Source organism: Sardina pilchardus, chromosome 4, assembly GCF_963854185.1.
Source record: "Sardina pilchardus chromosome 4, fSarPil1.1, whole genome shotgun sequence".
Classification (NCBI taxonomy): Eukaryota; Metazoa; Chordata; class Actinopteri; order Clupeiformes; family Clupeidae; genus Sardina; species Sardina pilchardus.
This window is the reverse complement of record NC_084997.1, coordinates 34,433,916-34,578,094: the sequence shown is the minus strand read 5'-3', so window position 1 is coordinate 34,578,094 and position 144,179 is coordinate 34,433,916. Positions and strand designations below refer to the sequence as shown.

At 40.2% G+C, this 144,179-nt stretch overlaps 8 protein-coding genes and 3 long non-coding RNA genes across 12 annotated transcripts; 7 read left to right on the top strand and 4 right to left on the bottom strand.

The window, feature by feature from the left end:
• Nucleotides 1–3,230: 3,230 nt before the first annotated feature.
• On the top strand, nucleotides 3,231–7,130 carry LOC134079033 (nuclear factor 7, ovary-like). The gene is made up of 5 exons (XM_062535197.1): nucleotides 3,231–3,608; nucleotides 4,591–4,708; nucleotides 4,766–4,821; nucleotides 5,892–6,003; nucleotides 6,553–7,130. The coding sequence occupies exons 1-5, from the start codon at nucleotides 3,231–3,233 to the stop codon at nucleotides 7,128–7,130; spliced, it is 1,242 nt and encodes a 413-aa protein (XP_062391181.1).
• Nucleotides 7,131–10,314: 3,184 nt separating this feature from the next.
• LOC134079108 (E3 ubiquitin-protein ligase TRIM35-like) lies at nucleotides 10,315–16,119 on the top strand. The gene is made up of 6 exons (XM_062535281.1): nucleotides 10,315–10,957; nucleotides 11,596–11,682; nucleotides 12,091–12,321; nucleotides 12,931–12,953; nucleotides 13,039–13,157; nucleotides 14,647–16,119. Exons 1-6 carry the CDS (start codon nucleotides 10,583–10,585, stop codon nucleotides 15,186–15,188), a joined length of 1,377 nt encoding a protein of 458 aa, XP_062391265.1. The 5' UTR covers nucleotides 10,315–10,582; the 3' UTR covers nucleotides 15,189–16,119.
• Nucleotides 16,120–21,365: 5,246 nt separating this feature from the next.
• Nucleotides 21,366–26,006, bottom strand: LOC134079032 (DELTA-sagatoxin-Srs1a-like). Its single transcript, XM_062535196.1, has 2 exons — nucleotides 25,936–26,006; nucleotides 21,366–21,789 (listed from the first exon to the last, which is right to left on the bottom strand). The coding sequence occupies exons 1-2, from the start codon at nucleotides 26,004–26,006 to the stop codon at nucleotides 21,366–21,368; spliced, it is 495 nt and encodes a 164-aa protein (XP_062391180.1).
• Nucleotides 26,007–39,657: 13,651 nt separating this feature from the next.
• On the bottom strand, nucleotides 39,658–44,239 carry LOC134077909 (uncharacterized). The gene is made up of 5 exons (XM_062533548.1): nucleotides 44,166–44,239; nucleotides 42,750–42,879; nucleotides 41,985–42,562; nucleotides 41,186–41,351; nucleotides 39,658–40,288 (listed from the first exon to the last, which is right to left on the bottom strand). The coding sequence occupies exons 3-5, from the start codon at nucleotides 42,415–42,417 to the stop codon at nucleotides 40,171–40,173; spliced, it is 717 nt and encodes a 238-aa protein (XP_062389532.1). The 5' UTR covers nucleotides 42,418–42,562; nucleotides 42,750–42,879; nucleotides 44,166–44,239; the 3' UTR covers nucleotides 39,658–40,170.
• Nucleotides 44,240–45,424: 1,185 nt separating this feature from the next.
• Nucleotides 45,425–47,407, bottom strand: LOC134079107 (uncharacterized). The gene is made up of 3 exons (XR_009938879.1): nucleotides 47,024–47,407; nucleotides 46,127–46,369; nucleotides 45,425–45,614 (listed from the first exon to the last, which is right to left on the bottom strand). It is a non-coding gene; the product is annotated as an uncharacterized LOC134079107 (long non-coding RNA).
• A 1,144-nt stretch (nucleotides 47,408–48,551) lies between these two features.
• Nucleotides 48,552–52,287, top strand: LOC134079031 (E3 ubiquitin-protein ligase TRIM35-like). Its single transcript, XM_062535195.1, has 6 exons — nucleotides 48,552–48,573; nucleotides 49,105–49,130; nucleotides 49,881–49,988; nucleotides 50,678–50,773; nucleotides 50,928–51,158; nucleotides 52,246–52,287. Exons 1-6 carry the CDS (start codon nucleotides 48,552–48,554, stop codon nucleotides 52,285–52,287), a joined length of 525 nt encoding a protein of 174 aa, XP_062391179.1.
• A 2,603-nt stretch (nucleotides 52,288–54,890) lies between these two features.
• LOC134077908 (uncharacterized) lies at nucleotides 54,891–56,686 on the top strand. Its single transcript, XR_009938793.1, has 3 exons — nucleotides 54,891–55,345; nucleotides 55,999–56,071; nucleotides 56,570–56,686. It is a non-coding gene; the product is annotated as an uncharacterized LOC134077908 (long non-coding RNA).
• Nucleotides 56,687–59,627: 2,941 nt separating this feature from the next.
• On the top strand, nucleotides 59,628–123,082 carry LOC134079029 (E3 ubiquitin-protein ligase TRIM35-like). The gene is made up of 5 exons (XM_062535194.1): nucleotides 59,628–60,032; nucleotides 118,119–118,214; nucleotides 118,297–118,535; nucleotides 121,914–122,032; nucleotides 122,510–123,082. The coding sequence occupies exons 1-5, from the start codon at nucleotides 59,628–59,630 to the stop codon at nucleotides 123,061–123,063; spliced, it is 1,413 nt and encodes a 470-aa protein (XP_062391178.1). The 3' UTR covers nucleotides 123,064–123,082.
• On the top strand, nucleotides 64,241–66,620 carry LOC134077928 (E3 ubiquitin-protein ligase TRIM35-like). The gene is made up of 4 exons (XM_062533564.1): nucleotides 64,241–64,335; nucleotides 65,400–65,422; nucleotides 65,553–65,671; nucleotides 66,283–66,620. Exons 1-4 carry the CDS (start codon nucleotides 64,255–64,257, stop codon nucleotides 66,618–66,620), a joined length of 561 nt encoding a protein of 186 aa, XP_062389548.1. The 5' UTR covers nucleotides 64,241–64,254.
• Nucleotides 67,433–70,742, top strand: LOC134077906 (uncharacterized). Of its 2 annotated transcripts, XR_009938792.1 has the most exons (6): nucleotides 67,433–67,539; nucleotides 68,429–68,543; nucleotides 68,662–68,757; nucleotides 69,641–69,714; nucleotides 69,838–69,973; nucleotides 70,243–70,742. It is a non-coding gene; the product is annotated as an uncharacterized LOC134077906 (long non-coding RNA). The 2 variants fall into 2 exon arrangements; XR_009938791.1 differs by having other exon boundaries at nucleotides 67,433–68,543.
• A 4,818-nt stretch (nucleotides 123,083–127,900) lies between the features above and the next one.
• LOC134079028 (up-regulator of cell proliferation-like) lies at nucleotides 127,901–139,818 on the bottom strand. Its single transcript, XM_062535193.1, has 6 exons — nucleotides 139,659–139,818; nucleotides 138,308–138,565; nucleotides 132,677–132,937; nucleotides 129,599–132,405; nucleotides 129,046–129,304; nucleotides 127,901–127,932 (listed from the first exon to the last, which is right to left on the bottom strand). The coding sequence occupies exons 1-6, from the start codon at nucleotides 139,816–139,818 to the stop codon at nucleotides 127,901–127,903; spliced, it is 3,777 nt and encodes a 1,258-aa protein (XP_062391177.1).
• Between the last annotated feature and the right edge of the window lie 4,361 nt (nucleotides 139,819–144,179).

Genomic DNA, 144,179 nt, shown 5'->3' with positions numbered 1-144,179 from the left:
GCATTAGTAATCATATGCATGTGACAAACAAACATCCTTGTATCCTTGTACCTCTGAATATTCAGCTCATGTATGCATGTTTTTCTCTGCAGCTCCTGTGATTTTGGATCCCAACACTGCACAGAAGCAACTGGTTTTGAGTGAGGATCTGACCTGTGTGAGAGTCAGCGTCAACAGTCAGCAGCTTCCTGACAACCCAGAGAGATTTGATGAGTATGTTGGTGTCCTGGGCTCTGAGGGCTTTGACTCAGGGACTCAGTGTTGGGATGTGGACGTGGAGGGTCATCCTTGGTGGGCTGTAGGTGTGTCCACAGAGTCTCTCCAGCGCAAGGGAGACGAGTTGGGCTCAGGACGATTGTATATTTGGCATAAAAGTGTTTCCAATGGATCAGAGTCTCCAGCACAGCCTGAGGAGAACAGAGTGATGCAGAAGCTCAAGAGGATCAGAGTGCAGATGGACTGGGCCAGAAGAAAGCTGTCATTCTCTGACCCTGATAGCAATTCATATCGATTCAGTCTACCTCTTGTTTTCTCAGAGAGAATGTTTCCATTCTTGGGTCTTGGCTGGCCACTCTCTCCTCTGAGGATCTTACCAGCACAGACCTCAGTGAACATAGAGCCGCACAGGTCTATGAACTGATATACAAAGTTAAGCTAGAAAAGAGCTGACCACAGAGACAGCATTTTATTTTTTACAGTTCAGGCTGTTCTACGATGAGAACAAACAGCAGAGCCTCAAAAACTCATCACCATCACAACGTCCGTCCAATCAAAGAAGCATCAGATGAGTGTATTGTAAGACTGAGTTAATTTCTATATACTGTGTCTCACAAATGGGACAAGTTTAAGACATGTGTACACTTACTTTCAAAATGTATCTTTGGTGACTGTGTGGCTCTGTATTTTTGTCATATTGTCACACACAGCTTCTTAATCTTCTTCTATATACATGTATAGTTTGTATATTCTAGATATTTGTATTGCATATTTTAAATGCTCCCATATATCTTATGCAACTCCTTATCCTAGCTGGTGATATGATAGAGGACACCCTGTACTCTGGGTTAATGTACAACAGAGCAGAATATACAGGGCAATAGGTACAGTGATGTAGACTCGGAGACTCACTGAGACCAGCAGAGATAAACTTTCAGCGGAAAACACCACAATATTAAGCTAATATAATATAGGCTGAGATATCTTAAATGTTTACATATACTGTATCTATGTAAATCTGTATCCTTGCTGGAGAGGACATTCTGTGTTCCAGATGTATAGTTCTAATCTACACATGTCTGTATGTGAGAGGTTAATACAGTGCCTATAGAAAGTCATCATACCCTTTTGAAATAGTTACTTTTTTTTGTCTTACAGCCTGAAATCAAAACCCATTTAAAAAAAAATCTTTTCCAGTTTGATTAACAAATTTAGCTGTACAACATCAAAATAATGAAAAAAAAGTAAACAGTTCTGACAATTAATAAAAAATGAAAAACTAGAATAACAGGGTTGGAAAAGTCATCATACCCCTGACTTAATACTTTGTAAAGCTTCCTTTTGCTTTCATTACAGCCATCAATCTGTTTGGATATGTCTCTATTATAGCTTTGCACACCTAGATAGGGGAATATTTGCTGAATTTTCCGTACAGAAATGTTAAAATTTAGTCAAATTCTATAGGGAATGGCGATGGACTGCTCTCTTCAAGTCAATCCACATATTTTCTATAGGATTTAAGTCAGGGCTCTGACTTTGCCACTCAAGGATATTCACCATCCTATCCTTAAGCCACTGCTTTGTTCTTTTGGCAGTATGTTTAGGATTATTGTCGTGTTGGAAGGCGAATGACCTCCCCATCCTCAGCTGTCTAGGAGAGGGACACAGGTTTTCCTTAAGAATGTGGGTGTACTTGGCAGCATCCATTTTCCCTTCTATCCTGACCAATTGCCCAGTTCCCGCTGAAAAGAAACATCCCCACAACATAATGTTGCCCCCACCATGCTTCACACTAGGTATGGTGTGTTTTGGGTGGTGTACTGTGTCGGTTTTCGCCAAACATTGCGCTTGGAGTTCAGTGCAAAAACTCATCTGGAATATTGTGCTACCATGTGGAAAAAGCTTATATGGTCAGATGAGACTAAGATCGAACTTTTTGGAGACTAAGATTGAAGTTTTTGGACTGAGCTCCAGGCACTAACCAAACACAGTATACACACCCAAACACACCCAAAACACACCATACCTACTTTGAAGCATGGTGGGGGCAACATTATGTTTTGGGGATGTTTCTCTTCAGCGGGGACTGGGCAATTGGTCAGGATAGAAGGGAAAACGGATGCTGCCAAGTACACCAAAATTCTTGAGGAAAACCTGCGTCCCTCTCCTAAACAGCTGAGGATGGGGAGGTCATTCGCCTTCCAACACGACAAAAATCCTAAACATACTGCCAAAAGAACAAAGCAGTGGCTTAAGGATAGGATGGTGAATATCCTTGAGTGGCAAAGTCAGAGCCCTGACTTAAATCCTATCGAAAATATGTGGATTGACTTGAAGAGAGCAGTCCATCGCCATTCCCTACAGAATTTGACTAAATTTTAACAATTCTGCACGGAAAATTGGGCAAATATTCCCCTGTCTAGGTGTGCAAAGCTATAATAGAGACATATCCAAACAGATTGATGGCTGTAATGAAAGCAAAAGGAAGCTTGACAAAGTATTAAGTCAGGGGTATGATGACTTTTCCAACCCTGTTATTCCAGTTTTTAATTTTTTATTAATTTTCAGAACTGTTGACTTTTTTTTCATTATTTTGATGTTGTACAGCTACATTTGTAAATAAAACTGGAAAAGATTTTTTTTTAAATGGGTTTTGATTTCAGGCTGTAAGACAAAAAAAGTAACTATTTCAAAAGGGTATGATAACTTTCTATAGGCACTGTATGTAACAGTAGACTGTAGATGATAAGTTAGCTATAGATAAGGACAGTGATGAAGACTCGTGAGGGATCTTATTTTCTCCACTCGCACAATAGCAGCTACTGCTGTGGCACCTGTTACACCTGTACAGTATATGACTACTCCAGCAGGTGAGAATACAACAAACTGGACCGAGTTGCTTTCTAAACACAGAGGATTCGGAAACTGACTTGATTTTTCTCACTTCTGAAAGTGGAGGGAAAATCTGTGGTGAAGTTACAACAAGACAAACAGTTTGCTTTCATTCTTGAAAAATGAGTTCCAAGCTAGAGGAGGAGATATCTTGCCCTATCTGTACGGATATCTATAAGGATCCGGTCATCCTGGCCTGCACTCATAGTATCTGTAAAGGCTGTCTGCAGCAGTTCTGGAAAACCAAAAGATCCAGAGAATGTCCGATCTGCAGAAGACCATCAAAGGAAGAGCCTCCCCTCAACCTTGTGCTGAGAAACCTGTGTGAGACGTATGTGCAGGAGAGAAGTCAGAGAGGAGCACTCTGCAGTCTCCACAATGACACACTCAAGCTTTTCTGCCATAACGATGAGCAGCTTGTGTGTTTGGTGTGCCGAGACTCAAAGCAACATAGTAATCACAAGTTCAGTCCCATTACTGAAGTAGCAGTTGACCGTAAGGTAAGTTTGATGTCCATGAATTAAAGTATTGCAACACCTGATGATTTATGATTCACAAACTGCTTTTTCACTTTAAGTTTTTTTTTTGTTGTTGCTTTAACTGACCACTAGATGTCAGCACCTTCTCTTCAGTCAGCTGATTCTGCAGAACCATGCATGTAAATAGCAATGAATGTTGTATTATGTTAAATGTGACTCTACAGTTCTAGATTTTCATTGAAAACATGTCTGTCATTTGTTAGAACCTAAATCATTTTATACTGATACATAAACACACACCAACACACACACACACACACACACACACACACACACACACACACACACACTCAAAGGACACAAAGACTTGAACTGAGTCAGTTATATCAGTTATATTCACTGATGTAATCATTTGATGTCCTGCTAGATTAGTGATGTGTTACATTTAGTCCATCTTATGTGTTCATTCATACATAACACACACACACACACACACACACACACACACACACACACACACACACACACACACACACACACACACACACACACACACACACACACACACACACACACACACACACACACACACACACACACACACACACACAGGGATAGAGGGAGATCTACAGTAACTTCTTTCAAACCAGGAACCAGAATAGTCAGTCATATCAAATCATAATGTATTTACTGAAATGAAATGGTGTTCTGCTAATGTATTTATTATTGTGCTGTTCTGGGTTACAGAAGGGGATCAAGGCCAATCTGAAGCCATTAAAGGCGAAGTTGAAGGAGTTTCAAGAAACTAAAACCACCTATGATGAAATGGCCAAACATATTAAGGTTAACTACAGCATGTTATTGTAGACACAGTATATTTGTATGTTGTATTTGAAGATAAATCTAGAATAATGAAATTAAATAGATGTTTTAATATATAAAATGGTGGCACTTTAGTGGAGTTCCTGTAATCACATACACCTGCTCTGGCACCTTATTCCAGACTCAAGCCCAGCACACAAAGAAGCAGATCACCACAGAATTTGAGAAGCTTCACCAGTTGCTACGAGATGACGAGGCAACCAGGATAGCTGCACTGAAGGCTGAAATGATGAAGAAGTGTCAGATGATGAAGAAGAAGATTGAGAAGATGAACAGAGAGATCTCATCTCTTTCAGACACAATCAGAGCCATCGAGGAGAATATGGGAGCTGATGATGTCACATTTCTGCAGGTAAGAACCAGAGCGGTAGATAAAACACAGTGGCGACACTCCCATTGACCTCCATAGGAAAAAATGGCAGCGCTTTTTCCAGGCTATTTCCACGTTATGGGACTTTCGGAACTATTTATAGCCAATCTCTTGGTCAGTAGTCAATGAGTTAATTGATTACACCTTCCAGCATTCAGAAGTACTGTACATCCCACCCTCCTGTGATTCAGCCATTCAGCACAGATTTTTTGGAACTTTTGATCGTGTGGCGGCAACATCAAAGAGTGTCGCAACTCTCTCTTTCTATGGCTCTGGTAAGAGCCATCCAGTGATTAGGATCAATTAAGTTGATAATAGCACTGCACAGATCTGGCTTCATGTGCGGAATGCTGGGTTGAACACAGTGCATACCATGCTGGTTAGAAATGCTTCTTGGTTCGGCCGGACAGGAAGCCACCGGGATGTTACCATGTCACATGACCTGAAGAGCTCGCGGAGCAAGGCGCCAGTGGAAGTGAAGTTTGCCTACAAAAAGGATCCAAAGCTGCCATCTGAGCCCATATAAGGAGATCCGGGTGTTAATTGAAGCTAACTGCCTATGGCAAGTTGCATTGTAAGCTAGCTCTGGGGTAGCAAAGAGCAAAGTGTGCAGTCATCACCTACCGAAGATCGCAGTATCCACTCGAAGGCAGGCACTTTTTTAGTGGAAAACATCTGCATTTCCAATTTCTTCGTCCCGTGAGAGTTTAACAGATGCAATAATTCAAAATCAATCAATTCAATGTTATTTTCCCATAGAAAAAATCTCAAGATACCGGATCTCCTTATTTGGGCAAAGATAATAGCTTTTTTGTGGGCGTATTTCAGAGGTCAAAATCACTGGCAGCTCACCCACATGACCCCACCACTAAATAAGCACTGAAGAGAATAGATCAAAGCAGCCATAATAATCTATTATTCTCCTTTTTACTTCACAGAACTACAAGAGCACTGAAAGGTGAGTGATCTGCCTCCTGTCTCTCTCTCTTCTCTGTGGTTCTGAACCCTAACCCACAGCAGCACTGACTCCTGAATGTTATTCCAGAGCCCAGTGCACACTGCAGGATCCAGAGAGGGTTTCAGGAGCTCTGATCAATGTGGCAAAGCACCTGGGCAACCTGAAGTTCAGAGTCTGGGAGAAGATGCAGGAGACTGTTCAGTACAGTGAGTGGACAAACATACCTCTCTCTCTCTCTCTCTCTCTCTCTCTCTCTCTCTCATTCTCTCTCTCTCTCTCTCTCTCTCTCCCAAATTCCAATTCAAAGGTGCTTTACTTGCGTTCCGTAAGTACACTGTAATGCGGTGCCTGTCTGCACTGTGCTTACCGTATACACGGTGTGTAAATTTGAACAAAATAGTATTGTATTACGTTGAATGTCAACTCTGAGCGCTTAACAGAGATCGATGATAACAGATGATCGCAGCATTTAAACATAACTTGATAATATTGATGTCCTCTATTCGACGGTGACATTGTCTTTTTTGACCGCCATGACTACACCATCCAGGGACTAAAGGCTGCGTGGCGCCCACCAGACACGTACGCGGCGCGCTGCGACAAGAAACAAATTACAACTCCATTGTTATTAGCGGAGCATATTACGGACATATTACATCTGTACTAGCAAAATCTGAAAAGTAACACACAATTTCAGCCAAGTCCTGTTTTTGACCACCGTGCACTCAAACAGGCTGTTTTCTTTCTCTCTGCAGCTCCTGTGACTCTGGATCCCAACACTGCACATCCAGATCTCATCCTGTCTGAGGATCTGACCAGTATGAGACGTGGTGAGGGGAGACCGCGGCTTCCTGGTAACCCAGAGAGATTTGATCAGTATGCCAGTGTGCTGGGCTCTGAGGGCTTTAACTCAGGGACTCACTGCTGGGATGTGGAGGTTGGGGAGAACACGTGGTGGGGTGTGGGTGTGATGACGGCGTCGGCTCAGAAGACAGGGGACTACACGTCCATGAGTGGACTGTTTTATGTGTATTCTAAAGACGGTGTGCACTGGGCACGCTCCACCCCACAGCCTTACACTCACCTCACCGTGCAGCAGAAACTCCACAGGGTCAGAGTGCAGCTGGACTGTGGCCGAGGAAAGATTTCATTCTCTGACCCTGATAATAACACACACATACACACCTTCACACACACGTTCACTGAGAGAGTGTTTCCATACTTCAGCACTGTTTGCCCTCTAAAGGTCTTAGCAGTGACCACAAAAGTGACAGTAGAGAATTTAGAGCCAATTGTGCCTCAGCAAATGCTTTTAAAGAAACAAAAATCATAGATTAGAATTGTACATGAAAAAACAGAAATCATAAATTATGATTGCTGGATGTATTAAAAAAACATAGATGATGATTGCTGAATTTATTAAAGAAGCACAAATCAGATGATGATTGCTGGATATATATAAAAAAACACATCATAAATGATTATTGCTGGACTCTATTGTTCCATGGTTTGTGCCCTTAATACCTGAAGTCTCTAAAACATTGAAGCAGCATGATGGGAGATTTAGGCTGCTGTGAGAGACTTCATTAAAAGCTGTTGAAAAGGGTTTGGTAGGCATATTCTTAGTAGGGTTGCACAATTATTATTATTATTTTTTAATCAATGTTGCTCTGTTTGAATACGGATTGCAGTGGCTGCAATTAACCATTCCTACTACACAAATGGGGTGACATTTCATTAACTGTGTGATAAATAATTGTTGACTCATTTTCCAAACATATTCCTTCCAGTGTGTTGACTGTGATATTTACATAATAAGAATAATAAATATTCGTAATAAGAACTAAATAGTTGCCATCAAAATGTCCAATCAATCTTCTTTGATAATTGTCCCCATTCACACTTACTTTATTTTCCCTACTAGTGAGGTTTTGCAATCTTAAAAAAACTCATTAAGTAGACTACCTTTGTTTCAATTAGTTATTCTTAGTATTTCATATATTGAATGGTACAGAAAGTGTATCTGTGTGAAATAAATTAGATGAGAGATGATCTCAACTGTTTAATGTTGCATTGTGTGCAATAGACACTGATGTTCCAATCAATGACGACAAAATGTTGTTTACTTCATTTATATTATATTTATCAGATTATTCCCTCATGTAAAACCATGTTATTCCAGAGCCAAGTGCAAGGATTTGCTTTTCTCATGGCACTATGTGCTCCTCTTTGCTGCTTTGGTGTTAGTAACCCCTTCGTGGTTGAGATGAATACTTATTTATTGAAATGCCATACTCCATTTTCACTAAACTCAATACTCCATTTAATGTTGCGGCTTCTGAGCTGGCTGTAACTGGCGTATATTATATGGACAAATCCAATCCAGCAGACAGAAGGAGGGTGTTGGCTGGATCTACTGGCCAACATAGTAAAGCATCTTGTCCAGGAGTCTTATAAGTGAACAAGCCTACAGTACAGACTTTTTTATTAGCAACATTGTGTATAAACCACAGGTGTTGTAGGCTATATCAATACCCCGCCCCCCCCCCCCCCCCCCCCAACACAGAAGCCAACACATTACATACTAACTAAAGATGTTTCTTTTTATGCTCAAATTATGTTCATATAGTTAATAAAAGAACACTAACAAACATATTACCATGATGAGAGAGTTTGTGTATAATCCAGTGCCCTGGGGCACAGTATCTGACTCTGTCTCTGTCATGTACAGTTAACACCCACAACTGGAACTTTGACAACAAGTCCCATGATGTCTGTGGCCTTGGTGATAAGGTTCTGTTTTGCCGACAAGGCAGAATCCTTCATTAGCCCCACCCTCTGCCTGGCAACAGATCAGGAAGTGAAGTTGAGCGTCAGGCTGATGTCCTGTCTATCATTGGATATAATGTTTGGACAATGTACTATAGAACCTCCATGCTATTCATTCAAGACTAATCAAGAACACAGTTTGTTTTTATTGTTGTGATCAATTCCTTATATAATTAATATAAGGCAGAGACTATTTGCACCCGGGTGTAAATAATGAACATTACTATTTACACCCGGGTGCAAATAATCAACATTACTATTTACACCCGGGTGTAAATAGTGTAATAATCAACATTACTATTTACACCCGGGTGTAAATAGTGTAATAATCAACATTACTATTTACACCCGGGTGTAAATAGTGTAACAATCAACATTTACACCCGATGTCTAACATCCATGTTCTCTGTCAAGGCCTGTGTATTTACCAGCTCTGCAGTAGGCTAGGCCTAATTTAGTTTTGAACAGTTTTTAGCTGTTTTGCCATGTCTGGGTTACTTGGAAGTGATATCAGGGTAATGAGTGGTCATATGGTAGCTTCATCAAAGACAAGCTACTTTAAAGAGTTGTTTTCTGAGTTGTCTTCCAGGCAGCGCTACCACTGTTGACTTAAAAACACTTAATCCTACTCCTAACCTTAACCCTAACCTTAACCCTAACCTTAACCTAACCTTAACCCTAACCTTAACCTAACCTTAACCTTAACCCACGCCTAAGCGCCTTCCAGGCAGCGTTGGGGGCTCAAAGTCAAAACACAACCTTTCTAACAACTAAACTTAACTGTACTCATAACTGAAATAAAACCAGTCAATCTTTGACAGGTTCAAAAAGCACAAACTCTTATTTGCCGCGAGGTAACGTCATCTAAGAAAAAAGAAGTCATGGTGCGTACTTTGGCAGGCAAAAAAAAAAGGACTTTCATCTGAGATTCGAACCCAACACCTCGAGCATGGTAATGTGGTTACTTTACCACTGTACTGCGCCCCGTTGAAGAATGAGGGGAGAATACTAATTATTGACTCACTTGTTGGGGTTGCTAGGTAACGGTAAACAAAACTAAAAGATCGTGTTTCTTGATTTTGCTTGCAAACGGACGGCTTTACCCGTTCACTGAATAAAGTTTGTGGAAATTTAGCACCACTTTCCCATCTCAAATATAGTTTTAATAATCCTAACTTGTTAGATTTAGGTAGGCCATCTCCTGCCAAGATGGTCCCGCTATGTTGGATAGCACACATTTCCGGTTTGGGTGCAAATAAGAAAATGCCTCCATTCCACTATTTACACCCGGGTGCAAATAATCACTCCGTTAATATAATATAATAATAATAATAACAATAATAAAATAATTTCAAAATCATTTCATTTAATCTGGCTTTTGCCTCCTATCACTTTAATGTGATATCTGAGAGCACAACTTTGTAAACACTTTTATATGAATATTATATAAAAGCCACTGCCATTCAGCTTGTGCATTCCTGTAAATTAGAGTGTTCTCATGCAGGTGTACTTATCTCTGAACTTCAAACGAGAAATAGAATACTTTCTGCAGGAGTTTAGTGAGACTGACCAATCAGCTTGGAGCTCCTCTAAATCCCTCCTCATAATTGGTTCCCTTCCTAAATGAGGAAGTGAAACTCAGTGACAGTGACGGCTGCTCTGATCAACACTACACGTAACAGTACAGAACAGATTTTGGGAAAGAGATGTCAGACTGTGGTTGTGTTTTTTTTTTTTTTTCAAAAACATATCGTAGTAGAGGATGACATACTTATAAATGTTTTAGACTGGACTGGATTTTCTACACTCCTGAAAGTGAAAGTAAAGTTTTCCAGCCAACTTCAAACGCACAACAAGTGTTAGTAGTAGTACAGTACTTGTAATTTGAGATGGTTTTCAAACAAGAAGAAATCCTCTGTTTGTGGAATCCTTTATAATGTGTATGTGAAGAAGAGAATGGCGGCAAAACTACAAAAGGATCTTTCCTGTCCACGGTGTGGTGAAATCTTCAAGGACCCAGTTCTTCTGTCGTGTAGTCACAGCGTCTGTAAAGCCTGTCTACAGCAGTTCTGGGAGGACAACGGATCCAGACAATGCCCCGTCTGCCGGCACAGATCACCTGAGGACTGGCTTCCCTCAAATCTGGCGCTGATGAACCTGTGCGAGACTTTCCTGCGAGAGTGGCAACAAGTGCCCTGTAGTCTTCACAAGAGGAAACTGGAGCTCTACTGTCAGGATGATCAGCAGCTGGTGTGTCTGATGTGTCGAGACTCACTATTACACAAAGATCACAGCTTCCGTCCAGTTGCTGAAGCAGCAGTTCATGTAAAGGTAGGTTAAGGACTCCGAATTACAGTACTGTAAGTGGAGCACATGCTTTTACTATACACATATGCAGACACTGAGCATACACCATTAGACACATTTAATACTCTGTGCTCTTTGTTTATGAAACACGCCAGTGCCAGTCCTCATTTCCAAACATACACACCCATCACAAACACACACATATGGGATAGGTAGTTCTTCCAGTCATGTTAACTCTGACTTTGAGTGTGTGAATCACATGGCCCTGTTTAGGTGTGGCTGTGTGGTAGTAGAGATCAAGTACAGCCGCACATACAGAAGCACATACAGAAGAACTCAACAGTGTTCAAAACAAAGAATTTACAGCTACCGTAATTTCCCGACTATTATTCCGCTATGAGGTCAATACAGGGGGGCAGTTAATATGGTGTAATAATTAATATGTTGTGTTTCTTTTAACTTGCATAAAACACTGTCCTGCAATATGCAGGGAAATTACTGTGCATGCCTTCAGTTTGTGATAGAGTAAACTAAAGAACATTTGAAAATAGATGATTTTGTTGTTTATTTTACAAAGGATCCCCTAAAAAAGGATGAACAGAGCTCTGCTCAGGCCAGGTGTAATCTTAATATTAGTGTAATATTAAAGCATTTCATTTCAGGAGGAGCTCATGATCAAACTACAGGAGAATCTGAAAGCTTTGGGGAAGGCTAAAGACACCTGTCATGAAACAGCTGAGTATATTAAAGTGAGTGTCAGATATGGTGTTGTTGAGCATCAGTATAATAAGGCATACAGTGTGGAATACAGTCTCATTGCATTGATTACGAGTAGCCTTCATTTGATATACATACATTTAAAGTACTTTGCATTTTCAATCTACAACAAATTAATGTTGATGGTTTGTTTGTGATAAGAAATTAATCATGGATATGCATCATTCTAGTTAACATTATTTCAACATTAAGGAATATTATCTATTGCAGTTTATGGAATATTTCATGGAATTTTATGATAATTATGTGTTCTATCGTGCTTCGCAGAGTTTTTAAAATTCCATTTGTAGTATTTTAGCAATTTTCCATCTGTCAACAAGGCTATTCAAAGCGTGAGAGGAACTCTTCTAATTACATTGACATGGCTTGATTTCGTCCAGACTCAGGCCCAGCACACAGAGAGACAGATCAAGGAGGAGTTTGAGAAGCTTCACCAGTTTCTACGAGATGAAGAGGCAGCCAGGATAGCTGCACTGAGGGAGGAAGAGGAGCAGAAGAGTCAGATGATGAAGGAGAAGATTGAGAAGATGAGCAGAGAGATCTCATCTCTTTCAGATACAATCAGAGCCACGGAAGAGGAGATGGGAGTTGATGACATCACTTACCTACAGGTGTGTGTGTGTGTGTGTGTGTGTGTGTGTGTGTGTGTGTGTGTGTGTGTGTGTGTCTGTCTGTCTATACTGCCTTTATCACTGTTTGATTGCTAATTTGAATGACAAAACCTTCTCACTGATATAGCCTTTAATACTGTTTTGAAGATACCTGTTAGCCTGCATAACTCATTGGAAGTGGGTTAGAATGGTTAGCATATAGCTCAATTTTAGCTACAGGCTAGCTATAGAGTCACTTCCAGAGAGTTAGGCTAAGCTAGGCTGAAGCTAATTTTCCATAAAGTTGGCGTGTTCCTTTGTGACGGGCAATGTGTATCTGTTCCCAGCATAGGTTTAGTATTATTTAAATACAGAGGCGGACATTCCTGGTTCCAAAGAGTAAAAGTCCTGCCATATATTCTTTCTACCAGTGCATTTAACACAGGTGATATCACTAATTATCTGATCTACCTGGCAGATAACTATGATGAGACGGTTCACTAAATGGTTGGATCAAGTACTTGGCAGGACTTTTACTTTCTGAAGCTGGAATGTCTGCCTCTGTTTAAATACAGATTTATTTTGAGACAGTTATCACAACAATAATTTTCTCCTGTCGTCATTTTACAGAATTACAAGAAAACATTTGAAAGGTGAGTGATCTGCCTCCTGTCTCTCTCTTCTCTGTGGTTCTGAACCCAAACCCACAGCAGCACTGACTCCTGAATGTTATTCCAGAGCCCAGTGCACACTGCAGGATCCAGAGAGGGTTTCAGGAGCTCTGATCAATGTGGCAAAGCACCTGGGCAACCTGAAGTTCAGAGTCTGGGAGAAGATGCAGAAGACTGTTCAATACAGTGAGTAGACACATTGCTCTCTCTTTCCCTTACTGTCTGTCATGACCTCAACACATCATTACATGATTCAGAACACCCTCACATACTCATGCACAGTCACAAACACACAAATATGAATTTTACTCATGCACATAACAAACACCTGCACAGACAAACACACACACACACACACACATAAAAACCGGTGAGTGGTCAGTACTTCTCCTGTCATTATACTTGATAACACCACTGTGTTACACACACCACTATTAATAATGACCATGCTTATCACCAGTGTGCGAGTTATACCACGGTCTCCGGGGGAGCCGGGGGCGGGGCGTTTTTTTTTTTTTTTTGGGGGGGGGGGGGGGGGGGGGGCAAAGTTTAAATGCCGATCCTGCAACAGCATAGGCATAGGCCTATTATAAAGAGAAAATTCGTTGCACACGGGTGCGATAGGTCTAACAGCTATATGGCCATATTTAGACGAAACACCCTGATGGATCACGTCAACAGATTTCCCGAATGGGCTACGCAAACTTCAGTGAACTTGATAGTAAATAATCCACGGACCACCAATAATGTGTCTTCTGACTCTTTAATTGAATCAACTTAGAATTAGGCTACTCAACAACTTACATTGTTTCACAACCACATGGGATATCCTGTACACAGAGCCAAACACACGAAATAAGAGAAGCCAGCGGCTGCAACCATGAACACATTATGGCAAAGCCTTTACAATACAGGGCACAACACCACCCTCTCCCTGCCTGGAGAGACGCAACGCCATACACAACACAACGATGCACAGAGCCATTATCTTTTAGACATTCGACTACAGTGCTAGTGTGAACGAGCTTGTGTGAGTGGGTAGTGGGTGGAGCTGCGGGCAGCGTCCCCAAGTTTCAAGCGCGAAAGCAGGCACTTTTTTCATGAATCATGAACTCAAAATACAATTTTATTTATCTGATTTTACACCTTTGAGGGAAAACCATGGTCAAAATATAATTTATTTGGCAATCATTAATATTTTAGAGCTCCCCCAAAATTTCACAAACCATGTTTCCAGGGGAGCTCAGGCGGCCACTAGGGGAGCCATGGCTCCCCCTGCTCCCCCCTAACTCGCACCCTGCTTATCACACATCACTCAGTAGCCATGTCACGTGACACTTTTACTCCAACTAGAAAAGGAATAAAGGCTCAATCAGAATAAAAATCATCATTTAACACATCAATTGGAATAAAAATCCCTGATCTTAGAGGTGGTGCATTTCATTCCTATTGCGTTCAAACAGCCATGTATACATACAGTCATTAGGATTGCCTGCTGTATCTTCTCAACGACAAGTATGGTAGGCAACAACGGCTATTCTGAGATTCTAACGCGCTTGAGAGCGGAAGAGAACATACCCCACGTAAACAGACGGCATGTATTTTTCAATCAAAATAACTGTCCATGTAAATGTTGCTCGAGTTCAGCTCATGTGTGTCTTTTTTTTCTCTGCAGCTCCTGTGACTCTGGACCCCAACACTGCGGCCGACATGCTCGTCCTGTCTGAGGATCTGACCAGTGTGAGTGGTGCTGAGGAGGAGCAGCAGCGTCCTGATAACCCAGAGAGGTTTGATGATTACGCCAACGTCCTGGGCTCTGAGGGCTTCAACTCAGGGACTCGCTGCTGGGATGTGGAGGTTGGGGAGAACACCTGGTGGTTTGTAGGTGTGATGACTGAGTCTCTCCAGAGGAAGGGAGACTTTAATTCTATGAGTGGACGCTGGTATGTTTGTTTTGATAATGGAAAATATGGAGCAGAGTCTCCACCACAGCCCACCACTCTCCTCACAGTGCAGCAGAAACTCCAGAGGATCAGAGTGCAGCTGGATTGGGACAGAGGAAAGCTGTCATTCTCTGACCCGGACAACAACACACACCTACACACTTTCAGACACCCTTTCACGGAGAGAGTGTTTCCATACTTTGCTATTGGTTGTAAACTCTCACCTCTGAGGGTCTTACCAGTGAAGGTTTCAGTTAGAGTCAAGCTGATATAACATCTTGCCATCAGTCTATTGCTGTAATAACTTGTCCATGATGTTGCAATTACATTACACATTGTAAATACTGAAGTCTGCAAATATTGCAAGTTGAAAGGTCATATCCTAGACATAAATATATTCTAAATTATATTGTGAATCACCCCTCTCAGGAACATCTTAAATGGAGGAGCAGATTAATGTATGAGGTATAATTGAATGTTAGCACAATGCAGCTGGTTGAACTTGCTTGGGTTTCATAATGAATTGTGTAAGAACTCTCAGGGCTCTACCTGGATATTATATGTGTTCATCACATCAAGTGCAGCACAGAACAGTACCCCCTACTGACAGATATTGATCAATGCCTAGTAATGACGACAGAATTGACAAGAGACACAAACCATAGGCAGAGGGGCCAACACCTGAAGGGACTAGTACATATGAGTTATAGCCATACTTGTGAATAGTTTTGCTAGGAGTGTGTTGATCATTTGGAAATTGAGTGTAAAGAAGTGAGCTGTGTTTACTGTGTGCAAAAAGAGTGCTGTGTAGTGGATTGTACCAGTTTTGCAAAGTGGGTGTTACAAAATTGCGAACTGAGTGCAAAGCAGTTTTTTTTCTCTTTAATACATGTAAGCTACCCACAATGCATGTGATTTCCTGCGGTGAGCCATAATGTAGGTTTTGACCTCCTTTGCCACCACAGTAGTACTCACTCTCTATGTGAGTCAGTTTTCTCTGCTCTCACGACAGTGAAGACAAACTATCGCCAAAGGTTGTCTTCAATCGCACCAAACATCACAGAAATTTGTGGAAACATGGCCCACCCGTCGCATTGATATTGGTAAAAAATACCAGGTAAGGTAAACACTTACACTTACCTGAAACAAATACCATTTGCTTACTAGGAGGTTCTCTCTCTCTCTCTCTCTCTCTCTCTCTCTCTCTCTCTCTCTCTCTCTCTCTCTCTCTCTCTCTCTCTCTCTCTCTCTCTCTCTCTCTCTCTCTCTCTCTCTCTCTCTCTCTCTCTCTCTCTCTCTCTCTCTCTCTCTCTCTCTCTCTCTCTCTCTCTCTGCTCAAGCAAGAGCTGCACTGAACTTTCTGAAGCCCATTTTTTTTCAATTGGTCTCTGAGCCTGTTTTCTCTTTGTTCATAATGCTTTTTTTTCCCTCAATAAGGGATTAAATTGGGATTTTTTGGTTAACCTGGATGAATTTAGCCTTGATTTGGTTTCACAAACTGTTTTCGCATGAGAGTGTGTGTGGTGGAGGTAATGGGATGTGTGTGTGTGTGTGTGTGTGTGTGTGTGTGTACATGCATGTGTGTGAGTGTGCGGGTACCTGTGTGTATGTATGTATGTGCGTGTGTGCGTGTGTGTGTGTGTGTGTGTGTGTGTGTGTGTTTATCTGTGCTACATGCCCACCAAGTTTCGTGCATCCCAGTCTTTCAGTCTCCCGGGAATCCTTGATGGAGATTTGCTCCCCACACTTCGCTGTTGTTACAAGCTGGAAGCCCAAACCAGTAGGCCATGGCTGCCTGCTGCCTGCTGTGCTTACCTGAATGCAATGAGGCTCTGTTCTTTGCAGGATGAGTTAAATGGCTGGGTCTTCAAAAAAATGTGTAGTTACAAGACCAATTTCTGCTATAGTTCCCTAAAAACTGGGGTTGGCACAACTTCGCCACTGGCACAGATCACCCCACTCTCCCCAACCCACTTCACAAAGAGCGCATCTTTTGGACATCCAATTTCAGGTGCAGATTGTAACGCCAAATGACGTCTTTTTTCCCGAAGTCCAGTATCCCACAGGACCTCTGTGTAACGTCCAAATAAGGTTACCTAGTCCTATTTACGTCCAAAAGGGGTCATGGTTAGACGTCCAAATAGCGGACCCAGTTTGCGCGTCGTGCAGTCTTCCAGAATTGGTCTTGGACAACGTGCAAACTATCTATATCCACATATTTATAATATAAAATATATGATTAAAAAAGTTCAAACAACAAAACCAGTGATGATTCTCTTTTTATTTTTAAGTAACATATTAGTTATAGTCCTATTGGTTCTATAGAATACATTTCAGTTTTGAGCAACCATGCTTCCTTTCATTGTAAAGCATAATCATTTCCCTAATTTTTCCTCAAAAATGTTAGTAAGTATAATTCATTTGGTTGCCTTTTGTTGAGATTACTTGCTGAAAATGAGTATCATTTTGAGCTGGAAAAGTAAACATGCTCATTTAAATCAAATAAACTAGCCTACACTTGAATTGCTAAGGCTTAACCTTAGTTAACCTGTTAGTTAACCTTACTTTTGAAAAGCATGCAAACTGATTGCCTTGAAATTACAGACTAATCAGCAATAATAACTACTTACTTCTAGTGCAATACACTACTAAGACAGCAATAATAACTACTTACTTCTAGTGCAATACACTACTAAGACAGCAATAATAACTACTTACTTCTAGTGCAATACACTACTAAGAATTCCTATTCACCTAACTATGTCAAGTACAGTATACTGTGTGTTTATTTAACACAAAATATGTATTGAAGTTGTGCTACCTGATGCAGTTCAGCTACGCTTACAGAAATGTCAGGATTCTGGAGAACAGTTGCTACAAATCTTTGGCAAGGTCATATCAAAGATCCTTTAGAACAGTCTCTCAACCGGCTTTTGTCATATTTTCATATGCAAATTATCTTGTTGCTGGGCAACCTCATAACCTGTGTACGTGTCCTGATTGGATGACAATGTTGCCCAATCACAATGGGAACATGTCAGAACAGTTTTCAGCAGCATTGCCTACAGCATTTCTCAAAGAGCTGCCTTACTTAGCATCAGATGAGAGGCTCATACAGTATATATTATTGTTTGCAAATTAGTTGATCTAACTGGATAATCAAGTAAACATAAAGGTCGGCCATTCATTTTTCTGGAGACACAGGAACTAACAAGAGAAAGACTGAATTTATTTTTGCTCGGTGGGATCAGACGAGAAAGGGAGCCCTTTAGGTGAGTCTACCTGCCTCTTATTAATCTTATTGATTAGGAAATGAGAGAAAAGAACAATGAAAAGTATGCAATCAACCATTGTCCAACTCAGAGCGCTGTCTAGTTTACTGTAGTGGGTATATGGTGATAATTATCCCCCTACCGCCTCCTCTCACATCGGCACAACACATGCTATTCCCTTACCACCACCATTACCACCAATGCATAGGCTACGGTATGTATCAGAGACTTTATCTGCTATCAGCTTCATCAGCTGATAGCTGATCAGCTACTTTGACTCTATCCATTCTCATGCACCTGCAATTCACGAAGCAAATCCTAGTAGACACAACATGTAGGCATCATCATGGGAAGGTGGCTCAGGAAGGACAAAACAAAGCCGTTCACTTTGCAGGCCTTGTTCTCCAATACATAACATTTCACTTTTTTCTCTTTTCACGTCATTACAAAAGCACAGACTGTAGGGTAGTTAATAATCAAATTGGTATTGAACCCTTTAGGCCTCTTAGATAGCAACACATGTGATACTTACTTTCTGAAGCTGCACTTTTACAACTCTGCTCATGGAAGAGCATCTAAGAGATAAATAATAAGAGCACATGTAAAACCACTCACATCACATTCCCAGTTCAGACGTGTGCACTGAATCCCTCCTAGCAATGAAATATGTTGCACTACTGCACCTTCAACCAGTGCAGACATGAACAGCTGGCGGCCTGCCAATGCACTCAGTGCAGCCCACAGGTACATTTCCAAGCATCGTTGAGATCTTGGTTTCATGAACATATAATAGTCCTAGTTGTGATGTTATAGTCCACCGATAGATAGTGCGTCTTATACAAAAAAAAGTCCTGAGCCTTCTCTAGTTCAGCCATTGATGAAGAGTGACAGCTATAAATGGTTAAAATGCATGAGATATCGAAACCCCCTCTAACCCGCATTCATTTTCTATAGAGTTGTTGAAGGGCTAGGGTTTCTTAGCTATTTCTTAAAAAGAATTTTGTTCATTACAAGACTAAATTTATTTTTTTCTCTTAAACTTTTTGAATAAAAACACTTTTGTCATTACCTCTCAAATGCCTATGGGTCACAAGTGACCCGTATTCATTTTCTACAGGGAGGGGAAGTAATCTCATCCCCCTACTGGTTGCATTCCTATAGGCTAGCGGAAGTGGATGGGATTTTCTTTTAGAAAAAATATATCTCGGCCCACAATGGGAACTTAGTTAATTGCCTTCAATATGCTATGCATTGGGGTCAGCTCTTTTTTAGGATCAGTTTAATTGTTTTGAGTTTTTTTTGTAACATGGTGATAATGAACTACAGTTGCATGTGACAACACCAGTTTGTGCGCTTCATCTCCTATTGATCAAAACGTCAATTTACTAAACTGCCTTTACATATTTTTGTAATAACAGAAAGCGTGTGGTGATAACCTTTATGGTGGGATAACTTGTGTTGTGCTCCTACTCACACAAAAGCTGGCAGTAAGTGTAATTGTCAATGCTAACAGGCTAGTAAACAAACCATGCTAGGTGAGTAACGTCGAAGGGTAAAGTCACGTCACTTGTAGTTGTAGTCCATTTATGAAATGAAAAGAGCAATTAGGTTTTTCTAAAATAACGCGAAATAGGGTATGCTATTTTCACAGCTTGTAGATTACTACAGTTTGCAGACTGAAAAATATTTTTGGTAGATAAGATCGCTGGTATAGCTGCGTATTTGAAAAGTCGGTCTATGGGACTTAACATTAGAGCTGCTCTTCGATAGGAACGCAACCACTTGGGGCGCTGGTTTTCACTTTCCCTCCCTATGGAGTTTTGTTGAAGGGTTAGGGCTTTTTAGCTATTTTCAAGAAAATAATTTAATTTGTCATTTAATATTCCAGGTTTCCATCACTTATTTAGTTTCTTCCAAACATCAATCATTATTATCATTAATTGATGGTCACTCCTTGAATTCTATCACTTTTTATGTGACTATATATTACATTTGAACGCATGGGTCACAAATGACCCGCATTCATTTCCTATGTAAAAGGAACTTATAATCAGAATTTCTTTGTAGAACTCTTTGAAATCAGTGTAATTTGTCATTTAATATTCAAATTTACCATCACATATTAATATTTTAACAAACAGCAATAATTATGTTCATTCCTCTATGACTACTCCATGAATGTGACTTAGTTTTGTGAAACAATACAATGATTGAAGACATGGGTCAGAAATGACCTGTGTCTGCTGTGACGCCACAGTCTACCTGTGGATGGCATCTGTATGCGGGTTTGTTTGTATTACAAAACAACCAGCAGACGTGGTGGAGAAACTTAATACGATTAACTTTGAGCACAAAGTATCTTTGTCGTAGCACCCAAATGCTGTTGTAGGCAACATGACACTGATGAGGTGTGACTGAAAGGCTGTTGCACTGCCACTGCAAGGCCAGCAGGGGGCAGAGTGCCACAGCATAGCAGGCATGATGAGGGGGTGGGATGAGAGGCAAAGACACAATGGGGCAACATGTACAGTGTGTTGATGATGACCCTGCTCAAAACACAACATGCACATCAGTGAGCACTGGTGATGGGGGCATATGTATCATGGGGTAAAGACACAACATGCACATCAGTGAGCACTGGTGATGGGGGCATATGTATCATGGGGTAAAGACACAACATGCACATCAGTGAGCACTGGTGATGGGGGCATATGTATCATGGGGTAAAGACACAACATGCACATCAGTGAGCACTGGTGATGGGGGCATATGTATCATGGGGTAAAGACACAACATGCGCATCAGTGAGCACTGGTGATGGGGGCATATGTATCATGGGGTAAAGACACAACATGCACATCAGTGAGCACTGGTGATGGGGGCATATGTATCACGGGGTAAAGACACAACATGCACATCAGTGAGTACTGGTGATGGGGGCATATGCATCATGGGGTAAAGACACAACATGCATATCAGTGAGCACAGAAATGTATTGGTAAACTTTAATTGCATTGAAACTAAACTAAATCTGAATCTGAACAACATCATTTCACATTGAAAGTATATGTGTTTGGAAACAAGTTCAAACTGAGTATGAAATTTGATTAATTTTATCTGAAAATGCTATAAAACCATAGATCAACATCGCTTTGATGCTACAATTTGAATGCCTGGTCTCAACCCTTAGCATTGTTGACCTGGACCTTGATGACAGTATCATTGCTGTCTGACATACTGGCTTCAATGGTTACTGAAGAGCCTTTGTAAGTCAGACTGGGCTCAGAGGCTTTGCCCCTGGCAAATTCCTCCTCCACCCCGTAATACATCTTCTTAAACAGCTCTGAGTCACAGAGCGTTTCCGTACAGAACACTCCCACTCCGTACCAGTTAGAGTATTCGACAAAGTCATACGGATTAGAGAACATCACAGCTATTTTTCCTGAGTTCAGCTGAGTTTCGGGTTCCTGGATGTCATAGGTGAAGACGCCCACAGCCCCGCAGGCTGCGTAGGGAGTTTTGATGAAGCGCCCCCTGCCACTTTCGGATGGAGAGAGTCTCGGAGGCAAAGGGGTATCACAGGATCCACTGATGCAATGATAGCTGGGAAAAAAAGACACAGTCAAAACACGGACATAGGCCTCTAATAATTATCTAATTAAAGACGGACACAGTAAACTTAGATAATATTTTGATATCTGTAGTAATTACAGTTATTTTCAATCGTTAACAAGCATTGTCCATTCAGTTGACACAAAACTCTAAACACAGTTAGCACAGCATCGGTCTTTTGTGGCCATACCATTTACACATTTCATATCGTTTTCACACAGTAGTATGCAGTCAGTGAATACATTTTCACAATGCTTACATTTTATTAACAGACAAGCTATACCTCTCAACAAAATGATTAATCGTTTTTCTATTATTGACGAATGTTAACACACAACATCTCACAATAATTAAAACAATATTCAAAAGCTACGGTATAAAATCCTCTGCTTCTGCAATGATATAAGTTAAAAACAATATATCTCAGCTGATAATAAACAAACAATTGAATAAATGACACACAACTGGTTTATGTTGGATAAATTGGGTCAATTGGTCCACAGCTAATTCCAGTCTGGCTTAGACTGAGTCGCAGGGGTTATTTTTTTTATATTACATTGACACCATACAGTAAAAGGAGAACTTTGAGGAGTGATGTTTTTGGAAACAGAAACAAAAAAAGACTAACACTGTAATGTCTGGACTAAGAGTAAGAGTAAGGGGCCCAGGGAGAAGAGCAGGAGCAGTGAGAGATGCAGGTGCAGAGATTAGAGACAGTAATATTGTGTTTTTTAGTTCCCCCATTCCCCTTTTTATCCAGGCTTTTTCTTGTTCAGAATGTGTGTTTCATAGATATTTTGTTCACTGTAAGCAAAACCTTTTCTGTTCTGTAAACAGTATTTCTAGTACTCTACCTCCTGTAGTAAACAGTAAAGGAAAAATACTGATTTGCTTTTCACTGAAATGCTTTTGAATGTGAAAATTACATGTGAACATATACAGCTTTAGTATTACAGTAGTAGTACAGGCAGAGGCAGAGCCAGAGGAGTGAGAGTAAGAGGAGGAAGACGGGGAGGCCAAGGACCGTAATCTCTGATGAGATCCGAGCCACTAGAACATTGCAGTGCTGCGTATCAATACAGTACAGTAGCCTACTGTACAGTATAATACAGCTCAATGAGCACAGTACAGTATTGCCTGTGGGCTGTTCTGTAGGACTGTAAAAATAAAGTTTCAAGTATTTGGGGAAAGTATTGTTTCACAATGTTTGTGTTACATTCATTTTACTCTAAGTGGACAAGCAGCCAAAGCTATTTTGTGGAAAAGTAAGCTTCGAATACATTTCAGTTTTGGTTTAATGCTTACAGTACCTTGGGTTTAATGTAGTCACCCAGGATTTCATTGCTGGCTGGCAGCAGCAGTTGGATAATGACGCGTGGTAAATGAGTTTCACGGGCTCACGGCGAGGCTACACCGGCACGGGCACATAATTGAAGTGCTCGGTTGGCGTAGCTGCTAGTGTCTCCTACCACCACTGTAATAATGTAACTGGCTTCACAAAACTAAACTAAACTAAAACCTAATTTATACGTTTTTCTGCGATGTGAGCGGAGCTCTTCTCACCCGGGGTAGCTGTTAATGGATAGACATTTAAAGTTACAGTAGCACTACTGTTGTTTTTATCTACTGTAAACGTGTTTAACAGTAGTGCTACCACAAATTACCTATTTTCCAGTAAGTTACCATAAATGATATGAAACGTTCATGGAGGTATTATAAGAACTGGAGAAAGTGAACAAGTCCCGCCCCCATTCATTTCAATGGGAATGCTAGGCTAGTGAAAATTGCCAAAATTGAACGATTTTTTCAGGCTTCAACATGGCGTTTCAAGGGGCTTGTTTCTGGTGCCGTTTTACTTATCCAATGAAGTGCCAGGTTATTGATTGACGGAAGGTACAGAAGGAGAGCTCGTGCCCACACTAAGCTTGTGCATGAGCTGAGAGTGGAACAGCCACCAATCAGCATGAGGAAAACGCAGGGAAAACGGCACCGGACATGATGTATTTCTGGAAAATGGCGACGAGGAAGTGCCTTGCTAATCGGCGAAGCTAATCAGCCAAATCCTGACCCTGGAAACGTTAGCCTGACTCTCGCCAGACCCTTGTAGTTCCGCCATGCTCCACCAGAGGCGTTTGGCTGAGCTCCACACAAGGGTCTGGACTCGAGGGCAATCCAAACTCCTTCCAGGGAGCAAAAATGTATGAACCAATCAGGAGCGCCGAAGCGAGTGTTTGATTCAAACAACAATGGCGGCACGCAGCGAGGAGTCTTGTGCTGACATTGATTCTGCTATTTCAACCGTTTTGTCGAATCTATCGAGTATTCATTCTTTAAAAGATTAACAGAGAATGACATTTATTGGCGGCAAGGATGTTTTTACTCTTCTTCCGACCGGGTTTGGCAAGAGCTTGAAGAAGCCTAGCACGTCATTGAAGATAACAGACAAGTGGTTTATCAAATCACATCCAAGGATGTTTTACAAGGACCCGCCTTCATAAATACATCTCCTATCGAGAAGTCCCAGATCCTTGTGTGAAGCAGACAGCGAACTACAGGATCTGGCGAGAGTCAGGTTAATGAAACATCATCAAAATGCCCATAATGCAATGCAGAATACAGTAGTGATACTGTGATGGTAAAATTATGGTATTTACTTGCCATTTTGCGGTAAGCATACTGTCTAGCTCTTCCGCCAGCACGCGCAGGCCAATCCAAACTTTTCTCATCTGTCGTCCCTCGTTGGTGGAATGCACTATCTGTTCCTACTAGGGCAGGGACATCCCTAGCCATCTTCAAAAAAGGTCGAAAACCCAGCTCTTCAAAGAACATCTCCTCACATAGCACTACTTCAGAAAATCACACTCATTCATGCACTTATTACACTCATTTATGCACTTATTGTGTTTTTTTTTATTGTTGTTAGAAATGCTCTTAAAAAACCTTATTGTTTTTTCCATGTTGTAAGTCGCTTTGGTTAAAAAGCGTCAGCCAAATGAAATGTAATGTAATATATGTGTGGAACACTCCTTCCCTGGCTCTTCCTTCGTTCAGTGGTCGCACATCCCAGAGTATCACAGTTAATTCGTAGTGCGCAGGCGCTAACCTTGATCGGCTGGCACGCATTCAGGACAACAGACATTGGAGTATGCCTCTTACACGCGTCTAAAATGACGCACGTCAAACGTCCAGTGCCGCGTGCGCGTGATGCAGGGGCATGCAAGAGCCTTAACAGTGTGTCCTGTCCTGCTGTGACGAACCAAATTTGTACCCAGTTATTGTGTGAGTTTTTTGTTTTTTTTTACTTGACAGTTACTTGACACAGTTAGCCTAGAAATCTAGACGCCCCTAGCGGCAGCAAATGTAATTTGGCTGGCGGGGCAGTCTAGGCATGATCCATAGAGCCAGGGAGCTGAGAACCCGAAGCACCAGCGGGCCAATCACAGCATGTATAGAGTCGGTGGGTGGGCTTAACATAATGGTGACTGATATGCGACCAGAAGTTGCGACGGTAACGCATCCTGTTATTTGAAAACAAGAAGATGATTCGTTTAGCGTTATCCTATTGCGGGGAGGGAATTTGAAAGACAACTGTTTATCCCACCCCTCCGATTGAGCCCTGTCTACGGTGAGTGTCCAGACCCTACATCTTGATGTGGGTCTGGCTCGTCAGGCTATGACACAGTGTGACTTTCAGAATAAAAAACAGAATACTCCAAATAAAAAGTAAAATGCACCCATAAACTCATTATTGGTGATAAATTGTGTCACATAATTCATTTAATAATCTTAGGCATAGCAGTGCGGATGAATATATTGACTAGTTGAATGAATAGGCCAAGCCTACTTCTTGAATTGTTGAATCCGTCTCTAAAATAGTAATTGAATTAAGTCACTTTTTGTTGGTCAAGTTAGGTGTTTAACAACCTGTTAAAATACAACAGAATGCAGGAAATAGCATCACCCCCCCCCCCCCCCCCCCCACACACACACACACACACACATTCAAAATGCCCCTGACGCCCATGCACTCTATGACTAAGATTGAAGGAGATACATTAGGTCAAAGTCATAGCCCATTCCAATTAATTTGGTGATACATTCTGAATAGAACTGAGGCTAATGCTGAGCTGTACTTACCATTCCGTGGTCAAGATGAATTCAGAGGTGTTTTCAATCTCAATGCTGCACTGCCGATTCGTGTTACCCATGGCTTGAACCTGTGCACTGTAAAAACTGAAAAGTTAGGTGTGTTGAATCAAGGAAGTGCTAGGGGGGAAAGGAAAAGAGTGGTTGTCATATTTACTAAATCACAAAGCATTAACCCTTAGATGCATAGGCTACCAATACCTACACTCTTCCATGAGTGGGGTCAAAAATGACCCCAATTAGAATGCATGCGTTTTTTGCTGTAAACTCAAATAATGTCTTTCATTTTGGTTAAAGATGATGATTTTTATTATATATTTGTCAAAGAAATTATTATTTCATGTTGGACATATGATGTATCACTTTTTATTAACATTTTATTACAAAACAGCTTTTAGGAAGGCAAAAAAGGTAAACATCCTAAAATGATCTCAACATAGGTGAATAGAGTAACATTTTTAACTTAGAGATATCTTCATGAAACTTTACCAGTTGAATACTCACATAAATAGGAGAAAAAAACGTATTGCAAGTTTTCTGTATTTATGTTTAAATATGCTAATTAGGTCATGTCTAATTAAATATGCGCTAATTTGCATATGTTTTGATGCAAAGAATCTGACCATTGGAAAAAGCCAGGTTGAAAATTGTTTTTTTGTAGTGTTAATATATCAAATAAAAAAACATTTACAGAGGTGATTATGAATATCTTCTTTTGTTATCCAGTAAATCAGAAAATACTGCCAATTGGCTTAAAAAATGAATTTTCGCCTATTTTTAGGCATAAAAAGTCATACAAATCAGGCCACGAACGCTATATCAACAAATCCCTCTGTAAATATCGCTTGGTGAATTCTGTTTCACAATGATAGGAAGAGTGGATATCGAAGGATCAAAAAGCGACGTCGCTATGAACGCTTGGCCGCCACATTATATGATGATACTTAGATTTATGTTGTTGTGTAAAAATAGCCTTCAGGATGGTGAGACTGCTGACATGAGATGTGATAATCAACAGTAAATGTATACCTTACTGCCACACTTGATAAAAATCAAAATATCCTAGGGTTAACTTTTGAAATTCCATAGAAAATGCTTGGGGTCATTTTTGACCACACGTATGCGGATCGGTGGTATTGATACAAAACATGAAATTACTTTGAAAATATAATAATTAGACACAAATCCAAATGGCCTCATGTCAAAGACAGCCTATTTGAGGAATACATGGAAGGTTAAATGAAAAAAATGTAAAATTAAGAAGATACTGCAAGAAAACAACCTCTGGGGTCATTTTTGACCCCACTTATGCATCTAAGGGTTAAATTAAACAAACTGATGTTTTTTTTCTTTCAAACACACTGTTATTGGTTAGTATAACTAATAACATTAGTATAACAGACTTATTTTGCCACAGCAATGAATTCATCCAACAGAATCCTGATAGATCAATGTGAAGCACTGAACCAGTAAGGCAAATGAACACGTGATGCCTTAGTGTCACCATTTCATTATGTTCCCATTGAGCCTTTGCAAGATCACTGAGATAATCATGCAGCTAACAGTGTTGGCAAAAGTTTTCACATGAGTTCCTTAAAGAAGACTATGCTTAGAATTTGGAGCCGAGTTTTAGAGGGGATGCATCCCCTCTATTGAAATCCGGTTGATGCTTCTTATTGTTGTTATTATTCTTTTTACCTTTTTGTGTGCTTAATTCAGCCCAAACTGCTTAATGTACAAACTTAATTCAGCCCAAACTGCTTCAAGTTTATACTTTTCGAGATAATTAAAAGTGTATTTTTCCCCATTGACTTGAATGGAGGTTGTGATGTCATAATGGAAAGCCACCTGCACTCGTCAAGCTCCCAGAGTAATTCCCGCTCTAAGGTCAAAGGTCAAACGTTAAGTTCGCTAGTTAGCATTGCTAACATAGTTAACATAACTGCTAACAAATATGTGACCAAGCTAAATTTTACAAAATGAGGTTATTGTGCTCACATGAACGGCCATAAACTAGGCTTTCCAATGATACTGTGTGTATATCTAACTAAAAACATCTATGCAAAAGTGGCACATATGGTTATATTTTAGAGGTCCTCCATAATAATTATATGAGAGTAAAGTGGATGTAATGAAATTAGTTTTTATTATAATTCAGTGTAAACACAACTATTTAAAAGACGATTCTCAAAGGTTAAAGGTCAAAGGTAAAAAATACACTATAAATATATTGAGCTAAGACTTTTGAAGTTTGAACCTTGAAAACAACGGTGTTGGCTCCATATAAGTAAAAATAACATTTAAAAATGTTAAGTAGTTTTACTACATATTGGAAAAAAGTCAGACCAAATGGGTCACTTAGTGAGTGTCTCTTTCAAATGCAAATTAAGTTGAATGGACCTTTTGAATGGGTGCTGCTGCAGGTGAGAGGACTGAAATCCGAGGATTTTCTTTTATTGTTTTTACAAAGTGCCATTGGTACATTCTCTTTTAAAATATATACATTTGGAAACTAGTTGATTAAAGGTAAACTATGCTACGTTTTTCAGTTAATCAATTCGTTCCATACTGTTACATATGATTAAATGAGTCATTACCGGTCGAACTGTGTTTTTTTCTGCCGCCCTATTGGTCTGTAGCGGTAGAACCACACTTGCAACTTCAGGAGACCTCGGGCACGCACCCATGCTCTACTCCAGGAAGTGTCATGTAAAGTCTCATGAAAAGGCACGGCAGACTGACCGATGGAGGAGTTTTGTAAAATATACACGCTAAAGCTGTAGGGGAAACTCTGAAGAGAAATATGCAAGCATAAAACGAGCGAAAACGAAAAGTGAAAGCTAAACCGGCGCTGAAATCGCCAATCCTGCATAGTATACCTTTAAAGGTTTCTAATGGTGTCACTTACATGTTTCTAGGACAAAAACTAGCAAAGAGATGTGTGTTTGGAACAGTTTTTCAAATCCCCAGGGGGGGGTTACACTCCAGAGGGTTAACAGTCAAAACTTATATATTTTATTTTCCGTGAAATAAGTTCACAATATGAAACTGTAAACTGTATACTGTCGAATTATGCGAAAACGTGAAAAATTCGACATTTTTACCCGGAAGTTTGTTTTTTGTGGATTTTTTTCAAAATCGCATTGTGCGCAAAGCAACTGATTTTGCTTTGCAGGGTCACAAATGAGCTAAGTTAGCTAATCAACCTGAGTAGCAGTGTTAGCATAGTTAGTATCACTGCTAACAATCATAAGCAAAGTCAGCTAAGCAACCTTATAGTGCGTTCATGCAGCTCGGAACCTTGAAGGACCCGCCTTTAAAAAGTCCCGACATCCGAAAAAAGTGTGTTCATGATATCAGTTTGGAAAATAAATACAGGAAACGCATAAATACGTCATTGCAACTGCTTAGTATGGTTGAGCAAGAAGGAAAATGTCTTGGGTGAGTATTTCTATCTGTGGTGTTAATTTAGTGACAAATTACCTTGCCTATTTGTGAGGACAGTGAAATTCACCTCTTGTGTTGTTGCAAGGGAGGCCGTCGTGTTGATAGTTGAATATGATAGTGACGTCAAGTCGGACACCTCGGGGCACAAAACTTCCGCACAAGTCTCTGAGCAAAAATTCCAACCCAACCTAGCGTTCATGCAATTTTTCCGCTATCGGAGGTCAGAAATTTCCGATGGTCCGATGTGCATGAACGCACTATTATTGGCATGGTTAGCATTGTTAGCATAATTAGCATAACTGCTACAAAACATTAGCAAAGCTAGCTGAGCAACCTTATTAGTATGTTAGCATTGTTAGCATAATTAACATAACTGCTAGCAATTATTAACAACCTGATTAGCATGGTTAACATTGTTGATAGGTGCTAGCAAACATTAGCTTAGTTAGTTAAGGAACATGGTTAGGATACTTAGCATAGCTGATAGCAAAACACCTTCGCTGTTTCTCAAAGTCAAGAGCGCATCCTTGATATGCTTTCTTGCGAGTCGGTTGCTAGAGAGACAAGGCTACACACCTTCCCAGTGCCCTCCCCAGCCGTCAAGATCACATGCAATGGAACAGCCTAGCGAGTGTGGAAGTGCACGGTACCGGCTGCGCGCTTCATTTGAACCGTGGAAATTGTGCTGCTTTTACAGGAGTTCCGACAACAGTGCAGCTGCACTTTCCTCTAAATAAACTTTTTTTTGAGTAGCCTACAGTATTTCCACATTCGACTTGGTCTTCACATCACAATCCGTAGTTTATAATTATGTTAGTTTCATTGGAAAGTTATAATTGACAACGGCAACGGTAATGGTGGCCTTGTCTGCTAAAATTGTAGAAAGTTCGCATTGGGCAAAGTTCATAGATAAATTAATAGCAAAAGTCCATCAAAACACGACTTCATATTATATTGGCATATGCATTTATGATGAATATGCACAATAACTTGACACAGACAAATGCCTGAGCAAATATACGATGACATTAACAAAACACTTGAGAAATCGTATTCAGCCTACATTTAACATGCACTGTCTTTGCATTCTTTCCACCCCCCTGTCCCTCTTTATTTTTTTAATCACACCGTCAGATAATTTATAATCGTCCATACGCAAAGGATTGTGGGTTATTTCTTCACGCTGAGGATTCATCGATGCAAAATTCTCAGAAATTCTCAGAACGAAGGACTCAGTTGGTGTGTGTGAGAGAGTGTGTGTGTGTGTGTGTGTGTGTGTGTGTGAGAGAGTGTGTGTGTGTGTGTGTGTGTGTGTGTGTGTGTGTGTGTGTGTGATCGTGTGTCAGTCAATCGTAACAGTCTGCATAATCTTTGCAATGTTACATTGGTAAATATTGCTGTAATGTCATAGCTGCCTCGTTTTAACGGTTAGGCTACGTTACAATGCTGAAGAGAAAGTCATTGTAGGCTAGGTCCGTTTCCAATAAACAAAACTTGTCTAAAAGGAGGAGATGCATGTTCTTCCAGTTCTTAATGTTCTTGAATGTTTGTTGTAACAAACAGCACAGTTCATACTCATACAATTGACACGACCCACACGGTCAGAAAAAACGTGAAAATCTCATGCCGTGCATTATTCAATCACATCCTTAACCTAAAACTAAAACGTCTTAAAGGGACACTTCACCGATTAGCGTTAAGCTTTGTATCTTTAGAAAACCAGTCATGTTTTTGAATGGTCGTGGATCATTCCCTCAGTTTGCCTTGAGATGGGAGAAATACGGATTTCAATGTTGGACTTCCTGCTTTCAATGATGTAAAAATCATCATTTTACATCATTGAAAGCAGGAAGTCCTATTCATGGGTTTCATTGAAATTCGTACTGTATTTCTCCCATCTCGAGGCAAACTGAGGGAATGATGCACGACCATTCAAAAACATGACTGGTTATCCAAAGATACAAAGCTTAATGCTAATCGGTGAAGTGTCCCTTTAAAGTGAATGCACCTAATTAAACAACATGTCACCTAGGGCCTACAGTGTAATCACACTAAGTAAAGTTACACCAAATTATATCCTGACATCAAATAAAATTAGAAAACATCAGAATTCTTTAGCATATTACATTTCAAATAAATTATTCCAAATCTTCAATAACAGAGGCCTATCTGACGGTTACATTCATCATTCTAAATAACCTATGACTGTGAGGTTTAATTGTTTTCATGCATGTCTGGATAACAGGAGACATATATGTGTTTTAGATATAGTGCTGGCCCTAATCTCTGACTGAAAGTGTGCAGCATTTATGCATTTACATAACAGTATTTAATCATTTTTTCTCCTTTTTTCCTTTGCAGGTATCATAATTACCCTACCAACCAGCTAGCAGCCAGGTCAATAGCCCCACCAACACCCAGCAGTTTGCATCCCCTCATGTAATTCCTTGGGATGGCATGTCTAGTTTCTTATGCTTTCAGATGAACCATGCTTGAATATGTTCCCCATGAATATGTTAGGTATTGAGCATGCACAAACTATCAGTGTTCCTTACAGTATGACTTGAACCTCAAGGAATGCTTCTTATTACTGTGGCACAACATAATCAAAGTCGTCCTTTTAAATTAATGTTACAACACTAAGTATATATGAATGCCTACTTTCCATGCTGCCTGTATAACACAATGATTCATACAGTATAAACGTAACTTAATCAATTTCATTGAAATTACTTGATCAAATTGGGTTATCACACCATGAATCAGTTTTGTAAATCTAGACATTTCATTCATGTGCAACCAATGTGCATACAGTACATGTTAAAATCAAGTAAATCCATTCTTTTTCTTTTCTTTTTTTCAATGAAGATACACTGAAACCCCGTAAAAAAGAGTTGTTACCCAAAAGAGTACATACACGCCACAGTTGTAACAGTTTATGCATTTAAAATCAAACCAATATTAGTTTCATACCTCAAGAAAGCAAGCTGTAGGCTACTTGTCAAGTCTCAGTTTCAAGTATTGGCAATGGCAGGGTGTTAGAAAGGCATATATATATACAGTGAGGAGAAAATGTATTTGATACCATGCTAAAGTTGCCTAAAAAGAGGAATATAAAATCGTCATTTGACAATTGATCTTAATGTCTTAATTCAAAAATTGAGTAAAAATAAAACCGCTAAGTACGCCAATTTTCTTTGTGATGGAAGAATGTTTCGTAAATAAATAAATGTTCTTCCTAAATGCTAGGGGGAAGTAAGTATTTGACCCCCAATGTAACCCTATGGGAATTCAACACATAGGGTTAACATAGGGGCGGGCAGATTTTTATTTTTTAAGGCCAGCTATTTTATGGATTCAGGATATTATGCATCCTGATAAAGTTCCCTTGGCCGTTGGAATTAAGATAGCCCCACATCATTACATACCCTTTACCATAGCTAGAGATTGGCATGGTGCTTTTTCCAGTAGGCCTATTAGCCTGTTTGATGCTCATTGAGCTCAATGCAAATCAAACAGGCTAATAGGCCTACTGGAAAAAGCACCATGCCAATCTCTAGCTATGGTGAAGGGTATGTGATGATGTGGGGCTATTTTAATTTCAAAGGCCAAGGGAAATTTATCGGGATGCATAATATCCTAGATCCATGAAATAGCTGGCCTTTAAAAATAAAAATCTGCCTGCCCCTATGTTAACCCTATGTGTTAAATTCCCATAGGGTTACATAGGGGGTCAAATACTTCCTTCCCCTAGCATTTAAGGAAAACATTTATCTATTTACGATACATGCTTCAATCACAAAGAAAATTGGTGTCCTTGGCGGTTTGATTTGTACTAATTTTTTGAGTTAAGGCATTAAGATCAATTGTCAAATGATGATTTTATATTCCTGTTTTAGCAGGGTATCAAATACATGTGCTCCTCACTGTACTTGTCAGTCCACAAGGAACTGCCTCAGAGGGAAAACCCCAAATCTCTATGTCTTTTTAATTGAACCCATATATCTTGAAACTGACATTTCCTGTAGTTAGCATTTCAATGACTGTTGGAGTTGCTGTCGTTTATCTGGTTACACTTTCAAGAAAGATAGAAATTAAAAGTATGATCTCAGTTCTTATCACTTATCATGAAAGCTCTTTTTTTCATTTCATGTCATCCATCAAGAATAGCCTTTGTATTCCTATAAATAATGGTAACTTTGGACTTTGTTTACAACAGACTAGTTGCTCTCATGCTCGCCTGGGATGCTTGTGTGTTTATAACATGTCTCTGGTGTTGTGAATAAAGCTTTGCACGCTGCCGTACATACGGTTGGCTTGTCAGTGACATACTTTTTGCCTCTTTGTGGATTAATACTTCATTTTTACCACAAACCATTGGTCCAAAAAAGACATGACATGTTACACTGTCAAATTTAAAAGCTATTCTTTATTAAAATAAGTACTTAAAGTGTAGGTTTGGCGGAAATTGAAAAAAAACTGTGTTTTTCTGAATGAAAATACATCAACTAAGCCACGGAAGAAGCATTTTTCGTTGATCACGCAGTACTGAGCTAGCACGGGCAAGAGCTCCAGCCCAAAATAGCAAACAGTGGGTTAGCATAGGGCCCACAGCCATACGAATTCACATAGAAGTTAACTTAAAATGTAGAAAAAATCTCTTTTCTACAAAAGCTCTTTTCAGTTTTCAGCAGACATCGCAAACATACAACATTCGCAAAACTGAGAACATCTTTCATTCATCATTTTTAATTACTTCTCACGCCTATGCCTGTTCAGCTTAGCATATTGCTCTCTCTATCTCCCTTTCTCCGAGGTAGCCTACAAGATTTTTCTCCCTCCCAATGTATAAATGAATGAAAATTGTTTTAGAAAGTAGCCGCAGTAGCCTGTAAAATGCAACATAAAATCCTGGCTACTATGTTATTGAAACCAGATAGGTTAGGCTTCATCTTTGATCCAGGTCCGTGATCATTTTCGGCTGCGCGAACATAGGCTACCTATTAAATGAATAGAAGTGAATTTGGAGAGTGAATTATAACTCATTCATTTTAGAGCTTAGATTATCTGCCCAAACCCGAACTGCAGGCCGATGTTACGGATCTCGAGATCCAACAACACCGGTGTTGGGCCAAAATGGTTCATCCCTCCCCTCGGTTCCGACGGGTCAGGCTCCTAATCACAGAACGCATGCCTCCGTTTTAAAATAGCCTATAAATAACATTTCTAAGTAGCATACAAAATGTAAAAGCGAAATATGAAAAATAAAATACTATGAAAAAGTTGAAAGTCAAGTTTGCTTAAGGTTTGTTCAAGAGTTTTTACCTCAAACAACACAAATCAACACAAATAAATGAACAGATAACTCAAACGTGCTGTATGTCATAAGGAAACAACCACAGACTATCAACACGGTCTGACACGAATGACACATGGCTTAGTGTTCATTTCAAAACATTGCGATGTGAAATGCCACTAAAAGCGGTTTGTGAATAGGTCTTAGTGAGTTAGAAGTCCTCTCGAGTTCTTTTAAGCTGTCCTAGACTTAGGAGCTACTTTTAGGCTTAAAATGCTTTGTGAATAACTTTTAGTGAAAAAAAAATAGGAGTCCTAATGTTAGAAGTGACACGCCCATTATCTTTAGGAGTTTCTCCTAAATTCGCCAGTTAGGAGCTACTTTTAGCCTTAAAATTCTTTGTGAATACGGGCCCTGGTAGTCATTTAGAGCTGATACGATGCAATGGAAAAAAAAAAAAAACATTACTCAACTCATTACAAGTGGAGTTTATTGTGTGTTTATTAACCACAACAGATATCACTGCGCCCATGGTACATTTGCAACTTTCCTTGATTATTACGCCAGATGAGAGTGTTGTTCCATGTCAAATCAGTCTAGAAAATCTGCAGGTTTCATTTTCAGTTTGTGTTATTGCACTTTCTAACTTCAGAATAGGTAAGTTTTAAATGGGAAAATTACCGGAAATCTTAGTCACTTTTTAACGTGAGGCTAGCAAGCGAGATGCTAATGGTCTAAACCGATTCAATGATCTATGCTAGGCTGAAGCTAAAAGTTGTATCGCCAGACACGCCTGGATGAACGGGAAAAAGGTAAATATCAATTGTTTTGCTCTTAGGGATGTGGAAAAATAGCTTAATTCCAAAAATGGTGGAATATCCCTTTAAGTATGGAAAGCTATTCATTTTTACAGTGCAGTTCCAACTTGACCCAGGGTTTGTGATCACAGATCTGAATGGACCATAGGAATGCAGAGAGTAAATGATTACTGCGTGTTAAAGATTATTCCAGGAAGCTTGGGCGGTTGACCTTCCCAACTCAGAATGAATTACAGGATTGTTGAACATCAGTAACAAGGATTGGCTATGTCAACACTAAATATTTCCCCAAAATATTTAATGTTTCACTAGCAGTAGCAAATAAATATTTCACAACCTTTTACCAATAGTTAATTTCAACCATGGTCCCTATTCATAATAATCTTTGTAAGGGTTTACCAGACTGATCACAACATGGCAGCCTGGGATGGAGAGCGGGGGAGCGGTGTTGGAAATTTGGCCAGTGGTCAAGTGAAACCTCTAATCTTTTATGTCAACAGTGAGTCAGGACTTTGTTTTACCATTACATTCAAAGGCCCATTTCCTGCAGTTCAGTGTATCCATAACGACGTCAAGGCTTTACATTAAACAGTCACTTTTTTAGGTCATTATGTCAGCTATATTACAAGGGATTACTGTCCCCCAAAGCAACTTGGGGTTACATGTAAGTGCCTTGCTCAGGAGGTAGCAGGAATTGCAACAACAACTTTCAGGCTACTACACACTTGCCCAGCTCCTTAAAGGGATAGTTCGGGTTTTAAGACACAAAGTTATGTGGGTTCCCTGTCAGCAACGTTGTGCATCAGCACTGACTTACCCCCCGACAGCGTCCTGTGAGGCAAGATCCAGCCGGTTTTTGATGCTGAAGAAAGTAGTCCGGCAAGTTGCTGGGGTCACGAAAGTAAAGTGTTTTTCTTCTCAAAACCATATACGTTCAAAAGAGTGATCTATTTGCACCACAAAAACATTGTCCAGGAAAAATTCAAACGTCGTTATCACTTGGCACTATTTTTCTCTCAACGTTTTTGTAATGCAAATGTCACTGTTTTTAACACATTTTGAGGGAAAAAAACGCTTTATTTTCGTGACCCCAGCCAACTGGCCGGACTACTTTCGTTAGCAACAAAATTGGACAGAAACTCGGCCCATGGGACACTGTCGAGGGTAAGTCAGTGTTGATGTACTACACTGGCGGTGGGGATGCCATAGAGCAGGGGTCGGCAATTAAGTTTGGCCTCGGGCCAGATATTTTCCGAGCCATTACATAGCGGGCCACAAGTTCACAACCAAAACAATGGCTAATTTAATTAATTGATATCGGAGGAGGTAAAAATGATAGGCGCTCTTGAAATGACAGAGCAGAGACATTTAAGCAGGCTGATGTAGGTTAAATTTGTCGACTGGTCATTGGGGGCGCTATTATATGCCTGTGTCTTTAAAAAATAATAATAAAAAAAGACCAGAAAAACATTTCCACGCGTTGCTGTTAGCTGTCAAAAAATGGCACTATGAAAAAATCTGAAGAGAAAAGTTAACAGCGAAAACAGGATCTTTAATGATGAATGGACAGAGAATGCCTTCATCCTCCCTAATTGTATTAATGCAAAGCCCACATAACTGATCTGTAACTACTAACGAGGGTTTCTCTGCATGCAAAGAGTAGGGTAGACTGAGTACAGTTGGGTCATGTGTACAGTTGAGACACCTTAAATATCTTGCCTGCAAACCAAGCCTGATCTATGATTTTTGCTACACATATGTGTGTTAGTGTTCTCTTTAATCATGGGAAATTTGGACACTGTGCATATCTCCTGTCCAAAGATATTGGCAAAAGTATTTTTACCATAGTGAGAATTTCACTTAACCATGTTCCTTCCACAGTGAATATCTTGTTACTCCAATGTGACTGTTATACTTTTCTTACATCATTGCAAAGGTCATTCTGTGCTCTACAAACTGACATATTTCATGACATCCTTTCATGCAAGGTTGTTGCATTATTTAGAAAAATGTGCAAGATGGTCAGAAGGGTACAGATGAGACACTTTGTCTCAACTGTACCCGGATAAAATCCCATTGGATTGCATGGTGTTTATTTGTGCATATTATGATGGCATTTAGGCAATATAGAACACAAATGTCAATAAAATGAATGTTTTTGATATTTAAACTATATATTATAAATGAATATATCTTATAACATGAAGATTTTAAGGATTACATCATAATTTGAAAATTAGCCATGATAAAACCAAGAAAAAAAAGATATTTTCATCTTTAAACATTTGTCCCTGCTTTATGTCTATCTGATGCCAATTTAGATTAAAAAAAAAAAATAGATTAAAATAAAAAGAAACACTCAGATTACACATTTTAAAAAGTTTGCTACATTTGCAGTGAATGGCTAGTCAGCCTTCCAGCATCATGAATGGGCGTCTCAACTGTACCATGCTACTGTCTCAACTGTACTCAATATAATTATATTAGGGTACGGTTGAGACAAAATGCCACCTTGTGTTTATGAGTTAATTGTGAAAAATCTAAACAACTTACGGATATATACTTTGGGTTTTATTTTAGTGCACAGATCAAAGATATACCATGTAAGAACACAGTTATTTTCAATGGCTTTTTACAGTCAAACTTTCAAGTGGTAATGGGGAAAGCAAAAACTGTCCCAACTGTACTCAGTCTACCCTACAAGACGGTACCACGAAAGTAAGCATGCTAATTTAAAGGTTGCGTTCCTAAATAACACGCACGCTATTAATGTTTGAAACTCGTGTTACTTTTCACAGTTCTATATATGTGCGTAAATTGCCTGTTTGATGTCAGGCCTGTTTAAAAGAAGTCGTGTTTTAATTATCACCATAAGCCTATGTCCGTTGTTTGAATGACAACATGTGTTTTAGGGACTAGCTTGGAATTTGAGAACCAGCGCTGTCCACTGACTTCATTTGATTTTGCATGTTGTGTGTTCACGCTGCACCTCGCTGCGTGCTTCACTCGTATTCAGATGAAACAAATATCTAAGCATTTAGATTGATTGAAATTCTTCTGTTCTGGAAAGTTACGTTTCAAAATAAAGAGCATGTTTGAGACTGGCAGTCCGATTTTTTTTTTTTTTTTCATTCTCTGGTTCAAAAGATCTCACGGGCCAGATGTTTTTTGCTTGCGGGCCGCATCTGGCCCGCGGGCCGCCTATTGCCGACCACTGCCATAGAGTTTGATGTGTAAAAACCCGAACTATCCCTTTAACCATACACTACCACTGCCCATTGTATTCAAAGGCCAAATTCCTGCAGTTCAGTACATCCATAACGTCACATTGGCTTTGGGGTTTATAACTATCCTGACCACAGAGGAGAGTGTAATTTACTGGACAGTCAGTAAATCGTGTGTGTGTGTGTGTAGGCCAGGGCTGTGGCTTTCTGGAAATGTCATATTAGCTGAACTATGACATTAGTTAGCACATCTTCAATACACTGTAAAAAAAAACCTGTTGTTTTTACAGGAAAATGTTGGCAGCTGGGGGTACCAGGGAATTACTGTAAAAAATACAGCAGTATGGTAGATCACTTCACTGACAAAATGTGTAAACTGATTTACAGCAAATGAAATAACAGCTGAAATCGCATTAAAATACTGTTAAATCTAACCAAAACAAAGGTTGATTTTGCATCCAGCTATTGTTAATACGCTCACAATTTCCTGTGTTACTAACAAGTAATAATTGTTTGTTGTGCATCAATAAATGGTCAAATAAACCACGAAATATCTTACAAAAAATAATAAAGCTTTGCATATTAGACTTCATTCTTCTGTTTAAATAATCCATTTATAATGTAAAATGTACATTGGTGGGCGGTAGTGTATTTGTAAAGAACCTGGCTAGCATGCTAGTAGCCTAGAAATGTTGGGTTCGAATCCCGGCTGCCACCGTTGTGCCCTTGAGCAAGGCACTTAGGCTGCTTAGTTGCTCTAGCTCTGTAATTGATAGATGACAAATGTAAGTCGCTTTGGATAAAAGCGTCTGCTAAATGCATAAACGTTAACTTACTTTAATCTTGAAAAAGAAAGAGAAAAATATTCCTTTTGGAAACTTTATTTGCAAACATTTTGCAATGTATGAAACAGTTGTTTTACCTTTAACTTTACCTTTAAAGTTCAAAGTGCCAGGCAACTCTACTTTTAATCAAAATAATACCTCAGATGTAGGCAGACACTAAGAAGTTGCATAAATCAACACCTTTCAATGACAGTAGTTCAAGTACATAACAGGCACTTCAAAGTTGACTACTCAGGACCATTAGCCGATAAGTGCAATGCCCACAACTGGCTTGATTCAAATCAAAATATTACCTTCGATCTTACAAATAAGACATTTTGTACAAAAAAAAAAAAAAGAAAAAAAAAGTCTCAAAGGACTGTAACAGGCCCTTTAATTTGCCTACATGAGACAATTAGCCTCTTTACATCTACACATTTTAAATCTGCACATCACTAACAAAATACTGCGCCTTGCCCACAGCATATGCAATTTAAATAATAAAAAAAGCAACAGTTTCAAACAAAATATTCTCAACTTGACTCATTTCTGCTTTTCTTTTTACAAAAGACCTTTTCCCAACCTGTCCACAGAAGTCAAGAATCCATTGTTAATTTTCACGCCACTCGTGGTCCGAGATGTCCTGTATCAGGGTGAGGACTCGTGGGTTCATGTTCAGGCGACACTGAGTTTTTCGCCACTTTGGTTCCTTTTTCTGGGTTTGAGTAAAAGCATCTGTAAAATAAAATATTAACACATTCTTAGCTTTTTGATTGCTCAGTTTAAAGCAACAGACCACCATTTGGAGAAATATACTTATTTTTCAACTCCCCTCTTTTTAAACAATTTAGTTTTACCTTTCTCCTGTTCATCTAGCCGTTCAGTGTCTGGTGATACCATTTGTAGCTCCAAGCTAGCATAGATCATTGAATCAGATTAGACCAGTAGCATCTCGCCTGCTAGCATCACGCTTAGAAAGTAACTAAGATTTGCAGGATTTTTCCTGAAATCAGCTAATAAAAAGAGCTAAAAAGTTCTCTTTTGAAGTTGGCAAGTGTAAAACATGAATAGAATATTAAACGTGGTGATTTCCTTGGCTGAATTGTCCTAGAACTATATTCTCATTCCGCCGTAATAATCAAACGTAACGAAACAGCAGCTGAAAATAGTCCCTGAAGTAGCAAGCAAACACGGCAGAGACACAACACTATCTGGTGTGAGTTGATTATTACACCAGAAGGGGAATATAGTTCTAGGTCAAATCAGCCAAGGAAATCGCCACGTTTCATTTTATGTGTTTTACACTTTCCAACTTCAGAAAAGACAACGTTTTAATAGGAAAACCCCCGGAAATCTTAGTTACTTTTTAAACGTGATGTTAGCAGGAGAGATGCTACTGGTCTAATATGATTCAATAATCTATGCTAGTTTGGAGCTACAAATGGTATCACCAGACTCAGAATGGCTTGAAGAACAAGAGAAAGGTAAAACTCAATCGTTTAAGATGAGGGGAGGTGGAAAATGAGTACATTCCCCCAAATGCTGGTCTGTTGCTTTAAAAAGTGCAGATAAATCAGTCAAACTCCAAGTCACAGAACTATAAACTGGGAATTTGGAAGAACATGTTCTCACCTTTGAAGAAACTCCAGCGTTGAAGCCAGCTCAGATGGAAAATGGATATTGAAACAGAAGTAACTCTCGAACATGAGGCACAACGCGGAAATGAAGGAGATATTTGAGTTGATGAGGTTCCGATCCAGACTCAGCATGTACCTTGCTGCAGAAAAGCAGGACTGTCCTATGAACAAATGAATTGTTATTTTAGTATGCACTGCAGTGATATGGCAAATTCTAATTAAAGGGACACTTCACTGATTAGCATTAAGCTTTGTATCTTTAGAAAACCAGTCTTGTTTTTGAATGGTCGTGCATCATTCCCTCAGTTTGCCTTGAGATGGGAGAAATACAGATTTCAATGTTGGACTTTCTGCTTTCAATGATGTAAAAAATCATCATTTTGCATCATTGAAAGCAGGAAGTCCTATTCATGGGTTTCATTGAAATCCGTATTTCTCCCATCTCAAGGCAAACTGAGGGAATGATGCACGACCATTCAAAAACATGACTGGTTTTCTAAAGATACAAAGCTTAATGCTAGTCGGTGAAGTGTCCCTTTAAAGGAACACGTCACCATTTTTTCATATTAAACTACGTTATTCCCTTAACTAAGACGGATCCTAATGAATGAACTGGGCTAGCTAAGTGCTATCCAAGCAGCACCGCGCACCAGAGCCAGTGAGTGCGCGCATTGAAACGTGAGAGGTATGCATCAACTCGTCTTAGTTATAGGGAATAACGTAGTTTAATATGAAAAAAACGGTGAAGTGTTCCTTTAAACAGTGCAATTGAAAGACAATTGAAGCAGACTTACCACAGACAATAAGTGCAGGCGTCAGAGGCACTTGCTCCAATTGGACCTCTTCTGCCAGACATGTATCATCCACATAGCAGAACAAGGACTCTTCCTTCTCATCAAAGTAGGTAAGCAGAAGCAGGAGCATCTCTTTCACATCCTCGGAGCAGCCACTCTCCTGTCCTCGAATCCTCTGGATTCTTGCATAAGTCTCCAGCAATTTCTTGTTCTTGGGGACACACACGGTGGTCAAGAAGTTGAGAAGCCTTTGCCCCTTTAAATCCAAATTCCTTGAGAAATTTCCTTTGAGGTCAACCCCGGTAAGTTCCCTGAAGTGGACTGGACTCCTTTGTGGAGAGGACAGAGGCCAGGCCCAAAGCTGAGGAGGCAGATGGTCCGGATTGTTGTAGGAGAGATGATAGCAAAAAGCCCTCATGTCGGCAAAAAACATGCAACTGCTGTTGGAAAGAAATTGGTGGCAAAGTATCCCCGGTCCTTACAAGATGTCATAGAGGGGGATGTTGTTGGGGCTGGCTACCATTCTCTTGTGAAGCAGGTGTTAAACAGGATCGAGAACGTGAGGCGCACAACACCACCTAAATTAAGAAAAAGACGAGAGTATGTGAACGAGAGTATGTGAACCACTTTTTATTTTTAATCATGTTCTTCAGGTACAGTGCTAGATCATATGTTAGGACGCCTTCAAAGAGGTCATGCGCTACACAAGGTGGGAGTCCAGGCTGGGATACATGAAGACTCAAGGTTATTAAAGACAGAGTTTACCTTTATTCCTCTGATGTCTTGGATGTCTTCAGTGAGATCCGCAACAGCTTGGTCATACGTCTCTGGGGTGCGTGGAAGACCACAGGCATTAGGATCAGCTTCAAACTCACTTCTAGTGATTTCACAGAACCTGCAGAAATATTTAGAACAGCTGAAGTTCTCCGTATAGCCAATTTAAAATCTTTGTGAATGTTTGATTCCTGGAGTATGTTGTTCTTAATTGCCCCTTATGACAGGCCGAGAACAAATCTGACTCTTTAATGCAATCACAGATTTTGGTAATGGCTTCATCTGATAGACTCATATCTTTTAGTGAAGAGCTTACTTTACTTAATGTGTAGGCTTGACCTAACTCATGCACAGTTAGCATTTCCTCAACAATGGTTTGTATAGTAGAGGCAGGAATAAGCAGCTGGCCTTGCAGTTTTAGGTAAAAGAGACACATATTTCTGAGATATGACTGACTATCATTCTCTGGTGCATCAGTGACACTGTCTGTGTCTTCTCTTGGTAAAGCTTCCAGTGTGTTCTCTGAATCATGTGTGCTGGCAATGGCAATTGGGGGCTGAGGGCAACTTTCCCTGTACATGTCATTAATACTGTCTGTGGAACATGTGTGCTTTCTACACATGTGAGAAGTAAAAGACGACTTTATTGTAAACGTATGCTTACAACCTCTAACTGGACATGTCACAGACCTGCCTTCGCCTATATGATCCTTCAAGTGAGACACTAACTCTTTCGCTGTGTGAAAATGGCGGGTACATAATGAAACGGCACATTTTAAATCTGCAACAACGGACGCAGCTCTTAATGCCTGCAATTTCTTTTTGCAAAACACGCAGGTAATCATTTTTATAGGACTTGCTTGCCTGTGCTTTCCATTTGAATTCAATTAGCCTATCAAACAGTGCACTTACTAGCTTATTAACGTACTAGCTTCCACCACGTGTGTTCAGGAGGCACTTTGTTATTTCTCGAAAACACGAGGTAAACGCCGAGCAAACTATTATGAACAGCCACAATTTAGTTTAGGTTTTTTTTTTTTTTTTTTTTAAACGGCCTGTGCTTTGCATCTGAACTCAGTTATCAACCGAGATAATTCTTACCGGTTAGCTACATATCCACTAGCTTAGCTGCTAGCAGCTACATGTTCCGTTGGCTTCCTTGTCTCGATAGAGTAAAACGATTAAATTAACTCACATTACCTCTCCAACGGGTCTGCCACTAGCTTACTAGCTTACACCACGTGTGTTCAGGAGGCACACTTTGTTATTTCTCGAAAACAAGAGGTAAATGCCGAGCAAACCATTATGAACAGCCACAATTTAGTTTAGTTAAAAAAACAACAACAAAAAAAACGGCCTGTGCTTTGCATCTGAACTCAGTTATCAACCATTGAGATAAAATTCTTACCGGTTAGCTACATATCCACTAGCTTACATGTTCCGTGGGCTACACATTTTCCTTGTCTCGATATAGTAAAACGATGAAATCAACTAACTCACATACCTCTCCAACGGGTCTGCCACCTGCAGCGTGATTACAAGTAGTGCCCTATATGTGGAGAGTATCGCCAACTCAAATCATGGGCGCCATCTTTACGACCAGAAGTGACGTCACGTACGTTCGTCTCAATGATGGTCAATAGGGCGAATATGACATGTTGAAACAAATAGCTTAACATCGTCAAAAACAAGCCTATAAATGTTATAATATGCATCACTATTCATTAAGATGTAAATGCTGTTGCAAATACGCTGCATTATACATTTTGAAAAAATTAGCAAAGACCAGATAAATAGTGATAAACGTTGCCTAGTTGGAGCCAGCTAGCTCTGAAAACGCCTACGAGGCGAACTTCGTTTATCCAATTTCTTACAGCAGTTAAATATTAGTCTGAGGAAACAACTTGAAATAAAGCAGTAAGAGAAAGCTGAAAGCTTCATTTTGGTGAAATAAGCCTGTTTAGGGCACAATGAATAACATCTTACCTTACTTAAGCCAGCGATCCCTACATGTTGCAGCAACTCTTTGAATCACTGTTAGATTTGACGTCTGACCTGCAGATTCAGGCATACAATGTATTTCGACCGTGCATGAGGCAAGACTAAAATATGCTATTTATTTTCTTTTTTATCAATAAGTATGTTGTTTCAATAGACTCTGGGACAGTAAAAGAAAATAGTTTTAATTGAACACATGTTATTTAAAAAATATTATTATCATAAAGTTAGGCTATTATTATATAAAGTTATTATTATTACAAAAGCTACATGGAGGTCACCATTAGTTTGACCTCAAACTTTTCCGTTAAATAATAACTTACCCTTATGCACAAAACCTGCCAGACAATAATCACATTTTTCCCACTGCCATCACTCAATCTATTGGTAGGTGCCTTATGTATATTGTGGTGCTCTATAGTATGCATCTTCTGACTGCATACTACTGTATGTCTAATTGTTCCAACAGCTAATGCCAGTCAAATTTCTTGTAGATATACTTGGTCAATACAAGCTCATTCTGATACTAAAACACACAAACTTGCTAGGTTTTCAAAAATATTTTTCAATAAAATATATTTCCATTTATTATAATCAAATTAAATAATCAAAGACAACAATTTCTGACTTGTGTAACAAACATTTACAAGACCATCAGAATCTAGGCCTATATGAAATACAATATAAGCATGAGGGATGAGGATGAGAGATCTCCATGTACTCTTTTCGGGTGTCACATTGTTGTCCTCCACCAAGTCCATCCCTTCATGGTCCTTTACATGGCCTGATTAGATGACATGGAGTTGATCAGCTGTCTGCGGTGTCCTCCCCTCAGACCAATTGTACCTTTGTTCTCGTCCTGCATGTAAAATAATGAAACTCTTGTCATTAAATGGGTAGATGTACATAAAAATACCACTATTTCTACCACTGTAGTAAGGACTGCTCTTCTAAAAAATCTGAAATGTGCACAGGTTGTCATTAAATGTGTATGCTTCTACACCACACTCGTTATCTGTCGCGCACTCTCTCACACACACCCACAAAACATGGGACACAAAGGGAGCAGACCGTGAATCTCCTCTTCTCAGCCTCAGACTTGGATAATACAAGGCAGTACCATTTAACACCACACACGCTACATCCTCCTAATAATTTTACTAATGACATCATAGCAAAGTGTACCTGAGAAACTGCAACTAAGTGCCTTAATTAACCAAAAATATAAACATAATAATGTTAATGGTAGAACACGATGAAGAAAGGAAGCTGTTGTTTATCTTGACTTAAATTGATCCAGCTGAGGAAAGCACTTGTTCTTTGGAAGGAATTTCAATTTGTCTGAATGCAATATTGACACCGATCACATACCCTGTCTGTGTATAGTGTATTGTGCACACTGTGGTGGAGACTTGGGTCCATGTTGGGTCCATGTTGACTGGGCTGATTTGGTGATGAGGGGTGTCAGGCATCAGGGGAAAGGTGCTGAAGCAAGGAGCAGCAGCAGTAGCCTACAGGATCTTGAGGATGTTGAGGCGACGGGGCAGGGACCTTGAATCAGCAGACAGATGTATCCTCTTACTTCACCAGCCACTGACTCTTCTCTACCTACATCTAAAATAACAAAAAAGACAAAGAGGAAGCATAATATTTACTATATTGCTTTGTTTTATAATACAGACATTCATCACCTTAAACCATGATTCAATAAAGCATGGCACACTCACTAGAGGGCTGACAGATTGACAGATTGAAGTATAGCCTACACAACCAGTGTAGAGCTGAAGTCTGTATTGACACCACTTAATAATTCGTGATTAGCACACCACCTACCAAGTTTGACAGATAGCTAGCAAACCATATCTTCAAACTATGCTGTGTATTTCAACAGATTTATTTGGACAATACTGTGCCTAGGCTACTGGTAAAGTTTATAACAACGTTGATAGAAAGACTAGCTAACTTGCAAACTGCAATTATCCGACCAGCTATTTCAGTCAAGCAGGAGGACATTCTTAAAATAGGCAAACAAGACGTTGTCTTATTTTGCTCGACAAGAAAGAAAATGCAAAACTAACAAGTTTATCAATGATTACAGATCGCTATGTTACCTGCTAAGCAGCTGTAGCACTATTAGTAAACACACACGACACAGCACTACGTACTGGCTGCTTATCTTAATAGCCACTTTAGTGCTTCAAAAACGCAAAAATGCAAGGAAATTAAGACCATAAATGATAACAGTAGGAGATGAAAAACCTTATTTACCAGAGTTGTTCCAACCGTTTTCCTTTTAGACAAGGTTAAGACGAACGATGTATGATGTATTCGCTGCTCCTCCAGAAGTGGCATCTCTCCGGGTAGTTAGAAACAAAATCCGTGCTGCAAATGTCTTAACGAGTCTTATCACTAAAAATGCTTATGACGTAAACGTTATAATGTTAACGTTATCAGAAAAGTGTCCAGTGAGAAAATGGGTCGCTGTATGGTGAAGATATTAAGACTTAATGCCAACGATACTCAAACACTGCCATCTGAAAGCATTAGAAAGCATTCTAGTCAAAAGTACTTTTGGTAGTAAAAATGGCGTCCATAAAACACGTGACCACCTCTGAACCAATCCTTGGCAGAACTGCTCTGAACATTCCAAACACAGTTGGCGATACTCTCCACATATAGGGCACTAATTACAAGTAGTCCCCTGCTCGTCCTGTCTTCCAATCAAAAGCGATTGTCAGCACGTGAACAGGCTCGTGTATCTCCTGCTCGTCCAATCAAGGCGATTGTCCGCACATGAACAGGCTCGTGCATCTTCTCCTCCTCCAATCAGGAAATCTTCAGCTGAGAATAGTTAACAAAGTTTGCACTACTACACAGTTGATGGAAGCACATGCAGGCGCGTAGTGTAAGATTTGATGAAACACTATTAAGTGGTTGTTTAGCTTACATATTTTAATAGACTATTGCCAATGAGGTATTCAGTAGAAATATTAACTGGGACTGAATAGTGTTTCTAGCTTGCATTCTCCCATAGCATTCTCCAGGCATCCTAGCCTACAGGCGAGTTCGTGATCACGCAGAATCGAGCAGCTCTGTGCAGATTCGCTGATCTCTGAAAATGCAGAAAGTAGCCTAAATGACGAAAAAAAAAAAGCATCCCTATGAGCGCTGCACTATACCCTAGCGGTGGTCATAATGAGATTTGAATGGAGAAAAACATATTCTGAAATGTTAAGTAGGCCTACTTTCATGTCTGATCGAAGTGACAGGCTTCATGAGGCAGGAATAACAACAATAGGCCTAACCTAATAATGATAATATGACATGATAAACTGTGTAGCCTAGTATCATGACAGACAGAGTCTGTATTTTTTAAAAATCTACAATTAATGTGATAATTAGGTAAAATTAGGCATTTAGGAGTAGGTGACAGGCATTTCCCCCTTTTGCATTAAAACAAACGGACAAAAACTATAACTTCTGCAGTAAGTGCATGTCAAATCAACACAACTGTTGTGTTATGATCATTACAGTATTTCTCTGTTTTTATCACCAATATTTGTAGCTTTAACAAATAATTTTAATTGAAATCCCATGTTGTTGCTGTAAATGTAGCAAAAATATTCTGTTGAGTAATTTACAAAAGATAACAGTGATTTGAACAAAAAATGCATGTTTGGGGCTTTACAATGCTTTTCTGTATGCATTTAACATCATTTTAATGTAAATTTCACAGTCATTTTTTACAGTGTACACATGTTGTGTTTAATGAACATAGAGGGGCAGGGTGCACGATATGGCGCGTATGCACCACTCAGGTGTGTGTTACATAATCGAGGTGCTTAGAGAGATTCCTTCTTCATCGGGCAGCACTTTCATTGTGTCAAAGCACTACACTTATAACATGCTGTTGATGTTTACCCACAGCATTAGCAAAGTATTTATACATTCCACCACTGTCTGTGATGTTCTCACAGCTCAATGCCTTGGGACTGTAGGCAGACTTGCAGATAGAACACAGGAACATCAGCAAGGGAAACACCCAAACATACACAGCCTGAAGTAGTTCCCAATCTGTACAGACAGAACACCGTGAAAAAGGTCAGCGACGCTTTGAACTAAAATGTGAAAGAAAACCCACATCACCTCCTTTTGTGCATTATGCACAAATGAGATTAAAGGTTAAGGGTTCAGGTTTTTGAGTTCAGTACATCAGGCTTCACAGTACACACTAAACCGACGCCTACAGGACCATGCGGAAACATATGGCGTCATGCATTCTAGTGGAGGACTGAGCAGGCCCCTCCCTCTCATACGGAACTGAGTGTGCTGCCCATGTGCCTCCTCAGTGCAGACTCTAATGGAGGACTGCTCTGTCAGAGAGAGGATTTCCTCCCCCAGCTCTCTCTCTCTCTCTCTCTCTCTCAAACACACATGCTCTCTCTCTCTCTGTTTGAGTGGAAGCACATGGGTAGCACTGACTCTCCTTTTCCACAGGAGCTGCCCAGCTGTGAATCATGCAGCTCTGTGTGAGAGTGAGAGCGAGAGAGAGAGAGAAAGAGAGAGCGCGAGAGCAGTTAGTTCCCTTCAAGCCCTTCCCATCTAAATCAGCCCTAATCAGGAACTAGTGACATGGCAGTCTCTTGTTTCTGAAAAAAGTGTCATTTGTTTCTCAGCTGGATATGGAGCAAATACACCATAAATATTCAATATAAACGGTCCTGTTCATGTCTCACATCTGGAAGTCAGTGTGATAGAGGAATACAGAGCCCAAATCCTGAGAGAAGAAGTACGCTGCATTACATCTAAAGACAGGAATTTACCGGCAGAGGAAATGGCCTCCAGACTGTTCTCAGAAGAGGATTTCTCCTGTCCTGTGTGCTGTGACATCTTTAAGGAACCTGTTCTCATGGCTTGTAGTCACAGTGTGTGTAAAATCTGTCTACAAAAGTTCTGGAAAGTTAAAGGATCAAAGCAATGTCCAGTGTGTAGAGGAACCTCAAATGACGACCCTCCTCTTAACCTCCGCTTAAGGAACCTGTGTGAGACCTTCTTACGGGAGAGGAGTCAGAGAGCTTCAGCAGGGTCTGAGGTACTCTGCAGTCTGCACAGTGAGAAACTCAAGCTCTTCTGTCTGGAGGATAAACAACTTGTGTGTGTGGTGTGCCGAGACTCAAGACTACACAGATATCACAACTTCAGTCCCATTGGTGAAGCAGCTCTGGACTGTAAGGTGAGCGAGCGTTTATGGTATGGAAACTTTCAACATACATACCATTATTGTTGTTCTTTTCACAGCTATATGCTCCTCCATAATGCATACCAATCTTGTCTGTACTCACACGCTGAACAACATCTAATAGTATACATCATCTAATATCCAACTGCATGTGAACCTTTAAATGTTTACGGAAGCACTTCCAAAATACCAATCTTCTTGCTCCCTGGTGCTAACGTTACCACCTGATATCTGGAATTTCCCATTGGGGATCAATAAAGTATCTATCTATCTATCTATCTATCTATCTATCTATCTATCTGTCTGATATACTCTCTAGAACGGTGCTGTAGCCTACTGTAGTCTAGATCTACTCTAGTGTTGAGTTGTGCTGGTCAGGTCTCTAGAAGGGCCCTGCATGAGCTGGCCTGGATATGAGATTGTTGTCCCTTCAGATTAAGCCAGTGTAGAGGTCAACCAGGAAGTGGCCAATGCTGCTCCTGTACCCGGATGGGAGTTTTGCTAGATGGCTTTTAAAGTGTTTGTGAATGTCATTTTTCTTTCCTTCTTTTTGTTCTTTTCAGCTACAGTATATGCTCTTCCATGCATTTACTGGTTAAACAACTCAGCAACATGTTTTCTTTTGTTTTTGTTGTTGAAAATCTTGCAGATACAGCAAGTGAACTAAAATGTACTCTTTACAGGAAGAGCTCAAGATCAGACTGCAGCCTTTGCATTACAAACTGAAGGTCTTCAACGAAGCTAAACTGGCCTGTGATGAAACTGTGGAACACATTAAGGTGGTGAATTTAACATTTTGATTTTCATTTGCATTCATCATCCTTTAGTAATGGAGTCCTGTGGAATAATATGTCTGATTATGGGAAATGTCAAATGATTCTGAAATGTTCTGAACCTCAACAATAACCTGCTTTACGGGATGTGGCCTTACAGACTCAGTCCCAACACACAGAGAAGCAGATCAAGGAGGAGTTTAGGATGCTTCACCAGTTTCTACGAGATGAAGAGGCAGCCAGGATAGCTGCACTGAGGGAGGAAGAGGAGCAGAAGAGTCAGATGATGAAGGAGAAGATTGAGAAGATGAGCAGAGAGATCTCATCTCTTTCAGACACAATCAGAGCCATAGAAGAGCAGATGGGAGGTGATGACATCACATTTCTGCAGGTAAGGTACCATTGTTGTAACCTACTGTATGAACGGATTCAACACAGACATATTTTGTACTGCTGGAGAGCACTCAGTTCATGAATAATTATTAGGAACGAGGCTATGCATTATGCCTGATTATAATGAATGACTATATTCATTATACCATTAGCCTATGTTAGTTTAATTTAATTTCAGTATGTTAACCATGCATTCTTATTATACAGTCATGATCTTATGCTGTAGCTTACTATACGGGACTAATGGATGCCGAATTTGTCAATCCTGACAAATGCTCATATTGCTCAATGACATGCTCATATTTATAAATGATGATATTTACGGTTTGATTTAAAGACATGAACCTCACTACCAAGCAACGTGGAAATGTTTAATTCCTTTCGCCTATCTTCTCTTGACAGAACTACAAGAGCACAGTGGAAAGGTGAGTGATCTGCCTCCTGTTTCTCTTTCTCCTCTCTGTGGTTCTGAACCCAAATCCAATGACTCCTGAATGTTATTCCAGAGCCCGGGTCACACAACAGGATCCAGAGAGGGTTTCAGGAGCGCTGATCAATGTGGCAAAGCACCTGGGCAACCTGAAGTTCAGAGTCTGGGAGAAGATGCAGGAGACCGTTCAATATAGTAAGGACTAAAACACACACAGAGAAACTGAGAGAGATTTTGATTTAAAAAAATATATATATACTTTATTCCAGTTTTACACAACCAAAACAGGATAATCAGTCTTTGCCATCAAAAGACACACATCACAGACAGAGTGAGATGAGTCCAGAGAGAGAGACAGAGAGAGGGAGGGAGAGAAAGAGAGAGAGAGAGAGAGAGAGAGAGAGAGAGAGAGGGACAGACAGAGAGAGGGAGGGAGAGAAAGAAAGAGAGAGAGAGAGAGAGAGAGAGAGAGAGACAGACAGACAGAGAGAGGGAGGGAGAGAAAGAAAGAGAGACAGACAGAGGGAGGGAGGGAGAGAAAGAGAGAGAGACAGAGAGAGGGAGGGAGGGAGAGGAAGAAAGAGAGAGAGACAGAGAGAGGGAAAGAAAGAGAGAGATTCTATAATGTATCTGTATTGTGTATTTCTCTCTGCAGCTCCTGTGGTTCTGGACCCCAACACTGCAAGTCCATGTCTAGTCTTGTCTGAGGATCTGCTCAGCGCGAGACTGACTGATGAGAAGCAGCAGCTTCCTGATAACTTAGAGAGATTTGATGACTGGTACAGTGTGCTGGGCTCTGAGGGCTTCACCTCAGGGACTCACTGCTGGGATGTGGAGGTTGGGGAGAACACATGGTGGCACGTGGGTGTGATGGAAGAGTCGCTCGAGAGGAAGGGCTACTATTTCTCTGAGATCGAAAGTTGGTATGTGGAGTATGAAGGTGGAGAGCATAGAGCACAGTCTCCAACACATCCATACGCTCTCCTCACAGTGCAGCAGGAACTCCAGAGGATCAGAGTGCAGCTGGACTGGGACAGAGGAAAGTTGTCATTCTCTGACCCTGATAATAGCACACACTTGCACACTTTCACACACACATTCACTGAGAGAGTGTTTCCATACATGAATATTGGTTGTGGTTTCTCTCCTTTGAGGATCTTACCAGCGCACACAGTAACTGTACAGCACAATTATGTCAGGACACAAATGTAAGTATGTCAAGACACACACACAAATACAAAACCTGTAACCTGTAACCGACACACACACACACACACACACACACACACACAAACAACATGTAAAACAAATACATGTATGATGATACGTTGGGTGCAGTAGTCTTACAACTACAACTTCTTTACCTGTTCATCACTTCTACATCCAAAGATCAACAGACACCCAATAGTCCAACGAGGAGACCAGAGGATCACACATGGGACAGACGAGAGCTGTCATTCTCTGACGCTGATTAAACCATGTGTCCATCTACACCCTCTCAGGGCCATGTTTGCTGAGAGACAGGTCCCATATGTACAGTATATGGGTTGTGATGTCTCTGCTCTGAGGATCTCCCCAGTGAAGGCCTCTAATAGAGTCGTTAGAGCTGATCATGTCTCTGTATCAAGCAGGACTGACCTGCAGAGAGAAAGCTGTACCTGAGAACTGGCTTATCCTGCCTTGAAATGATAATATTTGCTGGATTATGTTAACTGGACATATAATAAAAAGTGTTATACAACTAAGGGCTATCATGTGACGCCATTATAAAACATATGATTTGGGTCATGAATTTGAGTTTACCAAAGTTCTCAAAGTTGGAGGGGATGTCTTTAATCAATCAGGCAGCGTCAGTCTGGTCAGACCAGGATGACTGGACACAACACAATTGCCACTGGGGGCAGTAGTAGTGTAGTGGGTAAGGAGCTGATGCAAGTAGCCTGATTGCCACTGGGGGCAGTAGTAGTGTAGTGGGTAAGGAGCTGATGCATGTAGCCTGATTACCACTGGGGGCAGTAGTAGTGTAGTGGGTAAGGAGCTGATGCATGTAGCCTGATTACCACTGGGGGCAGTAGTAGTGTAGTGGGTAAGGAGCTGATGCATGTAGCCTGATTGCCACTGGGGGCAGTAGTAGTGTAGTGGGTAAGGAGCTGATGCATGTAGCCTGAAAGTTGTGGGTTCAATTCCCAGATTCCACTGTTGTGCCGTTGAGCAAGGCACTTAAGCCCAAGTTGCAGCAGGACAATGTAGTCCCTTGTAATATGGTTGACATACTGCATGTAAGTCACTCTGGACAAAAAAAGTGTCTGCTAAATGTAATGTAATGCCACTGACAAGAAAGAAGTCAAAGCTGTTTCACTAGGCATGATCATTGTGTTATATCACTGTTTTGGACCTCAAATATAATCCCAGCAAGACACACAGGCCTGCATGCTATACTGAACACATGGAGCAAACACAACTGAACCACTAAACCACCCAGGATGGAGCAGACAGTAGTATTTTGACACGCTCATACTGTATTCAATCAGCATTGTCTTCCAACACAGAACAGCTCCAGTGCCCCCTGCTGGCAAGTATATAGTAGTGCCTGTTGGAATGACATCAGCGAGACACAAACCTAGACACATACAGATGCTGATAGCTGAAGTGACATGAAGTTAATTATGACCGCCGCTAGCATAGCTAGCGAAGCGGTCATATAGTTGTTGTCAAAGTTTTTTTTTTTTTTTTTCCGTCATCGGTTCTGAATTTTTGGTCAACGATTCCCGGGACACCGTAACACCGGGGCACATGAAACTTGGTGGGCATGTAGCCCCAGTAGACTTTTACGGAAAAATTTCGTTTCGTCCCCGGGGGTCACTCCCCCCCCGCGCTGGCCCCGCCCGAAGCCCAAAAATTGCAGTTTTTCCTACATAACTACCTGAACCGTGGCACCGAGGATGACAATTTTTTTATGGTATGTTGGTCTCAAGAGCTCGGATCAACTTAGCTTATAACCAGTCATTTGTGAATTGCACCCCCATGGTAAAAATTGAAAATGTAATGTAATATTGCTTTAATTGCCCCTATCTTCAGATGAGATGCTATGAACTGCACCAAATTTCATGTGTATGATTAACCTGACACCCTCTGGGAGTATGCCAAGTTTTGTGGACTTTCATCCATGGGGGGCTATAATAAATGTATTTATGTGTGCATTTAGTGAATGGTCCCTCAACGTGGCTGCTCTACACTGAAGCCTAGAATGGCCCCATGGCCCCATGTAGCTGTGTCACTGGCACCCCCGTAGCTACCCTGTGCTTACCAAATAAAACAATTATGTATTTATTACGATTTTATATGAGAACGTCAAAAGCAGAACTAATGCAACCACGTTCAAACACTGCAGCCTGCTGCCACTGGTGTGTGGCGCTGGCGCTGCTCAGTGAATGATAGATCAGACCAGAGAGAAGAAGACAAACGAAGAAGATGGAGTTGTGATTTCTCAGTTCCGAATGGCGGCCATATTGGAATTTTCTTTACTGTCGCTAGTTTCACACTACTTGATTTCTCATGTTGCAGTAAGCTAAACGATTTCATCTCTTACGTGACTTGTTGTTCTTGCACGTAACTGTGTAACCGTCTGACTGATAAAGAAGTTGTTAAATGTCTTTACGTTTAGAAACATAATCAAGCAAAACAAACTCATCCAAGCAGATGCGAATAGCCTACAATGTCAGTACTCAAACCACCAGTAGCAGGCTTAGGACTAGGTAAGTAAAACATCTCTTCTCTATATCTCTACTATTTTCATTTTAAAAACTGTATGTAAAGCGTAATTCTAGCCAACACCTGTTTCCAAAATGTATTTATAGAGTCTGTACATGTGGTCCCTAGCTTGGTTTGCCCGAAAATTAAGTGGAAATATCCTTTAGAAGTGTTTACTCTAGGCGCTAGTTAGCATGTAACAGCATCTGAATTAATGAACTGGCATGGTGCATTTATACCTGACGATCTCTTTCAAGTAATTTAAATAAAAAACGGACCTCATGGTTAGTATTTATAGAGTCTGTACATGTGGTCCCTAGCTTGGTTTGTCTGAAAATTAAGTGGAAATATCCTTTAGTAGTGTTTGTACTCTAGGCGCCAGTTAGCATGTAACAGCATGTGAATGAATGGACTGGCCACTAGCATGGTGCATTTATACCTGACGATCTCTTTCAAGTTATTTGAATAAAAAACTGACATCATGGCTAGTATTTATAGAGTCTGTACATGTGGTCCCTTGCTTGGTTTGTCTGAAAATTAAGTGGAAATATCCTTTAGAAGTGTTTGTAATTTAGGCGCTAGTTAGCGTGCCAGGTGTCATACCATTGCAGTAATCATCTCACTAAACACGTCTTTTCATATCCAATCTGTTCAACAGAGTTTGCCAGTCAGACCACTACACCTTTGCCAGCACCACCACCCAGCAAGCTTCATCAACTCCAGCCATGCCGGTAAATACAGTGCCTATTGACAGCCTACACACCCCTGTTCAAATGCCAGTAGCTTTGTCCATTGTTAAATCCCCGTTGTTCTTAAATGTGTTATTGTGTTTCGGAAAGGTATTGCATTACATTACTCTTCACTTTTTGCTTTTGTAGTAGAAAACATGTTGATGGTAGTGAAAAGGTAGTAAATTCAGCTCAATTTTTTTTGTATGAACCCTGCCATTGCAGTAATCATCTCACTAAATACGCCTTTTCATTTCTAATCTCACCTCAGACTGGATCACAGTACCAATCCTCAGTACATTCATGCATACCTTATCTATAGTATTCTACTGCTCCTTTAGTCATGTTGATTGTTGATTTGCTTTTTAATTTTCCTGTTTACATTGTTTACATTGTACTGTATGTTGTGTGTGGTGTCTTAAGCTGCTGGGACCTTGCATTTCCCCTTGGGGATCAATAAAGTATCTATCTATCTATCTATCTATCTAATCTGTTCAACAGAGTTTACCAATCAGACCTACACCTCTGTCAAATTCGCTCACAACGCTGCCAGTAACACCCCAGCAAGGTAGAACTGCATTTTCATTAATCTGGCACCAATATCAAGGGAGAAACAAGCCATGAATGTCTGTCACAATTTCTTTGCATCTTTACTTTCCTTACATCTGAAGAGTGTGTTACATATATCATTATTAAAAATAATTTTAATAAATTGTTTAAGCATGTACAATAAATAAAGCATGTAAATGAGCATGTAAAATAAATAAACAAAAGCAAGTAAAATAAATAAATAAACAAAATGTATTGAACCTAATACTATGTGTGGTGAGTCTGTGTGATAGTTGCTGAGGATAAATGTTTTTATATTGGATTATTAAATTACAGAATACATTTATAGGTTTCTCATCAGCAGGCACTGTCTTCACCTTAGTAAATTTGGTAACTTTGGTAAGTCCTGTAAATAATTGTAAATTGTTCTGATTGAGGGCAAATGGAAAGTGTTATAATGTATTATTGCTATTTTAGTGCATCATTTTCATTATTATGGCCATAAATAAGGCCAATTAGAAGCTGGTGGGTAGTAAGCGGCAAAAGGGTGGCCCTTTATCTGGAGCCGCTTCTGAGCCGCCGCTGGACAGCCAGAGAACTGATGAGCAAAACTCCAGCGGGCCACTGGTGGTTACCGCCGTTGGACCGCCAACTCTGCCGCTGGTTTGTAACAGTAACTTTAGCATTGCAAATAAATGATTGCAAAATATTTATTGAGGTGAGTTTAACAAGTGTAATTTCATTGGCATATAATTCAGGCCTATAGTAGATGGCTAAATGGCTACAGTAGAAGGATACACGAAAAGCCCAAACTACCAAAATCTTCATATTTTATTACCACAGTTTCTATCTATAGGCCTCTCTTATTTGGTATACTGACTAGACATTATTGAACAAACATAGGCTATTCATCTGTATTTCAGTATCTCAGTAGGTTAAAGTATTTTTTAGATACCTCCCTGAAATTACTTTTTGCAGGTTGTGATGTCTTCTATACGTTCTGACGTTACTGTTAAAATGGCGTAACTGTTAAATTCCAATATAGTGAGTAGGCTATTGGCAAAACCGATTGGCATTTTTATGGGCTGAGCCGGCAGGGGGCTCAGTTTAAAAAGTAACTAAGTTCGCACACACACATCAACAGATTCACACGCACAGATAAACACACTTCCACGGATTCCACACACACACACACACACATGCGCACACATGCACATTCACACACACAGACAGACACACACACATCTTTATACAAGCAAACTCACACATGCACACACTCATATACACATGAGCTGCAAGAGTAGGAGATATACATACAGTATATTGCACAAATCGGAGATAAGGCAGGTTTAGACTTGCTGCAGACAACGCGTTCGTGTTCGTATCATGACTGCCTCGCGTATTTTGCGGTCGTTTGGTGCGTCGGTCGTGCACGTCGTCGCAAGCGAACATGACGCGTCCGCGAGATGCAATACTGATAAGAAAGTAGGGGGCGATCACTACAAAAAAAGGTGACTGCAAGATGCATTATCGACATCGAAGCTGGGGGCAATCATGAGAGTAAACAATGGCACATGGCCACATCCACATCTGATGCTACTATTCTCCCCCTAGTGAAGACCTCCAGTAGGGTGCGTAATGCTGCAGCGAGTCTGTACACCGGACACAGCAGGTCGCACACGGGCGCATATGCTTACGGTTGGTCTAACAGCAAGTATAATCCCAGCCATACAGGAAAGTTGACGAGCGTAATTCGTTTTGGAGAGAATGTGCAGAACTGAGCGGCGGTCATATTGTGTACCGCTATGCGGTGCATCTAGTTTTACCAACCATACCTCTGTTTTTCAGATTTATCTTTTTGTCAAAATAAACATATTTACATATTCAAAGTGTTTTCCTTAATCTAAACTATTATAATTATCATCTTATTGTGTGTATGTGTGAGTGTGAGAGAGAGTGTGTGTCAGCGTGTGTGTGTGTGTGTGTGTGTGTGTGTGTGAGTGAGTCAACAAGACAACTCTGATTTGAATGTTGGTGAGTGTGAGGGTAAATGACGACAAACACTTTTCAATAAATGGTGGAACTGGTCCTATTCTCACTCATAGCAACTCAATAGGAAATCTCATTAAAGGAAAGGTGAAAGAACCTCACAATGATTTATATCATACTGCATAATATCCTCATGCTAATAAACTAATGCTACTCGTAAGCTACTTCATTGTAGCTTTTTTGGTTCACTTGGCAGTTATTTGTGCCTATTTTAAACCAGACTTACACAGTGTGGAGAGAGCTTTACAGTCTATGGGAGAGAGTCAGTATTCCAGGTACTGGCATGTGTAGTTCACGCCCACAACTGGGACATTCACCTGAGATGTGTCATCTCTGCATACCTGGAGGGGGAAGGAGGGACCTTCCAGTAATTTCTATGTTATGTGATGCTGGCATGAACTCAACCAAATAAACACACACTAATGTGTGAGACTACCCTTCATATTCTATTGTGAATAAAAATAATTCAGGAGGACACTGTGGAGTGAGTTCTCACTTCTAGGCCAATTATAATGACTGTCCATTTGTCTGAATGTAGGCACACTCAGAATTCATTGGTCTGAGTGTATCGTTCTCAGAGTGAACTTTGCTTTACACACCCATGCGTGCGATTACACTAACCAATCCCAATCGTTATCTGCGTGTCTGTAGTCCGGCCTCTTGCTGAAGCAGGAAATGAAAGTTAGCTGATCTCGTTTCACAGAAAATAAGAGCTAAGCTGCTCTAGTTTGGACTTCTTTTCCAGAATTAGATCACAGGTGAACACTTAGACTCAATCACTTGTATTTGAAGACCAGTCCACCCCTGAGACTGAAGAGCTGAAAGACTGAAGGAAGAACCCAAATACTCAGGACTACATTCAGTCAGGACATCAGAGTTAAGTGGCATCTCTTCACTGTGATTTTACTGGTCTGTGATCTCTTCACTGTGATTTTACTAGGCTTTACCGTGAGTTCAGAAAATGGCCTCCAAGCGTTCTCTCACTGAAGTGGATTTCTCCTGTCCTGTGTGCTGTGACGTCTTCAAGGATCCTGTCATCATGACCTGTAGTCATAGTGTGTGTAAAGTCTGTCTGCAGAAGTTCTGGGAAGCCAAAGGGTCAAGAGAATGTCCAATTTGCAGGAAAAGATTCACAGAAACTCAACCACCCCCTAACTTGGCATTAAGGAACCTGTGTGAGACCTACTTACAGGAAAAAAGTCAGAGAGCTTCAGCAGGGTCTGAAGTGCTCTGCAGTCTGCACAGTGAGAAACTCAAGCTCTTCTGTCTGGAGGATAAACAGCCTGTGTGTCTGGTGTGTAGAGACTCATTGGAACATATTAATCACAACTTCAGACCTGTTGTTGAGATATCAAGGCAATTCAAGGTAAAAGTTAAAGCATATCTGTCATTTCATTTCATTATGTTATTTCACCTCATGACATTTAGTCATTCATGAAACCTTAAGGCTTATAGACATCACAAATCAGTGAGATATCTACAATGATAATGTGTCCTCTGAATGGCAAGGTGATGATGATTATGATGATGATGATGATGATGACAATGAAGATGATGGATATCTCCAAATTTCTACACTGTAAAACTTGGGATGTTAACTTAACTCAAATTATTTCAGTTTTACAGTTTGACATGAAACTTGCAATGGGAGCCTATAAAGTAAAAAAAATAACCACACATTGCCTCATAGCTTACTTACTATATTTCTATGATATTGTAATGCCAACGTGAAGTTGGAAGATGGGAGGCTGAGGTATCCTTCAATCCAGTGGATTTATTTCCTACAGTATCAGATACAGGCTAGGGTATGGGCTGAAGCTGTCCACTCAAAAACAACAAACTGATCGATCTACTAAATCACTGTCTCAATCACTCGTCATCACACTCATCAGCCAACAATACAACAACTCTCTCACATAATTCACTTAAACTCTGACTAAACTTAAATGTCGTCTTAGACCTCCTATTCTAATCCCTCCCTGTATCAATAGCTAACCTATCTGAACCCCTAAACATTCTGTTCCGGACACCTCCCCCCAATCAAAATACATCAGAGCTCATCGACACATTCTATTACACAGCAGGGAGAGGGAAACGCAAACACTTTTGTGCATACACACGAGCGCTCACACTGGTAAAACACGAGACACAGGGAACAGACGGAGCAGTCCAACAGGGGCAAATAGAATCGGCGCTACAATATCTTAAAAACACTGAAGCCCATCACAGAGTGAATTGAACAGTTCCTTATAGTCAAGTGATTACTATATGTTGTGTTCCCTGTTTGTTTGATGACTGGGTATGACTGGTGCCAGTGATGAAGTGCAGATGCTAAGAATACATGAGGGGGACAATGTAAAATATAGACTCAATTAAGTCAACTGCACATCATCAGTATTACAGGGACCTATTGTACCATAATGTACATGATTATGCCATTATACAAAGGACTTTCTGTCATACGGATGTATGAAAAAAGACTTCATATTTCAGCTGTGAACTAGAAATGCAATTCCAAGGAATTACCAGTGCATGAAAATGCAGAAATAGATAGATAATGTAGATATGGTTACTAAGGTGTAGCTAGGGTAAACATGGTGGTTGCATAGTTTACAGAGAGTTGATAGTGTGAAGGTAGACTGTTTAAAGATGAAACATTCCAGTTCTAACTTAAGTAATGATTTCTATTCATGTTAAAATGTTGATTAGCTAACTTAGCTAATGATTTCTAGCAGTTACGCTAAAAATGCTAATTATGTTAGCAATGCTAACTTTACTAACAATGCTAACCAGGTTGATTAGCTAACTTAACCAATGATTTCTAGCAGCAATGCTAAAAATGCTAACTATGCTAACAATGCTAAATTTACTAACAATGCTAACCAGGTTGATTAGCTAACTTAGTTGATGATTTTTTGCAGTTATGCTAAAAATGCTAACTATGCTAACAATAATAGCTATGCTAACCATGCTAGCTAGCTAACTTGCTAGTGAGGACTTTTATTTTGAAACATTTGTTGCTAGGGTATCCATGGTGGCCACTATCAGGAAACAAGAAGTTACTGCAGTATAATCATGTTGGTTGCTATGGAAACGGTCATAAACGCTTAATTTTAATGGTTGCTACAGTATGTTGGTTGCTAGGTACATGGAGGTTTCATGTAGTTGACTGGAGGCATAGTGGATGATAACTGACAGTTGGAATGGTTGAACAGTTCAATAGTTGAGTAGTTTCAATGGTTAAATGATTTAATAGTGTATTATTGCAGTGAGGACTTTTATTTTGAAACAGTTGTGGACAGAGGAAACAGTTAACAGGATATGTAGTCTTCTATGAGACTGTATGCTTAAAGCCAGAGAAACTGACAGTTGGTGCCCAGGTGGCCGGCCACCTGGCCTAAGATTCTAATTGCTGCCGTGATGTCATAATGAGCAATGTTAAGTCTATGGGGGAAATTGTAATCGTTTTTAACTAATAGTTTAAAAAGTATAAAAGTTACAAAGTTGAAAAATACAAAGCAGGCATGGCATAAGCAAGACCTACGCAACAACGTTTGAATGAAGTTTCTACGTTAAACGGTTGAAGCTGAATTGGCTGCGTTAGAAGAAGAAGTTTAACTAGAAATGCAATTCCAAGGAATTACCAGTGCATGAAAATGCAAAAATAGATAATGTAGATATGGTTACTAAGGTGTAGCTAGGGTAAACATGGTGGTTGCATAGTTTACAGAGAGTTGATAGTGTGAAGGTAGACAGTTTAAAGATGAAACATTCCAGTTCTAACTTAACTAATGATTTCTAATCATGTTAAAATGTTGATTAGCTAACTTAGCTAATGATTTCTAGCAGTGACGCTAAAAATGCTAATAATGCTAGCAATGCTAACTTTACTAACAATGCTAACCAGGTTGATTAGCTAACTTAACCGATGATTTCTAGCAGTAATGCTAAAAATGCTAGCAATGCTAAATTTGCTAAGAATGCTAACCAGGTTGATTAGCTAACTTAGTTGATGATTTTTTGCAGTTATGCTAAAAATGTTAACTATGCTAACAATGTTAACTATGCTAACCATGCTAACTAGCTAACTTGCTAGTGAGGACTTTTATTTTGAAACATTTGTTGCTAGGGTATCCATGGTGGCCACTATCAGGAAACAAGAAGTTACTGCAGTATAATCATGTTGGTTGCTATGGAAACGGTCATAAACACTTAATTTTAATGGTTGCTATGTTGGTTGCTAGGTACATGGAGGTTTCATGTAGTTGACTGGAGGCATAGTGGATGATAACTGACAGTTGGAATGGTTGAACAGTTCAATAGTTGAGTAGTTTCAATGGTTAAATGATTTAATAGTGTATTATTGCAGTGAGGACTTTTATTTTGAAACAGTTGTGGACAGAGGAAACAGTTAACAGGATATGTAGTCTTCTGAGAGACTGTATGCTTAAAGCCAGAGAAACTGACAGTTGGTGCCCAGGTGGCCGGCCACCTGGCGTAAGATTCTAATTGCTGCCGTGATGTCATAATGAGCAATGTTAAGTCTATGGGGGAAATTGTAATAGTTTTTAACTAATAGTTTAAAAAGTATAAAAGTTACAAAGTTGAAAAGTCATAGCACACATGTCCTAAGTAAGACCTACGTAACGCAGTTTGAATGAAGTTTCTACGTTAAACTTTTCTATGTTAAATTGCGTGCGTTAGAAGAATAATAAGAAGAAGCCTAGGAAGAACAGTATAGTGCATTTTCATGCACTATAATAATAAGAAGACTTGGAATAACAGTATAGTGCATTTTCATGCACTATAATAATGATCTCTGTAAGCATAGGTTACGTTTGTTGTCTCTGAATCAGACATGCGTCATTTCAGAAATTATCTAAGATCAAATGAAAGATGTTTTTTATACATTTTTAAACATGAGGCCCCAGCTATTTTCCTCTTTCTGTGCCCACAGCACAATATGTCACACCTCATATCACACCAACCAGAGTTACCATAGCTCCCATCAACTGGTAACTGCAGGACCTAACCAGCATTCATTTTTTTTTATGTAAAGCACATTGAATGACCATGAAATGTGCTATATAAATAAACTTGACTTGACTTGACCATAGCTCACTTCAACTGATACCTCTAGCTCACTGCAAGACCAAACCAGTAGTCAATTATAATATAGCATACGAGTCTCTGAATTACTCCAAATAGCAAGATGCAAGATGTTGTACTTAGGACATGATGATAATAGTATTGTTTTTAAGTAAACCATTATCATATATTTCAGGAGGAACTTAGAATACAGCTGAGCAAGCTAAAAGAAAACAAGAAAACACATGACAAAATTAAACAAAACTGTAATAAAGCAGCACAACACATTAAGGTAAACATAATACTCTCATTGAGGAAATATTACAATTCCATATTTATTCCACATATAAACATGGTAATGATTTGTGTTGCTGTAGAAACAGGCCGTAAACACAGAGAAGCAGATCAAGGAGGAGTTTGAGAAGCTTCACCAGTTTCTCCGAGATGAAGAGGCAGCCAGGATAGCTGCACTGAGGGAGGAAGTGGAGCAGAAGACTCAGATGGTGGACATCTCATCTCATTCAGACACAATCAAAGCGTTAGAGCAGGAGCTGAGAGCTGATGACATCACATTCCTGCAGGTAGGAACCATCCACTGTCCATCCAGTATTTCAAGGTCTGATCAATAGTTTGATGTTGTTTAAGTACATAAATGAGAACAAAATTGAAATAATTCCACACTAAGACCCTACACGTGCACTGATATTTTTTTTAAACAGATACTTCTTTGCATTAATCTCCATACATACAGTACGAAGACACAAAATGACTGCGCACTGACTAGACTGCGTCTAATTGCTCTAACTATCATGACAAGTCAGTTGGTGGCAATAACGTCTCCATCAAATGTATAGTAAATTCCTGCTAGTCCTGCTATAGCCTACACTCAGTACACCAGTTTGGCCCAAACATGGTCGTTTATAAAAACATCCAAGGAATCCAAGGGGTTTTTTTAGTTGGAAAAAATCTTCACTTTAGAGGGAGTTACTAAAAATCTGTTTGACTAAGCTAAACATTTTTTACAACAAAAGGGCTGAATCAATAAAAATAGATCTGTTTTGAAAAATATCCAGGTACGTGTCTAATTAATGTGTACACATACGGCATCTTAATATGAACACAGTACTACTGTACATCCCTGATGGAAAAATAAATCACAAACAAGTATTATGTAAAGTACTGTATATTAATTATTAGGTAAATATTATGTTAAAGAAAAGACTATATTACATTACATTCTTTTCCTTTTTGTGTGTGTGAAATGTCTGAATCCTGTTCATAAGACGTGTGGAACATACAGTAGAAGAGACTGGATCAGTCTGAGTGCTTTTTGTTTGTATACTGAAGGTATATTGAGGATTGGGTTAATATTCAGGTTTACTTATTGCAGATTATGTTATTGGGATTATAGAGAGTTATTTACCGAGGTTATGTACTGGGGATATAGTGACAGTTATTCATTCATTGAGATTATATCTGAAGGTATGTATTGAAGTCAATTGAGCTGCCTTAAGTTGTCCAGGGAAACATGCTCTAAAGAGGCTACGTTTTTTTTTTTTTTTTTCATTTCAATCATTTATGACAAAAAATGTAAAACAACTTTTTAAAGTGTTTTCAATATATGCCCTCCATTGTAATTTCACAGAACTGCAAGAGTATAGAGAAAAGGTAAGTGATATAGCTTTTCTCTCTCTCTCTCTCTCTCTCTCTCTCTCTGTCTCCTCTCTATCTCTCTCTCTCTTCTCTGTGGTTCTGAACCCAAACCCACAGCAGCACTGACTCCTGAATGTTATTCCAGAGCCCAGTGCACACTGCAGGATCCAGAGAGGGTTTCAGGAGCTCTGATCGATGTGGCAAAGCACCTGGGCAACCTGAAGTTCAGAGTCTGGGAGAAGATGAAGGAGATTGCTCAATACAGTGAGGCGCACACACACACACACACACACACACACACACACACACACACACACACACACACACACACACACACACACACACACACACACAAACATAGCCACTGCCTACAGTACAGCTGTACAGCCTGGTGTTGCTGGGGAGAGAGGCGCCAGAATGAGTAAATGTATCACACAGTACAGAGCTGTGCAGCATCTTTGCTGCAGGTACCAAACCACTGTCAGGTGATGTTACTCAAGAAGAGAACACCTGGTACCAGCCACATTGATAATGACCATCATTCACATCCTCATCACTCAGTCCTATTGATAATGACCATCATTCACATCCTCATCACTCAGTCCTATTGATAATGACCATCATTCACATCCTCATCACTCAGCCCTATTGATAATGACCATCATTCACATCCTCATCACTCAGCCCTATTGATAATGACCATCATTCACATCCTCATCACTCAGCCCTATTGATAATGACCATCATTCACATCCTCATCACTCAGCCCTATTGATAATGACCATCATTCACATCCTCATCACTCAGTCCTATTGATAATGACCATCATTCACATCCTCATCACACATTACTCAGTGTGTTCTTTCTGTCTGCAGCTCCTGTGACTCTGGATCCAAACACGGCACACCGACATCTCATCCTGTCTGAGGATCTGACCAGTGTGAGACCTGGTTACCCTCGGGATTCTCCTCCTGATAACCCAGAGAGATGTAATAGGCATCCCAGTGTCCTGGGCTCTGAAGGCTTTAACTCAGGGATTCACTGCTGGGATGTGGAGGTTGGGGAAACCACGATCTGGGAGGTGGGCTTGATGACAGAGTCTTTGCAGAGGAAGGCAGAACATGATGGTGACAGTGGACTGTGGTATGTGTGCCATAACAGTCTTTTAAGCTCATATATAGCACGTTCTCTTCACTGTAAAAAATGGCTGTGAAATTCACAGTTATTTACAGGAAATTTCACAGTAGCACTACTGTATATGCTTTTTACAGTAGAATGTTGTAAAATATACAGTAACACCCCTACAATTACAGTAGTCTAAGTGTTACCGTAGATATTACAGTAGTCAAAGCACTACTGTAAAACAAACACAGTATAGCCACTATAGTACTGTAAATAGTAAAGTAAACTACTGTATTTTTTCTTTTCAACAATTGGCCAGTAAGTTACTGTAAATACTACTGAAATCACAGTATTTAATTGGTTTTCATTTTACAGTGAATGCATAAAATACTGTAAATGGAAATGCGGTACCTTTACTGTAAAAAGTATTCACAGTAACTTACTGGCAACAATTTGGCAGTAAGTTACTGTAAAACTACTGAAATCACAGTATTTAATTGGTTTTCATTTCACAGTGAATACATAAAATACTGTAAATGGAAATGCGGTACCTCTACTGTAAACTACAATTACAGTAGTTAAGTGTTACCGTAGAAATTACAGTAGTCAAAGCACTACTGTAAACAAATCACAATATAGCCATAGGCTACTGTAAATAGTTAAGTAAACTACTGTGTTTTCCCTTTTTTAATCTTATCTTTCTTTTAACTCATAATGACATACCAGAGACGGTTGAGGAAGTCAATTTGATGTCAAGAATTAAGGCTTTGATCACACTATTGAGCGAGCATAACACATTTCAGCCTAATCATTTTCCACGATTGTTTGGTTTTTAACGGCTGCTTATCGCCTCTTGATAAGCGCATGCGCACAAGCAGTAATTCCCATCCCCCACCCCTGACTTTTCAACTCAAGCCAGAGTGACTTCACTTCACTTCAACCATCAACCGTCACTTTTCAGTCATGAATCTGACTGCAATCTTCAACTCTGTACAAACATCATATTCAAGGTAAGAATTACAGTACGTTTGTATGCCAATTGAAAACGGGAATTTATTAGAAATGTATTGTTTTCACAATGAAATGTTAACCAAAGCCATTATTGTCCTGTTAGAATCATAGCATAGCACATATCGATAGCTAGAACTAGCAAGCTAGCTGCTAACGTCGCTAGCGTTAGCGATGTTAGCTGTTAATGTTAACTTTTCCAGTAACTAACTTAACCATCATGTGGGATTTTTCGAATGATAGTCAATATCATATCTAGCAATAATTCAGTCTGATATGTCGTTATGAATGTAGAGTTTTAGTTTGAATGAAATATCAGATGCAAGTAGCTTAGCTTAAAGTGGCTGTTACCATGCAGGCTGAAGTTAGCTACAGACAGACACAGGTGAAAGTTGTTAGCAGTTAGTTAGTAACATTACTTTGCGAACTTCATGGGGCATGGGTAGTTAAACATTAAACTTCATACATGTGGTGCTGATGCATAATATGTAGTGTTGCTATAACTGGAAAGAGGACCAGTAAAACAAATTAATGAAGTAGGCTGATGTGTAAGTTATCTCACCCCTAATTTAGGAACTGTAGTTTTGCATAGTCATGCTCATAGATCCGTCATATAGTGGATGTGAAAGGGGAGCATTTGGGGAATTTCAATTACCAGAAATATCATGCCGATAAGTAAAGGGATCTTTAGTTTGTGAAGGGTAGTGTTTGGCTAAATGGTATTCATGTTATAGCCTTTATTTGCCCAATGTTTGGTGACTTACATTGAGGCATGTGTTTATTTAAGATGCATGTGAGTGTAGTAGTGCTTCAGTGATGGTCTTTTCATGTTCTGTGTGTTTTGCAATGTATTAATTAATGTAAGCCTCTTTCTGTTCCCTCTGTTTGTAGGTGGTGTGAGGACTGCTGCCCTGAGAACGCTGTGTCAGAGACACTTAGGCTGTGTGCATTTTGGAATGTTCCAAATGTGTGTCACTTCCATAAGGAAGAAGTTCCAAGCCCGCAAGTGAGTTCACTCACCAGATAGAGACACATGCATATAGCATTTAATGTGTGTGCATGTATTTGTGTCTGTAACTGTTTAGTTTATCCCCTCCTTTCATGTGTCTGTTATGACTTCGTAGTGGGCTCAACTGTCAACAACTGTCCAGGGCGAAGTCGGTCTACCCTGATGGCACTACCCTGATGATGTTAGCCATGGCTGCTGCCCTCAACATGGTGTAAGTGTTTGTGTTTTGAATGCTTTTTTTTGGGGGGGGGGGGGGGGGGGGGGGGGCGGCTATGGGGTATGTTACTGAGCATGCTCTAATTTGTTTGTCATATGTGCTGTGTAATACATTAATCCAGAAAGTAAACATGATTATTGTAGTTACTAAAACAGTCTTAAAGGAATAGTTCGGTATTTTACACTTTGAGCCCGTTTTCTGTATTGCCTAGCATGAAAACGAGTGTTAGACACCGACATTTCGACGATTGAGCCTGTTTGTGGAATTTGTCAGCTTTAGAATGGAGCTCTGTATGGCTCGCTTTGTGCATGGTCTATTCTGTCCTTAAAACACCCCTAAACGTTCGTTTTAAAAAATGTGCAGCTCACTGAGTGGTTACTGGTCTTCAACGATCTTCTATAGCAAGTTTCGCAGTGAAGCTCAAATTCTGTTGTGTTATATTAGGCACACACGGTTGAAAAAGTACTTCTGGGATTTCGAAAATCCCTGATAACAGATGACAGAAGCTGTATTTCACTGCTAAACTTGCTATAGAAGATCGTTGAAGACCAGTAACCACTCAGTGAGCTGAACATTTTTTAAAACGAACGTTTAGGGGTGTTTTAAGGACAGAATAGACCATGCACAAAGCGAGCAATGTTAAAGCCATACAGAGCTCCATTCTAAAGCTGACAAATTCCACAAATGGGCTCAATCGTCGAGATTTCGGTGTCGTTGACTCGTTTTCATGCTAGGCAATACAGAAAACGGGCTTAAAGTGTAAAATACCGAAATATTCCTTTAAATTTTGCAATTTAGCAATGTTTACCATTGTTGTAACGAATTCAATTTGTTGTACAGCATGCATCATTTTGTTCAATCTTATTTTTATTGACAGAGCCCTCATAAATAAACTGATATCAAGAAGTAACGTAGATGGTGACAAGGGTGACAAGGGTGCCTCATGGCAAGGTAATTATCATTTCTATTTCTACATCTGATTGCCTTGCTTATTTTTTAAAGCTATGATTTGTTTTGTATGGCAATTGCTGTTTATTAACAAATTATATGGCAATTACTGTTTATTCTTTTTAGGAGCCATCCAGAAGTCCCAGCCTGGAGCCAGAGGCTGCTATTACAAGTCAGATGGGAGATGGCCTACAGTATGTTAGGCATCAGAAAAGTGGTGTACGCATGAAGGCAGAGTTGCCGCAGGCAACGATGAGATTAGGTATGATATCACAGACATACTTCTGTTCAGAAGTGTAGGGTCACTTCGAGATGTCCCTTTAAAAAAAAAAAAAAACACTGGACATATCAAAGTGAACTCCCAAACTTTGCTATGGTGGTGTATTGTACACATCTGCATTACTTCTATCTATTGCACCTGACTAGTGTGGGTTTGCTTTTATTTGTCACACAACCGGAGTAGTTTGCATTAATTACTGTATATTCATGAACGGGGTCAATTGTAATGTATGCTTTCTTTCTCTTTTTCAGACACTTGACATTTACTGCGAAAGGTACCATCAGAGCACCTCTCCCTACCCTGCAGGATACCTATACCAGAAGAGTACAACAACGGCCCAAAAGTATTTCAAAAGACATTTCACGCTCTGACCACGGACTGTTTAAACCACTGAGGTCAAGCAGACATCTCTGTTCCCACGTGGCTGACTGAGGGAACACCCACAAAACAGACTGGGGATGAGTTTCTTTACTCCGCATCCTGTACACACACAACTCCTTATACTACATTACATAGACTTGCCATACTGCACTTACACACACTGCGCTTTTAACCCCCTTATCTGTGTCAAATCATGTGTTCAAACCATGTCTACTGTTGTCTGTCAACATCCACTTCAGTCATACATTTGAAATGTCTTAAATAAATAACAAAAGTTAAAATTGTTTTATTGTCTGCAGTTAACTGAAATATTTTGGAATATGAGTTATTCTATTAATGATGGCTAATGTAAGTTCAATTGAATTCACAGTATTTAACTGAGCTTCTACAGGGAAACAATCAATACTGTAAATACAACTAAAAAAAAAAAAATCTTAATTTAAAATCAGTTGTTTTTCATTTTACAGCGAATATATAAAATACTGTAAATGGAAATGCGGGACCTTTACTGTAAAAAGTATTCACAGTAACTTACTGGCAACAATTGGCCAGTAAGTTACTGTAAATGGAAATACAGTGCCTTTACTGTAAAATGTATTCACAGTAACTTACTGGCAACAATTGGCCAGTAAGTTACTGTAAATGGAAATACAGCACCTTTACTGTAAAATGTATTCACAGTAACTTACTGGCAACAATTGGCCAGTAAGTTACTGTAAATGGAAATACAGTGCCTTTACTGTAAAAGGTTTTCACAGTAACTTACTGGCAACAATTGGCCAGTAAGTTACTGTAAATACAACTGAAATCACAGTATGTAATTGTTTTTCATTTTACAGTGAATATATAAATACTGTAAATGGAAATACAGTACCTTTACTGTAAAAGGTATTCACAGTAACTTACTGGCCAATTGTTGCCAGTAAGTTACTGTAAATTTCACAGTAAATTTTTTACAGTGTTGATAACTTCACTCTCCTCACAGTGCAGCAGAAACTCCAGAGGATCAGAGTGCAGCTGGACTGGGACAGAGGAAAGCTGTCATTCTCTAACCCTGATAGTGACACACACATATACTCGTTTACACACACTTTCACTGAGAGAGTGTTTCCATACTTTAAAAATGTAAGCAAGAACTCTCCTTTGAGGATCCTACCAGTGAAAGCTTCAGTGATGGTAGATGTAACTGTGACAGCTGCGCCATGATCAAGATCACTGGCTATGTTAATGTGAATCTCATTGTCTCTATTTTCTGTGTCATTGTTTGATGGGCACTTTATGTATTTGATTCCATACAGTATGTGTCTTAATAATCATAATAAATAATTACACCTTTTATTTGTTACATAGTGCCTTCCATAGCACCCAAGGTCTCTTTACAGAGGAAACTCAGTGAAACATGATAATAATCAGCACACCAATTAAAAATAAAAAATAAAAACATAGTGGTAGTAAAAGGCCGTTTTGTAACGTGAGATTGAGTCGAGTGTGTGGATGTGTGAGGGAAATGAGTTCCACGGTATTGCTCCGATTGTGGTGGGTCTGATGTCTCGTAATTTTGCAACGACAAAGACGTGCAACAAAAACAGCTGGGAAGTAGAGCTCTCATGTGTGTCCAACATGCTACACTAACAGCAGGCCTACTGTACAGAAGACGGAACAGATGGGCTATTTGGAGATGCAAAATCAAATTATTGTTCCCAAAAAAAATGTTAGCTATACTGCGTACAGCTGTTGTGTGTCACTGAGCTATCCTACATTTCCTATAATGCGCGAAAACTACGGGAGCTCGTCAAATCCAAAAAGGTAGATTTTTGCAGCTGGGTCGGATCGAGGTTGGGCTGCTTTCACACCATAAAGGAACCGCACCAGGGTTCGATAGGAACCGCTCTGAGACCACCTCCTCAGCTGGGTCTCGGTCCGCTTGTTTGGTCCGCAACAGAGTTCGAGTCGAGTTGTATTCACACCAGTCAAAAAGGTCCGAACCAAGCAAGAAACAAACTTGAGTTTGTGTTAATCTACAGTAACTAAACAAGGCAGGTGTGAATACGCCCTCAATGTCACTTACCTAATTCAAGCTGTCAAATAGACCTCCAGATCAGGGCTTGGCAGAATAGTTCTTTATTCTGAATGTCATAACAGAGTTCACAGCACAGGCCCCAGCTGTGGCGCAACTGGCTGGGGCACCTGCACCTGCACCTGCACTGCACGCCGGCGACCCGGGTTTGATTCCCGGCCCGTGGTCCTTTCCGGATCCCATCCCTGCTCTCTCTCCCGTTCACTCTCTACTATCCCTATCAATAAAGGCGTAAAACGCCCAAAAAATATACTATATAAAAAATATATATATAAAAAAAGAGTTCCAACGTCCAAGCACAGCACAGCACAGTGTTACAGTGAAGCAAGGTAACCATGATGGAGCTCAGAACAGTGATATTGGTGGCTATAGTTGTAAATCTCTAATACACACTCACATCTCTGTCATTAGGCGAGTTCGTGATGGTGCAGGATCGAGCAGCACTGCGCAGAACTCCGTTATGTTTACTGACATGGCGCGTCCGGACGAGACTAAATTCCCTGGTTATTATTACTTTACCTCATGTCACCCATAAAACTAATCCCGTCCGAATAGGGTTTAAGATTACAAGCACATCCCCAGCTGTGCCAGTCCCTACAGCTCCTGCCCCTGCTGCCCCAGTCCCAGTAGCTCCAGTTGTTGTGTTGAATTGTGACCATTTTGAATGAAAGACTTCACCTTGGAGAAGCCTGTGTGCTTTAGATTTGTTTTGTGAAATAAAACTCTGAATCCTTATTCCCGTGGTCTCTTGCAATTGTGCTCACCCAGTATTGTAACAGGAGGGGGGAAATCAGGTATGGTATGGCCTTCCTGGACAGATTCAATAGGATGTCTCTTGTGGGAGTGAGCAATTAGTTAGGTACACTATTTGGCCTTCAGCCTGCTTACAATAAAGATTCTGTCTCAACCATTTCTGTGGCTGAGGCAAAGAGACAAGAGAAAGTATGACATACAGACTATCACTGAACTCTATTAACACTCTGTACCTTTTTTGCAGTTGCAACTCTTTATTTCATTCAGTGACGTTGATGACATACAGTACATTAATCTAACAAGTTGGAAAGTGAATAACTAAAGAATATTCAAAGAATAACTGATATCAGCAAACCTGAATCAGTTCAGTAATATAAGCAGAGCATTATCTTTTTTCAGTACAACTGTTTTGCTATAATAATCCTTAGTGTTTCCATGGTGATCAACACTAATTATTACATCATTAGGTATACACGCACATGATGACAAATAATTAAATCATACACATATCATTCATAGAATAAAAATTAAAAGACACCGGACTGAAAGTGAAATTGAATATGCTTGGCCATTTTGATCAGGGATTATGGCAATCTGAACAATATCTCCTGACTGGGCAACCCAAACGTTAACAGCAACACCGGGAATCCTCCCCGATGGTCAGGATTAGCCTGATTGGTTCTAATATTTAGAATCCAACTTCACTAGTGAGATAAACATGTAGCGGCCAGGTAGGCATTTTGGCGGGGAAAAAAATTATCATAAAACATAACGGAATGTATTGTAGAAATGTATTGGAGTAGAGATAATTAGTCAAAAGTATGCACTGACTATTTATTCTGCTTAAGTAAAGTACAGATAAGGAAAATGTAAGTATACTATTGAAGTATCTGTACTTGGTTACATTCTGCCACTGGTGGGCTTTACATATACATTTCTTCTTTCTTCTTTATTAAAGCATGATCTGATTCTGGTTCATTGGGCTATTGGGTACTGTGGTTGGGTACTTTTTTTTTTATTCGCACAAAACACTATCCCGCACCTTATGCACAATGCTACTACTACACAAGAAATGTCTGTACTGAGTATCAAACAAGACACTCACCACGCCTGTACTGTCTTATGAACAATGCCTGTAGATTAGGTTTCAGACTTTTCAAATGAGTTGCATGGTCATTCATATCACCAATGCGGCTGTGCACTTTCTGGAACTCTCTCACTGCATGGCCACACACATGTAATCTCAGAGAGTCTTCACCTTCTTCACTCAGTCCCTGATCTTTCATTCTCCTCTCAATTATTTGCAGGAGGTCGCCGATATCTGCATCTTTGTAGCAGGCATTTCTCTGTACTTTCCCAGACACAAAGCTCTCACATTCTGCAATGACAGTATCACAAATAGCCTGGACCTGCTGTTGATTTCTACGATTTTTTCCAAGCCACTGTTTTTTCACAGTGAATTTTTCCAATCCACCTTCCTGCAAACTGGACTCAGGAATCACATGTCCAGTCTTTGCCTTAGAATGTGACAACAGCACAGACAGAACACGCTTACAAACATCTTGCACTGGTATCAAATTATTTGACAGGTTATATATAATGACACCCCATAACTTCTCAAATTCACTGTCAAGATCTTCATCAGTTAGAAAAGTTCTATTTGCCCTGCATTTGACCTGCAGGTCTTGAATCTTTCTCTGTATTATGTCTGATGCAATTTTCTTCATAATTTCGAGTCCCTCTCTCGTCTTAATGGGTCTCTTCAAAGAGTGTTCTATTGAAACCTCGGTCTCTCTTCTCAGGCGTCTGACACTGTTTCTGAAATCCTCTTTGTATTCCCGCATCAACAGAGTATGGCTGTCATTCTTTGCCAAGTACTCTTCAAGGTTTTTGTCGATCACTGCCACTTCTTTTTTCAGAGTTGCTGCAGCCTCATGTAATATTCTGCCAGTTTGGCTGTTGAAAGAGCTCCATCTGAATGTGTTTTTCTTGCGCACTTTGCCAGTTACGTATTGAGTAACGGAAAGACCACCATTTATCGAATTCAGCACGTAGTTTGTTGTAAGCGTTAGCAACCACGCTATTCTTGAAATTAACCCTTTCATGCGCAACGTCCACATACAGTATGTGGACAGTAACTTTAACTCTGTTTTCTATTTGTTTATCATGTTGATATACACCAATCCACTTCAGGGCAGTTCTAGTAGATCCATTGCAATATATTAACAATATGTATCATCTTATATTTGGAATATTGACTGCTTGATGACATCATCAATTCAACATGAGTGACAGTAATGGCCATGTGCTGAATGCTCCAGGCATATCTGCAAAAAGTTAGTAAGAAGGCAAAATCAGGTAAAAAAAAATATTATGGTGTACAGGAGAGCGTGTTGAACAAGTCTATGTTTTTAGAAATTAAATCTGATGTAAAATAGAGTCTGTAGTACAGTTCTCAACGGGCCTGAAAATTACAACCCGACCTGACCCGGCCCGTGGCTTTCAAAGCCCGAGCCCGATGTAACCCAACACATTAATAGAGAATGGGAATGTGACGTGGCGGACATTTTCGCGGTTGCGCCGCGGTGGGGTCTGGGATACATACTGAGGCCACTTGTACGCTGCTGCCAATGCTGTATCATTGTAAACATTGTAAAACATTGCTAACTCGCTGTTTCTAACACTGTTTTTCACACATCATGGGACGAACCTGTTGTGTTGTTGGATGTAACGTCCGTGCCTACGATCGTCAGGTAAAAAAAATCAACAACGGAGTGTCTTTGTATTACTTTCAGGGTCTCACGTGCACTCTCCAGACGGTCTGTCAGAGGGATCCATGTTACCGATCAAAGACATCTTTTCTATATAACGTTTCCTCGCGTCCGGCAGGAGCTTGTCTCTGTACGGTCCATTACTACTTCTACTACTAGTTTTTAGCATAGTAGCCAAAATGTTTCCATCTAGTGTCACTGTTTTGGCTAGCCGATCTTGTTTGAAATACCATAGGTTTCTTGTTTATAATTCGCGCCGCGGCCTCACCTAATGGAGGAAAACGCCCTTTTTGTCCCAGAATGCATTGCGCCGCTGACTTCCGTTCCCATTCTCTATATGAATTATCTACCCGAACCCGGCCCACGGCCCGACGCCGGCGGTCGAGTTTTCCCATGTTATCCTATGGAGACGGACGCGTCGTTAAGGGCACAATTATGTGCAGTGGCCTACCTAACTCACGTAAAAACCTAGTGAAACGATATTTTCCACAATAGAAACATGATATAAATGGGAAAACGTACTGTTCTTGCTATAAAAAAAAGGCAGAATCATCCACAGAGCATGATATTTCAATAACCGCTTCATACACGCTTCACTATGATGGCAATGAGTTGTTAGCTATTCACGAAGACGTCGTAGCCTATAGCCCAGCAACAATCTACTGTCATTTTATTTTGGATTTATATTTTAAGGAGATGGCTTCTTAGAACTTGCACAGGAACTGTGAACTGTTGGTGCAACCCGACCCGACCCGTTGAGAACTCTAGTTTATAGACCCTAAAAAGCAATTGTCCACGTACAGTATGTTGACGTTGCGCAACAGAGAGAACAATTTTGTAACTAGGATGTTTTTTATTTCTTTGTTCAAATATTATTTTAACTGCTCTAACCACTTAATGTACAGACATGTTGAAATAACTGTTGTATACAGTAGGTCAATAGGGATATTTTTTTACTTCAACTTTATTAATTCTTTGTGAATAAATGTTACACTACTGTGTAGTGGCGATGCTAGCACATTAGCAGCGGTTAGCTAACTATGCTCAAGTTAGTTATCTTCGAGTCTCCTCTAAGTGACGATCATACAGTATTATACACAATGCTGGCAGTGCTGAGAACAATAAACATCCTTGTTTATATTACTTATATTGAGTTGACTGTGTCCGCGATCGATGGGCAGGGCTTGCATTAGGTCAACTGTCTCAGCTTCTAAGCATATATTCTGGCTCTCCTTGAACTACACATCCTGTTGAAGTGTTTCTTGTGTGTCAAAATAAAAGTCACAGCCATATCTCATGCTGTAGCCGCCAAATATAGCTTTGTTATTGAAATTCAAGATTTAAAATAATTCATTTAAATGTTTTATGTTTATGAATTCTGATGTTTGATCAGATTAATATAATTTCATTTTGATATCAGGATGTAATTTAGTGTAACATTTTGTAATATGATTGCACTGTTAGGCCCTAGATGATATGTAGCTTAATTAGGTGCATGTCACTTTAAGGAGTTTTGTTTCTGTTAAGTACGTGACTGAATATAGGAGGTTGCGTGGCATGCGAGTTTAGGAGTTCCACGGTTTTTCTGACCGTGTCAGTCGTGTGAGACGTGCCAAGTGTCAGTATGTATTAGTGTGACATTTGTTACAATAAAATATTAAAGCAATTCATTGGAAGACTTACACGCGTCAGCCATAGGACTCCATCCCAGATACGGTTTGTTTATTGGAAACGGACCTACACATGCTTTGCACATTATATCTCCAGAACGGCTTGATGCACATGCCTCTAGAGGGACCTGTGCTCACTGCCCTACTCTGTGCATCCCTCTAAGGGTATGCCTCCCCAGACCATTACTGACCCACCACTAAACTGGTCATGCTGAATGATGTTGCAGGCAGCATAACGTTCTCCACGACATCTCCAGACCCTTTCATGTCTGTCACATGTGTTCAGGGTGAACTTGCTCTCATCTGTGAAAAGCACAGGGTGCTAGTGGCAGACCTGCCAATTGTGTATGCTATGGCAAATTCCAATTGAGCTCCACAGCACAGTGCAGTGAGCACAGATCCCTCTAGAGGCCATCGGGCCCTCAGGTCACCATCATGAAGTCTGTCTTTAACACTGTGGCCTGAGACATTCACACCAGCGGCCTGCTGGAGACCTCCTACTGTTCCTCCCCACTGAGCAAAAACTGGTCCAAAATATGTCCAGAAGACGTCTTCAGACTAGCCAGAATGAAAATTTTTAAGACATATTTCCTGGACGTTGAATAGATGTGTTGTTCTGGGTGTGATATAGACATCCAGAAGACGTCCTCAGAGTAGCCAGAATGGCAGAACGTCTATTTGCAACTAATTTAGGCTGTCTATAGACGTCCCGAATGGGGTCAGGCTATTGTCCCAATGTCATTTATTAACTGATTCTGGCTGTCAAATAGACGTCCAGATTATGACCTCACAGAACGATTATTTGCAACTAATGTTGGTTGTCTATAGACGTCCTGAACCGGGTCAGGCTGGACTATTGTCCCAGTGTCATTTATCAACTCATTTTGACTGTAAAATAGACGTCCAGATCACAGCCTGGACAGACCACAGTTTTTTGGACGTCCATAGACGTTGCTTGCTCATTGGGTCCTTGCACAAATATAAAAAAAAAGAAAAATCATGTTGGTCATTTTTTTTGCTAAACCATGCCAAAAATGGCACAAAATGGGTTTTCATCTTCATCTTTTTTCAAGCTTTAATAATTCCATACCGTGCACATAGGGACAGACACAATATACAGAGCATGCATTGGAAGGTCTGTATTTAATCTCAAGATTCTAGCTTTAACATTAGGCTTTCCACAGGCCCTCAAAGATGCTGCCACAATGTCAATCAAATTCAAGATCAGAGACAGAGACAGATCAAAACAAAAAACAATGGTTCCATGCTATGCTTGTGGACAGGGCCGGCCCGCCGCTTAGGCAGTATAGGCAAATGCTAAGGGCGCCGCACATTCAGGGGGCGCCAGAAATGGTGGGGGGAAAAAGTGTAACTTCCACTATTCTTAAAACTGATATTACAATGTCTTAATAAGCCCACATTGATTTCACGGCATAGCAAAGCCTATACGTACTAGTAATAATATCCTACTTTCCTAAGGCGCCCCCGCCCCCTTCCCTGAGAAATTAACTGTGACGGGCGACAAACGCAAAATGCAAAACGTAGCCTACTTCTCTGTCGGATTCCTCAGAAAGTTCTAGCAGGCGTAACAGAGCACGATTTTAGCTTTCCTATGATAGGCCTATTATGTAGGCCTACTAGTTGCTGTGATAAACGTTTCGTGAGAAAAACCAACGTGAATGCTACATGAAATGTAAAACATTCATAACTGCGACGGGCAAAAAAATGCGAAATGCATACCCATTCTTCTGTGTTGGATTGCTCACGAAGTTCTAATCACAATGATAGCATATACATCTCACCTGACAGAGCACGGTCTTAGCTTTCCGATGGTAGGCTATTAAATACTAGTTGATATCATAAATGGGAATTCGCGAGAAAATCAATGTGAATTTAGGCTACATGAAATGTAATCATTTGCATTCCATCTACTCTCAGTGGAGTGAGTCTCTCAATAGCCTACATGACAAACCATACATCAAAATAAACGACAGACCTTACCAAATACGAGGATATGAAGCATTAATTTGTACAATAAGCCATTCCCGAGTAATCCAGTTTTTAAATTGCAGCACATTTTGACTTGGCTTTGAATATTTATTTAAATGATATAGAATTACATCGAAAACATAACCATTGCTTCCAGATATGCATTATGCCTATTTTAGATTAGTCGAAAACCATGGCTAAAGCCTAATTACAGTAGGCTACTCTCACGTTCTTAAAGTGACAGGCACTGAATTCGACCTACTGTGTAATGACATATAAAGATAAATAAGTCAATATGACAATCGTGTCAAATTTAAGTCAAAATAAAAATCAATATGAAATAGTTAACTTTTACTGTAGGATGTAAATGTGTATGTATAAATATGGCAATATGAATTTCGAAATGTTTGAGATCCAAACGTATTATAGTGTGTTGGGGGATTATATGCCTTATAATGTCTTTGATCTCCACTGGTGTGGTGGGGGGCTCCAAAATCAAATCAAGAAAGTAAAGTATTGCAATTCTTGACTTGATATAATTTTTAAAGTGTGACACATTACAATTATTATCATGTATTTATCTATTTCCATAGATAGATAGCCACCCATTATCTATGATTTTGTAAGTAACTAGCCTACTATTCTATTGAATGTGAGTTATCAGTCTACAACACCACTACAAATGGCACTGGGAAACCTATGTTACAGTATATTTATTCACCTGGTTCAACAACTGTCACATGTTATAGCCTATGTAGTATAGGCTATTGGCCCCATGTGTCTGTCAAGGGGCCTGCACTAAAAGATTGTGCTGATACCTTTTGCACCCATTTTTTGTTGCCCCCCAAAGATGACAACCTGGTAACCCCTCTAAGCTATTTATATTGTTTTTCATATTCAGTTTACTATTTGTTGTATTTGTTTCTTTAAGGCTTTCTGTGGTTTGAATGTGCTTCGCTTTATTTTCAAATGAGAATGTTCAAGACAAAGCTCAGTGTCTTGTGAGTGTATGTACACTAGCAGTGTAATTTACTGTGATGCAAGGGGGCGCTACCTAAAATCTTGCCTAGGGCGCCAAATTGGCTAGGGCCGGCCCTGCTTGTGGGGCTACATGTCCACCAAGTTTCCTGCACCCTGGTCTTTCAGTGTCCCGGGAATCCTTGACGGAGAACTCCACATCACTGTGTGGCGGTCATAATAATACTAAGAGTACAGTATATATACTTATATGCTTTTAAACTCATACTACAGGAATCTAAAATCATCTTTTGTAAATTGATCTTAATTCTTTAAGTAAAAAACAAATTGGAAACATCCAACCAATTCCCATAGAGGTAGGCAGATTTTTATTTGTAATATTTGTAATTGCAATAGCCACACATCACATTACATACCCTTCACCATAACTAGAGATGGGATTTTTAGATTCTATTAGATAGTTTGATTTGCATTAAGCTCAATGAGCATCAACAACATATTGCACATTGACATGGCAGATAGAAATGGAATCTTAACACTGTCGCACAACATTTTGTCCTTTTACATTGATTGCTACTTGTTGCACTACTAAGTACATCTGAAGGCCTACTTTCCATGCCATTTGTTTAACACTATGACGTTGAAATTACATAAATACTTCATATAAACTTAACTTAATCAATTTCACTGAAATGACTTTATCAAATTGGGTTATCACAGCATGAATCAATTTTGCAAACCTAGATACACATTTCGTTCATGTGCGACCGATGTACTGTACATGATGAAATGAAGTAAATCCAGCGATTCTTTTTTTTAGTGTACATATGTTTCAACTTTTAGGGATCACCATCTGAATCCAGGAGGCGGAATTTCTTTGTCTGATTGTCTGTGTTAGCGAGATAACTCAAAAAGTTATGGATGGATTTCGATGACATTTCTAGGAAAGATCTGAAATGATAACATTTTGGCACGGATCACCATCCGGATCCAGGAGACGCTTAGCAGAAGTCTGCATTCTCGGAGTGCTTTTCTAGTTGAAATTTCTTTAATTTAGTGGCATTAATGACAAAACATGGTAATCAACATTGCCATCAACAATGTGATTGCTAGTGATTAATATAAATCAATAGGTATACATGCACATGAAGGCAAATAATTCAATCATACACTTAACATCAATTATAAAATCTAAATTGAAAGACACTGAACTGAAAGTCAGATTGCTTTTTGAGGCCATTACTTTCTCTCTCATATCACTCACTTTCTCACTTTAATGTGCCATGATCATGAGGCAGTGTGTCAGGGCGTATTAAGCAATCATGAAAAGGTCATGGTGAAGTGTGGCGTGGGACCATTTTGAATTTAAAAGTGACTTAGTTCACTGCAATATTGTGTATATTAAAGGTTGGGTACGGAATTCGCAAAACGGCCGGCAGATTTTGAACGTATACAGCTAAAGTCCCTCCCTCTATGGACGCACATTCATGCACAAGCGAGAATTTAGACGCGTGAGAGCGAGCAGGCTAAATGAAATGCCAGCCGACGTCTACAGCACTATGAGCTCTAGTCTCCATACAATCAATCACTCACATCAACTTCCCCAATTACATTCTTTATTCACCTCCAAAGGGTTGTAGGTAATAGTTCCACAAATCAGACAAGGTAGATGATTTTATAGCCTACATTAGGTAAAAGCACCAATTAGGCTACCAGCCCTTTCGTTTGGAAATTCTAAAACAACGATGCATTTTAATACGGCAAAATAACATTTGAAAAGCTTACATTTTTTAGTAGCCATAGATAAACAGAATCTGGTTTGGTTCTTACCAGGGCGTCTATCTCCTGAAATATCGAGTTTAGTGCTGGCCCGTTGGTTCGCCTATTCCACTGTAGCTCCAAGCAGTTAAGTTTCGTTTTCATGTTTATGTAACCTGCTTTGTGTGGAACCACCGCGGTCCAGCCCTGCACACGCCCGGACTCGAACTCGCGAGACAGCAGCACCTCGGATTGGGAGTCGAGCGCGCTAACAATCCAGCTAAAAGCCCAGGCTACTAGCTTTCATGCCAGCAGCGCTCTTGAAGCGTCGGGGAGTGAGGTTTACTAACGTTCCACAGCATAGCTAACCAGCTAGCACCTGTTACACTCACCCCCCTAAACCTCACTCCCGATCCGGGTCACGGCACCAATGTAACCTGCGTTGTGTGGAACCACCGCGATCCAGCCCTGCACACGCCCGGACTCAAACCCGCGAGACAGCAGCACCTCGGATCGGGAGTCGAGCGCGCTAACAATCCAGCTAAAAGCCCAGGCTACTAGTTTTCATGCCAGCAGCGCTTTTGAAGCGTCGGGGAGTGAGTTTACTAACGTTCCACAGCATAGCTAACCAGCTAGCACCCGTTACACTTACAACACTCTTCGAGTCAGGGTACAATGTCATTTTTGCTACATAGCTTATTTATTGCGTGGGTGATTGAGTTTCCGTAGGTATCCACTGCCTTAGTTTGTATAGAAATGAAGTGACACATACTGTACAACAAGAGGGGAACATATGGGACGTGCAGCAGGCATAGGCAGCAGGCCTAGTTGGGTTTCGTTTCAGCACTGACTCGCGGTCACCAGCTTTCGTGCTATGTGCACGAAAGGGTCGCGAGGGGGAGGAGGAAGAGGAAGAGGAGGAAGACTGTTAGATTGACGAACGAGCTGTGAAATGATGGTAGGGGTGAAGAATACTATTGGTTGGAGTTTGTCAAGCCCTGCCTGTTCCGCAGATGATTGACGTGTTTAATTTCCATTTTAGTGCTTTCAACTCAGTGGCTGTAAGTGGGTTAGGAATAGGATTTCAAGTGATTTTGCAAATATGGCCAACAAAGCTAATTCCATACCCTACCTTTAAGTACAACACAGCCATTACATCTTGCTTTCAGTTTCAATCTAGCATCAACTCGACGTTAGCATGAGAGCTGCCATGCACAACGAACAGAGAAAATTACACAAGTGATCTACAAGTTCATTGAGATGGATATTCTGACCTTAAGTAGCCTATTGTTTTCAAGAATAACATTGCAGCTCATCTAATGTCGAGTTGATGCTAGATTGAAACTGAAAGCAAGATGTACCTCTATATTTCAATCAAAACGGAAACTCGCAGGTAACTGAACATTGTGTCAACTATTGCCCCTGGTTGGTAAAATGTTTAACTGTTTTTGTATTTTCATTGCATTTTAAATGTATAGAAAGTTAAATTAATATTACATTTTAATATAACATACTGTATATTAATTGTTAATTGATAGTTGATTGTTAATTCTCCCGACGATTGACTAAAAAAAAAAATAATCGAATGCCCATCCCTAGTCGAGAATAAAGAGAAAATGTTGGGATTACTGTAAAGTCGACATGCTATTTAAACTTTATCCTAGACATTTTGAGTTTAATGATGACATGTTGAGTTTAATCTCAATCTTCATCTGTGGCCCTAACACTCTGTCGTACCTTTGGATTGCTGAACTGTTGACTGAAGACTAAATATGAATAATGCCTTTAGATCAGATTTCGAACTTTCCAGATATGTTGCATGATCATTCAGATCACCAATGCTGCTGTGCACTTTCTGGAACTCTCTCACTGCATGGCCACAGACATGTAATTTCAGAGAGACTTCACATTCTTCACTCAGTCCCTGATCTTCCATTCTGTCTTCAATTATTTGAAGGAGGTCTCCGATATAAACATCATTATAACAGGCATTTTTCTGTATTTTCCCTGACACAAAGCTCTTGCATTCTGTAATAACAGTATCACAAAAAGCCTGGATCTGCTGGTGATTGTTATGTTTTTTCCCAAGCCTCTGTTTTTTCACAATGAATTTTTCCAGTCCACAAACTTGCAAATCTGATTCAGCAATCACTTTGGCATGTCCAGTGTTTGCCTTAAATTCTGACAGCAGCACAGACAGAACACGCTTACAAACATCTTGCGGAGATATCAAAATACGGGACAGGTTGAGCATAATGATTTCCCATAACTTTTTAAATTCACTGTCAAGATTTTGATCAGTTAGAAAAATTCCTTTCATTTTAGTTTTGACCTGCAGCTCTTGAATCTTTCTCTGCATTATCTGTGTTGCAATTTCCTTCACTGTTTCCATTCCCTCTTTTGCCATTGTTTTGGTATTTTGTATAGAACTCTCGATCCCTCTCCTGTTCTTGACATCTTTCTCAAAGACATCTTTCTCAGATTTCACAGCATTCCACACAATGTTTGTCCACATGTTGAACTCTGTTGCATTACTTGTCTCAATGTCATCAGATGCCTGTATGGAGCCAAGCAAACTCTTCTTGAGCCCATAGACAGCTTCACTGTAGCCAGCATTCACTGGAGCCATCAGGTGACTTCCATTCCAAAGTGCAGGGATGTAGTAGTTGTCTTTCTCAGAATCATGTTGCATCACATCAGAGAACTTTGTGTTACTTCCTTTTCTCTCTATTTCACCTGCTGCCTGGGTCATCCCATCTAGCAGCTCCATCAACTTCTTCCTTTCTCTCACAATGCTGTCATGAGCAGACATGGCTAGCATGTTCTGGTGCACAAACAAACATCTGGGCTTCTTCAGAGCACCCTTCATCCTGAGAAAGGCATGGACCACAATCTGCAGAATGTCCTTCATCTCTGTGATGTTCTCCATGGCAATGTTGATGATGGTGATGTCACTGAGCCCTATGACCAGTGTTGCAAGTTTGCTATCGTGTTCATAGCTTGTGTCTGATGTGGCCAGCTCAGGGGATTTTAGGCCCTCTGTGTTTATGACCATGATGAAGTCACTCTTGAGCTCAGATCTTAGTTCTTCAGAAACTTTCACCAGAAACATGAAGGCTCCTTTAGTGCATCCTCCACTGCTGACTGCAAACTGCACTCCAAACATGGTGTTCAGGAGGATGGAGTTCTCTTTGCCTTGAACTCCTAGCACAGTCAACACCCGGATCCTACTCTTGGAGTTCACCAGCTGATGGAGCTGACTCAGGACCTTTGATATCCACTTCATTGGGATGTTTGATGCGTCTCCATCAATCAGCTCAACTGGAAACCCATCCAGCAGCATCTGAGCACACAGAGAAGGCAGGTGTTGGACTTGTTGTTTGGCTGTGTTGTTTATTGGAAGGGAGCAAGCACACTCATAAAACTGGCCAAGCTCACGGAAGAAGTGCTCAAGACCTATCGAGCAGTTGGGGATTTCATCAGGTATTGATGCAGATGCTCCCCTGGCCTGTGGTATCCCATGAGAGTGTTTTTTCAGTTGTTCACGATTCTGATGGCAAAGGTCGTCCAACTGCATTTTTAACCATTTAAGGAAATAGAGGCGAACTACTCTTGGCTGGGATATTCCAGCTGTGAAGTTGATCATGGCCTCGGAAATAGCAGTCTCATACTGCTTAGTTCTCAGATGATTAACTTTGGTCTGGAGTAAAGTTCTGTACTGTTTTACATCTTGCCCTCTGACTATCTTTTTCATTCTGATCATTTCTTCCTCCATTTGGCTGATTTTCTTCCACATTTGTCCATGCAAGGGCAACTGGTCTTCCTTGAATTTTGCAGCATCATTAATGGTGTTACTAATGACTTGAGCATAATTCCTGCCCTCAACACACTTGCTGCAGTCCTCATCTACTTGGAAACCAGTTTGACGAGCAACCTCTGCCATGTCCACCATTCTCATTATGGCTGATTTCTTTTCAATGACTGCACTCACACAGGAACGAAGGGACATCACAAACTCTGCATCATTGTGCCTCTTCTTTATGATCACGTTGTTGTCCTTGATGTTGTGTTTTCTGCATATATCTTTGAGTGTCTCCATGTTCTTATGCTGAGAATTGGTGACCAGAAATAGCTTTGCATTGCTTCTTTTGTTGGTCAACATGTTTAAGTCTCCCTGTAGGTCATCACTGAATATGAACACTGCAGCTGAGGTTTGACACAGAAAGGACATTTGGGTTTTAAACAACATACCGTTTCCTCTCAGATTGGCCACAGCTACTGGTTCCGTGAATATATCTGTGTTTCCTTTCCCACAGGGGAGATACCAGCTGACTTCAACCAGACCATTTGAGATTTTCCTGGGCACATCTCCACACTCCATGTTATGATGAACAAATGCATTGTTTTGCTGATACGTATTACTGAGAAGCTTGTTCAGAGTTTGAGATTTGGCTAAACTGCTCTCTCCTAGTCTAACGAAAGACACCATAGGGATGGCCTTTTCCACAATCCTACCCTCAACAAATGCCTTGTCACCTGCTACAGATTGAGGTCTGAACTTTTTCACCAGATCTCTCATAGCCCACAACATCAGCATGCTTTGTTGGGTGCCACAATTAGGCAACACCAAAGGAACAGCAAACTGGCACATGGACATTTTGGAGACAAGTTCCTGTTGGAGGAAAGGATCTGCACAATGGAAAAGTGCAGTGATAAGATCTAGGGGATTAATGGTATCAGAAAAAACATAGTCATGATTTTGAACCTGTATACATCTGATGTTTCTAGCATTAATATTAGCCAACATCAGTTCTTTTAAGAACTTATGAGGTAGTTCTTTCAGATTGTCTGCTGGTTTGTCAGAGATTGCGTTACTGTTGATCTCCAGGGCTGAGCTGAGCGTAAGATTCCCTCCAAAAAGATCCTTCAGACCCAAAGCAGACAGGAACTCAGGAAAACCAGGGCCTGGGGGTGTTGAAAGTAAAATCAATGACTGATATCATCACAACCAACCAGGGCCAGGTTAAAGGGATAATCCGGAGTGAAATGCACTTTAGATCATTTTTTCGGACTATTGGGAGTACATACGTTGAGTTGACACCAAAATCATGTCATTCGGATGTATTTTGAGAATGTTCGAGTTCACCGTTTTTAGCCAAAACTCGTTAGCCTGGAAGTGACCGGGGCAAGTCCTTTCGCCGCTACAAAACGCTATTTTTATACCTCTTCTACTGTTCCAACCAACACTACACTTACGTGGTAGTGAGAAGAGGGTCCCTAAAGCCAAACCGAAGTATCCCCACGTCTTTATGTGGTCGGATAGAGAGTCCAGAATGAATTTAATCGAGTCCGTACCTTTCCGGAAATGTTATTAAAATGTTGTTAACGCATTGCTAGCTGCAGCAGTGACATTTCCGGAAAGGTACTGACTCGATTAAATTCATTCTGGACTCTCTATCCGACCACATAAAGACGTGGGGATACTTCGGTTTGGCTTTAGGGACCCTCTACTCACTACCACGTAAGTGTAGTGTTGGTTGGAACAGTAGAAGAGGTATAAAAATAGCGTTTTGTAGCGGCGAAAGGACTTGCCCCGGTCACTTCCAGGCTAACGAGTTTTGGCTAAAAACGGTGAACTCAAACTTTCTCAAAATACATCCGAATGACATGATTTTGGTGTCAACTCAACGTATGTACTCCCAATAGTCCGAAAAATTTATCTAAAGTGCATTTCACTCCGGATTATCCCTTTAAGGTTATCCAGAGCCTGGGGCAGAGACCTCCCCCAATGAAATAAAAAATGTTATGAAAAAAAAAATAGTGTATATAAGGGAAAGCATGACAAATGTCAAGTGTGGCGTGTGGTGTGAAAATGGGTGAAATTGTGTGCCTGTCACACACAGGGCCAGATGTACTAACACAGCGCTAACAGCGAGTTTTTGTATACGCAGAATGCGAACGCTGTGCTTTGCTTTATTGCGTGGAATTTACTAAGCTGTCACTTCATTACATTAACAATAGTCATCCCCGCCCGTTCCCGCCCCCTCTTCAACGCTAATTGCATGTGCAGACCTGAACCACAAGCACAGTTGAATATTGCAACATTAAAAAGAATCAAAGTTTAGCGATCATACATGATACAAAGAGATGTCAACGAGCAGCGACAGACAGAGTAGGCCTATTAGTTCTACTAATCCACTTAAAAAAATACTTGTGAACTATTTACTGCAGGTAGACTAAGATATGACTTAATGCCTGTCTAACAGATTGGGAAGTGTAGGCTATGTTGTGAAAGAGAAAATACGATTTTAGAGAGGCAAACAAAAGTTAAGGTTGCTTTTGACATAGTACAATGAAGAAAACTGATGCTCTGAATATTCAGCTGTCTAAACGTTTTTCTAATAGACGCATTTAACCGCAATTTGGATTATACCAGCTTTCAGAAAGTGGAAGTTTTTCAACGCAAAATAGACGTGCGCTGTTTTCATACATATGGCGGAATACTTAATCAATCGCTATTAGCACCTCTCCTCCCCTGTACTTGCGCGTTACACACATTTTCAGCTGATCCGCCCAGGAATTCACCTTTGGCTGAGCCCCGCCCCCCTTAGTTATTGTTGCGAAGTCCGTCAGTCTAAGACTAAGCTCAGACCGGAGTTCAATGGAGGCCGTATGCCCGTCTGTAAAAGTTACAATCCATGAGGCTTTTTTACAGAGCCACAGAACTGTATTTCATTTAGAATCTGTTGAACAACACCAGTACGACATGGACACACATGAATACAAATTAATATCTAGGTTTTGTATAAATGAAGAACTCTGCACATCCAAAATCCAAAATATTCTGCTGTTTCAGGTGCTTCTCAGTTAGCCTGACGACGTCATACTCAATTCTTATCAGAATATGAGTCTGAAACTGCTCCATTCAGCTGCGATTATGGGGCGTGATTCAACCGATACAGTGCGGGGGGGATAGCTCTGCACTCATTGGATAGACCAAACCAAACAGAACAAGTTATTGGCTGTCAGTATCTGCGAAATCTAAGACAGAAATATGTAGCAGGGTAGGCTATGGAAAACATCCTCCTTCGTTTTTAAAAATAATTCCTTCAAACTGTGGACCCAACGAACAAACAGACATTTTTAAACAAACGGGAACAACATCACCCAAACATGCTGTTTTAACTGGGTGAAAGTGAAACTGAAGTTTTCCCACATATCCTCGTTGGTCTAAGTGTTCAGAAATAGTTGTGCTAATCCGTGATAAAACCTCTGTTTCAATAGCTAAGATAAACGAAAGGCCAAACTGCATGAACAAATTATGCATTCATAGCCTTAGCGTTTCTGTTGCAATCAAAATCAACCTAAGCGAACATGGTCTCACACCCAACTCGTTGAATGAGGACGCATGCAGCCGTTAACGTCACTGCTGTTCATATGTCAATCATCACGTAAAGCCCGCCCTGTGAAATGTGATTGGTCCGAGCTGAAGTGTATCTCGAATAGTAGCAGCTGAACGGAGCAGTGCCAGACCGAAGTTCCCTGCAGAAAAAGAATGGAGGCGGGGCTAAACTTCGGTCTGGCATCCAGGCTACTTCTCAGTAGGACTTACAAGAACTGACGTTTCGACACTACTGTGTCTTCTTCAGAGTTGAACTCTGAAGAAGACACAGTAGTGTCGAAACGTCAGTTCTTTTGTTTGCACCATTAAAGACTGCAAGTGTATTCAGTGTGCTCCAGTCTCCTTCCTAATTAATATCTAGGTTTGTTGCGTGACAAACTTAAGACAGGGGGTGAATGGGACTCACTGATTTTTAATAGCTAGCTGTGCTAGATAGACTTGCCTGCATATTAGTAAATATCAATTGTTTTGCTCGAGGGGAAGTAGAAAATGAGCCTAATTCCAAAAATGGTGGAATATGCCTTTAATCGATCAATAAAGTGCTAGATTAATCGATTACAAAAAGAATTGAAAGCTGCAGCCCTAGTTAACTTCCTTATTTGAGCTCCGCTTTCATATTTCCTAATCGTCTCATGTGAAGCCATTGTTGTCTGTGATGGCATGCACTAATACCAGCAACTACACATCGCGATAAGACAACGTGTGCTTCACTATTTATATTTTGTGCCGGGGCCTGTGGCAGCAGGCCCTTTGCCCAATGCCCAAACGCGGCCCTGCTCCCAACAGACAGACATCTCCCCATGTATAGGCATCTAAATAAGTGCAGAATAGCACAGCTTGTTTACAATAGGCACCTAAATACGTGTTGTATAGCATATCTTGCTAACAGTGGGCTACTAAAACCTACAGTATAGTTCATGGCTTTGTTTCATTCAGTTTTCTAGCTCCTTACCTACTCTGAAGGTTTTGGAGATAGGTCTGCTTGGTTTGCCATTGGTCACCACAGTGGAAACATTGATGGTATAATCTTGTCCAAGTTGTAGGTCTGTGATGGTATGATGGGGGGCATCACTGTGAATTACACTAATGCAAATCTGTTCTCTGTAGAGCTCCAGCAGGTAAAACACCTGGTCAACTCTGGCGGGCTTGGTCCATGAAAGAGAAACAATTGAGGCACCCAGATCCACACTGAGATTCTCTGGCGGAGGAATCTCTGCAGGATAGAAGATTAGAGTTAGGAGTTAAGATCTCACTATAACCTTCTAGGCAAGGCCAATGGCAGATCACCATGATGTGTCCAACAATCAAAAATAGATTTCCTGTTAATGTCCACTGAGACTGCAGTGGAGGCTTGAAAGGTACAGTTTGAGTCAGGGTACAGTTTGTTTATCAAGGGAGAGAAGAGAAGTTAGGCATGGTCAGGTTTCATTTTTAAAAATTCAAGTAAAAACGGTTTTGTGTGACAGGGCACCTTTAATGATTATATTTACATTTCTGGTCTTCCACAGCATTCTTGCAAAGACAAAAGTAGCAGAGCTTGAATGAGTTTGAACCATACCAAAAGGTCATATGAACACTTTGCTCTTATACTCTGCAGATACATTACCTGTGTGTACATGTCCATGTAGATATGGTCTCTCGAACTCATCTTCACTGATGGTAGCCACAGCAAAGTAATATTTCTGTCCTGGAAGAAGCCCTGTAACTTGCATCTCTAAATGCTGCACCATTAAGCTGCGTGGTGCTTGACCTGGTGCAATCCAAGTGACTTTGAACCTTTGATGGTTGGTAGCGCCCTCTGGTGGCGGCCATTTCAAAGACACTGAGTCTGGTCTTGCTATGAACTGGATTTTTCCAGGTGGATCTGAAAATGTAAAATACATGGGATGGTTTAGCCTATGGTTATATGAATGGGTTGATTTCCATTTCTTATTGTCTGTGAATCTTAATTTACAATCAATCCATGGCATAGAGAAAGTACCTTTTTGTTTGGGTAAACTGGACTGACCCTGTAAAAGTAGGAGAGGAAAATATCACACTACAGCTTAGACAGTCTTCTTAACTCATTGAATGCCGCATTGTTTTTGGAAGCTATGTCACAGAGTGCCGGCAAGTTAGATCATTTTTGACTATTTTTGTAGAGCCACAGCGTATTCTATGTTATAGTTATGGACATATACTATGGCTCATTTGAAAGGTGAGACTCTGAGCTCTCAGTGGATGAAAACCGTTTATCTCTACGTGTCTCCATTCCTGAGAAATCCCAAGCTAAACAGTGGCTGGTTTTCATCAAAATCCCCGTTTTTCCTCTAGAAACGGAGATATAAGCCACTTTAAGACAGACGTACATTTCCGCAATGATCACAGACTTTTTACCGAAGGGGCTTTTTTTTTTTTGTACTGTCTGAATTCATATGTTCGTATATCTACCACCGGAACCTTTCCTGCTGCCGACCTATGTTGCCGCCACAGCTGCTATGTGAACGCAAACTTGTACTTTTCAGTGATGATCAAGGGAAGTGTTAGCCTACGTAAGGGATAATGTATAGAACGCCGGTCATTATCGGAAAATAATTCCCGACAGGATGAACTGTACCCCGACGCGCAGCGGAGGGGTTTTGCTTCGTCCTGAAGGGAATTATTTTCCGATAATGACCGGCGTTCTATACATTATCCCGCTTATTATACGGCTACTTGCCAAAACGAGAAGAAACGTACCACAATGTGTCTTTAGCAATGACTTAGCTACCGTTTCGTGGCTTCCGCTAACAAAAGAAATAGTTCGCCACACAGATAGAACGTGACTGTTGCCATTGACAGCGGTCATTATTTTTTTCAGAGGTCCTCTATCAAGAAATAATGACCGGTAGAACGTTGGGAAATCCCATTCAAGTCAATGGGGCGTTCTACTTGCATTGTGAAGAGCCGTATAATAAGTGTATTTAAAGCACCCTATGTCAATGAACAGTTCGTTCTCTCTATAACACGCAAGGGATAATGTATAGAACGCCGGTCATTATCGGAAAATAATTCCCGACAGGATGAACTGAACCCCCACGCGCAGCGGAGGGGTTTTGCTTCGTCCTGAAGGGAATTATTTTCAGATAATGACCAGCGTTCTATACATTATCGCGCTTATTATACGGCAACTTGCCAATACGAGAAAAAAAAAACTTATCTCAATGTGTCTTTAGCAATGACTTGGCTACCGTTTCGTGGCTTCCGCCACAACTAGCAGAGTGAACCCGTTGCCATTGGCAGCGGTCATTATACCTTCGGAGCGGTCATTATGCAAATATAACGGACCGGTAGAACGTTGAGAGGCCCATTCAAAGTGAATGGGAGCTCCCTCAACATTCTAGAGAGCCGTATAATAAGCTGCAGGTAATGCAGCAAGGCTACCTCTTCCATAGCTTATACTCCTGGGGTGGTTCTCAAACTCTCTCCTCGATCCTCGATGCTCGGTCCCACTGATCTAGGGCCTACTAACTAACGCTGGATAGACTATCCCATTGTTGATACTGCCACCTTGTGACGAACCCACAAAATTACGAAATGACCTTGTATTGACTTGACGTGCCTGATTCGACACAATTCATGCAGCAATATCAATCAAATGCTGCGTTGTGATAATGCCCAGATAAAATGTCCGGATTGTAGGATTTCATGAGTTTTCAATCGTCATCTACTTCAGTTCTCTTCATGATAGACTTCCAAAAATCACACATAAGGTGAGTTAGAGTGTCTAGTTTCGTAATTTAAAAAAAAAGTGAAAAACGCAATATTGCATTATTGGCACTCTACGCATGGGAGCTAAAAACGCAATATTACGTTGTTGGCACTCAATGAGTTAATGTATATGAGTATCAGTTTCCTTAGTGACTCATGAAGAATTGGGCCATGTTTAGTTAGTTTGGGATAGATACTGTAAAAAAAAGTTTGAAAGAATGTGGTATCAGCCAGCCGTCTCCTGTGCCTTAGCTATATGAAAAGCAACAAACCTTAATGAAAATTCACCAAGGTAATCTAGTTTTACAGTGTTTATCCTGGGTAACATAGGTACACCTGTTTTTTTTCCCAGAATTTCTTGAGACCTAGTGCATGGGCACTGGTAGGCTAAGCAATATGACATTATTATCTTTCTGTCACTTTGTCTGTTTTTAAGACACAGAAGGATCAATGTATTTGGTATCAATGGATAGCTCTGTGTCTCCACTTTCATCTGATATGTGTGCCATATCTATGTGATCACGGATTTGCAAGTAATTCAAATGAGAGTAATGGGTGTGCAGGTGAATGCAGAGCAGTATAGACTGTAAATATGATACAATTTGATTTAATTTCATGATTTTTTTTTTTAATTTGCCTTGTCTCGTTGGAAAGCCCCACTTTGCTCTTTCTTGCAATAAAGGTCTCATCTCGCTGCAACTAATAATCGCCGAGCAATGTAACAGAGAAGAATGGGTGTGTTTTTTGACACAATTTGCATCAATCGGGCTCTAGGGAAATAGGGTTCCTGCAAAAACAGCTTTTTAAGGATTTGTGAAATTCCATAAATCATGCCATATGTGATCCTACAAGGCGAAACCAGTCACTTTGGTAAAATGTACAAAATCACGTTATTGTGCTCACACGAATGGCCAAAAACTAAGCTTTGCAACAAATCGAGGTTATTACAAAAACGAATACCCTCGACATACGCTTCGAAATCGCTAAGATAACCGCATCGAAAGTTTACATGGTTCTCCCATCACGATTTGCCAGAAGAGGAGAAAATCACCTTTTTAAGCAGCGTGGACAACGGGAATGACTGCTAATGTGTTGAATCTTCACCGGGTTTAACAGTCGAAACGTATGTTGAAATCCATGAAATTTGTTCACACTATGAAAATTTAGACTTTAGACTGTATATGTCAAATTGTGTGAGAATGTGAAATTCAACATTTTAACCCGGAAGTTTGTTTATGGTGGATTTTCAAAATAGCATTGTGCGCAAAGTGACAGATTTCAACTTGCAAGGTCACATATCATAGTGGGAAGAATCATACAGTATGTGAGTATCTACTCTATCTATATGGAGCGAACATAACTGACTGCATCTTGTCCATCTTATACTTCTAAAAAGCATACAGTACCAGGTCCTGTAGCTTATGTGTATCCATATCTCTGCCGTGCCGAATAGCGCAGATTTCACAGAAGACATGGTTGCAGGTTATGCACTCCTTCACTGATTTCTTGGGGCAGACATCACAGTCACTTGAGAGACTGAAATAAATAACCACTTGCATCACTACAACAATTCATAATTTTCTGGAACAGTACATATACTGCAGTTAGATTTAATGATGCAGGTCCTGTTTACCTTAAATCTGATGTAGTTTCAGAGATGCCAGAATCCGCCACTGAATCACAATCTGTTTTGTCTTCATGTTCTGGTTTTTGCCTAGAAAGAATAGATTTAGACGAAGCATATGCAACACATACAACACAGCATACACAACATACAACACATTTATAGAACTGCGATGAATTACTGCATACAGTATGTACAGTACAAGTTAAGATTAAATGACATATGTCCAAACCGGGCATTTGATGCGAGAGATACCAGAATCTGATGTGACTAAATACCAATCTACACTTTCTGCATGGTCTGGTTTTGGGCTTAGAAAATAATAGATTTAGACAAAGCATATGCAACATAAAGCATGCAATTTCCGCTACATAGTGAACACACTATAAAATCAAATAGCTATTCTTTCTTAAAATGTTCAGTTAGCAAAACTCAGTTTATGTCTTATGTTGATTTTACCTTTTGAGATTACTTGCCCTAAAATGAGTGTAATTGCCATATTATGACTATTTTTCAACAAGTTAAAATTGGTCTAAGTCTCCAGTAGGCCACCCCTATCAATGGCTTTGGGCCCCACAAACCACCTAAATGCAGGGTACAACATGGGTAGGCTGACTACAACACCAAATGAATTCCAATTTCCTGATATTTGAGCCACCAACGTGTGTAGTTGAGTGCGGGACAAACCTTTGGTCACCCCCAACAACATCTCACTCCAAGGTTTTTTGAAAAGTTGCCAGCTCTGGCCTATGTGAATCAATAGATGTACTGTAACATGTGACTATCTGTCTTTCCCATTAGAATCAATAGTCATGTTTACATGGACATTTTCTTTTCAATCCGATTGAAATGACTTTGATTCAACAGACAGTTCAACAGACCCGTTTACATGGACGCTAAATAATCCAATTGGCAGTCTGTGTTTACATGGAACAATAATTTTAGAAGCCCCTAGTTGTATTATTGCCATGGAAACTCATGTGTTTATAAATTGACCAAGCTAGCCATAGTGCTTTGTCTGAGAAGAAGTAGTTCTATGTAACTAGTGATGTGAAACAATGCTGTGGTAGATGTGACGGGAAATCAAAGAGTATATAAAAGTACCTCTTGGTACTTCCATACTCTTTGGGGGGATTTAGACTTTGCATGTCACGCATTTTGGAAAAAATCTAAATTTTTGTTGTCATCAACGTTTGCATAATCAACACCTCTGTGCTTACGATATGTTACAAGCCAAGACCAGTAAACAGTGAGCTAGTACAAGCTAACAAGATTCAAGACCTCATATATTAGCATGGAGCTCAATGGACATTCAGAGAGATTACCATTGTGCTAGACTTCCTCATAAGGGTGATGAGAGCGAGTGGCAACATAAACAAGCCACCGTACACAAGCCCTCCCCAATAACACTATATATTAGAAACCCTTCCCCAATAATTATTGAGGGGCCCAGATTATCCAACAGCGCCTCTGCAGACACATACTGTAATGCAAGTAAGCATTGAGTGCCCAACGTTGTGACACCGCCAAGTGGGCAGATGAATGCTAATTTAGAAAGTAGTCAATTTCACATTACACCCAAGAAGAAATATATGTACTGTCTAAAATGTCTAAATGTATTTTAATCATGGTCTTCTCTATAGTGGTAATCATGACAAATCCCTTACACAGTCATTTTCTGTTGACTGTTTAATCAGTTGTTCTATGACAAAAAGACACAATAAAGAGTAATGAGACAAAAATAAATAGACATTACAAACAAGAAACTAACACTTACCCATAATCCCAAACTGCTGTACTGGGATTCAGCCAATGTGAGCCCTGAGGACTAAGGACTAAAGACTCAGACTTAATTGATCTCAGGTGATAAGTGTGTGAGGCCACGTGGGATCAGATAGGTATTTGGGATTGGGACAGCACTTCATATGTGTCAGTATAGTTGAAAATCCAACGTTGATTCAACGTAAAACAGAAAGGACTCTTTCAATCACTTCAAAATCAGGCTTCAATGTAGTGTCAATATTTCAAACTAAATTTAAATGTTGATTCAACTGATTTTTTCTATCTGGGTCATATATAGAGTGGCATACACATGGCTGTGTATATTCATAGCAAAATATGTAATGTGCAGCAGAAACGGCACACTCTGAAAGGGACTGAATCAGAGAATATTAGAGTTTGGTAAGAATGCTTGCTATTTCCAGCAAACAACTTCAGAAACTGCAACTCATAGACCTGTTTCAACTTGTTGAAGTCATAATATGGGCACTTTAAGTACGGATAAGGTCCCTTTGTGAGTGTATAGTAAAGGTCCATTAATGGTCCCAAAATGGCACATACTGTATTAGTGCTCAGTGGCTCAATTCTGTTCCCTATACAGGGTCAAAAGTTTTACCTGAAAGAACAAAAATGTACCCCAACTGTACCCCTATTTTTGAGAGTGTAGTGTGATTTAGAGGTACTATTAGCGGTAAGATACAATACTTTGTGAATACAGCCCTGGTAATGTGATACTGTTATTCTGAAGAGCTATTTAGTGTAGGTTACTTTTGTATTTCCTTATCAAAGGTGAGGAGGATTATTGCTATCTCTTGAAAACTGCAGGGACCTCCTGGTTACTGTACAAATTAGGAGCCATAACATTCCAATTCATAACACATTTGTATGAACTGTACATCTGTTTTACCTCATCTTTTCACTTTCGAAGATGAGTCCAGAATCTTTGGAATGATGACTTTTCATGGATGGTGTACTTGTCACAGAGGAAACATTCCTATAAAGACCATATGTTGAAGGAGAAGAGATCAAACAGAATGCTGAATCATGTTGTAGCCCAATGGACATGTTGGTTAAAGGTAGGGTATGGAATTAGCTTTGTTGGCCATTTTTGCAAAATCACTTGAAATCCTATTCCTAACTCACTTACAGCCACGGAGTTGGAAGCACTGAAATGGAAATCAAACACGTCAATCATCTGCGGTACTGGCAGGGCTCGAAAAACTCCAGCCAATAGTATTCTAAACCCTATACCATCATTTCACAGCTCATTCGTCAATCTAACAGTCTTACTCCTCTTCCTCCTCCCCTTCCCCCCCGCGCCCGCGACCCTTTCGTGCACATAGCACGAACGCTGGTGACCGCGAGTCAGTGCTGAAACAAAACCAACGTAGGCCTGCTGCACCTATGGCTACGGAAAATGTCAGGTATCAAATGTTATTTTGGTGTATTAAAATGCATCGTTGTTTTAGAATTTCCGAACGAAGGGGCTGGTAGCCTAATTGGTGCTTTAACCACGATGTAGGCTATAAAATCATCTACCTTGTCTGATTTGTGGAACTATTACCTACAGCCCTTTGGAGGTGAATAAAGAATGTAATTGGGGAAGTTGATGTGAGTGATTGATTGTATGGAGACTAGAGCTCATAGTGCTGTAGACGTCGGCTGGCATTTCATTTAGCCTGCTCGCTCTCGCGCATCTGAATTCTCGCTCGTGCATGAATGTGCGTCCATGGAGGGAGGGACTTTGCTCAAAATCAGCCGGACGTTTTGCGAATTCCATGCGAAAACATTATTCTGAGCTTTAAAAGATAGCCTACAAATAGAAGAAGATATACAACTATGAATGTACGTAGGCATATGCGCCCTTCGTACATAAATAGGCTACAACGAATTTCAGCTGAAAATATTTTTTACACATGTAGCCAAGGCCTGCCTCTTAGAGCAACGTTGCAACGTTTTCAAAACAAACTCGCATTTTACCACTGTAAATCGCCTCCATAGACTATGCCATGTAAATGAAAAATAGTTATTAAAATAAATCACATAGCCTAATACATATTGCACATATATAAACTATATGTTTTATATTATTCTCATGTCCGACTGACAGGAAGCCCTTGTGACATCTGCTGTGAGAAAAGAGAATAGCAGCCTGGACAAACATGGCCGAACGCGAGACAACATAGTGTTGTCACATAAGTGAGCGCAAAATAGCTCTAAACTAGCTTGTACCGGTGTGCTTTTGATCATGTAAAAATTCTGGGTGACATAACACGCGTATTTAGGAAAAGTCGTGAACGTAGGGTCCTGGAACTTAATCGAGTGAAAAGATTTATTTTTTTTTGTAATCACTGCGGTCAAATGACCGCAGCCCGGCAGTTCTAGGTAGATATCTAGGTCAAACCTACACGGCGCTTCTAGTAATGCGTGTCAGCGGTCAAATGACCGGGGCTTGGCGCTTCTAGTGTTAATGTGCGTCCATGGAGGGAGGGACTTTAGCTGTATAGGCTATGTTCAAAATCTGCCGGCCGTTTCGCGAATTCTGTACCCAACCTTTAAGTTGATTTTTTTATTACTATTATCATTCTTTGTTTACTATTAAAATGCAGATTTCATAATGTAATGTGCATAATGTGAGCCATTTTTATATTTACAATAAGTTTGTTAAAATGTACTTACCTTGTATGGGGATCCAATCAGCAGCCATGGTGAGAGGTCAGGTGGACGCAGGAAGACGTGTGTGTGGAAAATGAGAGGTAGAAGCAGGGAGAGAGGAAGTACAGTACATGAGAAGTTAGCTTTATTTTAGTGAGTAGCACATTCACTTACTACTGGAAATGTCTCAATACCTCCCTTTCCCCTAGATATTTGCCCTAACTCTAGTTTGTGTGTGTTCTCGTTTAGGGGTAGGGTGTCCCATTACTTTAGGGAGCAAGGGGGAGTTATATTTACCCCCTTAAAGTCTAGCCTCGCGAGCCATCCACGTACTTCCGGCCAAGGATTGCCTCCACTACGAGTCTGGCCGTGCTCCTCTGTGGAGCATTCTGCTCGGTAGAATTGTAACAGAACGCCCCCCGTCCAGAAAGCAGCCAATAAACGAAGAGACGGGTTGGGTTGGTGGGGGCGAAAGGGGGAGGGCGCTCGTGACGATGACGTTAAACGCCTGCGCTATGTTGTTATGAGTAACTATCGCCGATTGGGTGAGAGCTGTCCAATCAATTCAAACCAGAACTGGGCGTTACTTCCCGCTTCCTGCAAGCGCTTCAGAGCAAAGAAATTCCAGACCATAATACGAAATGAAATGGTAGTATTATGGGATGGTTAGGACCAGGCTACTTAAAGTCAGCTCTCAAAATATAGTGAGGTCTGATGCAGGATTTGAGTTAAGTTAACTTCCCGGATTTTGCACTGTAAATAATATGACATTTCCAGAATGCCATCCCGGCCTACATATTCTTTTTAAAGGATCACATATTAATCTTTATTGAAATTCAACTTTAAGTTGCAATATATAACAAAGTGACAGAGACACTCAAGGCTATATACTGTACGTATACTGTTGTTGTGTAATTTATGTGTTATCACCCATCAAGTAGATGACTATCCAAAACACACTACTACTATGAGTAGAACTAGTGTAGTGTTGACAGAGTTGTGGGAAAGTATGTAATACTGTTATTCTTAAGAGTTATTTAGTGTAAAGTTACTTGTTTATTTCCTCATCAAAGGAGAGGAGGGTGATTGTTATCTCTTGAAAACTGCAGGGACCTCCTGCACCTCTGGTTACTGTACAAGAAACCATAACATTCCAATTCATAACACATGTGTTTGTATATCTGTTTTACCTCATCTTTTCACTTTCGAAGATGAGTCCAGAATCTTTGGATTTATAACTTTTCATGGATGATGCACTTGCCATAGAGGAAACATTCCTGTAAAGACCATATAGAGATCAAACAGAAGTCCAGTGGAATAAAACATCTGAATAGAATAGAATATATACTTTTTTGATCCCGTGAGGGAAATTCAGTTCTCTGCATTTAACCCAATTTAACCGAATTAGTGAACACACAGCACACAGTGAACACACAGTGAGGTGAATCACACAACCCAGAGCAGTGAGCTGCCTGCCCAACTAGCGGCGCTCGGGGAGCAGTGAGGGGTTAGGTGCCTTGCTCAAGGGCACTTCAGCCGTGGTGGACTGGTCGGGGATCGAACCGGCAACCCTCCGGTTACAAGCCCCATGCGCTAACCAGTACACCACGGCTGCCCCATCTGGATGCTGAACAGAGGTGTCAAAGTAGAAAGTAGAAACAGTACAGGTGATTTCACTAATGAGCTTATCCATGCACCTCAATTAAATGTTGTGCTAATTAGAATCAGCTAATTAAGTGAATGGTTGGAACAAAAATGTGGGCCAGACTTTTACACCTGTGAATATAGCAGATGACTATCCACGACACACTTGGCCTGTGGACTGAGGTTAAAGTCTTAGATGATGAGTAATTCTCATGACAGATGTAACTGAGCATACGTCTTGATGGCCAGTGCCATCATGGTGAATGTAATTATTATGTTTTCCAGAAGTTTATATCCTGACTGGGTAATATAGTCACTCAGTATAAACATGTATCATTTTGTACGAATAGTAACTCGGTTGAATGAGAAGAGTTATTCACACTTAAATTAAATGAGTTACCAAACTCAAATGGTTCAAGGCAATTGGTTTACTCAAATAATTTGAGTTGTATAGCTTCCCGGGCTTTACAGTACTCAAATAATTTTAATCAAGTTAACCCGGGTTTTACAGTGTAATTGTGACTGTTGAGGTGTCCACGACCATGGCGACATCATTCCCTGCCGCATCCCCCCTCTGGACAATTGCACTCATTGATGCACTTATTACAGTGCATGAAAATGCACTGTACTGTTCTTCCAAGGCTTCTTCTTCTTATTATTATTCCGCTGATCAAATTCATTTTTTCTATTCAGCTTGAACCGTTTAACTTAGAAACTTCATTCAAACGTCGCAACGTAGGTCTTAAATAGGGGAAGGCTGCTATGTATTTTTCAACTTTGTAACTTTTATACTTTTTAAACTATAAATTAAAAACTATTACAAATTTCCCCATAGACTTAACATTGGCCTCTATGACATCACAATCGGATCATTAAGCAATTAGAATCTTATGCCAGGTGGCCAGCCCCACCTGCAGCAGCCCTCTCTCTCTCTCAGGCTTTAAGCATACAATCTCTCTGTGAAGACTACATATCCTGTTAACTGTTTCCTCTTTCCACAACTGTTTCAAAATAAAAGTCCTCACTGCAATAATACACTATTAAATCATTTAAACATTGAAACTACTCAACTATTTAACTGTTCAACCATTCCAACTGTCAGTTATCATCTACTATGCCTCCAGTCAACTACATGAGACCTCCATGCACCTAGCAACCAACATAGCAACCATCAAAATTAAGCATTTATGACCGTTTCCATAGCAACCAACCTGATTTTACTACAGTAACTTCTTTATTCCTGATAGTGGCAGCCATGGATACCCCATCAACAAATGTTTCAAAATAAAAGTCCTCAGTACCAAGTTAGCTAGTTACCATGGTTAGCATAGTTAACATTGTTAGCATAGTTAGCATTTTTAACATAACTGCTAAAAATGATTAGCTAAGTTAGCTAATCAACCTGGTTAGCATTGTTAGCATAGTTAACATTGTTAACATTTTTAGCATAACTGCTAAAAATGATTAGCTAAGTTAGCTAATCAACGTGGTTAGCATTGTTAGCATAGTTAGCATTGTTAGCATAGTTAACATTTTTAACAGTACTGCTAGAAATCATTAGCCAAGTAAACCAATCAACCTGGTTATCATTGTTAGCATAGTTAACATTTTAGAATACCTGTTAGAAATCATTAGTTAAGTTAGAACAGGAATGTTTAAGCTTTAAAATGTCTACCTAAACACTATCAACTCTCTTTAAACTATGCAACCACCATGTTTACCCTAGCTATACCTTAGTAGCCATATCTACATTATCTATCTATATTTTTTTTTGCATTTTCATGCACTGGTAATTCCTTGGAATTGCATTTCTAGTTCTTACTGCACTCTACCTTTTCAAACTTTTCCTAGTATTGTTGTTAGAATTGCTTTAAAAACCTTAAAATGTTTACCCTGTTCTTAGTCACTTTGGTTAAAAGGTATCAGCCAAATGTAATGTAAAAAGACCAGGGATTATTACACATCTCAAGGAACTTCACATCACAGACCTGACTTCATTAGCTTAACTTACTGGTTAGATGAGTGTGTTTGATGCATTTGTTGCTGCCGTCTCTGTGGTATGACCAAGTCTTGTAGTATGTGACCCTCTTCAAGGCTTCTGTGCTGCCTGGCATGGAACATGCAGAACAAATCTCTGCACTCCAGACAGGTACTTATGGCTTTCTCTCCACAGACATCACACTCTGCCATTGGAGCAGGTCTGCAAGACAAACACAAGGGCCCTTATTAGGGCGAATCAAGTGCCCCTCTTGGCAGCTATAACAGCTTCAACTCTTCTGGGAAGGCTTTCCACAATTGGTTTAGGAGTATGTTTATGGGATTTTTTTACCATTCATTCAGAAGCGCATTTGTGAGGTTACACACAGATGTTGCTGAGGTGACCGCTTCTCAGGATCTGCTCTAATTCATCCCAATGGTGTTCTGTTGGGTTGAGTTTAGGACCCTGCAGGGCTGTCAAGTTCATCCATACCAAACTCATCCTTGCCTTTATGGACTTTGCTTTGTGCACTGGTGCACAGTCATGGAACAGGAAGGGGCATTAACCAAGAGATTTTGGACAATTCCATGCTCCCAACTTTGTGGGGAGTTTGGGGATGACCACCTCCTGTTCCAACATGATGTGCACCAGTGCACAAGGCAAGGTCCATAAAGGCAAGGATGACAGAGTTTGGTGTGGATGAACTTGACTGGCCTGCACAGAGTCCTAACCTCAACCCAATAGAACACCTTTGGGATGAATTAGAGTGGATCCTGAGAGCCAGTCCCCTCGTCCAACCTCACCCGTGGGCTACTGGTTAGGGCTTCGGGCTTGTTACCGGAGGTTTGCCGGTTTGATCTCCTACCAGTCCACGGCTGAAGTGCCCTTGAGCAAGGCACCTAACCCCTCACTGCTCTCCGAGTTACGCTGTTTGGGCAGGCAGCTCACTGCTCTGGGTTAGCGTGTGATTCACCTCACTGTGTGTTCACTGTGTGCTGTGTGTGTTCACTAATTCGGTTAAATTTGGTTGAATGTAGAGAACGAATTTCCCTCACGGGATCAAAAAAGGATATATACTTATACTACAGTGTGTGACCTCACAAATGCGCTTCTGAAAGAATGCTAAAAAAATCCCATAAACATAGCCTAATCCTAAACCTTGTGGAAAGTCTTTTCAGAAGAGTTGAAGCTGTTATAGCTGCAAACGTCGTAACAAACCCTATGGATAAGATAAGATAAGATAAGATAATCCTTAAATTGCCAAAGAAGATAAGATAATCCTTTAATTGCCAAAGGAGAAATTAAGGATGGGATGTGACTGAAGTTCATATGTGACTCTCCACGGCAAAACCAGTCACATTGTTCAAATTTTCAAAATTACAGTAATTAAGTTTTCATGAAAAGGCATAATCAACCTTCAAAACGATACCTACTGTATGAATTGAACGTCATATTACTGAAATATAAACATTCAAAGGAGTTGAGTTCATCCTGTTATGCCAAGAGAGAAACGGAGAAATCTGCCTCTGAAGTTAACTGTCAGCTCAACACTCACGAACGATTTGTAAGGTCGCAGACTTCAAGATTTATGGTACTTACTTGTATTTACAATGGCACAGCACGCGGATAGCTTGGTGGTTGTCATCGTCAATGATTACATTTACCGTAAATATTAGAATAGAGGGGCAAAAACGAGACACTGCTAACATTCTTCTGGAGGTAAATGTCTTAGGCTAATCACGGCCATACAGTGTAGACCTCCCACTGTTTCAAAACGCACACAACAAAAATCCACGATTTTTGCACAAGTAGCCTAACATTATGGTCATTTTCCTCGGAAATGTCTGTTGCAACTTGCGACTGGTTTTGCCGTGGACGCTCCACGGCAAAACCAGTCGCTTGTCGCAACAGGCGTTTTCTGAGAAAAATTACTATTTATGTTACTTGTGCTAAAATCGTGGATTTTTTTTGTGTGTGTTTTGAAACAGTGGGAGGTCTACACTGTATGGCCGTGAATACATTTAGCTGAAAAACGTACCTATTCTAGTCTAAAAACGTGAGTTTCTTGAGATGAGAAATTCAATTCCAACAGGAAGTTAGAGGCGTCTCGTTTTCGCCGCTCTATTCCAATGTTTACGGTAAATGCACTCATTGACGACCACCAAGCTATCCGCGGGCTGTCAAAGTCTTTTTAAAGCAAGTCACGTCACTCGGCAGCCATATTGGCCATGGGGTCGGGCAGCGACTTTGACCGGGCTCTATCTAAATGAATGGGGAGAGAGCTGGATGTCCATGTTCCGAGGTGTAAGAGACATAAAAATCACATGTTTGAAATCACGATGAAAATCAGACTAAAATCGCTGAAAAGGTTTGGTGGTTTTGTATCAAATTAACGCTTAAAAAGCCTTTTTCTTACTGGTAATTTTGGACTGCGCATGCTCTATTCTTCACGACGCAGCTTTCAAAAAGCGTGACCGCCAAGGATCGGCCAAATGATTGGAGCAACGGCACTGGAAGAGGCGGGACATGTGCAAACCATAGCAAACCGGTGTAAACAACCGCCATCTTTCACATTACGAGGTTACCCCATGCTTTTCAATGGGTGATTTTTCCAGTGCAGTGTCTCCTCATATACAGTATAAGTGTCTCTGATGCTGTGCCGTTGTAAATACAAGTAAGTACCGTAAATCTTAAAGTAGCGGCAACCTTACAAAGCGGTCGTGAGTGTTGAGCCGACAGTCAACTTCAGAAGCAGATTTCTCCGTTTCTCTCTTGCCATGACAGGACGAACTCAACTCCTTTGAATGTTTATATTTCAGTAATATGACGTTCAATTGACCGATCGCAAAACCACGCCCTCGAACGGCCATTGTCCAATCGTAGCTCAGCAACGGTAACTAAGTAGAAGGACGCCCGTCAAACATTGCGAATTCTGCAAGACGGTGCAATGATGCGCCTATGGCACGAGAAACTCATACACCAGGTACCCCAAAAGTTTAGAGGGAGGGGGCGTTTTTTCGCCTTTCCAAAGCCCAAAACCCAAGTGGAAAGATGCCTACAATGGATTAAGCGGTGTGGGAGACCTCAATCACAACTAAATGTCTCAAAGATTCATAACTTTCCATATCAGAACGACACCTATCACCTACAGTAGGCTATGTGGCACTTAGAATTAACTTTCCAAATTAGCGACACTTTATCATCCTCTTACATGTATGTGGCACTTAACATTAATCTCTTTACACACTAAGGGTTACTAACCCTAAGACGGCGGATTCGTAAAGAAACACAAGCACCCACACCTAGTGTATCTAAATTAGCTACCTACATAAAATTACATTTTACCGTGACAAAGTGTTGAAAAATACCTGTACGAAACTGCTTGGAGGTTATGTCTGCTCGAAGGTATACCAATAAACCTAGCATGATATTAATCAATAAGTATAGTAGCTACACAATCTGTAAAACTGGATTTAACAGTTAACATGTGTGGTTCTTTATAGCATTAAATATGAAAGTATTAAAGTTAGAACACTGATCAGCAACCTACTATCCAGTAGGACATGCAGGCAGCTAGCTGTTCGCCTGACTGCACTGATTGTTGCTATCCACACAGATAATTTTTAGCAAGAGGTTGACAGTCATTAGAGGCTATAAAATCTGTAAAACTGAACGTAACAGTTTTGGTTCATCTAGCATTGTGAAAGCAGTGCTCAACATTTAACCAACAAATCACTTGCTGTCTGCAAAGTCATAAATACTTGCAATCTACCAAGCACTAACCTAACCATGCGTTTTGCTCTCGGGTGGTGGTTGCTAGTTGATCGTCAACTTTTAGCTATCTGGCATTGTGTAGCCTACGCTACTGTGTATTTATGGTCCCAATCCCAGTTTAAAACGTGGGCTATTTACCCGCAGTGCAGGAACTTACTGGCCCACAATATGCTGATTGCACTGCAAGATCAGTTTCGGTAGCCTACACGTAGCCTACGACTCGATTGCTGTAGGCTAATATTCCCGTCTGTGCTTATTTTAACATTTTACATTGAACATCCCCTGCATATTGCAGCCCTGTCTGTCGTGCCATAGAGAGTTCAGATGCAAAAGCCTGGCCACTTTGTCAAAAAATGAGATAATGGTGAGTGAATGCTTCACATAGGCCTAGGCTGTAAGTTAATTCAAGCTTCAAAACTAGCTGTCTTCTGGTCTGAAATATTGATTCGTATGCAAAACCCTATAGGAGCCTGATACAAAATGTCAATTTAAAAGAAAAGGTCAGACGGATTTAGAGGGTTTTGCATCTGATCCCTGCTGCATTAATCCAAAACAGTCTCCAGTCTTGGAGTTGAAAAACACTATGATCAGTCAACGTGAATGCAATTGTTTTTATCAAAATTGTGCCGCATACTGTGATGCTAACCGGATTTGTAGCTAGTCGTCTTCTATGCGTCATTTTCTTTCACGATTGTGAATGTTTTATGATTAAAACAGCATGTCGAGGGGGGTGTCCATTGAGCGCGCATGAGAGAGAGAGGGGGGGGGAGCGAGAGAAAGAGGGCCCAGGAGTTATTCTAAAGCATTACCGGCTATTTTTCCTTTGAGACAAATAATTTCACATATAGACCTATTTGTCACTGGCAAAAGTTATTCCATCACTGTCTAACAAATTATCTTTTTTTTGTTGTTGTTTTTAATTAACATTTACTCTTCAAATAGACATATCTGAAATAAAATGGTTTTATCATTCAACATATTCCTTTAACTTCACATTTTATTTGGATATATTGTACATTTATCTGTTTATGAATTCCTGACTATATGTCACATTTTTATATGAAGAGATCATAATTGCAATCATGTTGCCTGGATTCAATAATTAGGGAATACCTATATATTCAGTCTCAAAACACGGTTTGGTTATTTCTACACTGCTATTTGAAATATGTATCAGTTTGCACAATTTGTCATATCCATGCACTTTCACTTAAAATATCAAAGGAATAGACACACCACATCAAGCATACTTTTGGGAAAAGCAATCTGTGATATCTGCTAGAATGCCCCCCCCCCCTCCCCCCCCATCTGGATAATAGTACCTGCTAAATGAATGCAAGTAAATGTGAATTCACTCAGAAGACTAGGACAGTAGGCTACCACTGCAAACAGCACCAAGATATGTGCTAGGCATTATCATTATCAGCATTATGGGACAAACACTTGCAATACATAAACGCTGCTGACACAATTAACTGCCACCACGAGATGGTGTATGAAACATTCCAGGAAACGGAGGGATAAATTATTATCTTGCAGCCCGTGACGTTCCATTACACTATAATCTGCTGTATTTATAGCCATGGAGATGGTTGTTTACCTCGGCGCCTGCTGTGATTGCTGGTCACTCATCTCTTCCTCCTCCCCCTCCAACCTTTGTCTCAGATCAGCACAGTCCAAAGGTGAGGACACGCTGGAACAAAAATGTTTTCTTCAAACGTTGGGAAAATTGTTTTTCAAACTGTATGAATTGAATGCAGTTTAACGGGTCTAGTGTATAAATGATAAACATTGTATACTACAGTCTACTGTCACACCACGTACAAACATTTCCCAGTATGTAGGCTACAAGAGTATGATCTAGAAAATCTTAGGAGATACATATTCACACACACTCAACCTTGATCTGTCACATAACGTTATACTTAATACTTGAACTTAAGGAATAGTTCAGAATTTTGGACATACAGTAGGACCTCATTTCCAACTTAGCCGGGATTCAATGGTAACATCCAAATTCAATAAAATAACCAATTAGAAATTAAACTCTACTAACAAGTCTGACGACAATACTATCAACTTTCATAAAAAGCTTTGCCAATCATTATATTACATTATGCACGATGAAATAACATTTTGTACTACAGACTTACTGCTCATTTTCTTCTTCCAAATATCCCTTCCTTAATGTTCCTCATGAAGATTGAAGATAACAGCACAACAACAGTACAACATTTGAAAAGTTTAGGTTACCAGTAATCTCAAAGAAGAACATGGAAATTATAATCAAGGAATGCCGAGCAGATCCCACAGCTTATCCTTCCTGGGGTAATGTATTAATGTCAATCTTTAGCCTTTGGTTCAAATTGTGCTACCATATCAGATTCCAGCCCTTTTACAACACTGCTATAAAAGACCTCTGAGGGCTCATTCACATTGGGTTATTTAAGGAGGCGGGATGAGATGATGTTTCATATTTAATTAATGTTATGAATCCATTGTGTTTAATGTTAACATTGTTAAAGAGACCCTATGCAACTTTTTCATAGTCATAAAACCGCTTAGATATCGTTGTTTTGCTTGACTGACCAGTTTTATCGAAAACATGATATTTATTCCCGCCCCCAGTGTCCCTATCCGCTATTGCAATCTTGCAGTTTGTTCAGGAGGCGATCGCTCCTTGTTTACATCTGGAAGGCTGAGATGCCTAAGGAACAAGATGAACCACACTTGCAATTTATATATTTATATATAGCCTATGTATAAATACACGCTAAAACTGTCGGGGAAGCTCTGCAGAGAAATATGCAAGCATAAAACAAGCGAAAACAAAAAACGAAACCGAAACCGGAGATGAAATCGCCAGTCCTGCATAGTTCTCTTTAATGTTGTTTGATATTTAATTCATATCATTTACAGCACAAAAGTATGTCCTTTTATTTATTTTTTTCATGAACACCTGAACCCAATTTCAGAAATGATGCGGCTCTTTTTGCCAAAAAGTCACATACAAAACCCTCACACATACTGTACACTTGCAAAATATCACATTTTCACCACTCTTGTCAAAATGGCTTACAGTTTCACAGCAATTGCAGAGGACTGTAAGGTATGAAACAAACAAAAAATGCAACTTTCATAAAATCAATGCAGGTTGTAAATCAACCAGGATAGCCTCCGATTTAAACTAATCTAAAAAGGATTATCCAGCTTCCCTACTTGGCCCCGCCTTTTTACAGTTAGAACAACATATTACTGCCTCCTGCAGAATGTGCCTTATGTGATTTCAGCCCTTTTACGTCAGAGTTTATCAGACTGGAAGATGATACTGTGTACAGTATGTCATTAAAGTGACATTATGATTATATTATGACATATCACTTACTACATTCCAGGAATTCAAGCACGCAAGTTGAATTTTTGATTAAGCCACTCAATCTAAGAGTGAATGCCTTATGGATCTGTTTCAGTGCAAAAAGTCCTTTCATTATTCTAATGAATAATCTAACAGCATTTTATCGCATGTGGTTATTCAGCCAAATGGGAATTCCTGCAGTTTTAACTGAGATTGTTTTAATTTGCAGAACAGTCTTCTTTACTTAAATTTCATGAATTCATTTACATGAAACCCTAAAGAGCTGCAGGCTGCATGGGGGGGGGGGGGGGGGGGGCATTCTAGCAGATATCACAGATTGCTTTTCCCAAAAGTATGCTTGATGTGGTGTGTCTATTCCTTTGATATTTTAAGTGAAAGTGCATGGATATGACAAATTGTGCAAACTGATACATATTTCAAATAGCAGTGTAGAAATAACCAAACCGTGTTTTGAGACTGAATATATGTATTCCCTAATTATTGAATCCAGGCAACATGATTGCAATTATGATTCAGCCCCCTCCCCCTCTCTCTCCTGGTACTAGGAGACTGGGACCCACACACACACACACTCACACCCCTGTCTGTCCTGTCCTGTTTGTCTTGTCTTTTGTCGTGCGTCTTATGTCACTATGCCTGCATGGAGAAATTGCCCCTCGGGGATAAATAAAGTTTTTTGAATTGAATTGAATTGAATTGAATTGAATTGAATTGAATGATCTCTTCATATAAAAATGTGAACACAGCTATAGTCAGGAATTCATAAACAGATAAATGTACAATATATCCAAATAAAATGTGAAGTTAAAGGAGTATGTTGAATGATAAAACCATTTTATTTCAGATATGTCTATTTGAAGAGTAAATGTTAATTAAAAACAACAACAAAAAAAAGATAATTTGTTAGACAGTGATGGAATAACTTTTGCCAGTGACAAATAGGTCTATATGTGAAATTATTTGTCTCAAAGGAAAAATAGCCGGTAATGCTTTAGAATAACATGTGCTTATTAGCTATTAATAGTGCATAATAATAGGCAGTTAACAATTATTTACTAACATTTAAGACTAACCCAGAGATGACTGGAGCACTCAGATTAAATAACTTTTTTTATTGTGGTGCACAAACGACTGACGTTTCGATGCACTGCGTCTTCTTCATAGCCAATTTAATCTGAGTGCTCCAGTTATCTCTGGGTTAGTCTTTTAGAAGTAGCCCAGCCAGCGTTTCTGACACTTAGTAGGTCTTGAGTCTGAAGACTTTGGAGAGAGTCGATGATGAGGAGGGTTCAGTAGGTCTTTAGTCTGAAGACTTTGGAGAGTGTTGCGGATGAGGACACTTAGTAGGTCTTGAGCCTGAAGACTTTGGAGAGTGTGAAAGATGACACTTAGTAGGTCTTGAGCCTGAAGACTTTGGAGAGTGTAAAAGATGACACTTAGTAGGTCTTCAGTCTGAAGACTTTGGAGAGTGTTGCGATGAGGACACTTAGTAGGTCTTGAGCCTGAAGACTTTGGAGAGTCTGAAAGATGACACTTAGTAGGTCTTGAGCCTGAAGACTTTGGAGAGTGTAAAAGATGACACTTAGTAGGTCTTGAGTCTGAAGACTTTGGAGAGTGTTGAGGAGGAGGACACTAAGTAGGTCTTGAGTCTGAAGACTTTGGAGAGTGTTGAGGATGAGGAGGGTTAGTAGGTCTTTAGTCTGAAGACTTTGGAGAGTGTTGAGGATGAGAACTCTTAGTAGGTCTTGAGTCTGAAGACTTTGGAGAGTGTTGAGGATGAGGAGGGTTAGTAGATCTTTAGTCTGAAGACTTTGGAGAGTGTTGAGGATGAGAACTCTTAGTAGGTCTTGAGTCTGAAGACTTTGGAGAGTGTTGAGGATGAGGAGGGTTCAGTAGGTCTTGAGTCTGAAGACTTTGGAGAGTGTAGACTAGAGGATGAGGAGGGTTCAGTAGGTCTTGAGTCTGAAGACTTTGGAGAGTGTAGACTAGAGGATGAGGAGGGTTCAGTAGGTCTTGAGTCTGAAGACTTTGGAGAGTGTAGACTAGAGGATGAAGAGGGTTCAGTAGGTCTTGAGTCTGAAGACTTTGGAGAGTGTAGACTAGAGGATGAAGAGGGTTCAGTAGGTCTTGAGCCTGAAGACTTTGGAGAGTGTTGAGGATGAGGACACTTAGTAGGTCTTGAGTCTGAAGACTTTGGAGAGTGTAGATGATGAGGACACTTAGTAGGTCTTGAGTCTGAAGACTTTGGAGAGTGTTAAAGAGGACACTTAGTAGGTCTTGAGTCTGAAGACTTTGGAGAGTGTTAAAGATGAGGACACTTAGTAGGTCTTTAGTCTGAAGACTTTGGAGAGTGTTGAGGTGGCGCTGGCATAGACGAGGAAGGAGCCCTCGCTGGTGTGGAGGAACTCCCAGTCCCTACAGCCCACCGTCAGCAGCTCATGAACACACACAAACCCCTCTGAGCCCTGCCATCTGAGGAGGACACACACACACACACACACACACACACACACACACACACATTTATATATACACACACACACACACACACACACACACACACACAAACACACACAGAGGGTATTCAAGGACAACAAACACTCCTGCAGTACTGCCTCTGACCTGTAGATGGCACTGTTGAGTGAGTAGGAGGTGCCGTTGAAGGAGTTGGCCACCACCAGGAAGCTCTGCGTCCCAACCGTGAAGAACTCCCAGTCCACCGCCCTGAACACACAACATGCATCATCAACAGACCACTGGAGTGGAGTCTGTGTCTGTGTGTGTGTGTGTGTGTGTGTGTGTGTGTGTGTGTGTGTGTGTGTGTGTGTGTGTGTGTGTGTGTGTGTGTATGATGCATTGTACATAGCTGTGGTGTGTGTGTGTGTGTGTGTGTGTGTGTGTGTGTGTGTGTGTGTGTGTGTGTGTGTGTGTCTGTGTGTCTGTGTGTGTGTGTGTCTGTGTGTGTGTGTGTGTTTAAGAGAGAGAGTCTGAGTATGACTAACTGTGTATATGTTCTGAAATCTGATGGAGTTTTGCACATTGTGGAGTGTGTTTGTGTCTCATGTGTGAGTTTGTGTGTGTGTGTGTGGGCGTGCGTGCATGTGAAACTCATGAGTGTGTGAGTATGTCCTGGAACCTGATGAATCTCTGATCTACACCCTCTCAGGGCCATGTTTGCTGAGAGACAGGTCCCATATGTACAGTATATGGGTTGTGATGTCTCTGCTCTGAGGATCTCCCCAGTGAAGGCCTCTAATAGAGTCATTAGAGCTGATCATGTCTCTGTATCAAGCAGGACTGACCTGCAGAGAGAAAGCTGTACCTGAGAACTTGCTTATCCCGCCTTGAAATTATAATATTTGCTGGATTATGTTAACTGACATAATGTAATAAAAAAAAATGTTGTACAACTAAGGGCTATCATGTGATGTCTGAAAGTTGTGGGTTCAATTCCCAGATTCCACTGTTGTGCCGTTGAGCAAGGCACTTAGCCCCAAGTTGCACCAGGACAATGTACTCCTTGTAATATGGTTGACATACAGTACAGTATGTAAGTCACTTTGGACAAAAAAGTGTCTGCTAAATGTAATGTAAAGAAAGAAGTCAAAGCTGTTTCACTAGTCATGATCATTGTGTTATATCACTGTTTTGGACCTCAAATATAATCCCAGCAAGACACACAGGCCTGCACGCAATACTGAACACATGGAGCAAAAGCAACTCAACCACTAAAGCACCCAGGATGGAGCAGACAGTAGTATTTTGACACGCTCATACTGTATTCAATCAGCGTTGTCTTCCAACACAGAACAGCTCCAGTGCCCCCTGCTGACAAGTATATAGTAGTGCCTGTTGGAATGACATCAGCGAGACACAAACCGAGACACATACAGTACAGATGCTGATAGCTGAAGTGACATGAAGTTAATTTTACAAACCATGCCTCTGTTTTCAGATTTTATTTTGTGTTAAAATAAACATATGTACATATTCAAAGTGTTTTTCTTAATCTAAACTATTATAATTATCATTTTATTGTGTGTGTGTGTGTGTGTGTGTGTGTGTGTGTGTGTGTGTGTGTGTGTGTGTGTGTGTGTGTGTGTGTGTCAACAAGACAACTCTGTGGGAGGAATTCGTCTGATTTGAATGTTGGTGAGTGTGAGGGTAAATGACTCATAGTAACTCAATAGGAAATCTCATTAAAGGAAAGGTGAAAGAACCTCACAATGATTTATATCATACTGCATAATATCCTCATGCTAATAAACTAATGTTACTCGTAAGCTACTTCATTGTAGCTTTTTTGGTTCACTTGGCAGTTATTTGTAGCCTGACTCTCGCCAGACCCTTGTAGTTCCGCCATGCTCCACCAGAGGCGTTTCGCTGAGCTCCACACAAGGGTCTGGACGCGAGGGCAATCCAAACCCCTGGGCCAGTGATCAAAAAATAAGCAACCAATCAGGAGCGCCGAAGCGAGTGTTTGATTCAAATAACAATGGTGGCACGCAGCGAGGAGTCTTGTGCTGACATTGATTCTGCTATTTCAACCGTTTTGTCGAATCTATCGAGTATTCATTCTTTAAAAGATTAACAGAGAATAGTTTTGAAGACATTTATTGGTGGCAGGGATGTTTTTACTCTTCTTCCGACCGGGTTTGGCAAGAGCTTGGAAAAGCCTAGCACGTCATTCAAGATAACAGGCAAGTGGTTTATCGAATCACATGCGAGGATGTTTTACAAGGACCCGCCTTCAGAAATACATCTCCTATCGAGAAGTCCCAGATCCTTGTGTGAAGCAGACAGCGAACTACAGGATCTGGCGAAAGTCAGGTTAAGTTATTTGTGCCTTAAACCTGACAGCACAGTGTGCAGAGAGCTTTACAGTCTATGGGAGAGAGTCAGTATTGCAGGTACTGACATGTGTAGTTCACGCCCACAACTGGGACATTCACCTGAGATGTGTCATCTCTGCATACCTGGAGGGGGAAGGAGGGACCTTCCAGTCATTTCCATATTATGTGATGCTGGCATGAACTCAACCAAATAAACACACTCATGTGTGAGACTACCCTTCATATTCTATTGTGAATAAAAATAGTTCAGGTGGATACTGTGGAGCGAGTTCTCACTTCTAGGCCAATTATAATGACTGCCCATTTATCTGAATGTAGGCATACTCAGAATGAATTGGTCTGATATCGTTCTCAGAGTGAACTTTACTTTACATACTGATGTGTGCCACTACACTAACCAATCAGTCTGTATGCCACTTCACACTTCTCCCTCTCGCTTCCGTGTGTCTGTAGTCCGGCCTCTTGCTGAAGCAGGAAATGAAAGTTAGTTGATCTCGTTTCACTGAAAATGAGATATAAGCTGCTCCAGTTTGACTACTTTTCCAGAAGCTGGAATTAGAGCACAGGTGAACACTTAGACTCAATCACTTGTATTTGAAGACCAGTCCACCCCTGAGACTGAAGAGCTGAAAGACTGAAGGAAGAACCCAAATACTCAGGATTGCTTTTCTTCAGGACGTCATAGTTAGGTGATTTTACTAGTGTTTACTGAGAGTTAAAAAATGGCTTCTTTCATCGAGAAGGATTTGTCCTGCCCTGTGTGCTGTGAAGTCTCTCTGCAGCAGTTCTGGGAATCTAAAGGACACCAAGAATGTCCTATCTGCAGGAAAAGATTCACAAATTCAAATCCACAAATGAACTTGGACTTGAAGAACCTGTGTGAGACCTTACAGCAGAGAAGTCAGAGAGCTTCAGCAAGGTCTGAGGTGCTCTGCAGTCTGCACGGTGAGGAACTCAAGCTCTTCTGTCTGGAGGATAAACAGCCTGTGTGTCTGGTGTGTGGAGACTCACTGGAACATATGAATCACACCTTCAGACCTGTTGTTGAGGTATCAAGGCAATTCAAGGTAAAAGTTAAAGCATATCTGTCATTTTATTTCATTATGTTATTTCACCTCATGACATTGAGTATCATTCATGAAACCTTAAGGCTTATAGACTACCAAAATCGGAGAGATATTTACAATGATAATGTGTCCTCTGAATGGACCCTGAGACTGGCAATAAAGGGGATGATGATGACGATGAAGATGATGAATATCTCCAAATTCTTTGAGTTTACAGTGTGACATGAAACTTTGACATGAAACTTGCAATAGGAGCATTGGGTATGGGCTGCAGTGTCCACTCAAAAACAACAAACTGATCAATCTACTAAATCACTGTTCAATCGCTCGTCATTCACACTCATCGGCCAACAATACAACACAACTCTCTCATACGTAATTCACTTAAACTCTGACTAAACTTAGAACTCTAAACTGACTTAGAACCCCTGTTGTAATCCCTCCCTGTATCAATTGCTAACCTATCTGAACCCTAAATATTCCGTCCAGGACACCTCCCCCAAATCACAACACATCAGAACTCATAGACCTCTGAAGTTCGCCTACAAAAAAGCCACCATCTTTGCCCAAATAAGGAGATCCGGTATCTTGAGATTTCTTCTATGGGAAAATAACATGGGGATTTTCAATTATCGCACCTGTTAAACTCTCACGGGATGATGACATTGGAAATGCAGACGTTTTTCACTACACAGTTTTGTCCACTGCCGTCTAGTGGATAATGTTATCTTCGGTAGGTGAAGACGGCACACTTTGATCTTTGCTACCCCAGAGCTAACTTACCATGCAACTTGCCATAGGCAGTTAGCTTCAATTAACTCCAGGATCTCCTAATATGGGCAAAGATGGCAGCTTTGGATCCTTTTTGTAGGCGAACTTCAGAGGTCTAATTAGAGGACAAATTCCATGACACAGGAGGGAGAGGGAGACACAAACACTCTTGTGCACACACACACACGAGACACAGGGAACAGACGGAACAGTCCAACAAGTGGGCAAATAGCATCGGCGCTACAATATCTTAAAAATACTGAAGCCCACCACAGAGTGAATTGAACAGTTCCTTATAGTCAAGTGATTATGTTGTGTTCCCTGTTTGTTTGATGAATGGGTATGACTGGTGCCAGTGATGAAGTGCAGATGCTAAGAATACATTATGTAAAATATAGACTCAATTAAGTCAACTGCACATCATCAGTATTACAGGTACCCTAGATATTGGAAACCTATTGTACCATAATGTACATGATTATGCTATTATACAAAGGACTTTCTGTCATACGGATGTATGTAAGGGATAATTCATATTTCAGCTGTGAATAATGACCTCTGTAAGCAGAGGTTACGTTTGTTGTCTCTGAATCAGACATGCGTCTTTTCAGAAATGATCTAAGATCAAATGAAAGATGGTTTTCACACATTTTTAAACATGAGGCCCCAGCTATTTTCCTCTTTCTGTTCCCACAGCACAGTATGTCACACCTCATATCACACCAACCAGAGTTAGCCTACTAATAGCTCACATCAACTAGTAACTGCAGGACCTAACCAGCATTCATATCACACCAACCAGAGTTAGCTCACTTCAACTGGTAACTCTAGCAAACTGCAGGACCAGTATTGATATCACCCTATCCAGTGTTACTTGATTTACGCGTACTTGATTAACGCTTTTTTATGTAAAGCACATTGAATGACCTGACCATAGCTCACCTCAACTGATACCTCTCTGCAAGACCAAACCAGTATTCAATTAAAATATAGCATACGAGTCTCTGAATTACTCCAAATAGCAAGATGCAAGATGTTGTACTTAGGACATGATGATAATAGTATTGTTTTAAAGTGAACCATTATCATATATTTCAGGAGGAACTTAGAATACAGCTGGGCAAGATAAAAGAAAACAAGAAAACACATGACAAAATTCAACAAAAGTGTAATAAAGCAGCACAACACATTAAGGTAAAGATACTCACATTGAGGAAATATTACAATTCCGTATTTATTTCACATATAAACATGGTAATGATATGTGTTGCTGTAGAAACAGGCCCAGCACACAGAGAAGCAGATCAGAGAGGAGTTTGAGAAGCTTCACCAGTTTCTCCGAGATGAAGAGGCAGCCAGGATAGCTGCACTGAGGGAGGAAGTGGAGCAGAAGACTCAGATGGTGGACATCTCAGCTCTTTCAGACACAATCAAAGCATTAGAGCAGGAGCTGAGAGCTGATGATATCACATTTCTGCAGGTAGGAGCAATCCACGGTCCATCAAGTATTTCAAGGTCTGATCAACAGTTTGATGTTGTTAAAGTACATAAATGAGAACAAAATTGAAATAATTACACACAAAGACCCTATACACTGATATTTTTTTAAACAGATACATGTTTGCATTAATCTCCATACATAAGATGACACAAAACGACTGAAAATGGTCTGAATGCTTTAACTATCATGACAGATCAGTAGGTGGCATTAATGTGTCCATCAAATTTATAATAAATTCCAGAGACACTCTCTGAGGTAAAACCTGAAAATAACTTCTGCCTTGAATAATGGGACATAGAGATGAAACTCAAAACATGGCAAAAATGAAATTTCATTCCTATATATGGATGGATGACAAGGTTAAATTGTTAATTACACGTCTTACAGTTGACTACAAAACCAGAAAAGCCCAGATCCCTGATTATGCCTCTGCTTCCTCCCTCTCTGGTAGTGGTATAGCTGATTAACAGGAAGTATTGCTATAGCCTACACTCAGTTTGGCTCAAACATGGTCGTTTATAAAAACATCCAAGGAATCCAAGTTTTTTTTTTTTTTTAAATCTTCACTTTAGAAGGAGTTGCTAAAAATCAAAATCTAAAAGCTAAACATTTGTTTACATGTGAACAAAAGGCCTGAATTAATAAAAATAGATCTGTTTTGAAAAATATCCAGATACGTGTCTAAATTATGTGCACACTTACTGCATCTTAATATGACCACAGTACTACTGTAGACTACATCCCTTGATGGAAAAAGAAATCACAAACAAGTATTATGTGAAGTTAGTTAAGTATTAGGTAAATATTATGTTAAAGAGAAGATTACATTACATTATTTTTCTTTTTCTTTTTTTTGTGAAATGTCTGAATCCTGTCCATAAGACAGTGTGGAACATACAGTAGAAGAGACTGGATCAGTCTGAATGCTTTTTGTTTGTATACTAAAGGTATATTGAGGATTGGGTTTATATTCAGGGGGGTATTCCATTAACGTCGCTTATAAAGGCGGCGCTTGACAACAATAACCTGGCTTGAACTAGCGTCAACTTTTACTTTGGGGCTGAAGCCGTTCCATTAACTTATGCTAGCTGCATCTTGGCCTCGTTTATTCAAACGAGGCTTAAATCAGCTTCGTGTCTGCTCGTGCACGAGGTAGAAAAGTACACCGAAACCGTAGATTGGCGAAAAGAGGATATATGTCGTAAAATTAAGGCAAACTAGATGTTTTCAGTTTGATTTACAAGCGCCATCTACAGGATTTTCATCGGAAGTAATCAAATTGAACACCGAGTGAAAAAAATAGATGGTTGCCTACAGAAAAGGATAATAACGAAATCGTAGGCTACTGTAAATCGCTAAACAGCCTAATTATGATGTTTTGAATTGTGACTTTGATTGTCTTCACTCTGAACAAAACGAGTGAATAAGCAGGCTATTTAAACTCAAAACAACTTTGGCATAGGCTATTCAACAATAAAGATAACCTACGTTTGTAGATTAAAAGGGTTCACTCTGAAATATTTTTTCGGTGGTCATAAAATAAATTAGTAGCCTATATTGTCCTGGGAGTATTGGGAGAAAACCTAGCCTATTGTCTCCCATAAGCATATCTGCCAAAGTGTTTGTGAAATATAATTATCTGAAATGCAATATTGGCTTTCAATATATCATTTCATATTTAATTTGTGTAATACAGTTGGTTTGATATCCGAACTATAGGCCTAATCACTATAGGCCTATATGAAGCGGTTTTAATTATTATAGCCTTTACAGAATTAGGCTATAGGCTGGCTTGCCTTGCATCGTATAGGCCACTGACAGCCTGCCTACTGTCACTGAACAAGCTACTGTACATGACCCTTTATCAATAGTGATGCCTTTCATTAAAGAGTATAACTAAACATGGCAATATTAATGTGTTAACATAGCCTATGTAAATTCATCGCATGGGAACCGAACCCGAGAACACGCAAAACATACCTCGGTTGATATCCTGTCACGCTGCACATGACACCACGACATACGTACTTTGTGCAGAGCCGCAAGATTCCTTGGACCACACACAGATCAAGTTCAAACAATGTAAGTTGCATAATTTTCAGAAATTCTTTGAAACTAGCGAATAGGTAGCCTTAAAGGGATAATCCGGAGTGAAATGCACTTTAGATAAATTTTTCGGACTATTGGGAGTACATACGTTGAGTTTGTGTGAAATGAATTTAATCGAGTCAGTAGGCTACCTTTCCGGAAATGTTAGTAAAGTGTTGTTGAAGCGTTGCGCAGCTGCCGCAGCGACATTTCCGGAAGGTACTGACTCGATTAAATTCATTCTGGACTCTCTATCCGACCACATAAAGACGTGAGGATACTTCGGTTTGGCTTTAGGGACCCTCTACTCACTACCACGTAAGTGTAGTGTTGTTTGGAACAGTAGAAGAGGTATAAAAATAGCGTTTTGTAGTGGCGAAAGGACCTGCCCCGGTCACTTACAGGCTAACGAGTTTTGTCTAAAAACGGTGAACTCGAACTTTCTCAAAATACATCCGAATTACATGATTTTGGTGTCAACTCAACGTACAGTATGTACTCCCAATAGTCCGAAAAATTGATCTAAAGTGCATTTCACTCCGGATTATCCCTTTAACCAATGCTTGCAACACTGTCGGAAAAAAGTTTCTCCCTCTATTTTTTAAGTTGTAGGCTACAGGTGACGAAAGCACAGGTTGACGGAACCAACAGTTTGGGACTCGTTTTCCGACTGGTGTTTTTTTTGCAACACAGCTTAATTTAGCTCGGCAGTTAGCCTGCCACCAACCAGGTTAGTTCAGAAGCATATGTTACCCCAGCAACTCAGCTGAGATTCCTGTTAGCGGGAGTAATGGAACCGAACTCTCTCTAAAATGAGCGAGGCTTATCAAAGTTAGCCGCGATTTACGGTTAGCTCGCTTGATGGAATACCCCCCAGGTTATTCCAAATTATATTATTGGGATTATAGAGAGTTATTTATTGAGGTTATGTACTGGGGATATAGTGAGAGTTGTTTATTTATTGAGATTATATGAAGCGTTACTATCTGAAGGTATGTATTGAAGTCAATTGAGCTGCCTTATGTTGTCCAGGGAAACATGCTCTAAAGAGGTGACTTTTTTTTTCATTTATGACAAAAAATGTACAACAACTTTCTTAAACATTTTCAATATATGTCCTCCATTGTAATTTGACAGAACTGCAAGAGCATAGAGAAAAGGTAAGTGATATAGCTTCTCTCTCTCTCTCTCTCTCTCTCTCTTTGCCTCCGTTCTCTCTCTCTCTCTCTCTCTCTCTCTCTCTCTCTTCTCTGTGGTTCTGAACCCAAACCCACAGCAGCACTGACTCCTGAATGTTATTCCAGAGCCCAGTGCACACTGCAGGATCCAGAGAGGGTTTCAGGAGCTCTGATCAATGTGGCAAAGCACCTGGGCAACCTGAAGTTCAGAGTCTGGGAGAAGATGCAGGAGATTGTTCAGTACAGTGAGTAGCCTACTGTTTACACACACACACACACACACACACACACACGCACGCACGCACGCAAACATAACCGCTGCCTACAGTGGGCTACATCTGTACAGGTGTTGCTGGGGAGGGAGGCGGGAGAATGAGTAAATGCATCACACAGTACACAGCTGTGCAGCATCTTTGCTGCAGGTACCAAACCACTGTCAGGTGATGTTACTCAAGAAGAGAACACCTGGTACCAGCCCTATTGATAATGACCATCATTCACATCCTCATCACTCAGTCCTATTGATAATGACCATCATTCACATCCTCATCACTCAGTCCTATTGATAATGACCATCATACACATCCTCATCACTCAGTCTTATTGATAATGACCATCATTCACATCCTCATCACTCAGTCCTATTGATAATGACCATCATTCACATCCTCATCACACACCACTCAGTGTTCAGCTCATGTGTGTGTTCTTTCTCTCTGCAGCTCCTGTGACTCTGGATCCCAACACGGCAAACCCACTTCTCATCCTGTCTGAGGATCTGACCAGTGTGAGAAGTGGTATTTCTTTACTTCCTGATAACCCAGAGAGATGTAACAGGTTTTACACTGTCCTGGGCTCTGAGGGCTTCAACTCAGGGACTCACTGCTGGGATGTGGAGGTTGGAGAGAGAATGCTCTGGGAGGTGGGCGTGATGACAGAGTCTCGCCAGAGGAAGGGAAAACATATTGATGATGACAGTGGACTGTGGTATGTGTTGCATATCAATGGGACTGTAAATGCAGTGTGTTCTCTAGATGGCGTGACTCGCTTAACAATGCAGCAGAAACTCCAGAGGATCAGAGTGCAGCTGGACTGGGACAGAGGAGAGCTGTCATTCTCTGACCCTGATAATAACACACACCTACACACTCTCAAACACACTTTCACTGAGAAAGTGTTTCCATACTTTCGAAATTCAAATGATAACTTTCCTTTGAGGATCCTACCAGTGAAGGCTTCAGTGATGGTAGATGTAACTGTAACAGTTGTGCCATGATCAAGATCACTGGCTATGTTAATTTGAATCTCATTGGCCCTCATTTATCAACAGAGCGTAGAAACCAGCGTATATCTGAGCGTAGAAATCATCTTACGACGGGGCTCACGTGTGATTCATCAAACTTTCGTATCACTCCAATTCCAGAATGAACGTTTGTTGATAAATGTGGCGGCTGGAAACAAGCGTGATTTAAATATCACGCCCCTATATTATGCTCGTTTGAATGGCCTCGCCCCTAGAATTTACGACATGAAGGTGCATTATACGTCCAAAAGAGATCATTAGTGATCTCGAGCCACAGTGACGTCCAGCTGAACCTTGTTCATTTTGACAGCTAGAAGCTGTCATCAAGGAAGGCGGGAAACTAGAGCGATATAAGCGCAACAGACTTTATTTTCGCAGAGAGAACACATCATACTATAAATACATTCATTACAAAACCGTACGACACTGAAATTTGCCCTTTGAAAATAATTTAAAATATATAGGCCTAGGCCTAATTCATGAATGTTGCGTTTGCCAAAGAGAAAGTAATCATCGCCTATGGCTATTCTAAGCCATGAAATGTGTCAATATAATATGCTACATTACAGCAAATAGGCTGCACATGTACAGGAAAGGTGTAATGTCCGAGATAGTCCATCAATTCAACTATTCAACTTTCTAATCCACCGGCGATTTACTGCCGCGTGATGCTATGCCGCCTGAAAGACTGGTGTACACGAGTTGAGACTAGACGTGAGATTTGAGCGTAGCCACCGATCACGTTCACATTGATAAATGCCATACTTTGCGTGGAAACAAGCGTACGCCTGTTTTATGCCTGTTTTTGGTCGTACGCACGTTTCGTAAATGACGGCCACTGTCTCTATTTTCTGTCATTGGGCACTTTATTCATTTGTTGATGATGGCTTGTGAAAGAATAGTTCTTTATTCTGAATGTCATAACAGAGTTCCAAGAACAGCACGGCACAGTGTTAAAGTGAAGCGAGGTAACCATGATGGAGCTCAGAACAGTGATATTGGTGGCTATAGTAGTAAATCCCTAATACACACTCACATCTCTGTCATTAGGCGAGTTCGTGATGGTGCAGGATCGAGCAGCACTGCGCAGAACTCCGTTATGTTTACTGACATGGCGCGTCCGGACGGGACTAAATTCCCTGGTAATTAGCCTTCCCTGGTAATTATTACTTTACCTCATGATGTCACCCCATAAAACTAATCCCGTCCGAATAGGGTTTAAGATTACAAGCACATTAGCTGTGCCAGTCCCTACAGCTCCTGCCCCTGCTGCCCCAGTCCCAGTAGCCCCAGTTGTTGTGTTGAATTGTGACCATTTTGAATGAAAGACTTCACCTTAGAGAAGCCTGTGTTCTTTAGATTTGTTTTGTGAAATAAAACTCTGAATCCTTATTCCCGTGGTCTCTTGCAATTGTGCTCACCCAGTATTGTAACAGGAGGGGGGAAATCAGGTAGAGGTATGGCCTTCCTGGACAGATTCAATAGGATGTCTCTTGTGGGAGTGAGCAATTAGTTAGGTACACTATTTGGCCTTCAGTCTGCTTACAATAAAGATTCTGGTAACACTTTATAATAAGGGTACATGAATTCTCATGAACTAATGCATGAATTAATGCATGAATTACGCATTAGTTAATCCATTAATATATCATGAATCATTATGACTTAACATGAATTCACTGATTATATGATCATTAATGAATTAATACATAAATAACTCATCATCTTAAGCATTAAGTACGGTTGGTACATCATCATGAATCATGATTAATTAAGCATGATCATGATGACTTTTTGTCAGACAAAATTTTGGACATCACCGTCATGGAGAAAAAAGAAAAGTAATTGCACATGAGTTCATGTTAACTAAATGTCCTGAATTATCATGAGTTAATTCAATAACTCATGCATTAATTATACATGAAAATCTCATTAATAAACATGAATTAATAGTATGTCATTAATGACATCATGTATGGACAACAAATTCATCTTGAGCATTAGGTACAGTGGGTAAATCATTATGAATAATGATCAATTACACATGATCAGTGATGGGCAGTAACGCGTTAGAAGTAACGCGTTACTGTAATCCAATTACTTTTTTCAAGTAACGAGTAAAGTAAGGGATTACAATGGCAAAATCAGTAATTAGATTACCGTTACTTTAGGCTGCGTTACTGCATTACTAAACTGCGATTTTAATTGCTTTGTGAGACTGTCTGGTGACAATCAGTATAATGTCCAACGCATTGCGAGAGATGTAAACAACAGACGAGACAACAGAGTGCGGGAGAGAGCATGACCATGCTGCATTTAATAGCCTACGTGAGTTGGGGTTTTCCTAAACTTTTCCCATAGTTCGGGACTTGGACTTCTTTTGCTTATCTTTACTTCACTTTTATTGTTCTTTCTACTTTCATTTCATTCGATGACTTATGCTTTCACTCTGGACTGATGCTTCAACTCAAATGTCTTTTCAAATTCGAAATTGGGGTCGTTGACGTTCGAACTTGTTTTCGGTGGACATAATTAAGTTTGTACCGTCGGAGTCTTTGCGAGACAATGAGCAAAATATCCGTAAATAATAGAGCCTGTATCATCTGCCTTCTCTGTAGTCGCTTTCAGACATAACCCCTGCGGTAGCCTATGAGGTTTGCCAGACGGAGGTCCGACTCTTCGGTTAATTATAGGCTACAGAATCTATGTATGTTTGAGTGAGGGGTGGCGCAGAATGCGGCCGCTGTCACAGGACTTACTGTTTTTATTTTACCACCGACAGCGCACCTGTTCCGAACATTGTTGGCACAATGCAGCATGTATTGTGTTACATCCGCAGCATCGATGAAAGATTGGAGCGTGACATGCAGGTTAACTGCGCAATGTTTAATTGAAACTCAGCAGTGACGCTCGTTGTTCATTTCACATAATCTGAACGAATTCATGTTCTTTATTTACAAATGTGTTGCATGCAGTTCATAGTTCACAGAACTCGTTTATGCACAACACTGCATTTGATTCTATTTTATATGATGGAATATGCAGAAAGAGTAAAATTAGGCTGAAAGGTGTATTGCTTTAGAGCATATTCAGGTTGTGTAGCCTAGTTAGTGTGTTTTTGAAAAGTAACTAAGTAAAGTAATTGTAAAGTAACTAATTACTTTTGGGGAAAAGTAATCAGTAAAGTAACGGGATTATTTTCTTGGACAAGTAATTAGTAATCAGTAACTAATTACTTTTTCCAAGTAACTTGACCAACACTGCACATGATCATGGTGATTTCTAGGTTTTTGAAATGTGCTCCAAGGGGTAAGTAAACTATACATTAACTCATCATGAACTAATTAAGACCATTTTCAGAGAATATCGAAGAATCCACATCGTTCAAATATAGGCATGTCCTCATTAGCTAAGCATTATCTTTTCATTAGTTAATCATGTCTGTGGCCCCTCAGATAAAGTGATGAACAGGTGGTGCTTTAAATGCATGAAGTTTGAAGTCATGCAAAAATGGTCAATTTACATTAATTAATGATGAATTACTCATGAGTTCATCATGTTTGTGGCCCCTCACCTAAAGTGGTAAATGGACCCTTCTTTATCACTGACGAAAGAAGTGGATTCTTCGATATTCTCTGAAAATGGTCTTAATTAGTTCATGATGAGTTAATGTATAGTTTACTTACCCCTTGGAGCACATTTCAAAAACCTAGAAATCACCATGATCATGTGTAATTGATCATTATTCATAATGATTTACCCACTTTACCTTTTTGTTGTCCATACCTGATGTCATTAATGACATACTATTAATTCATGTTTATTAATGAGATTTTCATGTATAATTAATGCATGAGTTAATAAATTAACTCATGATAATTCATGACATTTAGTTAACATGAATTCATGTGTAATTACTTTTCTTTTCTCTCCATGACGGTGATGTCCAAAATTTTGTCTGACAAAAAGTCATCATGATCATGCTTAATTAATCATGATTCATGATGATGTGCCAACCGTACTTAATGCTGAAGATGATGAGCTATTTATGTATTAATTCATTAACCCTCATGTTGTCCTCAAATCTTACCGACGTTCGTTATCCTTGGGGTCAATTTGACCCCAGCTAACAAAACTCTCAAAAAATGATTGAAATTATTTTTTTTACCCAGTTGTTTTTGTGGTAGGTACTTAACAAGAGTGTAATAACCACCATCAACAGCCCTAAAAAACAATCCCACCCCCCCACACCCCTTTATGAACCCTGGAACCCTGGCTGGCAATATGGCCAATCCAGTGTCAACAGCCCAAAGGCTGAGTTTTTGGACTTTTTCAGGCCTGCCATAAAAACTTATATGTAATATGTACTTGTTTATGTGATAATGATAATAAGTACATGTTCTCATACTATTACAATAATAATATCCATAAATTGTCAAATATTCATTTTCATCATGTTTCATAAAAATGGGGTCAAATTGACCCCAATACCACCAACGTAACTATTTTTTTTGCAGGACATTGGAAACATATTTTTGTGCAAATTTCATGTTTACTCTGTTGTACCCTTCAAATGAGGAAAAGTCATGAAACTTGAAGCAAAACAAAAAAAGTGAACCATATATTTTATGATGTTAAACATGGCTTGGGGTCAAATTGACCCCAAGGACAAGATGAGGGTTAATGACAATCAGTGAATTCATGTTAAGTCATAATGATTCATGATATATTAATGGATTAACTAATGCGTAATTCATGCATTAATTCATGCATTAGTTCATGAGAATTCATGTACCCTTATTATAAAGTGTTACCAAGATTCTGTCTCAACCATTTCTGTGGCTGAGACAAAGAGACAAGAGAAAGTATGACATACAGACTATCACTGAACTCTATTAACACTCTGTACCTTTTTTGCAGTTGCAACTCTTTATTTCATTCAGTGACGTTGATGACATACAGTACATTAATCAAACAAGTTGGAAAGTGAATAATTAAAGAATATTCAAAGAATAACTGATATCAGCAAACCTGAATCAGTCCAGTAATACAAGCAGAGCATTATCTTTTTTCAGTACAACTGTTTTGCTATAATAATCCTTAGTGTTTCCATGGTGATCAACACTAACTATTACATCATTAGGTATACACGCACATGATGACAAATAATTAAATCATACACACATCATTCAAAGAATAAAAATTCAAAGACACCGGACTGAAAGGGAAATTGAATATGCTTGCCCATTTTGATCAGGGATGATGGCAATCTGAACAATATCTCCTGACTGGGCAACCCAAACGTTAACAGCAACACCGGGAATCCTCCCCGATGGTCAGGATTAGCCTGATTGGTTCTAACATTTAGAATCCAACTTCACTAGTGAGATAAACATGTACCGGCCAGGTAGGCATTTTGGCGGGGAAAAAAATGATCATAAAACATAACGGAATGTATTGTAGAAATGTATTGGAGTAGAGATAATTAGTCAAAAGTATGCACTGACTATTTATTCTGCTTAAGTAAAGTACAGATATGGAAAATGTACCTAAGTATAATAGTGAAGTATCTGTACTTGGTTACATTCTGCCACTGGTGGGCTTTACACATTTCTTCTTTCTTCTTTATTAAAGCATGATCTGATTCTGGTTCATTGGGCTATTTGGTACTGTGGTTGATACACAGATTCAGGTATCACATGGCTTTTTTTTTTATTCGCACAAAACACTTTCCCGCACCTTATGCACAATGCTACTACTACACAAGAAATGTCTGTACTGAGTGTCAAACAAGACACTCACCACGCCTGTACTGTCTTATGAACAATGCCTGTAGATTAGGTTTTAGACTTTTCAAATGAGTTGCATGGTCATTCATATCACCAATGCGGCTGTGCACTTTCTGGAACTCTCTCACTGCATGGCCACAGATATGTAATCTCAGAGAGTCTTCACCTTCTTCACTCAGTCCCTGATCTTTCATTCTCCTCGCAATTATTTGCAGGAGGTCGCCAATATCTGCATCTTTGTAGCAGGCATTTCTCTGTACTTTCCCAGACACCAAGCTCTCACATTCTACAATGACAGTATCACAAATAGCCTGGACCTGCTGTTGATTTCTACGATTTTTTCCAAGCCACTGTTTTTTCACAGTGAATTTTTCCAATCCACCTTCCTGCAAACTGGACTCAGGAATCACATGTCCAGTCTTTGCCTTAGAATGTAACAACAGCACAGACAGAACACGCTTACAAACATCTTGCACTGGTATCAAATTATTTGACAGGTTATATATAATGACACCCCATAACTTCTCAAATTCACTGTCAAGATCTTCATCAGTTAGAAAAGTTCTATTTGCCCTGCATTTGACCTGCAGGTCTTGAATCTTTCTCTGTATTATGTCTGATGCAATTTTCTTCATAATTTCGAGTCCCTCTCTCGTCTTAATGGGTCTCTTCAAAGAGTGTTCTATTGAAACCTCGGTCTCTCTTCTCAGGCGTCTGACGCTGTTTCTGAAATCTTCTTTGTATTCCTGCACCAACAGAGTATGGCTGTTATTCTTGGCAAAATACTCTTCAAGGTTTTTGTCGATCACCGCCACTTCTTTGTTCAGAGTTACAGCAGCCTCATGTAATATTTCTGCCAATTTGGCTGTTGAAAGATCCTTATCTTTAGGAATGTGTTTTTCTTGCTCACTATGCCAGTTACGCATTGAGTAACGGAAAGACCACACCCATTTATCGAATTCAGCACGTAGTTTGTTGTAAGCGTCAGCAACCATGCTATTCTTGAAATTAAAGACGTCTTTCTCAGATTTCACGGCCTTCCACAAGATGTTTGTCCACTTGTTGAACTCTGTTGCATCACTCATCTCAATGTCATCAGATGTGAATATGTTGTCAAACAATCTCCTCTTGAGCCCATAGACAGCTTCACTGTAGCCAGCATTCACTGGGGCCATCAGTTGACTTCCATTCCAAAGTGCAGGGATGTAGTAGTTGTCTTTGTCAGAATCATGTTGCATCACATCAGAGAACTTTGTGATACCTTCTTTTCTCTCCATTTTACCTGCTACCCGGGTCATCTCATCCAGCTGATCCATCAGCTTCTTCCTGTCTCTCTTGTTGCTCTCATGAGCAGGTATGTCTGGCATGTTCTGATGTACAAACACACATCTGGGCTTCTTCGGAACCTCCTTCATTGTGAAGAAGGCATGGACCACAATCTGCAGAATGTCCTTCATCTCTGTGATGTTCTCCATGGAAATGTTGATGATGGTGATGTCACTGAGTCCTATGACCAGTGTTGCGAGTTCATTGTCGTGTTCGTAGTTTGAGTCTACTGCGGCCAGCTCAGGTGATTTTAAGCCCTCTGTGTTGATAACCATGATGAAGTCAGAGTTGAGCTCAGTTTTGAGTTCCTCAGAGACCTTAATCAGCAGCATGAAGGCTCCTCTGGTGGATGCTGCACTGCTGACTGCAAACTGCACTCCAAACATGGTGTTGAGGAGGGTGGACTTCCCTGTGCCTTGAACTCCCAGCACAGTCAAGACCAGGATCCTACTCTTGGAGTTCACCAGCTGATGGAGCTGAGTCAGGAGCTCTGATATCCACTTCATTGGGATGTTTGTTGTGTCTCCATTGACCAGCTCAATTGGAAACCCATCCAGCAGCATCTGAGCACACAGAGAAGGCAGGTGATGGACTTGCTGTTTAGCTCTTTTGTTTTCAGGATGGGACCAAGCACACTCATAAAGCTGGCCCAGCTCACGTAGGAAGTGCTCAAGACCCAATGTGCAGTTGGACATTTCATCAGTTAATGATGCAGATGCTCCACTGGCCTCTGGTATCCTGTGAGACTGCTTTTTCTGTTGTTCACAATTCTGATGGCAAAGGTTGTCCAACTGAATTTTTAACCACTTAAGGAAATAAAGGCGAACTACTCTTGACTGGGATATCCCTTCTGTGAAGTTGGTCATGGCCTCAGAAACATCTCTCTGGTACTGCTTCTTTCTCAAATCACTAACTTTGTTCTGAAGAAAAGCTCTATACTGTTTTACATCTTGGCCTCTGCCTATCTTTTTCATTCTGTACATTTCGTCCTCTATTTGGCTGATTTCCTTCCACATTTGTCCATGCAAAGGCAACTGTTCCACCTTGAATTTTGCAACGTCTTTAATAGTATTACTAATTGCTTCGGCACATTTTCTGCCCTTCACACACTCGCTGGAGTCCTCATCTACTTGAATACCAGCCTGACGAGCAACATCCGCCATGTCCACCATTCTCATTATGGCTGGTTTCTTTTCAATGACTGCACTCACACAGGTACAAAGGGTCTTCACAAACTCTGCATCATTCTGCCTCTTCTTTATGATCATATGTTTGTCTTTGATGTTGTGTTTTCTGCATGTTTCTTTGAGTGTCTCAAAATTGAAGTTCTTACTTTGAGAGCTGGAGACAAGGAACAGTCTTGCTTTGTTCCTTTCGTTGGTCAACATGCTTAGGTCTCCCTCTAGGTCATCACTGAATATGAACACTGCAGCTGAGGTTTGGCATAGAAAGGAAACGTGGGTCTTAAACAACATACCGTCTCCTCTCAGATTGGCCACAGCTACTGGCTCTGTGTTTCTTTTTCCACAGGGGAGATACCACCAGCTCACTTCAACTAGTCCATCTGAGATTTTCCTGGGCACATCTCCACACTCCATGTTATGATGAACAAATGCATTGTTTTGCTGATACGTATTACTGAGAAGCTTGTTCAGAGTTTGAGATTTGGCTAAACTGCTCTCTCCTAGTCTAACGAAAGACACCATAGGGATGGCTTTTTCCACAATCCTGCCCTCAACAAATGCCTTGTCACTAGCTACAGATTGAGGTCTGAACTTTTTCACCAGATCTCTCATAGCCCACAACATCAACATGCTTTGTTGGGTGCCACAATTAGGCAACACCAAAGGAACAGCAAACTGGCACATAGACATTTTGGAGACAATTTCCTGTTGGAGGAAAGGATCTGCACAATGGAAAAGTGCAGTGATCAGATCTAGAGGATTTAGGGCATCTGATTCATTATTAGCATCAGAGAAACTATGGTCATACTGCTGAGCCTGTACACACCTGATGTTTCTAGCATTAATATTGCCCGACATAAGCCCATTTAGAAATGTCTGTGGTAGTTCTTTCAGATTTTCTGCTGGTTTGTCAGACACTGTATTACTGTTGATCTCCAGGGCTGAGCTGAGTGTGAGCTTCCCTCCATAAAGATCCTTCAGACCCAAAGCAGACAGGAACTCAGGAAGACCAGGGCCTGGGGGTGATGACAGCAGTGTCAGTGACCGGTGTTATCACTATCAACAGACAGACATCCCCTTATTTACAATAGGCACCTAGACTGGGTAAACCCAGCCTGATCTGCCAGTGATTTGGATTTCACCCTGCAGCTATAGTATGGTGATAGCCAGACTAATAGGTACCTACTATATGTGCAATATAACACATCCTTATTAACAGTAGGCTATGAAAACCTATAGTACATGTTCTGGCATGTTTCAGTATGTTTCCTTCATTCGTTTCCTTACCTACTCTGAAGGTTTTGGAGATTGGTTTGCTTCTTTTGCCATTGGTCACCACAGTGGACACTTTGATGGTATAATCTTGACCTGTTTGTAGGTCTGTGACAGTATGATGTGGGTCATCACTGTGAATGGTATTAACGCAAATCTGTTCTCTGAAGAGCTCCAGTAGGTAAGAAACCTGGTCAACTCTGTCGGGCTTGGTCCATACAAGAGAAATACTTGAGGCACCCAGATCCACACTGAGATTCTCTGGTGGAGGAATCTCTGCAAGATAGAAGAGTTAGAGTTAAAAATCTCACCTCTCTCTAGCCATCTTGGTAATGCCGATGGCAGATTACTATGATTGGCTTTTGTTAGACTAAGACATTAGACAATTTTAGACACATTCTTAGATTAGAGTAGAGTAGATTAGATAGGATTCAACTTTATTGTCATTGTGCAGAGTACAAATACAAAGACAACGAAATGCAGTTTGCATCTAACCAGAAGTGCCAAAAAAGCATAAAAGTGCTTATAGGATTAAGTCTTCCAAGATAAGTGATAAAGCGAGGTTTGACATAGCGTTGGCTGGTCATCCTTGCTCAACTCGTTTCACCAACATCAATCCATGATGAATAGGAGCGTCTATGTCAAGCCAGGTGTAAATTATTCAGGATACGTGCGTGTTCTCGTTTTTCCCCCAAATAACTCAAGGTTGTGTGTTGATGGATAATCTGGCCAAGGGGCATGTGTAAATGGTGAAAAGAGGGGGGCCAAGCACAGATCCCTGGGGCACACCATGTTTGACCCTTAGAACTCGACTGACATTAAGTGCGTCAAAAACACCTATTCTGTGTTACATCAAAGATCCTTCATTACTGACAAGATGGAGCAACATACTGCATCTCTATGGAAGCAAAATTCGAATATATCCTGTCTGCTTAAAGAGGCGTGTTGCAAAGACGTCATAGTGGGATATCGATCTCAGTCAGATTGGCAAGCAGTTCAGTTCGAATGTAACGTTACTTTCTAGGTCTGCTTAAAGGGGGATTTCGCCCACCCTCCCCTTTGCGAACACAGAACATGGAAATGGTTGAACATTTGCGCCTCTCGCTCCGCTTTAACCCTCTCTGTTTACATTGCTCTGCAACTATTAGATGTAGTGGGATGAGACCTGTACTGCACCAAAGAGCAGAACTGGGGCTTTTCAATGAGGCTACACACTTGTCTGTATGGTTAAGTGTGAAAATGAAATGAAATCAAATTGCATCATATTTGAATTACTTGTGAACCCGTGATCAGATAAATACGTCATGTCAGATAAATAATATGTCAGATGAAAGAGGAGACAAAGAGCTATCAATTAATATCAAGTACATCCTTATGGGTTATAAAACAGACAAAGTGACCGCAAAATAATAACTTCATATAGCTTGATTTACCTCACGCATTTCTGTGTTTTTGTGGCAAAGTATGTTCATATTCCAATGCCATCAGGTGAAATCCTTGAATTTCCCCTTATGGATTTATAAAGTATCTATCTATCTGGGCCCGTATTCACAAAGCATTTTATCTTACCACTAAGAGTACTCCTAAATCGCGCTAGAAGATTTTAGTTAGGAGTTTTCCCTTAAAAGTTATTCACAAAGCCTTTTAGACCTACTTTTAGTAAGGAGAAACGCCCACTCCTAAACTAAAAGTGAGTCTTCGTTGCTATGGTTGACGTCATTACTCATGCACGAGCTTGATGAAAGTGACCACCTTGATTGGCTGGTGATTATAACGCGGGAATGATGGCAAAAACCTCCCCTACGATGACGAGTTGAGTGACAGGTGTCAGGTCTTAGCTGGTGAGAATGCGTGCGCTATGTCGGACTGTGAAGGATGGAAGATGATGAATAAATGGGTATAGCCTAAATTAATAAAGAGTAGGCTAAAGCAAATAGCCTAGGAGCATAATGAAACACGGACTGGAGCAGTAGCCTATATTTGCAACATGGTTTACATGAATCTGTATGAAAGCACGTAGCCTACATTCGCGAAGAGGATAAACAATTTAATTTGATTTAGCCCTACAAAGACACGTTACATTTAGTTTACATGCAGTGGTGGTTTTTTGATTGTCGGTGGCGTTATTGCATCTCTTAGTTGCAATGCACAACGATTCCCTCGCATGACCTCTCCTGTAACCGCACGGTCATTTCACTACATCGCGACGTGAAATGCCACTAAAAGCGGTTTGTGCATAGGTCTTACTGAGTTAGGAGTCCTCTCGACTTCTTTTAAGCTGTCCTAGACTTAGGAGCTATTTTTAGGCTTAAAATGCTTTGTGAATTACTTTTAGTGAGAAAAATTAGGAGTCCTAAAGTTAGGAGTGACACGCCCATTATTTTTAGGAGTTTCTCCTAAATTCGCCAGTTAGGAGCCACTTTTAGCCCTAAAATTCTTTGTGAATACGTGCCCTGGTTTTGAGATCCTAGGAAATTCCTGCATGGTATCCAATTCAAGACTCATATTGCAACCCAATTAGTTTGACAAAGAAACATGTTTTTGCTTTTACTTTATTCATTGCAATGCAGTAAAAAGGCTTGTAGAAATGTCATTTTTTATCACTAAATAAAAATAGCCATTCATTTATTTATTTCTGTAAGGCACATACAGAAATGAGCTCTTGGTGTTTCCAGCAAAAACAGCTATTCCCCAACAGATCAATATCCAGCTTGATTCATCCTCACTGACTCCAACCAGATCGGCACGTAACTTGGGTGTCATAATTGATGACCAACTTACTTTCTCTGAGCATGTTGCCTCAATTGCAAAGTCATGTCGGTATACCCTGTACAACATTAGGAAGATCAGACCTTATCTGACACAAGATTCCACTCAGCTTCTTGTACAGGCAATGGTTATCTCCAAGCTGGACTACTGTAATTCTCTGTTAGCTGGCCTACCTGCTTGTGTATTAAGACCACTACAGTTGATTCAGAATGCTGCAGCACGACTGGTCTTCAATCAGCCAAAGAGGACACATGTAACCCCTCTCCTAGTTACTCTCCACTGGCTCCCTATAGTAGCCAGAATTAAATTTAAATCTCTCACTCTGGCCTATAGGACACTGACTGGATCTGCTCCCAGCTACTTCAGTTCTTTAATCACGATGTACATTCCCAACCGCCCATTGCGATCTTCTGAGGAGCGTCTATTATGTCGACCAACCATACATGCTAGGTCAAATTGTAGATCCTATTCTTCAGTGGTTCCGTGTTGGTGGAATGAGTTGCCCAGTGCTCTCCGTTCCAGCAACAGCTTTGGATCTTTTAAGAGGGGTCTTAAGGCATATTTATTTAATATGCACTTAGTCCTTTGAGTTTGTGATGTGTTATGGTTTGTATAATGTATTGTTTTGTTATAATTTGTCTATTGATAGAATTTGAAATTTATTTTGCTATTGTCCTTAAATTTAGCCATACCATGCTTTAGTTATTATTATTATATATAATTAACTGAGTGACTTATTTGATTGCTATTCTCATTTCACTGTTTTATTTCTCATTAGGTTAGTGCTTAAAATTATTGTTTTACTGATAATATTACTATTCTCCCTAGTTTGTAATTGTTCACTGTTAATTTAATTTGTATTGTTATTTATTTGTATGTCGCTTTGGACAAAGGCGTCTGCTAAATAACCATAGCCATAGCCATAGCCACATATTTCTGTAAATTGCTCAGCCCCAAAGCCCCCCTCCACCATGGTTCTTATATTGCCAGATTCAGAATATTCTGGCCTACACATACATGAGCTGTCAGCTGAGATACATGTCAAAATATGACTACTTTTGTAGTACGCATTTTGTATTTTTATTATCTAAAAAGGTAGTGGTAAAGGATAATGATCATCATCTTTCTTTATTATTGTTAGCACTTCCTTAAACTAAGCAGCGTCTCCTCGGAGCTGTCATTTCTTAAATGAGCCGCAGCAATTTCAGTTTCAAATGATCTTTTAACGCTAGACAAATGCCTTTATTTTCAACGCGATCACCTTGTACCCAAACCATTTTGAAACGAAGGAGCCATTTGTCCTCCGCTTACTTGCAAGCTCCTTGGTTTGCGGGACTCATGTTTAACCCTGTAGGGGATTTTAAAAAAAGTGACGTGAGCGAAAGGGCGGTGCCGGGGCTGTATGTGTGAGTGGGAGACAGAGTTGCGAAATTGCGTGGCTGTTACAGTAATTTCCTGCATATAAGCCGCATTGTGTATAAGCCGCAGGACAGTGTTTTATGCAAGTTAAAAGAAACAAAACCATATGAACACCATATTAACTGCGCCCCTGTATTAACCTCATAGCTGAAGAAATTTTGCAAAATCAATGTATAAGATGCGGCTAATAGTCGGGAAATTATGGTATTTCAAATAGCGTAGCATATTTTAAACTAATCGTTATTGGTTAACCGGCTCCAACCGGCTAAAGAGGCTCGGTGGTCGGTCAAGAAAATGTGAAGTTTTCGCCACCCCTACATGTACTGTAGATGGGACATGTGACTGAAGAGCTGGGCAGCCACTCTCAGATTTACTGAGGAAAGGGAGATCGGAGATTGGGTAGTTGGGGTCAAAGTCCCTGTTTTTTTGAGGGTTGAGTTGACTGCAGCCGTTTTAAAGCTGGTAGGCACCACTTCACTCTCCACAGTCTTATTTATTACGGTGGCCATTTTATGGCATAAGGTGGGAAGACGTGGTGAGACGTGGTGTAGCATGGGAGAGGAGGGAGTGCAAGACAGCTGAAGCTGCTGGTAGATGATGTCCACCTTGAACCTTGAACCTGCAGCACAGGTCAGACTAAAGAGAACCGATATTTTTCTGTGTTAGCCCCAAAATTCTGGAATTCAGAAATAAGGTTAGCTGATTCTGCAACCTTTTAAATCTCTCCTTAAAACTCACCTATACCATTTTATTCAAGTTTTATTTCCTGTTTTGTCTTTGTCTTCTGTTTTGTCAGTATTTTGTTATTTAAAAAAATAAAAAAAAAAACATACATTTCCTTTATTCTTGCCAACATTGATATGTGATTTATAGTGTTTTTAGATTTTAAATTTTTGTTTTGTTTTTGTTCAGTTTATTCTTTTATATTATGTAAATCACTTTATAACACAATGTCTATAAATAAAGATTATTATTATTATTATTATTATTATTATTATTATTATTATTATTATTATTATTATCGATAATTGATTAATTATTTTTTTACACACCAGGAACTCAACAGACTTAAACTTGACAAAGCACTTCTTCAACAAGTTTTTCCATCATATCCATGCACTCTAGAATCTTTGCTCTTCATTCTTTTATGTAATTTGTTCTTTCGCTCCTCTGGTACCCTTATGTTCCTTCGGTGTTGCTAAGCCAAATCTTGATACTGCTATAGCAACAGCAAGCAACACCCTAGCACCACCCCTGATGGGGGATAGGCTGTATGTGTGTGTATGATTACAGTAATGGGGTGCCAGTTTGGAACAACTTTTAGCCTTACAATTCTTTGTGAATACAGACCCTGGTCTCAAAACAGACAACATTCTCGCAAAGGCCCCACGTACCAGAGCTTCAGTGACTTTGAATCATACAAAGAGGTCATATGAACATCTTTCTCAGATACATTACCTGTCTGTACATGTCCTTGCAAGTATGTGCTCTCGGATCCATCTTCACTGGCGGTGGCCACAGTGAAGTCGTACCTGTGTCCTGGAAGCAGTCCTGTCACCTGTGCCAATAAACACTGCACCGGGATGCTGCGTGGCGCTTGGCCTGGACTAGTCCAGGTGACTTTGTAGAATTGATGGGCAGTAGCGCCCTCTGGTGGGGGCCATTTCAAAGACACGGAGTCTGGCCCCACTGAGAACTGGATCTTTCCAGGTGAACCTGAAAATGTAAAAAGATATATGGTTAGGCCTAAGGTCACTGTAGCTCCGTTTCTAATAAACAAATCCAAAGTGGAGTCTTATAGTTGACGCGTGTTCCTACAAAGTATTGTCTTCCAGTTGTCTTTTGAATGTTTATTGTAATAAATGAATTGCATCCTGGTATCATAACTTTATAATACAGTATACTGTATTCTGAGATGTGGGACTCATCTAATTCTATTGTTCTTAGAGTGACATACACCTTTTTATACATGTACTTACAGTGTACACTATGTAAAGTTACAGTAAATTATACAAAATTAAATTAGAAAACACCAAAATATGTTAGCATTACATTTAAAACTCATATACATGATAGACATCTGGCGCCTACAGTCACTTTAATAGGTTAATTTTCATTTCATGTTGTAAATCTATTCTATTTGTTATCAAAAAATGACAAACTGTACCTTTTTGGCTGGATACACTGGACTGAGTCTGTAAAATGAATGATAAAGCGAGAAATTATCATATTACAGCCACATTACAGAGAGATTCTTAATCTATATGTGTTAGGTGAGGCATTCCTCATTTACACATGACTGATTTGGTTGTTCAGTTGTAGATCAGTTTGGGAAAGATTTTGAGGAATTGAGTCAGGTGTGAACTTTTTTGTCTAAAACTGCAGGCTAGCCTTGAAATCTAGATGCCCCTAGCGGCAGCAAATCTAATTTGGCTGCCGGGACAGTGTAGCAACGCTCCATTGAGCTTAGGAGTTGAGAAACGGAAGAATGACCTGACCAATCACATCGTGTATAGAGTCGATGGGTGGGCTTAACATAATGGTGACTGACATGTGACCAGAAGTTGCGATGGCTCCTGCTACTTGAAAACAAGAAGGTGATTCGTTTAGCGTTATCCTATTGCGTGGAGAGGGAAGGTTACGCATCCTGCTACTTGAAAACAAGATGATGATTCGTTCAGCGTTAATTGCGGAGAGGGAATTTGAAAGACAACTGCTTATCCCACCTATCCGACTGAGCCATGCCTACGGCGAGTTCCCAGGCTGGTCAGGCTAACTGCAGGCAGTTTCAGGCCCAAAAATGGCCCACTTTTTCTATGGTGGTGGAAATTGCAGAGGAACTGAATACTGTCTATGCCAGGTTCATCAATGCAGATCCTGCTGAGGGTTGGATCCCACACAACATGAGCCATTGCTCTGACTCCATCGGTGTGGAGGAGAAGGTTGCCTCCATCTTTACCCGACTCCATTCTAGCGAAGGGTCATTCTGTGTGAAATCATCACACTTTTGTACCGCATCGTCACTGATTTGAATGAAACTGAATGCTGATTCGGATATATACTGTAAGTTATAATAAATAGGTGCCTTTTGATTCCGTGTGTGTCCTCACTTTGGGACCTTTGTCCTAACTTTAAGTGTCCTAGCGGTGGTCACCCTAGTAGAGGTGAAAATATTGCATAGCATGCCTTTAAATGTAGAGCAGGAAAAGAGCACTACAGAGTTATGGTCATGCTTCTTAATTGATTCAAACTTTATTGGCCCAAATCACCCTATTGATTCAAAACAAATGCAATTTCAGTCTCATATAGCAGAGGTTCCCAATTGTTTTGTCTTGTGTACCCCCTGAGTCTTTTTGTAATACCGTCATTACCCCCTCACTCATACTGTATGTGCTGATGATTCTTCTAAAGCAGAACATAACTGATTATTGAATGAAAATAACTTGATTTCATCTCCTTAATTTGAATATGTTTTCAGTCATTTTCTTAACTTTAACTCAAATCATAAAACATAAAAATTAATAATGTGTTAGGCCTACCTTGAAATAAATATGTAATATAATCAAATAAATAAATATGAAATCAAGATAATCAACCAATCTTTGCTATATATGGGCTATATATCTTTATGTCCAAATACACTAAGGACAGGAGCTGTGGTTCTCCACTCACATCTGTCAGTTCATCCAGCTGCAAAACGAACTGACCGGCTACTTTTATTTTCTTAATTTTGTCCTCTTTTTTGTTAATTTTGTTGTTATATTAACAGACATATCGTTGATCCAACGGGATACGGTGTTATTCGATAGGGGAACGTTCTTGAGTCGTGGTACTGCCTTGGTTTCAGTTTGGCCTCTTGCATTTCTAAACAGGCCTTTTTCTGGCTGCAGGTAGCCTAAGCAGCTGTTTTGATTGTGGGATTTTGGCGTGGTTGTGCAACAGACTATTGTCTCCCTAAGGAAACTTATCACACAGCATAATTTATGAAGGGATTATTGTATTGCCTTACTTGCGGAGTGATTATTTGCACCCGGGTGTAAATAGTGGAATGGAGGCATTTTCTTATTTGCACCCAAACCTGAAATCCAACATAGCGGGACCATCTTGGCAGGAGATGGCCAACCTAAATCCTAAATCTAACAAGTTAGGATTATTAAAACAATATTTTAGATGGTAAAGTGGTGCTAAATTTCCATAAACCTTGTTCAGTGAACGGGTAAAGCCGTCCGTTTGTAAGCAAAAGCAAGAAATACGATCTTTCAGTTTGTTTACCGTTACCTAGCAACCATAACACGTTATCCAAAGATTAGTAGTTTCTCATATTCCTTGAGAGGAGAGGAGAGTAGTGCAGTGGATAAGTGTAGGGTTACGACTCTGGAGACCCGGGTTTGATTCTCAACTGAGCCATCGTCATTTTTTTGCATGCCAATGTACGAACGACTTGTTTTTTCTTAGATGATGTTACCTCGCGGCAAATAAGAGTTTGTGCTTTTTGAACCTGTCAAAGATTGACTAATTTTATTTCAGTTATGAGTACAGTTAAGTAGAAGTAGGCTTCAGTAGTTGTGAGTAGAAAGGTTTCTTGGTGTTTTGAGCCCCCAACGCTGTCTTCAAGGTAGCGCTGCCTGGAAGGCGCTGGGGTTAGGCATGGGTTAAGGTTAGGGTTAAGATTAGGGTTAAGGTTAGGAGTAGGATTAAGTGCCTTTAAGTCAACAGTGGCAGCGCTGCCTGGAAGACAACTCAGAAAACAACTTTGAACTATAGCTTGCCTTTGATCAAGCTACCATATGACCACTCATTAGCCTAATTTGTAGAATCACTTCCAAGTAACACAGACATGGCAAAACAGCTAAAAACTGTTAAAAACTAAATTAGGCCTAGCCTACTGTAGAGCTGGTAAATAGGCTACACAGGCCTATTGACAGGGTACATGGATGTTAGACATTGTGTGTAAATAGTATTGTTGATTATTACACTATTTACACCCGGGTGTAAATAGTAATGTTGATTATTACACTATTTACACCCGGGTGTAAATAGTAATGTTGATTATTTGCACCCGGGTGCAAATAGTCTCTGCCATTTACTTGTCACCTGGCCATTTTTACGTACCCCCTGCAGTGTGCTCGCATACCACTAGGGGTACACTTACCCCCGGTTGGGAATCACTGTCAGAGAAATTCCAAACCGAACTTCCCGACCTCAAATGGCTAAAGTTCGGCTGCACCCAGTCTAGCCAAAAGTAACAACAAATTTAGGAAAAAATCTTACAAATAATGGGCCTGCCTATTTGTAGCATTTCACTAAAAAACAATGTTTTAAGAGAAAACTCCTAGCTAAAAACTTTTAGTAGAATTTAGGAATATTCTTACCAGTAAGATAAATTTCTGAGTAATTAGGGGCCCAAAACGGATCTTATTACCTCCGCCAAGGAGGTTATGGCTGCGTTCAGATTGCCAGCCAAAATCCGATTTTTAGCCCATTCAGATTTGTATCGGATGTCACTTTTGAAGTCTGAACAGTGACAAGTCACATGAAATCCGATTTTTGCGAAACGGTTGCAAACCACATCCAGGATGTAGTTTCATATCGCATTCGTATCGGATATGGACAGATGCGTCTCAGTCTGAACAGCTCCCAACACTCAGATCGGATTTGACTGTCCGTGACGTGACTTTATGTGAGTGACCGCCCAGTTGTGGAGCAACGTTACGGCTATGTCTTTTGACCATGTTATATTAAACGTGACTTATTAATACTCAATGCTAAATAGAGCATTAAGCCCCAGCCGTGGCGCAACTGGCTGGGGCACCTGCATCGCACGCCGGCGACCCGGGTTCGATTCCCGCCCCGTGGTCCTTTCTGGATCCCACCCCGACTCTCTCACCCATTCGCTTCCTGTCTCTCTCTACTGTCCTGTAAAAATTAAAGGCACAAAAGCCCCCAAAAAATATACTTTAAAAAAAAAAAAATAGAGCATTATACAGTCCTCTCTGTTTCTATGGAAGTTGCAAGAATCCACATTGTTCTACTAAATGCCGTTAAATAATTAAATAGCCTTCCAACAGTTTGAAGCGGAGCTTGCCACTGATTAGTTTCGGTTTCTGTCGCGCAAATGCGCACATGTATGCATGCATTCCATGAACACTCACCTAGTTGTATTGTTCTACAGTATGTTTAATCACACCAAATTAGCAAGTATTTCCTCCTGATAGCAGAAATGTTCGTTTTCATTGCTACAGCAACCTGGCAGATCTGTTACTAATGTGACCCAGTCTGAACAGAGCCATATCCGATTTGGATACTTGCTACATGTAAAGGCAGTGTGAACAGTCAACCTTAAAAATCGGATCCGAGAAGGAATCAGATTTGAATCAGATTCGTCTGCAGTCTGAACGCGGCCTATGTTTTCATCTGGGTTTGTCTGTTTGTTAGCAAGATAACTAAAAGGTTATGAATGGATTTCGGTTTAAATTTTCAGGACAGGTCTGAAATGACCCAAGGAAGAATCAAGTACATTTTGGAAGTGATCCGTATCACTGTCTGGATCCAAGAGGCGTTTATGTTTTTAGTTTGGCGCTGTAATTGCATGGTAGGGCCACGTGGTGACGCTCTGAATAGTTTAGGTTAAAATGTATGATAACCAAGGAAGAAGTTGTCTAATGATAAAAGTTATCTACTTGCATCCTGACCATTGTATCCTTAAATATAGTTTGATGGACAATAGGCCTACATGGTGTCAGAAGCTCATAACTCACGACAGTGGCACAGATAACGTCTTGAAGAAGTTTTTTGGAGTGGAGAGTGAAAACGGATGGCCTGTGGAGCAAGAGAAAACGCGAGTCGGCGAAAACTAACAAGCGACTAGCAAAAAGCATGCCGTATGGACAACTTAGCCTATTCACCATCACACCACCGGGAACGTTCGGCTTCGAACTAAGCTTGTGGCCTGCATGGATAAAAACATTTGAACGCTTCAGAATGGCTTCAAGTTTCATAGAAAAAGAAGGCGAATACCACGTGAATTCTCTCATTTACACAATGGGTGATAAGGCTGACGATATCCTGAGTTCATTGCAGTTGACAGAAGCTAAGCTAAAGGACTGTAAGGAGGTAAAGCAGGCTTTTCATGGACATTTTATCGGAGTGCATAACTTTATTTATGAGTTGCATCCTGAGAGCCTAGTTAGAGGAACAATACAGGCGGAGGTCTGTGCTCTCTGAGTGCTTTTCTAGTTTAGTTGTTCATTTTACTTAGTTACAATACTAAAAAATAGCATACCAGGTCCTGTAGCTGATGTCTAACCATTTCTCTTGTGTGCTTTATAGC

Excerpts from the sequence above, each read along its gene's own strand:
- LOC134079033 (XM_062535197.1), top strand. The coding sequence starts at position 3,231 with ATGAGTTCCAAGCTAGAGGAGGAGATATCTTGCCCTATCTGTACGGAT. Across the intron at positions 4,822-5,891 it reads ATGATGTCACATTTCTGCAG|TGCACACTGCAGGATCCAGA; the intron begins GTAAGAACCAGA and ends TCCAGAGCCCAG. Across the intron at positions 6,004-6,552 it reads GCAGGAGACTGTTCAGTACA|CTCCTGTGACTCTGGATCCC; the intron begins GTGAGTGGACAA and ends TTCTCTCTGCAG.
- LOC134079028 (XM_062535193.1), bottom strand. The coding sequence starts at position 139,818 with ATGGAGTCGGGTAAAGATGGAGGCAACCTTCTCCTCCACACCGATGGA. Across the intron at positions 132,938-138,307 it reads GCAAGGACATGTACAGACAG|AGATTCCTCCACCAGAGAAT; the intron begins GTAATGTATCTG and ends TCTATCTTGCAG. Across the intron at positions 132,406-132,676 it reads CTCCAAAACCTTCAGAGTAG|GCCCTGGTCTTCCTGAGTTC; the intron begins GTAAGGAAACGA and ends CATCACCCCCAG.
- LOC134079108 (XM_062535281.1), top strand. The coding sequence starts at position 10,583 with ATGGCGGCAAAACTACAAAAGGATCTTTCCTGTCCACGGTGTGGTGAA. Across the intron at positions 10,958-11,595 it reads AAGCAGCAGTTCATGTAAAG|GAGGAGCTCATGATCAAACT; the intron begins GTAGGTTAAGGA and ends ATTTCATTTCAG. Across the intron at positions 12,322-12,930 it reads ATGACATCACTTACCTACAG|AATTACAAGAAAACATTTGA; the intron begins GTGTGTGTGTGT and ends GTCATTTTACAG.
- LOC134077909 (XM_062533548.1), bottom strand. The coding sequence starts at position 42,417 with ATGTTTTTTGCCGACATGAGGGCTTTTTGCTATCATCTCTCCTACAAC. Across the intron at positions 41,352-41,984 it reads GCCTGCACTTATTGTCTGTG|GACAGTCCTGCTTTTCTGCA; the intron begins GTAAGTCTGCTT and ends ATTTGTTCATAG. Across the intron at positions 40,289-41,185 it reads ACGCTGGAGTTTCTTCAAAG|ATGCTTTTACTCAAACCCAG; the intron begins GTGAGAACATGT and ends TTTATTTTACAG.
- LOC134077928 (XM_062533564.1), top strand. The coding sequence starts at position 64,255 with ATGGTGGACATCTCATCTCATTCAGACACAATCAAAGCGTTAGAGCAG. Across the intron at positions 64,336-65,399 it reads ATGACATCACATTCCTGCAG|AACTGCAAGAGTATAGAGAA; the intron begins GTAGGAACCATC and ends GTAATTTCACAG. Across the intron at positions 65,423-65,552 it reads TGCAAGAGTATAGAGAAAAG|AGCCCAGTGCACACTGCAGG; the intron begins GTAAGTGATATA and ends ATGTTATTCCAG.
- LOC134079031 (XM_062535195.1), top strand. The coding sequence starts at position 48,552 with ATGGCGCGTATGCACCACTCAG. Across the intron at positions 49,131-49,880 it reads CTCTAATGGAGGACTGCTCT|CTCTTCTGTCTGGAGGATAA; the intron begins GTCAGAGAGAGG and ends GAGAAACTCAAG. Across the intron at positions 51,159-52,245 it reads ATGACATCACATTTCTGCAG|CTCCTGTGGTTCTGGACCCC; the intron begins GTAAGGTACCAT and ends TTCTCTCTGCAG.
- LOC134079032 (XM_062535196.1), bottom strand. The coding sequence starts at position 26,006 with ATGGGTAACACGAATCGGCAGTGCAGCATTGAGATTGAAAACACCTCT. Across the intron at positions 21,790-25,935 it reads TTCATCTTGACCACGGAATG|CTATCATTGCATCAGTGGAT; the intron begins GTAAGTACAGCT and ends TTTTTTTCCCAG.
- LOC134079029 (XM_062535194.1), top strand. The coding sequence starts at position 59,628 with ATGGCCTCCAAGCGTTCTCTCACTGAAGTGGATTTCTCCTGTCCTGTG. Across the intron at positions 60,033-118,118 it reads AGATATCAAGGCAATTCAAG|GAGGAACTTAGAATACAGCT; the intron begins GTAAAAGTTAAA and ends CATATATTTCAG. Across the intron at positions 118,536-121,913 it reads GGTCCATCAAGTATTTCAAG|AGCCCAGTGCACACTGCAGG; the intron begins GTCTGATCAACA and ends ATGTTATTCCAG.